The 128,098-nt window shown below is 51.3% G+C and overlaps 8 protein-coding genes and 2 long non-coding RNA genes across 24 annotated transcripts; 6 read left to right on the top strand and 4 right to left on the bottom strand.

Annotated features, from left to right (window-relative positions):
- The first annotated feature begins 28,180 nt into the window (after positions 1 to 28,180).
- On the top strand, positions 28,181 to 40,549 carry AARS2 (alanyl-tRNA synthetase 2, mitochondrial). The gene is made up of 22 exons (XM_033102840.1): positions 28,181 to 28,635; positions 29,449 to 29,640; positions 30,162 to 30,307; positions 30,502 to 30,669; positions 31,194 to 31,338; positions 33,419 to 33,564; positions 33,786 to 33,894; positions 34,281 to 34,319; positions 34,406 to 34,517; positions 35,020 to 35,153; positions 35,614 to 35,758; positions 36,006 to 36,178; positions 36,337 to 36,450; positions 36,550 to 36,690; positions 37,354 to 37,491; positions 37,583 to 37,692; positions 37,843 to 37,951; positions 38,230 to 38,352; positions 38,603 to 38,713; positions 39,244 to 39,327; positions 39,440 to 39,550; positions 39,971 to 40,549. Exons 1-22 carry the CDS (start codon positions 28,345 to 28,347, stop codon positions 40,133 to 40,135), a joined length of 3,006 nt encoding a protein of 1,001 aa, XP_032958731.1. The 5' UTR covers positions 28,181 to 28,344; the 3' UTR covers positions 40,136 to 40,549.
- Positions 40,550 to 42,623: 2,074 nt separating this feature from the next.
- TCTE1 (t-complex-associated-testis-expressed 1) lies at positions 42,624 to 56,507 on the top strand. Of its 8 annotated transcripts, none has more exons than XM_033102490.1 (6): positions 42,635 to 42,758; positions 45,573 to 45,656; positions 51,058 to 51,162; positions 52,357 to 52,925; positions 54,966 to 55,415; positions 56,269 to 56,507. In XM_033102490.1, the coding sequence occupies exons 3-6, from the start codon at positions 51,081 to 51,083 to the stop codon at positions 56,476 to 56,478; spliced, it is 1,311 nt and encodes a 436-aa protein (XP_032958381.1). In that variant the 5' UTR covers positions 42,635 to 42,758; positions 45,573 to 45,656; positions 51,058 to 51,080; the 3' UTR covers positions 56,479 to 56,507. The 8 variants fall into 8 exon arrangements, with proteins under 8 accessions (XP_032958376.1, XP_032958381.1, XP_032958374.1 ...); XM_033102483.1 differs by having other exon boundaries at positions 51,058 to 51,354; XM_033102484.1 differs by having other exon boundaries at positions 50,874 to 51,354.
- A 3,398-nt stretch (positions 56,508 to 59,905) lies between these two features.
- On the bottom strand, positions 59,906 to 65,144 carry TMEM151B (transmembrane protein 151B). The gene is made up of 3 exons (XM_033102482.1): positions 64,849 to 65,144; positions 62,259 to 62,699; positions 59,906 to 61,059 (listed from the first exon to the last, which is right to left on the bottom strand). The coding sequence occupies exons 1-3, from the start codon at positions 64,963 to 64,965 to the stop codon at positions 59,935 to 59,937; spliced, it is 1,683 nt and encodes a 560-aa protein (XP_032958373.1). The 5' UTR covers positions 64,966 to 65,144; the 3' UTR covers positions 59,906 to 59,934.
- A 4,486-nt stretch (positions 65,145 to 69,630) lies between these two features.
- On the top strand, positions 69,631 to 76,688 carry NFKBIE (NFKB inhibitor epsilon). The gene is made up of 6 exons (XM_033103621.1): positions 69,631 to 70,253; positions 72,647 to 72,749; positions 73,479 to 73,701; positions 74,701 to 74,789; positions 74,944 to 75,183; positions 75,874 to 76,688. Exons 1-6 carry the CDS (start codon positions 69,886 to 69,888, stop codon positions 75,931 to 75,933), a joined length of 1,083 nt encoding a protein of 360 aa, XP_032959512.1. The 5' UTR covers positions 69,631 to 69,885; the 3' UTR covers positions 75,934 to 76,688.
- Positions 76,689 to 77,569: 881 nt separating this feature from the next.
- On the top strand, positions 77,570 to 81,195 carry SLC35B2 (solute carrier family 35 member B2). Of its 2 annotated transcripts, XM_033098585.1 has the most exons (4): positions 77,570 to 77,710; positions 78,236 to 78,432; positions 78,611 to 78,765; positions 79,684 to 81,195. In XM_033098585.1, the coding sequence occupies exons 1-4, from the start codon at positions 77,700 to 77,702 to the stop codon at positions 80,620 to 80,622; spliced, it is 1,302 nt and encodes a 433-aa protein (XP_032954476.1). In that variant the 5' UTR covers positions 77,570 to 77,699; the 3' UTR covers positions 80,623 to 81,195. The 2 variants fall into 2 exon arrangements, with proteins under 2 accessions (XP_032954476.1, XP_032954481.1); XM_033098590.1 differs by lacking the exons at positions 77,570 to 77,710; positions 78,611 to 78,765 and having other exon boundaries at positions 78,352 to 78,432.
- Positions 81,196 to 81,410: 215 nt separating this feature from the next.
- On the bottom strand, positions 81,411 to 87,307 carry HSP90AB1 (heat shock protein 90 alpha family class B member 1). Of its 2 annotated transcripts, none has more exons than XM_033098583.1 (12): positions 87,148 to 87,307; positions 85,588 to 85,734; positions 85,082 to 85,288; positions 84,817 to 84,976; positions 84,522 to 84,655; positions 84,097 to 84,402; positions 83,504 to 83,669; positions 83,123 to 83,313; positions 82,857 to 83,004; positions 82,456 to 82,724; positions 81,902 to 82,235; positions 81,411 to 81,791 (listed from the first exon to the last, which is right to left on the bottom strand). In XM_033098583.1, the coding sequence occupies exons 2-12, from the start codon at positions 85,732 to 85,734 to the stop codon at positions 81,682 to 81,684; spliced, it is 2,172 nt and encodes a 723-aa protein (XP_032954474.1). In that variant the 5' UTR covers positions 87,148 to 87,307; the 3' UTR covers positions 81,411 to 81,681. The 2 variants fall into 2 exon arrangements, with proteins under 2 accessions (XP_032954474.1, XP_032954475.1); XM_033098584.1 differs by lacking the exon at positions 87,148 to 87,307 and adding an exon at positions 86,152 to 86,287.
- A 9,326-nt stretch (positions 87,308 to 96,633) lies between these two features.
- LOC117020372 (uncharacterized) lies at positions 96,634 to 97,513 on the top strand. The gene is made up of 3 exons (XR_004422679.1): positions 96,634 to 96,731; positions 96,830 to 96,938; positions 97,184 to 97,513. It is a non-coding gene; the product is annotated as an uncharacterized LOC117020372 (long non-coding RNA).
- Positions 97,514 to 98,878: 1,365 nt separating this feature from the next.
- On the bottom strand, positions 98,879 to 108,586 carry SLC29A1 (solute carrier family 29 member 1 (Augustine blood group)). 6 transcript variants are annotated; one of them, XM_033102451.1, is made up of 14 exons: positions 108,476 to 108,586; positions 106,299 to 106,408; positions 105,069 to 105,151; positions 103,072 to 103,153; positions 102,752 to 102,954; positions 102,510 to 102,649; positions 102,103 to 102,237; positions 101,915 to 102,012; positions 101,690 to 101,768; positions 101,117 to 101,241; positions 100,780 to 100,888; positions 100,480 to 100,565; positions 99,913 to 100,112; positions 98,879 to 99,528 (listed from the first exon to the last, which is right to left on the bottom strand). In XM_033102451.1, exons 1-14 carry the CDS (start codon positions 108,546 to 108,548, stop codon positions 99,417 to 99,419), a joined length of 1,635 nt encoding a protein of 544 aa, XP_032958342.1. In that variant the 5' UTR covers positions 108,549 to 108,586; the 3' UTR covers positions 98,879 to 99,416. The 6 variants fall into 6 exon arrangements, with proteins under 6 accessions (XP_032958342.1, XP_032958344.1, XP_032958343.1 ...); XM_033102453.1 differs by lacking the exon at positions 108,476 to 108,586 and adding an exon at positions 108,311 to 108,358; XM_033102452.1 differs by lacking the exon at positions 108,476 to 108,586 and adding an exon at positions 106,608 to 106,755.
- On the top strand, positions 108,220 to 112,987 carry LOC117020185 (uncharacterized). The gene is made up of 3 exons (XR_004422641.1): positions 108,220 to 108,332; positions 108,759 to 108,942; positions 112,881 to 112,987. It is a non-coding gene; the product is annotated as an uncharacterized LOC117020185 (long non-coding RNA).
- Positions 112,737 to 114,187, bottom strand: MYMX (myomixer, myoblast fusion factor). The gene is made up of 2 exons (XM_033102456.1): positions 113,597 to 114,187; positions 112,737 to 113,210 (listed from the first exon to the last, which is right to left on the bottom strand). Exon 2 carries the CDS (start codon positions 113,144 to 113,146, stop codon positions 112,892 to 112,894), a length of 255 nt encoding a protein of 84 aa, XP_032958347.1. The 5' UTR covers positions 113,147 to 113,210; positions 113,597 to 114,187; the 3' UTR covers positions 112,737 to 112,891.
- Positions 114,188 to 128,098: the final 13,911 nt, after the last annotated feature.

Here is a 128,098-nt window from a genome sequence, read left to right as displayed (position 1 = left end):
GGATTACCTACCTCTCACAAAGCGCTTTTTCTAGGCCAGGAGCCCTGGTGGATGTTTTATCTTCCTTAAGCAGCCAGCTGCATTTTTCAAAATAGAAAGCTGAATTTGAGCAAGGGTTTGGGCAAGGTCACCCAGAAAACTGAGACTCATTTCCAAATTTATTCACTCCAAATCTACACTCTTTCCATCATACCAACTTGAATTTGTTTTACTAATCCTTTCCAGCATCTAATCAGGCTAGTAGGGAAAGCTTTTCGCCCAGTCTAGTTTAAGCCCCTCAATTCAAATTCAGATCTAATTTCTCCCTAGGTGAAGCAAAAAAAATTTAGACCGCGTTTTTCTTTTTAATAACACTTTTTTTACTGATTATAAATGGGCATTGTAGAAATCTTAGAAAATATAGAAAAATAGTGTTCATACCCATCGACCCACAATCCAGGTAAACAACTTCCTTTGGCTATCTACGGCTGCATAAAAAAATCACCCCCAAACTCTGTGACTTTACACAACTATCATTATTAGCTCCTGATTCTGGAGGTTGGCTAGGCTAAACTCGGCTGTTCATGCTTGGGATCTCTCATGCGGCTGCAGTCAGAAGGTGGCAGGAGCCTCCTCATTCATATGTCTGGTGACTTGCATTGGCTATCAGCTAGGACCTCAGCTGGAGCTTTGGCCAAATCACCTACACGCGGCTTTGCCACGTGCTTCCTCACAGAGTCTGGCATTCCAAATAGGAGCATCCCAGGAGGACCAGGCAGAAGCTGTATTGTCTTGGATGCAGGGAGAGGAAACCTTGACCGTACATCTCAATAGGAGAATCAAGGTCACACTGTATGAAGAGCCTAGAGGACGGGGGATCTTGTCGTGGCCATCTTAGAAAATACAGTGTGCCACACCCCTACTAATGTTTAGAGGCTATTTCCCACCTGTACATTTTTGTATGCACATATATGTTAACATCATGGGAGCTAAACTACCTATGCAATTTTCTCTCATTATATCCTGGGCATTTCCTCTTATTAAAGTTTAAGAAAAACACATTTTATCTATTTAATTATCCCATGGTAGGAGAGGTACCAGCTTTGTAATAGAAATATTCGCTGGGCAACAGCATAGTTATTAATGGCCTGACCCACGATGCTGCAATGCCAGGAAGGCAGAGATTTTTGTCTATTTTGTTCACTGCTATCCACCAAGTACCTAGTGTGGTGCCTGGCACATAAAAGTGCTCAATAACCATTTGTTTAATGGATGAATGGATGGATGGATGGATGTTAAAATGACCTGAGCTGAGACCCTCCCTCTCCTGTTTGCATCCTCTTGGGAGGAAAGACACCAGGTTCCTAAACTGCACTAGCAGGTTCCAGGACACCAAGATCTATCTGTTAGTCCGGGGATTACAGGATAGAGGGTGAATCCCAGAGTGAAAATTCTCTCACTCTCGGGGTGGCCGATGGCTCAGTTGGTTAGAGTGCGAGCTCTGAACAACAGGGTTGCCGGTTCGATTCCCACATGGGCCAGTGAGCTGTGCTCTCCACAACTAGATTGAAGACAATGAGCTGCTGCTGAGCTGCCAGTGGGGCAGCCTGATATTTAGAGCGCAAGCTCTCAACAACAAGGTTGCTGGTTCAATTCCCGCATGGGATGATGGGCTGCGCCTCCTGCAACTAAAAATTGAAAATGGAGACTGGACTTGGAGCTGAGCTGCGCCCTCCACAACTAGATTGAAGGACAATGACTTGGAGCTGATGGACCCTGGAGAAACACACTGTTCCCCAATATTCCCCAATTAAAAAAGAAAAATTAGAAAAATGGTTGATTTTAAAAAAAATTTCACTCTCAGTGAGTCCTATGAAATGCGATTCATAAACCTCTTATTAATCAGCAGCTTTAACACTTTCCAGGCCACTTTGCTTTCATCCCTTGGGCAAGTCTTACATGCCTCCTGCACCCGGCCCGGAGGTTTGGCAGGCTTATGTGATTGAACCCTTAACTTGGGTACTATCCCTGGGTAGACACTGTTAGACTTGAGTTCAGTTGTAGGGTTAAGTTGACTTGTTCCCTTGCTACCTGGCGTGGTGCTGGTGGCTTATCCCTTGGTTGCACACCCCAAACCAAGTCTGGCCTAGAGGTCACCACGGAACCCATGCAAGAACAGAAGGACCACACATGGGGAGTGGGGCCAGTCCCAGCTCAACAGTCCCTGATCTTGATGTGCCATGAGCCAGGATCTGAATGACCCAGGGAACTTGGGACTCCAGGGCCACCACCAGCACTTACAGGGGGTATGAGCCTAAGCATTACATTGAACTGTATGAAATGGTTGTTTTTGTAGGTCAACAATGATTGTATATCATCAACTTCATGATTCAACCTAACGGTTAAAGGCATATACTTCCAGCAGAATCCATGGCAGGACCAGCAGAAGGAGTGCTGGACTCTAGCCCCCTTTGGCTCCCTCCAGCCTGTGGAGCCCCACTTTGAGTTCACTGACCCAGAGCTCTGCTCTGAGAAGGGGAAATGGACAAGAGGCAGGGTGGCGGATGCAAGTGGACCGGGCCTGCTGTTGCTGGGTCTCTCTTGGCTCGACTGTCACCGGCAACCACAGACCTTTGAAAGCAGCGGGGACGGCGCTAAGAATTAGGTGCCCAGGAATCAAAGGAAACCAGACAGCAGAGGGGAAGTGATATCAAACTTGACTCTGCTCCTGTTGGGTCTTGGCCAAACACAAATTGCCTACCATAGACAGAAACTTGAGCCCAGAAGGATGGCATTATTTGATGGCTGAGTGGCCAGGGACATTGGTAAAAAGCCTCATGTGTTTGGTAAACCTCAGGAGTTGCAAGTTAAATGGAGGGGGTCTTAAACATTATTTCTACACACACACACACACACACACACACACACACACACACACACACACACACACACACACTGCAAACAGCCCCTGTAAGAGAGCCTTTCTTCCCCAATGTCAAAAAAAAAGTCACCACAAAACTCTCATTGAACGTGCTTGTCCCGTAAGTACACACCAGAGGGCAGTGTAAACCAGGGCAAGGGAAGGAAATGTGCCGGGATTCTCCACTGGAGCCTACAGGGTGAGGCGTCGTAGGGCCTCATACCAAGAGGGCGCTGGGGAAGTGGGTGTTGAGTGGATTCCTGACGCAGGATAGCCTTTGAAAACCACCAGTGCTAGGCAGAGGGGGTCTGGCAAAGGTGTGGAGAGGAAGCGTTAGCTATCTCAGAACTCACCTGCCTCCAAATCCTCAAAGGGCCTTGCCCCCAGTTCAGGACAGGAAGGTTATCGTGCACTTCTTACGTGCCGGGCACTGTGCCTGGAGCTGGTTTCCAAAGGTGGGTAAAAATAAGTCACGTGCTCCAGTTGAGGGCCTATGCTATACCAATCTCTTTACATGTATTATCTCATTTAATCCTTACAAACTTAAGATGCTTTAAGAATCCTTCCCATTTTACAGATGACAAAAGACAGGCTCAGAGGGGTGACATACAGACCCATTAGTAACTGGCAAACTTGGAGTTTAAACCCGGTCTCTATAGATTCAGAGCCTGGGCTCTTATCACTGTACCAGAGCCTTCTTCGCATGTGCTCTCAGCAGCAACGGGGTCCATTTGCTATCTCAGTACCAACCAGGCAATTGCCACTCCCATCTTATGCTGCCAGACTGCCCAGGAAGGCCTGGATGATGTTCATCCCATCCCCAGAAGCACAGCAATCTCCCCTTGGCTAGGATATCAGAGTAACATAAATACACGACTAAGATTTCAGTAACCTACACAACATATAAAATAGACTCACAGAGTAAGGATACCAGTGTATGAGTACGTTAGTGCAATGCCTGTTCTCTATGGATTTTGAAGGGAGAAAGCTGAATTTGACCCAATATGGAATGGGAAGTCATTGCAAACCCCTCAGGAGAAGAAAGATCAGGCAAAAGTGGTACATGCTGTGTACCTTTATACCTCCCCTTTGCCCCTCCAGGTTCACTCCCCACTGTCCCCACCCTGGTCTGTACCCAGGAGCCAGACCTGTATGGACTGCATTCCCAGCTCCCTTGAGAGACACTGGAGGGTGTCTCTTGGGAAGGAAGGAGAGAAGTGAAATCAGGGTTTTAATTCCCCCAGCTCCTTCCCTGTTGGGCTTCAGTAGTTGATATTCCTCTCTCTAAGGCCATAGCTCCTGTCAAGGGCCTTCTCCCCCAACTCTCTCTGGGGTCCAGTAATTGCTTCCTTCCCTGGCCTCTCAGGCCTAGGGGTAACAGTGGCCCCCCACTGTTACAGCCCTGGGGCTCTGCTCCATCCCTCAGTGACTTCCCTAAAGCCCACCTGCACCTTTGTTACAAGTCCCTTTATTACACTCTGCAATTACCTAGCTTGACTGTGCCATGTCTTTCCTTCTGGAACCCGAGTGTTCTAGGTGGATTAGTCTGATAAGATGGGAAGACCACTGTCTGAGCAGGACTGAGTGGAAGTGCCTTATGAGACACCAACCAACAAAGGAAGAAGGCAAAGACACTTCAACACCTGTAGGCCGAGGACACCAGATCGCGAAAGATGGATCTAATTGGACATTAGTCTCCGTGTGAATTAGTGAGGAAAGAGGGGATGAAAAGGGAAATGGTTAATTTGATTTCAGCCAAACTGAGAGTGGAGAGATGTTGGCATAATAATAGGAAATTGAATGGACTTTTCTTGTTGCCTGGAACAGGTACCTGGGCTCAAAGTGGGGACAAAGAGACATTAAGTAATCCATATTCTAAGAGAATATTTCCCAGTGGGGGGCCAGATTCTTCCGGGGGCCTAGTAAGAGTCTGCCAAATCTCTGAACGTTGCTGAATATCTGTTACTTTTCCAGAAAAAAACAGGTAAATAAATGTTGTGGTAACCTTCAAAGCAGCCTATACTGTGACAATGACATAGAGGGTTCAAGTGCAGTCTTCAGAGCCCGACTCCCTGAGTGCAGATCTTGCCAGGTCCACTTACCATCTGTGTATCCCTGGGCAAGTGAGCCTCTCTGAGACTCAGTTTCCTCACCTGTAAAGGGAGATGAATATAGCACCCACCTCAGAGGTGACTGAGCAGATTAATGAATAAATACATTAAGCACTTAGAATGAAATGCAGATCATAAGAAGCCAATAAGTGTGTACTTTTGTTAAGAGCATTTCCTCCTCCAAGTGACTTCTATCATAATGAAGCACAGACTCAGATCTGATGCAAGAGGAAATGAACAGCATTTGGCCTATTCTCTTGGGTAAAGGGCAAGGAGAGAAAGCAATAAAAGCAATTTTCATTTTTGCAGGTTGTTGAAGAGCTGGACTAGAGGCCTTTGGGTAAGGGGTTGGGTCATGCCCATTGATCTGGTAAATTCTCCCCTGGAAAAGGAGAATGCAAGACAGAACTGGAGCAAATGTATACAGCAGATTAGGAAATAAATGCAAGTTAGTGTTCAGAGACCAACCTGGCTTAAAAAAAAAAAAAACAGGGGCTGGTCCAGTGGCTCAGGCAGTTAGAGCTCCATGCTCCTAACTCTGAAGGCTGCCGGTTCAATTCCCACATGGGCCAGTGGGCTCTTAACCACAAGGTTGCCAGTTTGACTCCTCGAGTCCCGCAAGGGATGGTGGGCAGCGCCTCCTGCAACTAAGATTGAACACGGCACCTTGAGCTGAGCTGCTGCTGAGCTCCCGGATGGCTCAGTTGGTTGGAGCGCATCCTATCAACCACAAGATTGCCAGTTCGACTTCCCCAGGGGATGGTGGGCTGTGCTCCCTGCAACTTTAAAACGGCAACTGGACCTGGAGCTGAGCTGCACCCTTCACAACTAAGATTGAAAGGACAACAACTTGACTTGGAAAAAAGGCCTGGAAGTACACACTGTTCCCCAATAAAGTCCTGTTCCCCTTCCCCAATAAAATCTTTAAAAAAAAAAAAAACAGCTGCAGTTGTGATAAAGGTTATATAATCTATTTTACAAACTATAGGTGTTGCAGAGGGGTCGGGTCACGTAGCTCATGGTGGAAAAGCCAACTAGAAAATCGTACTACCACAGCCTAAGCTGGTGGTAAGATGGGGCATCTTACTGAGCTCCGCCATCTGTTCCTTCAAATCGACCTCTACCTTTTTCCCTTCCCAAGCATAAGAATAAACAGACTTCCCTGAGAAAAAGAGAAAAGGAAAAACAAAAGCCAGCAGGTTGGCTGATGTCCACTAAGGAAGAAGGTACCCAAACGTGGGAGGACTGCTTTCCGCTCAGAGTATTGTCAATGAAAATTCAGGACTTGGTCAGGTGTTTGATGGGACTCCTTCCTTTATTAAATATCTAGGCTCAGAAACACAAGATACAAATATGTCAATTTGCTACTGAACACCATATATCAGTTCTTATTAGAAAATGGCAGCACAGTTATCGACATTAATGTATGGAGGGCTTTACTCTGCGCCAAAATCCCACTCTTACTCATGACAATCCTATTGGATAGGTACTATTATTATTTCCATTATCTCCAAATCTCAGCCTAGAGAGATTAAGTAACTTTCCCAAGGTCACAAGACCTTACACAGCCCAGCACACAGCAGGCATCTGTACTTTGGAGGGCTGGTTCCCTGTACTAATGACTTTTTAAAGTTAGGGAGCATCCCAGCTAGTGGTTAGTGGTGCAATACCTGTTCAGCAGTTCTATCCTTAGATCTCACATTAGCCACCTTTTTAATTTTGCTCCAATGACATATGAGGTGTGATCAAACAATACAGTGAATGCTTAAATTTTAAAAACTTTATTACAGTAAAGGACATATTGCCATTAATCTTCCTCAAAATACTCCCCCTTGCTTCGAACACACTTATCCCATCATTCTTGCCACTTTCTGAAGCAGTTCTGAAAGTCCTCTTTTGTGAGTGTCTTTAGTTGCGCTGTCATGGCTACCTCAATGTCCTGAATCGATTCAAAATGTTTACCTTTCATGGTCATTTTGACTTTGGGAAGAGCCAGAAGTTGCAGGGTGCCAGATCCAGTGAATAAGGTGGATGAGAACACACCATAATGTTTTTATTTGACAGAAATTGCCGTACTGGAAGCGATTGTGACATGAAGCCTTTACGTTGTGATCACAAAATACAATGAATGCTGCTGCCGAGTACCATCCAACAGAAAGGCAGGGATCTTCAATACGGGGAATGGCATGTTGAACCTTAGTCACAGTGTGTGACAAGTTTCAACTTGTTCAGTGCAGTAAGCCAAGTGTGAGCAACACTTAAGAGAAGGTATGTTTTAAAGTGTGCCATAAATCATCCTCCAGCATGACAATGCTTTATATAACACATCGCTTCTGGTATATGGCAATTTCTGTCCAATAAAAACATTACAGTGTGTCCTCATCCACCCTATTCACTAGATCTGGCACTGTGAGACTTCTGGCTCTTCCCCAAAGTCAAAATGATTCAGGACATCGAGGCAGCCATGACAGCGCAACTAAAGACACTCACAAAAGCGGACTTCCAGAACTGCTTCAGAAAGTGTCAAGATGATGGGATAAGTGTGTTCAAAGCGAGGGGGAATATTTTGAGAGGAATTAACAGTAATGTGTCTTTTACTGCAATAAATTTTTATTTAAACATTCACCATATTGTTTAATCACACCTCATATTGTTACCATAGCCTAGGTAGGCTCTAAAACTGGAAGTCTAGACCCTGCTAGAAATCAAACTTCTACTCCCTGGAAACCTCCCAGACATTGTCAACACTGAACAGACACTAGAAAGGCCCAGTGCTTACCAACAGCAATGATGTGTGTGTGTGTGTGTGTGTGTGTGTGTGTGTGTGTGTGTTTTGCTCCTCCTCCCACTGCCCATCCAGCATCGGATGGAGCTGCAGCTGCAGTACTCCTTTCCTCTCATCTCCACCTCATTTTCTTGGAGGCTCTTTCTTTTTCTTTTTCTTTTACATTTTTTATTGGGGAACAGGGTGTTTTTCCAGGACCCATCAGCTCCAAGTCAAGTTGTTGTTTTTCGATGTAGTTGTGGAGGGCGCAGATCACTGGCCCATGTGGGAATCGAACCGGCGACCTGGGTATTATGAGCACTGCACTCTAACCAACTGAGCTAACCGGCCACCCATTGGAGGCCCTTTCTTATTGGCTATGCTTAGACCCCACCATCGCTTCTTTCCTTACTCATCCATTAGCCATCTACCTCACTTACCCTTTTACTCTCATCTTCTGCATTCTGGTCTTTGTATTAGTCAGTGATTTCCACCATAATGCTGTGTAACAAACTTCTCCAAAATCCTGTAGCCTACAACAAGCATGTATTTTGATTACTGATGGCTCTGGAGGTCAGCTAACATCAATCTATTTCAGGCTGCAGGTCAGCCTGGCTCGAGGGTACAGCTTAGATTCAGGTTTGCTTCCTGGGATTTGTCTCATTCATCTGGGATCAGCAGCTGCCCAATGCATGTTCTTCTCATGTAGAAAAGCATAAGCACGAGAGGAGTGAGTGAATTGGCACATTGTCAGTTCTACTCATATTTCTGTTGGCCAAAGCAAGTCTCATGGGAAAACCCAAAATCAGTGAAGTGAGGCATATACTCCACCCACACCAGTGGGCAATAAGACAAAATCACATGGCACAGGGTGTGGATGTATAGTTCTAATCCAGGGAGGGTGTGACGAGCTGAGAACAAGAATTTCATCCAATGAATTTCATCCATCCTCAACAGTTCCTCCAAAACACCCAAGGGTTCAGGAGGCTATTGGTCTTTTTTACTTTACAAGTGAAGGAAAAAACGTCTTCTTCTTCAGTCTTCTCCAACTCTTGTGACAAATTCATAGTCCACTTTTCTGACACTTTGCTCATGGTTCACTCATGGGGCTTTGCAAAGAGTAAGGCCTCGACTGCAGGACTGCCCGCTTCCTCCAAATCAAATGTCCTCATGATTCTCATGCTCTGAAATAAGGCATGAACACGTCCTTCCAACACTGCAATCTTCCAAAACACTGTAATCTTTTCAAATTCCTGTTCTGTTTATCCCAGAAACACTCTAAACCAGATATACCTTTCTTCCAGATGAAACAGGTCTTTAAAAGTTCCAGATGTTCCTCAACTAAAGAGCTCCTCGCTCCCACAGGCCGGGTAGAGGAAGCAGCGAATGGGGACTTGTATCAGATCTCTATATACAGGGGAAGCCAGTTTCAGAATTCCAGGGGAAGAAATAGCCAGAAGAGTGTGAACTCAGCACCCCTAGGCCCAGGAATTGGAGACTAAAACTTATTTAACTGTTCCCTTTTGATGGTCATTTAGGTTATTGCCAATATGTTGCCTGGAAAAAACATGCTGCTCTGAACAATTTTGTACATGTATGCATATTTCTATAGGATAAGTTCCTCAAAATAAAATTGCTCAAGGAAAAAAAAGAAAGCTCCAGATGTTCCTTGTTCGACTAAACAGGACTCAGATTCAGGGAAGGGGTCAGGGCAGGAAAAAGGCAGAACTGCATACTTAACACATTTTTCTTTTAAACACTCTTGGATAGGAAACCCTCATATTTTAGGAAGCAAGTCTTTCAGAGCAGATGAAGAAGAAACATTCAGAAATCGTCACTATGGGAAGGAGCATCTTTCAAACATGGCTTCGATTTCTTCTAAGACAGGGAGTTCATACCACCACTGAGCACTCAAACGAATCCACTTAAGGGGAAGGAATCCACTTATCATTATGGCAAGAGAAGTTAACTGTGAAGTTGGCATTTCCTGTTCCTCACGCTGGAGACAGTGATCTGACCCTGAACTATTCGCTGCCTAGCAGTTTCTCATGGTGATGACAGGAAATGAGAGAAAAATCCCTAAGAACAGTCTTCCAGGAACCACTGCTAGCTGGGGACTGTCATCACACAGCGGGACATTAATCAACTTACACTAAATAAAAAGAAATGGGAGGCACACGGTGTCTGAGGGCCACAGCCAGTCCACTTGCTATTGAAAGTCCACCGCCACATGGGAGGTGCCCGGGGTGGTCAAATTCATAGAGCTAGAAAGTAGACTGATGGTTACTGGGTTTGGGGCATAGAGGCTGGGAGAGAAAGGACAGAGAATCAGTGTTTAATGGGTGCAGAGTTTCAGTTGGGGATGATGAAAAAGTTCTGGAGAGGGATGGTGGGGATGGTTAAACAACAATGTAACTGTACTTAATGCCGCTGAATTGTATACTTTAAAATGGACGAAATGGTACATGTTATGTATATTTTACAATAAAAATAAAATGTTTAAGAAGTCCATAACCACTGGAAAAATCCCTCCAGGAGTTCACCTAAGCTCAGCTTTCTGCACCTCTGTTATACTTCAATGACAAGCTTTAAAATGGCAGAGAAATAAATACGAAAATGAGAGATAGCGATAAGTGTTGTGAAGAAAATGAAACTGGGTAAGAGCATGGAGAATGAAGGAGGGTGAGGGAGGGCTTGCCAGACTAGGTTAGGGATTTCCTAAGAACCTCAGGAAGTCATTTTATACTTTTTGGGGGGGGGCAGGGAAATTAGATTAAAATTCAAGTAACTCGTGCAGTGTACCAAATAGTTACTGTTCAATATATTTATCTATTATATCAAAGAGAACAATGTTAACTCATTCGGGGTAAATTAGAAGCCTTCTCATTTATAGTTGAAATTTCATTTCAGCCAAATTCAAGGGCTTTTTGTTCTGGTATTCTATTTAGTCCATTTTATTTATTTATTTACTTATTTATTTATTTTCCATCATTTTTTATCTGGTCTTAACTTTGGGGACTGAAGAAGTAAGCAAAAAAGTTGGGGTGAGCCCCCAAGGAAGCCAACCTGAAATCACAATTCAGGGAAAGACAGTCGTCACGACTGGCCCTATTCTACCTCTGCTTGCTTCTCTGTGTCCTGCAACTCACCCCTCTACCCCAACTATCATAATCTGGACTCTTTTCCTGATTGAATACTGTCTGGGGACAAGAAAATGTCAAGTGTCTTTCAGGCATCGATATTTCTGCAAAACTGTTCCAAAGTAATTAATTACTGACATTCTTTCTCAGTCTGCCAAGCGCCGTCTAATACCTTCGATTTATCTTTCCTTGCCGTCCCTTGCATGGGGAAGGGTATCATCAACCACAGAGCTGACAACCAGAGTTAAATATTTTGCCCATTACCTATCAGCCTGTCACTGAGGGTGAGAGTGAGTGGGAGCCAGCGCTGCTTCTGTGAGCACTGAGCACTCTTTTAATCCTCCCAGTTCCTGGCTACTGCGTCAGCTTTTACCACTACTTAAAAACGAAAGAAGACACTATTAGCTAAAGACCCTCTGATTCCTGGATGATACACCTAGGTAATACCTGCTTACCCACATCCCAACAGGGCACAAAACTAAAGTTTGCTGGAAACTGTCCCATGGGTGGGAGGCGCTTGGAACCAGAAGGAAAGGAGAAAGAGGGAAACTCAAGATGTTAGTTTCATGGGACACGTTTCTCGGGGTAGAGAAGCTCCTGAATGGGCTTTTCAGCTCCAACTCCCCATTAAAACACAAGTCCTCCTCTCTTTAAGGGAAACTCGGCACTGCCAAGAGCTAAATCACTGGTCCTTGTTACTTTACAAGTAGAGGGGAAAACATTTTCCTCTTCAGTCTTCTCCAACTCTTGTCACAGACTTGTGGTCCACGTTTCTGACACCTTGCTCACTGGTTCCCTCTGTGGGGCTTTGGAGGGAGTAAGGCCTTGGACTGCAGGACTGCCCACTTCCTCCAAATCGAATGTCCTCATTCTACTCAGCTTGGATGTCCCTCCAAAGGGCCTTCCCGGAGGCCCCAAGTCGGGGATGGGTATTGTGCCCACTGGGGTTGATCACTTCCTATATCCGCAAGCTCATGTGTCTGTGCCCGCCCCCTCGGCCCTGCACCCCACTGGCGGGGCTCCCTGACCACAAGGACTCTATGCGCTTGTCTTGCACATAGTAGCCATTCCATAAATATTTGTGGAACCGAAATGAATTTACATCCTCGCCTTATAACATCAACCTTTTTCTGCATTTAGAAAGTTTCTGGGGATGTTTCCAAATAATTAAAGTTGCCCCTATTAGACCTCGTTAAAGCTTGTTATTGAACCCTTTCTAAAATGGTTTGAATATGTTCTTGATTTGTTAACAAAATACAGCAAACATATTATAACCGTTCCTTAATGTCCTGTGTATATTCATTGGCTTGTGAGTTTGGCTGCTCTAAGGGAGATTTAAAATGGGCTCCGTGGGCTGGGATCACATCCCAGACCACGGAGAAGAAAAGGCAGAAGGGCAGAGCTTGTACGACCTGGCACATCTCACTTCTGCTCCTAGTCCAGGGGCCAAAACAGAGTATTTTTCTCTCACATGTAACAATGCAAGAATGAATAGTCCAGGACACCCAGGGTGACTCCACAGGGTCAGGGATCCAGCCCTTTTCATCCTTTGCTGTTATCCCTGGGTATTTCCTTTCTCACCACCTGACCCTAAGATCACATCCCAGCCCACAGAGAAGAAAAGGCAGAAGGGCAGAGCTTGTACGACCTGGCACATCTCGCTTCTGCTCCTAGTCCAGGGGCCAAAACTTAGCCACATGGCCTCACCTAGCAGAGAGAGACTCAGCAGCCAAGGTCCATGGAAGAGTTGGGGGTTCTATTACTAAGAGAAAGAAGGGGAAATGGAACACGGAGGACAGCTTATTGTGTCTGCCACAGCCATCTTTATACATCTGAATTGTGGTACTATACTAGGTTTTGGTGGTTTCTGCAAGGACAACTGAAATGTGCAGGAGTGACTCCTAGCAAGGAGCCAGACTGCTTGAGTTTACAGGTTCTCCATCTGTCTCTTGATGTTATGAGTATGCTTGCTTCTAGTGGCCCTAACCTGCTGAGAGTTAGAAAACCAAATATATAAGCTTTTTAGAATTATGTGTGTTAAACACACACACACACACAATCAGACGAACACGAGTAGAAGTGGTTAAGGAGATAGGTTCTGGAGCCCGGCTGCCTAAGATCAAATTACTGCTCTATCACTCACTGTGTGACCTTAAGCAAGTTACTTAACCTCTCTGTTTCTTCATCTGTAAAATGGGAATTACAATAATCCTCATGTATCGTTGTGAGGATTAAATAAATTGTTACATACAAAGTATGTTACCTGGCAAACAGTAAGTCCCCAATCAGGAAGAGCTGTTATATTAATATTAAATAAGTTAGTGACTCCACAGGCCCTGAGCAAGTGTGGGAAAGAACCTCCTTTGAATTGAGCTTCTTGAGCTTTATGGCAGCACTTTTCACTGCTCAGAGGCCCTTTTCCCCTACTCCCATGCTCTGGGCTGTGTTCCAGATGGCTAACGCTGCTGGAAGCAGGAGGGCCAGGGAAATGGAGCCATCGTAAATTGGAATCAACTTGAATTTTGATATGTTTTATCTCACTTGTATCCTGTATGCATTTTTAATAGCATCTCAAAGACAACAGAGTAAGCTGATAACAGAGGGAAACTTCATTAATGTTAGGATTCCTAATTCTGTGTTTACTTTTCCATTCTCCAGACATCCTTACAGACAGAGGCCCCATTTCAAGAAGGGATAATGGAAATCTGTGTTCTAATTTATTAGATACTTATTACAAAGGGACTTCTCATCATCAGTCTTCAGACCAAAGCCAGAGTGACTATCTCCATCCCTAAAAGCTCAAACAAGAAAGAAGGAAGCTTCAGGGAAATCAGATATGCTGGCGAGTGAGCTAATTTGATTCCCAGGAGCCACGGCCATCACATGATGCCTGACTTTGCAGCATGTGTTGTAGAAGACAATGCTATTCTGCCTCCCTAAATCCCACCTACAAGTACAGGCAAGGGTCTGCCCACATATCTTTGGGAAAGAGGAAGATGTGATGATAAACTGTAGGATAAACAAAATAAAAAAACAAACAAAGGGAAATAGAACCAATATTGAAATAATGTACCTTGATGGATGAGTCAGATGCACGACATTTATTAAGACAGAGTCTCTAACTCACTACATAGTGCCGGTCTTTGTAACTAAAATTATGATTAATCAGGGAACGCCGCCGCCTTAAAATTTGCCATTTTTATTTCTTCCGAAGAACTGGAAAGCATCGTCTCATGTTATTCTATATGCTCTCTTTTTATATTTCATTTTGATTGGGAAATACATTTACATAGCTCGCAAAATCAAAAACTATAAAATGGTATGCAAGCAAAGCCTCCATCCCACTGCATCCCCGCCCCGTCTGGCTAGGCCCCGCCTCCGCCCCATCCCAATAGAAACCACTATTATTGCTTGTGCAGCCCTTCCAGAAAATATGAGCGTTCTTTTTCCATCCCTTTGTGCACAGTTATAGTATACACTCACACCATGCCGCATGTTTTCCTTGTCACCTTTGGAGAACTTTTCATAGCTTTACAGAAAGAACTGCTTTATTCCAGATTCTCTAAGGAAGGAAACAAACACTACACAGGACCCCCAGCCTTGGTCAACTGTGAGGAGAGAGTAGATTCTTAATTGTACAGCCCCCTGGAAAGCTACTCAGACACTTCCAGCAAGAGCCTTACTGGCTACTCAAACACAGTGCCAAGCAACAGGGCTGGGTTCACGGACATGCTCTTTGTCCATCTTCCCCCTCCTCCTTCCCCGCACAGCATCAAAGCACCTCTGGCCCACAACTGGAAGGTGCTTTCCTGCGCACCACACACCTGTATCCTTCAAAGCCGCACTTCAATGAAGCTGCTCAATCGTCAGCTTTTCTACACTACATGCACTTCTGAAATTTAGAAAAAACATGCAATGAATACTACTTTTAAAAAATCAGCGAATACATACTGGTGCCCCGTTAACGTGCGGCCTACAAGTTTTGAGTCCCTTTTCCCACTGTCTAAAATGAATACCTCTAAAGCTATCCTATTTCTGATGCATTCTAAAAGTAAGAAATATCCGAACGCTTTACCTCTAAACAGTGCAGCATGCATGTCATCAGCTGGATTGAACATTGGTTTAGTTTTTTTTTTTTTTAATTATACACCATGAAATGTTTTGACATGAGTTTTGACAAACACCTACATTACCTTGGTTAGCCAGGGTAATGATGTTTCAGTTTTCTATCTGCCTATCTGGAAAAGACTGCTTGACTCAAGACTACCGCTGAGATGATGAGAGAAAATCCCGTCAGAGCCAATGTTAGTGATAAGTGGAAACTTGCTTCAGCTCCAACCAAAATGTGTTGTAGGAATAGAGTGTACAGAAAAATGCCACTCTCTGAGGTAGCAAACACGGTTCCATGGACCAGCTGGGAAGGTAAGCGGGAGGGATGAAAAGCTTATAGGATTAAAATCCAAACAGAACCCATAAACTCTGAAAAGGGTCTGACAAATAGTCTGGGTACTCAACTGGCTGTCTAGCTCTACAATCACGTCTTCTAATTTCTTGGCACTTCCCATTCCCCAAACGCGGGTTATTTTATGTACCTTTGACTCCTGTGTGCAAAGTTGTGGTTAAGAAGTCATGGAAAATACCCATTGGATAACTGACTTAAAATGTGACAGCCTAACTCAGTGTCATATGAAGAAAAAAAAAACCTGTTAACAGAAGCATGGAGTCTAGAAAGGAGGAGACCAAGGGTAAAAAGTGTGTTTCCAGCTCTGTCCAGAAGAGAGTGTGGGAAGTCCAGCCAAGGTGAACCTTCTGATTGGATTTGCAGGCAAGCATCTGGTCCTCTAAGGGGGACATCAGCCTCTGACAGCCTCTGATATCAGCCATTAAGCCATCATCCCACTCACTCCTCTTACTGTACTGCTCTGCTCCCCAAAGAGGCTTCGAAGGTATTTGTTTCTCATGCCCATTAAGAGAATGCAATGACCATCTGCCCCACACATCTGATCCACTAGGCACTTCCATATCTCATCATCTGGTTTGTGTAGTTTTCTACTGTGAAGGGGGCTGGCATGATCTGGGCACACATAGGGTGCTCGGATGTTTTAGTTTCTGGACTTGCAATCCTGAGAACCAAACCCTGAGCCCTGGTACAATCATGCCACTTGGAGATCCTGCCCAAGTGGTCAACTGTCCTCCCTTAGTTTATATTGCTATCGTGATTCCCTATAGTGTTAAGTGCCCAAAGCAACAGGAAAACCAGTACTATATGTAATCTCCTTGTCCAGACAGGTCCACCCTAGCTGAACATTCAAAGGTAGAGATTCTCTCTAATTGCCCTCCCTTTTTTCCATTCTCCATTTCTGGTGCCCTTGATCCTTTTACTCTTTCTCCCCACCCCCACATTAATACACACCTATCTAGTTCCAGGTCTATTGGTTCTACACAATTTCCCTTGAGTCCTCTGAATTGCTAAAGGGGTCCTTTCAGCCCTTCAGTTCCCACATTCTCTAAAGGCGTCTCGGCCAGGTGCAAAAATTCTCCAAGACAAAGAAAATTTCCCCCCAAAGAAAATTCATTATGAAAATTCCAAACATAAAATTGAAAGCATTATTAGTAAGCATTCATATACCCACGACCTAGATGTTACACTTGTTAATATTTTCCTTTATTTGCCTTATCACCTTATATATCTATCCATCCATTAATCAAGCCATCCTATTTTTGATACATTTCAAAGTAAGTTGCAAATATCAGAATACTTCACCCCTAAACACTTCAGCATGCATATCATCAACTAGACTCTGTATTTGTTTAGAGTTTTTTGTTTTTGTGGGGTTTTTTTAAAACATTTTTCACCATTTTTTCTTATCAAAATTAGTTCAACTCTTCTTGCATGTTTAGTTTTTTTAATTACATACTATGATAACACCTCACATCTATTAGGATGGCTACTATCAGAAAATAGCAAGTGTTAACAAGGATATGGAGACATTGGCACAATGTGATATATAGATGATGTAGTACAGAATTGTACACTTGAAACCTATGTAAATTTACTACCCATTGTCACCCCTTTAAATTTTAATTTAAAAAAACATTGGGACCCTGGCACACTGTTGAGGGGAATGTAAAATGGTGTAGCTGCTGTGGAAAACAGTATGGTGGGTCCTCAAAAAATTAAAAATATAATTACTATATGATCCAGAAATTCCACTTCTGGGTATATACCAATACCCAGAACTGAAACCAGGGTCATGAACAGATACTTGTATATCCATGTTCGTAGAAACATTATTCACAACAGATAAAACAGAGAAGAAACTTAAGTGTCCATCAACGGATGAATGGATAAGCAAAATGTGGTAATACCTGCAAGGGAATATTATTCAGCCCTAAAATGAAGCAAATTCTCACAGATGCTACAACATGAATGAAACTGGAAGACATTATGCTTAAGGAAATAAGTCAATCACAAAAAGACAATACTGTACAATTCCATATGTGATACTTAGAATAGTCAAAAATTATAGAGACAGAAAGTAGAATGGTGGTTGCCAGGGGCTGGAGGCAATGTGGAGAATGGAGAGTTAGTGTTAACAGGCACAGAGTTTCAATTGTGCAAGATAAAGAGTTCTGAAGATGGATGGTGGTGGTGGGTACACAGCAACATGAATGTACTCAATACCACTGAACGGTACATATAAAAATGGTTAAGATGGTAAATTTTACATGATTTTTACTGCAAGAAAATTGGAAAAGTACATACTATAAAATGTTTTGACAAATGAATACAATAGTGTAATCCAGCTCCTATGAAGAAAGAACATTTCCATCACCCAGAAAGTTCCCTCAAGTCCTTCATAAGTCTATCCATGCCTCTACCGTCCGGAGGCAACCACTTCTTAAAAAAATCAAATTTTAAAAGTCAGATCTAAAAAATAGTTTTCCCTGTTCTAAAACTTTATAAAAATGCAATCATCAAGTAAGTATTCTTCTGTATAATGATTCGTTCACTCAGCATGTTTTCGAGATTCATCCACTTCTACTTTGCTAAGTTCCATTTCATCATATGAATATATCACAAGTTGTTTATCCATTCTCCTGTTGATGAACTCCTAGACTGTTTCGTTCTCGGCTATTACAAGTAAAGTTGTTATGAACATCCATGCACAAGTATTTTTTGAAATGTACGTTTTCATTTCTTTTGGTTAAATACCTAGAAGAGGAATTGCTAGGTCATGGAATAATGTGATTCTTGATACAGTCGGATTTAAGTCCACCATTTTGCTATTTGTCTTGTTTGTCCCATTGGTTTTTGTTCCTTTGTTCCTCCTTCCCTACCTTTTGAGTTAACTAAATAATTTTTATAATTCCATTTTAACTTCTCCAGTGGCTTCTCTAGTGACTTTTTAACTACTTGGTCACATTTTTTGATTGAGGTGAAATTTACATAACATAAAATTAACCATTTTTACTTAAAACAATCCAGTGGCATTTTGTACATTCACAATGTTGTGCAATCACCAGTTCAAAAACATTTCCATCTTCCTGAAATGAAACTCTATACCCACTAAGCAGTCACTCCCTATTCTCCCCTCCTTCAGTGCCTACCAACCCAACCACCAATTTATTTTCTTTATGGATTTAATCTATTCTGGACATTGCATGTAAATGGAATCACATAACATATGGCCTTTTGTGTTCGGCTTCTTTCACGCACCATTACTTTTCAAGGTTTATTCACGTGACAGCATGTACAGTGCTTCATTCCTTTTTAAGACTGAATAATATTCCATTGTATGTATGTAGCACATTTTGTGTATCCATTCTTCTGTTGATGGACATTTGGGTTGTTTCCACCTCTTGGCTGTTGTGAATAGTGCTGCTCATTGTTTTATTTTTGAGTGTTTCCTCTACAACAGCAATTTTCAAGTGTTTTAATTTCAGGAACCCTTTATATTCCTAAAAAGCAATAAAGATATATATAGAGAAATATATAGATAGATATATCGATACCTATCTATCTATCTATCTATCTATATATATAAAATTATATAACTAAACCAAATTTTAATATTTATTTTTAATTAATTAAAATAAATAAATCCATTATATATTAACATAAACAACACGTTTTTATGAAAAATATTTTTTCTAAAGAAATAATGAGAAAAGAGGCACTGCTTTACATTTTTGCAAATCTCTTTAATGTCTGGCTTAAAAGACAGACGGCTTCTCATACCAACTTCTGCATTCAATCTGTTGTGATGTGTTGTTTTGATTGGTGTATGTGAAAAAAAGTCAACCTCACAGAGATATGTAGTTGGAAAAGGGAGGACCTCGCCGACCTCGTAAGCGGGTTTTGGGGGCCCTCAAAATCCTTGTACCACACTTTGAGAAGCTCTGCTCTGCAGATTACAATATACATCTGTAACTTTTCAGAGACTACCTAAATATTGTACCACTTCATGTCAAATGTAAGAACTTTACAACTCTATAGTTCCATTTACCATTCCCTTCCTTTATGGTATAGTCAGTTATATAAATACATAACATAAAGGATAGGGGCAATAAATAGAACAATACAATTGTAGAATTCTTTTGCTTTACAGCTTTAGGTGTGTTCTAAATCAATTGAAGGAAAAAGATAGCCTTATATATTCATTCACAGTTATCATTTCCAGTGTTCTTTATTCACCTAAAGATTCACCTTTCTATCTGGTAGCATTTCCCTTGAACCTGAAGAATTTCCTTGTGGCAATAAACTCTCTTAGTTTTTACCTAAAAATTTTACTTTGTCTTCATTCTTGAAAGATATTTATGCTGGATAAGAAATTCTGTGTTGACAGGTTTTTTTGTTTCAGCACTTTAAAGATGCCTTTCCACTGTCTTCTGGCCCCTATGGTTTCTGATGAAAAGTCACCTTAATGACAACTTTTTCTCTTACTAAACTACTGACTATTTCTTTAACATAATTTTTAAATGTTATAGGCTAACAGTCTCTTGTCTCTTTTCTCCACCTTAAAGTAACAAAGCTTCCAAAGGAGGGAGGGCGCGGGGAGGGAGAAGCCACATATCATATATATCACTTTTGTTTAAGGTTTGTGTTTTAAGATTTGAGACATGAGACTCACTAAGGCTATTAGCTGAGATGAGCAGAGTTAGAGTGGTGTAGAGTTTAGAACTCAAATACTGAACGAGGTTCAGGACTTGAACCATTTCCCCGCAAACACCCTTCCTCATGCCTGCTCCCCACCACCACCTCCTCCATCACACTCAGATAGCAGAACCCCAGTCCCAATTACACCCCATTACCCGTCGGCTCTGTGCTTGCACCTGAGCACCTAAGCATGGATAGCAAAAACCCCACTGTGTGACGAGTCTTCGTTTAAATTGATAACCTCAAATCTTAAAAGAATGGCCAACACTGTTAGCTAATCCCACTACACTTCTCCAGTAAGTTTCCTTCTCTCTTTCAAGACAGGAATTTTATCTCTTCACCTCACTGTGTATCCACTAAGGAAATAGATGCATGAGGATGGGTATGCCCCAGCTTTCCCGGCCTTAGATCCACTGACCTACTAGCATTTGTACCCAGCCCTCCCTCTCTTATTATAGTGGAAGGAACGTCCCTGCTCCTGGCTGTGGCCTATCCCTCCGTTTTGTACTGAATTTTTCAATCTCTTCAGATACTTAAAAACTTTGCTACTGCAATCATCCTCTCATTCTCTTGCTTTATCAGTTTCTTCCTGGTACTGGATCACATCCATCTGCATACAAACTAGCCTTAAAAATTATTATTAAAAATAAACAAACATACTACCTACAGCCCACAGCCCTTGCCAGCCTCTATTATTTTTTTTCCAGCTTTTCTTCCCAGCAAAAGCCCTCCAGACTTGCCTACATTTCCCGTCCCCACCTTCACACCTCTCCTTCTCACTCACTCTGGCTGGGCTTCCCTTCCCACCGTCCCCCTGAAACTATCCCATCTTGCCCAATCCATTGGTCAGGTCTCTGGCTCTCATTTCACTCAACCCTCAGCAGCACTTGATACAACTGGTCCCTCCCTCTTTCTTTTTTTTTTAAAGATTTTATTGGGGAAGGAGAATAGGACTTTATTGGAGAACAGTGTGTACTTCTAGGACTTTTTTCAAGTCAAGTTGTTGTCCTTTCAATCTTAGTTGTGGAGGGTGCAGCTCAGCTTCAGGTCCAGTTGCCGTTGTTAGTTGCAGGGGGCACAGCCCACCGACCCTTGCGGAAGTCGAACCAGCAACCTTGTAGTAGAGAGGATGTGCTCCAACCAACTGAGCCATCGGGGAGCTCAGCAGCAGCTCAGCTCAAGGTGCCGTGTTCAATCTTAGTTGCAGGGGGCGGAGCCCACCATCCCTTGTGGAAATCGAGGAATCAAACTGGCAGCCTTGTGGTTGAGAGCCCATTGGCCCATGTGGGAATCGAACTGGCAGCCTTCAGAGTTAGAAGCATGGAGCTCCAACCGCCTGAGCTACAAGGCCGGCCCCCTCCCTCTTTCTTGAACATTATCTTCTCTTCTTGAGGCTTGGATGTGATCACACTCTTTCCAGTTTTCTGCCTGACCCCGATTGCTTTCTCAGGTTCCCTGCAGGGGTCTCCTCTTCCAGCTCTCCAGCATGCAGCTCAGGACCTGCCTATCCACCCCGCTTCTCTACCAGTTGATCTCACCTCATCCAGGACCAGCGACGTACTGGTGACTCCCTATATCTATAGCGGCAGCCCTGATCGTGTCTCTGCACTCCAGAATTTTACACCCAAATCAAGTGACATCTCCACTTAGATGTCTAAACTTCAACTCTTGATTCCCTTCCACAGACCTGGCTATCCCTGAGGTTGTGCCATGTCTGTGAATGGCACCACCACCACCCAGTTACTGAGATCATAAACTTGAAATTAGTCTTTTCTCTCTTTTCCTGCATTCCATCCATGGGCATATGTACTTCTATCTCCACTTATAGTCTGAATCCAACCACTTCTTGTCCCTACTGCTGCAGTCCTGGCCCTCACCTCTCTTCTGGACAACATCCTAATAGGCATTCATTCCTGCTTCACCTCTTGTCCCCAGAGGCCATTCTCTCTCAGTGGGATGATCTTTCAAAAGCGTAAATCAGATCATTGCTCCCCTGCTTAAAATCCTCCAATGGAACATTTTATCTGTAAATATATATTCTCCCTATCTGTGTCCTCTATAAAAACCTAGAAACAATGGCCAGCCCAGAAACAACGAGCATCCCTACCACCCAGTTTGTAGTGTTGAGATACCATTTCCCACTAAAAGTAACCAGGACTTTTGGAAATGACTTATTCCAAGTCTGGGGCAAGAAATATACAAAAAGAGCCAGAAGTATCTTCTCATAACAGAAAGCAAGGAACCTATCGACGACTCCCAGGGTCGTGTCCAAAGGGCTCAGAAGCCAAAACGAAGAGGTTCCCACTCACCAAAGGTGGGACAATCTGAGGTTTAACAGAGATAATTGCTGTCATCATAAAACATGTCCAAACCTACAGAGAATTTTTATGAGTTTATTTGAGCCAAACTGACAACATGAGCCAGGGAGCAAGACCTCAAATGCTCCTGAGAATAGCAATTTTGCACCTTCTTTTACGTATTTGAAATTAAGGAGGGAATAAGAATATGTGCCCTCTTGAGAGTTAGTACCTCCTTCAAGGAGTATTATTTCTGGCATTGTAAAGGTGTGTTAACCTAGATGCACAAGAACAAGGGACAGGGCTGGCTTCAAACCTTTCGCTAGAGAAGTTACAGGCCTGGGCGTGACTCCCCACCATGACCTGCCCAGTTAGGAGTTTATGATCAGATCACCCTGTGAGGTGACTTTCCGTAGGACCCCTTCTTCTCGTCCACCTGGCAATGGATTGAAACCATCATATATGCTGCAATCCATGAGTTCATAATGTTATTGAAAAATAAAATAATAGGGCATCTTTGAATAGTGATAAGAAACAAATTCATTACCTTAAACACTGATAACTAAAGGGGAAAGAAGTCAAGCATTTATCCTGCCTTTTCTATGTCGACTCTACCACTGGTGAACAAATAATAGATTAGAGGAAGCACCTCTTTATAGAAAGATTCCAACTAATGAAAAGGAAATAATAGAATTAGAATATCACCACGTTGCACCCTCCAGTGATTTCACAGATATAGGCAGTATGTATAAGTGGCTGCTAAGACCATAGAAAGACAGCCAGACATCAGCGTGCCCTCTTCTGAAAGAGCACAGTACCATCTAGAGCAGGAGTGTCCAAACTTTTTTCAACGGTTTTCACCAAGGGCCATATGCGGTAAAACACACAAACAGCCGGGCCGCTCACTGGAGGTGAAGTACGTATTGCCTCACCTGGTTTATTTAAGAAAACTAAATATATTTTTGGAATTTGCTGCGGGCCAATAAAAAATGGATTGCGGGCCGCAGTTGGCCCGCGGGCCGCAGTTTGGACACTCCTGATCTAGAGTCTTGCCAAAAGGATCTAAACCTGTGTCTGATCAAGTCTCTGGATCCAGGTGCTAATTTGCATGAAAGGGAGAAGACAGAGGAACATGATGAATGTGAATTAATGTTGCAAATGTAGTCAGTAAAAACTTAAGACTGTGGGGAAACTCTACAGATCAAACCTCCCTGGCTCTGCACTAGACACACTCTAAGGAAAAAAGGGGGATTAAGAGGGACCGTACAGACTTAAAACACATATCAAGTAAGCTTTTTAAAATAACAAAGGAAACTATTAACACCTAAGGATGGATATGAGGACAAAATAAAGGGGGTCTATGGAAAGTAACCTCCCAGGCTGATCTGATGATAAATTCTTAATTGGGCAGGTCAGGGTGGGTAGTCAGGCCCCAGGCCTGTATAAGGTTTATCTTTGTCTTAAGCTGAGGCCTTTCCATTGTTCTTGTGTATCTCAGTTAACACATTTTTGAAATACCAGAAGTAATACCCGTGGTATTAACCCTCAAGAGAGCACATATCTTATTATCTACCCTGTAATCCAATCCCCACCTTGCTTTCTCCAATTTTCCTTAGGTCCCCTCCTTAATTTCAAATGCATAAAAGCTGCTGCAAAACTGTTATTCTGTGGAGCATTTGAGATCTTGCTCCCCTGCATATATCATCAGTTCGGCTCAAAAAACTCTTACAAAAGTTCTCTACAGGTTTGAACGTTTCTTATGTCCACAGATACTTGGGTGATAAAACTATAAAGACCGGCGAAGTAGTGATTACTGTGAAAGCTAGGGGAGTAATCACCTTTGGGAGGAGGTAGGTGGTAGGGGTGAGGGCAGAGTCTAAGGAGGGCTCCTCGGGTGGTTTTAAAGATCTATTCCGGACCTGGATGGTGGATACAAAGATGTTTGCCTGCTAATAATTAAACTTTTAAACCTCTGATACAGGGGTTGGCAAACTTTTTTCAAAGGACCAGATAGCACGAATTTTTAAGGCCAGGAGGCAAAATCTAGGATACTGTGTAGGTACTTATGTAACCACTTAAAATGTAACCATTTAATAATGCATAAAAACAAACCTGAACATTGCGACCCTCAAGGGTCCACTAATTCTTTCATCTCTGATCCTAAGAGCCTTGCCATCAGTGCCCTCCCTAGGTCTCCCCAGGGCGACGCTCCCCTCCGCTGCTGCAAGTTCGTGCTACCGCTGCGTCTCTTAGCAACAGGCTCGACCCTCAAGACCACCAAAGGTGGCGAGGCTGGTAGGAGAATGAGCACGCATGCGCAGTAGGAGCTCTCGGCTCCACCCACCCTCTCTGGAATAAAAGGGAGAAGCAAGGGGCAGACAACCGGAGGGCCTGGCCCCAGCAAAAGTCTGTGTCCCAACTCATCCCACAAGTTCTCTACCACACCCTTGTCACTCAAAGTATGGTCTAATAGAGGAGGGCTGCAACAGCATCCCCTAGGATGTGCCTGCTACAAATACAGAATTTCCACCTCATCCCAGACCTACTGAATCAGTGTCTGCATTTGTAACAAGATCTCAGGAGATCCCCATCCTTATTCATGTCTGACAAGCCTTGCTTTCACAATCCAGATAAGGCAAAAATACATCAAGCTAGGGACACCTCTTATAGGTTGAACTTTTAACCTAGACACTACATGACAGCCTTTATAATTTATAAGAGGAAGTTCCCAAAGCTGAGTTCTCTATGCTCAGTAAGAGTGAGAATTCCCTCGTGTCTCTTCTGACCATCAGTCCAGGACAGAATGCGTCACTGACCTCAGGTTCCTGCTCTCAAAGTCAATGGGGAAATCAGGAAGGACAATTTTCATTCCCAGAATCAGGGTGTTGCTTCTTATGAATAACGTGGAAAGAGAGGGTTCAAAGAATGGGCACTGGGTCTGCCAGGATAAGTAAGTCAAATGGCAATGTAAGGGCAATCCTAGACCCAGGGAAAGCAGCACCCAAACCTCACGGAACAGCTCCCAGGAAACAGAACCCACTTGCATTTTAAACCCCAAATGAAATTCCTATGAATACTAAGCCAGTGCACAAGTACTCCTGAGAGAAGTTCCCAGGTCAGTAACTTTCCAGTCTGGTGAATTCTCTCCACATCCATCATTCTTGGGAAACTGCAGACCTCAAGTTTAACTTCCTCATCAGATGACAGTGGCAATTCAGAAAAGACACATCCTAGTCTTAGAAGAACCACTGTGTTTAACTGGGAAATATTAAAAAGAAGAGACTGACGTACCAGAGAACACCACATTTAAAGAAAAGAAAATGATCATTTTCTTAACGGCAAGGAAAAAATAGTAAGATGGGGGGAAACCGTTTTTCAAACAGAAAACGAATTTTGAAAACCCACATTTCTAAAAATCCATGATACATGCTACAACATGGATAAACACTGAAAATATTATGCTATGTGAAAGAAGCCAAACACAAACTATCTATTGCATGGTTCCATTTATATGAAATGTTCAAAATAGGCAAATGTATAGGGACAGAAAATAGATTAGTGGCTGCCTAGGGAAGGAATTGGGAGATTGGGTTAATGGCTAAAAGGTGCAGGTTTCTTTTGGGAGATAGTGAAAATGTTCTAAACTTGATTGTAGTGATGGATGACAAGTCTGTGAATGTACTAAAAGCCACTGAATTGTATGCTTTAAATAGATGAATCGAATGCCATATGAATTATATTTCCATAAAGCTATTTGAAAACAAAAATCCATCGTTCCATACTAGATTCACACTAGTCTAAAAATATGACGTTCCTACTATAAGTTCCTACTATAAAACCTTTGAACAAACCTTAAGGAAAGATTTGTTTGAACAAAAAAAGATTTCTTTGAACAAAATCTTAAGGGAAAAAAAAAAAAGTTAACATCAGTACTAGGTAAAGCCCCAGCTAGATTTTTCTATCAAAACACTCCCATCTCAGTTTGGGGAAGAATATCACAGAATTGTTTCAATCATCAGTCTCACAGAATCCCCCATCTGGCTTTAGGTTCCTTTTCCAAAAACACCGGAAAAAACAAAACAGGCAAAACACTTTCAAAACACCTTTAATCTACATGGGCAAAGGAAAAAAACGTAGGATCCTGGGATTGATGCTATGGTCTCCACTAGAATAAAAATTTAAGAATTCACTATCACTATCTATAGAAACTCAAAGTCCAAAAAAAGACTACACATTTCCCAAGGAAACCATATTTCAAAAGTCCCTAAATAACAACTCACAAAGAACAGTAGCCAAAAGAACCCACGTGGATGGCAGAGGCCTGGTAAGTGACTACATGACCTCAGCTCTGCTCCCACGATTTGGGCTTTCACCGTGGCAAATTCTCTTCTCAATCTGTTTAATTTCCCAAACCAAGAGCAGAGGGCATCATGTGAAGCCCCATGACGACCCTGGCCGAAGCTGTAAGGGTAAAAGTTGGGAAATTAATGAGTTAGACTTAGTTCAGTCACCTCATAGCTTGCTATTCACCTGTCTTCTCTTTGTTTTTCCCCTTCACTGCTCGATTTGATGATTCTGCTTGGTTCCCTTCCTTAAGACTATACGTACCTTGTTGCTCTAACTAATCAGCAGAGCACTAACCCAGAAAGAACAATTTCTCAATTCTTAGATGCCCGGATACCAGGATCTATGGTTACAAGTGCCCTGCAGTTTTTGTTGATGACACATGAAACACTCAAGCCACGGAGTTCGAGATAACCTTATGAAGCTGACCAGGCCACAGGAAGGCGATTTCTCAGACCAGACCCTGGGAGGCAATTTCTCAACTGTCAACCCTGAAACTTACATGACCACTCCCACTTTTCTTTATTCTTTCCCCCACAGTGCCTGCCTGACTATAAAACTTCCTGATTATTCTCAGTTCAGGGAAGGTGGTTTTTTCTGGACGTTAGTCTGCCATCTTCCCTAGCTGCCGGCATCTAGAATTAAATACTCTTTTCTCCTTACTAACCCTTGTCACTCAAGTTCTTGGACCCTGGGTGACAAGCAGCGCTGGACCTGAGGCTGGTAACACAACCACGAGGGCATGTGTTGGCCTCACGGTCACAGCTGTCACCATGGAGAGAAAGACAGAAGGGGAAGATAGAACAGGTATCTCTCTTACCCTAAAGCAAAACACACAAAACCCTAGGGCATTGGGAGGCTGAGAGAGAGGAGAGGGAGGGAGAAGGAGAGAGAGAGAGAGAGAGGGGGGGGGGGGGGAAATCTCTGCAGCTATCGGCCAGCAGCTTCATCCTGCTCTGACAACCTGGAGTCTCTCTAATCCCCAGGCAAATAAATTAAAAGACCAAATGTTATTAAGCAATTAATAATGGAGCAGATGCTATTTAGCTTCTGCGTCTCTGCTAGACTCCTACTCTAAAGGGTCTGCTTCCAAATGGCCATTTCCAATGCCAGGGGCACAGGGAATTGGTAAGTGTCTAGGACAGTACCTGGCACATAGTAGGTGGTCAATAAATTCGTTGAATGCCTCTTGAATGAATGCTGATACTACCTTCCTTGCCACTCTCTGCCTTTGTCCCTCAGTCTGCGCACACACACACACACACACACACACACACGAAGTTGAATCCACAACTGTTCACTGCAACTCCATTTGTAACTTTGCAAAATTAATAAACATAACAATTACTGCTACAATAGATTAATGGAGGGCAGCGATTTTTGTTAATTTTGTTACTAATATAAACTAAGCGCCTAACACAATGACTGGCACATAGTAGGCTCTCAACGAATACTTGTTTAATGCCAAATGAATTAAGGGCCTACAGTGTACCAGGCCGTCGCGCTAGGTCACTCCTGCATCACCCCCTTCACAGTCGTTTCCATCAGGGCGGTAGAGGCTGTCTTGAGTCCTCCCAAAACTAGGAGGCGCTGTAGGAAAAGCCCAGCTTCTTTCCCACGTCACCTTCTATGCCCGTGGTGTCGTTTGACCGCGTGAAGTCTCTGCCCCGAGTTAAGATGGCGGCGTCGGTGGCAACAGCTGCCGCCCGACTGCGGCGGGCCATTCGAAGGTCGTCCCCGTGGCGGGGCCCCAGCTGTCAGCCCCTGTCATCCGTGCCCCCTTCAGCCCAGGCGGCGGCCGTGCGTGACGCCTTCCTGAGCTTCTTTCGGGACCGCCATGGCCACCGACTGGTGCCGTCCGCTTCCGTGCGGCCCCGCGGCGACCCCAGTTTACTGTTCGTTAACGCGGGCATGAATCAGGTGGGGCGGAGTGTGTGATTTTTTCCAGAGAGAAAGATGCTACGGGATTGGGCAAAAGAAGCAAGGGGCGGAGCTTATAGCTTTTGGGGAAAGAGGGCGGTGCGTGGTTGGGCTAAGTGATCGGGGCGCCGTTAGGGTTTGGGGAAGACTCGACCTGGGAACGCCTGGGTTGGATTGAGTTTTAGGCTCAGGAATGGTGGGGGGGGAATCCCCTGGGGGCAGACTGGTGGGGGACGTCTGGCTTCAGTTATTCATTCTTTATAAAGATCATTCATTCATTGCATAAACATGTTTTGAGCACATGCTATCTGCTAGACTGTGTTCCCTAAGCCTTTGACTTTGAGCACCAGTTATCCTCCCTATACTTCGTTGTCTTCATCTGTAAAATGGGCGGCAGCGGCCGGGGGAGAATAGGTTAGCCTTAGAAGCTATCCAAGAACCCTCTTAAATGCTGCCATTGTTAGGCCTGCCAGTGCCTTGTGGTCTCAGTGTTGTCCTCTGAAGTTATTGGGTGTTGTTGAAGAAGCTGAGATGGAGGATGTAGCCATTCAGGGCCCTTCCAGCTACCAACACATTCCTCCTCTTACCTATTTTTTCTAGCAGAGGGTCTCTGTTGCATGATCTGTTTATCCTGGGCCTACCCCAGACACACCAGAGATGGGTGCCCCAAAGCTCCAAAGTTGCCCGCCTGGCCACGTTCGCACTCCACTCTCAGGAGCACAGTCAGCCTTCAGCCAGCGCAGCCATCTCTGTCCTAACTCCCCACCTTTCTCTACTACTGAGATATTCCTCTCCCCCTTCATGTATTTCCAGTTCAAGCCAATCTTCCTGGGCACTGTGGATCCACGAAGCGAGATGGCAGGCTTCCGACGTGTAGCCAACAGCCAAAAATGTGTGAGGGCTGGAGGACGCCACAGCGACCTAGGGGATGTGGGCCGAGACCTTTCTCATCATACCTTCTTTGAGATGCTCGGCAATTGGGCCTTTGGGGGTGAATATTTTAAGGTGAGTCTCCAGGAAGCCTTGGAGTTAGGAGAGGGTCAGCGGTCAGCCAAGAAGTGGGTTAAGGTTAGTCCTGGCTCCATTCTAAGAGTCTGCTTAGGCCTCGTACCAGGCGCGCAGGCAAAGAGCAAGATGAACATGTATAATGGGACTGTGTCTCGTTTCCCTGTGCTCCTTGAGGGCCAGGACTGAGCCCGCTGCCTAATGGCTGGTCAATAACTGTATGACTAACTAGTAATACTAAAATGCAGGAGTTAAAAATCATCCCAGGCTAGGGTGGTTAGAGGATTTCATGGAGCAGGTGGGACTTGAAAGAAAGGAGGGTTTAGAAGAGGAAGGGAACTTTCTGGGCAGGAAAAAACTCAGAACAGAAATGATCATGTCTTGTTCTAGAAACACGGTGGACAGCGGAAATGGTTGTGTCTTAAGCTGAGGGCTGAGCTCCCGTGGCTTGATTGACGCTTCAGGTGGGCTTTCTTCTCACCCATCTTCCTCCGCCCACCCCATGTGGGTTTCCACTGCAGGAGGAGGCTTGCAGCATGGCCTGGGAACTGCTGACTCAGGTCTATGGGATCCCTAAGGACAGGCTATGGATCTCCTACTTCGGTGGCGACCCCAAGGTGGGGCTGGACCCAGACCTGGAGAGCAGGGACATCTGGCTCAGCTTAGGGTAAGTCTGCCCTCCCTAATGTCCACTCCTGGAGGGCAGGAGCCTGGAAAATAGGGACTCTTAGCACCAGTCCTCAGAGTCTCAGCATATTCCAGGAGATCTTGCTGAACTTGATGGAGGGGCTCTCATGGCAGAGATGGTCCCGGCTTCTGGCTTTGTCTGTCTCCCCACCACTCGTCTGGCTTTCTTTCCAGGGTGCCTGCCAGCCGTATGCTTTCCTTTGGACCACAGGAGAACTTCTGGGAGATGGGGGATACTGGCCCTTGTGGGCCCTGTACTGAGATCCACTATGACCTGGCTGGTGGGGTGGGAGCCCCCCAGCTGGTGGAGCTTTGGAATCTGGTCTTCATGCAGCACAACAGGTAATGGGAAGCTGAAGCAGGAGGAGAATCCCTGGCTAGACGTGGAAAAGGTGGCAGTCAGGAGACTTTGATCCATTTCTTATAAAAAGAGTTAAATGGCACTATGTGCCAGGCACATTTCTAAACACTTTCCAGATAATAATCCTAATCTTTGCCCATGACAGTTTAAACTAGTCACTGCTGCTCTCTGGCCTCTGCTGTCTCATCACATGATAGAGTTGAACTCAAGATTTTCTTCCAGCCTTGACATGTCTCTTTCCAAGGCAAAGAATTACATCCCAGAAAGGGGATGTCTGGGTCCAGGCAAGGGCCCAAGTGGGAGTGAGGATGGCGATCCCCCTTTATGAGAAAGGACGGGACCTGAGACCATCATTGTCTGAATTCGGGAGGGGGTGGGGGAGCATACTGGCCTCAGGTCCCTCCCCTGTCAGCCCCCTTGGGCCCCTCCACATTCCTCTACTGGAGCATCTGCCTCATACCTGTAATCCTGGGCGGGGCCTCACCTTGCATACCTTCCCCTGCAGGGAGGCAGATGGAAGCCTGCAGCCCCTGCCCCAGCAGCACGTGGACACAGGAATGGGCCTGGAAAGGCTGGTAGCTGTGCTACAGGGCAGACGCTCCACCTACGACACTGATCTCTTTTCCCCACTGCTCAACGCCATTCAACAGGTGAGCCTGCCTCTTTCCTTCCAGAAGCCTCTCTGGCCTGCTCATCACCAGTGCTCACTGCTGTTGCTTTCCATCTTTGTTGAGAAGTCAGGGTATTCCCACATGTGGGGACAGTGACCAGCCAAGGACATCAGGGTGTTAAACACGAGGCTAGGATTCATCTTCGTTATCTGATATCCTGATATGGCTCGTGACTCCTCCCTTCCCTCATTTATTCAAAAAATATATGCTGAGTGCCTACTTTGTGTTGAGTTCTTTGTGCTTGGTACAGGAGATACAACAGTAAACAGAAAAGATATCATGAAGACTACATTCTAGCCTAAGAGATAATAAGTAAATGTATTAAAGAACAAGCTAGCAGCTTACAGGTTGAGAACAGGCAGTAAACATGGGTGATAGTAACTAGGGCAGGGGGCAGGGGTACAGAGGAATCTTAGGCAAAGCATTTGGGGAAGACTCACCGAGGAGATGGTCTCTGAGCTGAAACCTACAGGAGGAGGAGTCAGCCCCAGGAAGCTCATTCCAGGCAGAGGGGATTGCAGGTACCAAGGCCCCAAAGCAGGAAAGGAAGCCAAAAACGGTGGCCAGCAAGCTACAGTCGAATCGCATGGGATGTAGTTGGAGAGTGTGTCAGTTAGCTTTTGTTGTATAAGAAGCCATCTGACGCTTTGTAACTTAAAACAACAATCATTTATTTAGCATATCAGTCTGTGGGCTAGCTATGTAGTCTGAGCTTAGCTGGGTCGTTCTTTTGGTCTGATACGAGCTCACTCATAGGTCTGTGGTCAGCTGCTTGGCAGCTGTACTTCTGGGAGTTGGCAGCTGTCAGCTTTGGGCAATGGGAGTGACCCGTCCGTGTGTCCCTCATCATCCTGCAGGCTAGCTTGGGCTTATTCACATCACAGCTCAGCAAGGTTCCAAGGAGAGCAGAAGCACACGAGTCTTCTTGAGGCCTCAGCTCAGAACAGTGTCATTTCCACCACATTCTGTTGGCCAAAGCAAGTCACAGGCTAGCCCAGATACAAGGGATGGAGAAATAGATTCTATCTCTTGATGGAAAGCAACTGTAAAGTCATATTGCAAAGTGCCATGCACACAGGAAAGGAAAGGATTGTGGTCATTTTTACAAACAATCTACCCCAGAGAGAAAGGCTGGAATCCTATCTACTGGGACTTTGAATTCCCACGTGAGGCTTTTATTCTAAGTGTGGTGAGCAGGGCTCTAAGGGGGGAGGGGCATGTTCTGATTGACACTTTTAAAAGGCTACTCGTATTGCTGTGTGGAGCGTGGGCCGAAGGGAGACAAGAGTGGAAGCTGAGAAACCAATTGGGAAGCTATTTTATAGTCAAGGGAAGAGACAATAGGGCATGGCTTAGGCTGATAGTAGTGGAAGTGGAGAAAAGTCGGTTGCTTTGAGAGATCTCATGGAGGTAGACGCAAAGGCCTACTGATGGATCGGATGGGGAGGGCAAAGAAAGTCAAGGCTGGCTAAGTGTTTGAGCAGTGTGTTGAATGGCAGGACTGTTTGTTGAAGGGGGAAGATACAGCTCTGGAGCTGCATGGATCGTGCACTCTGCTCTGGAGCACATAAGTGTACACACAGCTTACACCCTCCCGCCCCGCCCCCTGGAAAGCCTGTGGAGGTGGGTGTGAGTGATGGAGTCAGGCCCAGTTCACGTCTCAGAGCTGCTCCTTAGGAGTTGTGTGGCTTGGTGACACTTAGCTCCTCTGGGCCTCGGTGTCCTCTGCTCTTCTTTTTTTTTTTTCTTTCTATTACCTCAGTTTCCTCTTAAATCCAGGATAGTAATACCTCCCAGAAGAGGATGTTTTGGGGATTAGACATGACATCGTCCAAGCACCCACGCAGTTCTGACAGTACAAAGTCAGTAGAGGGTCCCAGTGTGATCATCGTTAGTGTGAACATGGGCCCTGTGAGGGCAGGGGCTGGCTCCCACTCATCTGGGAAGCCTCTTCCGCCAGGCCGTTGCAGATGTGCTCGGCTGTAGGTGGTGAAGAGCATCCCAGCTGGGCCAGGTCACGCGGGACCAGCAGCCATGTCTCCTTTCTCCCGCTCTCCAGGGTTGCGGGGCACCTCCTTACTTGGGCCGGGTAGGGGCGGCAGACGAGGGCCGCACAGACATGGCATATCGAGTGGTGGCCGATCACATCCGCACGCTCAGTGTCTGCATCGCCGATGGCGTCTCCCTTGGAATGTCCGGTGCCCCGTAAGTCTGGAAGGACTACAGAGAGGGGCAGGGGCAGCTGGGGCTTGCAGGGGAGAGGAGGGAACAGATGGAGGGGTGGATTGGGTGGAGCTGGCAGGAGGAGCGGGGGAAGGGAGAGGCCTTTGGGATGGGAGCACATGCTCTGGACCCCGTCCTCCCCGCTCCCCATACTGCTGACCAGGGGCTGCTGGGGTTCATAGCTGGGCTCTGAACCCCTCTAGGCTGGTTCTTCGTCGGATCCTCCGTCGAGCCTTGCGGTTCTCAACAGAGGTGTTGCGGGCACCACCTGGCTTCCTAGGCAGCCTGGTGCCCATAGTGGTGGAGACGCTGGTAAGGGCAGAGCTTCCTCCCTCCTCTGGGCTTCCCTGGGCACTCGGGGAACCTGCCGCTGAGCCCAGGCAGTGCCCCCGGCCTGGGCTCCCCACCCTAAATGTCCGGCCAACGTCCTGTCAGCAGGCTGAGAAAGCTGACATTGCTTACAAAGCAGGGAACCTTCAGGAGGCCCACTTGTCCAAGTTGCTGAGCCTTTGACCTTGGGACGCCTTTCTGTCTATGTCCCCCCCACACACAGGGAAGCTGATTCCCCATTTGGGTCCCTCCCCCTGTCCATCAGTCTGTCTGAACCTCCAGGACAGGTGTCCTCAAGGAAGCCCAGGGTGGGAGGTGGAGAGCGGCCTGGTTGCCTTTAACCCCTCAGCCCTCTCCACTTCCTCCAGGGACACACGTATCCTGAACTGCAGAAGAACTCAGCCCAGGTACTGGGTTCGGATGGGGGAGGGAGTGGCTGACGAGAGTGGTGGAGAGAGGCACTCCCTGCAGTCCTGTCCCGCCCCTGGTTCAGATAAGCAACCTGGTGTCAGAGGACGAGGTCGCCTTCCTGGCCTCCCTGCAGCGAGGTCGGCGCATCATCGATCGGACCCTGAGGCGCCTGGGACCTTCTGATGTGTTCCCTGGTGAGTGGGGTGCCACGCCAAGGCCTGAGCGCCTCTCATAGGTGAGCCAGAGCAGGCCGAGGTGGGTGCCCTGGGCCAGGCCTGTGCCTCACACCCACCCCTCCTCCCATGTCCCTCTCCCCAGACTCAGCATTTCCAACACCCAGACCTGTCTGTGGTGGGAACAGCACCCTGCTTCTCCCCATTTCCCCACTTCCCAGCTGCCCCGCTGGCCCTGCCTCAGTCTCTGCTTTCCAAGGCTGGCTTCATGCCCAGAACGAGCTTCCCTCCTCCTCGGAAATGACAGTTGCCGAGGGAGTATCCTGAGCTACTCCCAGCTCCGGCCTTGGAGCACGAAGCCTGAAGGTGACCGCTGTCCTGAGCCGGCCTGGCATGGGGAGGAGGCACTGTGCTTGGTACCTGCTGGCTCCTGTGTGGTTAGAAAAGCCCAGGCCCTTACTTCTCCCTCACTTCTCCTCCCTCTATCCTGCCCCTCAACACCCCGTGTCTTCCTTTCCCAAAGCCCAAGTAGCCTGGTCTTTGTCAATGTCTGGAGACCTGGGGCTCCCCCTGGACCTGGTAGAGCTGATGCTGGAGGAGAAAGGGGTGCAGCTGGACTCTGCTGGGCTGGCACGGCTGGCCCAGGAGGAAGCGCAGGTACAGGCCAGAGCACCCCCACCGGGTTCTGTTGGGACAGTCAGCCCCTTCCCCAGCCCTGAGTTCCTAGGGAAGGAGCTGTAGCTATCGAGGGAAACAGGAGGCGGAGGTAGGTAGGGGCTGCCCCTTCACCTCAGGTCCCACCCACGGAGGAACACTAGTGCAGTGGGCTAAACAGAGGAGCGAAAGAAGAGAGGGCAGCACAGCGTCCTAGGAGAGGCCTCCGGGGGCAGAGGTGGGTGAGGGAGGTCTGACCCTGAGACCCCGCACAATGGGTGGTGTACCAGCCAGCCCAGGGCCTCTAGCAACCAGCACGCTCTGAGGGCTTATTTCAGAGGATTCTGCAGGGTCCACACAGCTGTGAGGCAGGGACAGGGATCTGTGGCGGCTCCAGTCCCATTGCGTTCTCCGTGCACATACATACAAGTACATCCTTCGTACATACACGCCCATCCTGCAGCACCGGGCCCGGCAGGCTGAGCCAGTTCAGGAGCAGGGACTGCGGCTCGACGTCCATGCACTGGGGGAGCTGCAGCGCCGAGGGGTGCCCACCACCGATGACAGCCCCAAGTACAGCTACTGCCTGCTACCGAGCGGGGGTTATGGTGAGAGCCTGGACTGAGGTGGGTGACCACAGGCTTGCCTGAGCGTCATGGGGAGGGCCGGCAGAGATGGTGGCTACCAGCCCTATGCACTCCCAGGGTTAGCCACCAGGGGTCACTGCGGCCCTCAGCTGAATTTGATGGGGGCCAGCCCCCCCCACCCCCCAGCCAGGTGCCTCTTGGCTTGAAGACAGACCCACATGCACATCCCAGACCCCTGCCTAATAGTAACCATTCTTTGTCCTGGCAGAGTTCAGCGCCTGTGAGGCCCAGGTGCTCCAGCTGTATACAGAGGACGGCACAGCCGTGGCCTCTGTGGGGGAAGGCCGGCGCTGTGGCCTCATCTTAGACAAAACCAACTTCTACGCTGAACAGGGGGGTCAGGCTTCAGACCGAGGCTACCTGGTGCGGGTGGGGCAACAGGTGAGCCCCCGTCCCCGGTCCCCCCCCACACACACACACACACATACGCATATTCTGACTTCTGCAGGAGGCAGATGTGAGCCTTGAAGGGAGCCAACCAAGGGGAGGGAAAGGCTATAGGCGGTCACTCCAACACCTTGTCCTGTACCCTTCCCCAGGATGTGCTGTTCCCAGTGGCCCGGGCCCAGGTCTGTGGAGGCTTCATCCTCCATGAGGTGGTGGCCCCTGAGTGCCTGAAAGTGGGGGACCAGGTGCAACTGCACGTGGATAAGGTAAGGACCCCAGCCCAGCTATTCTTCATATCTTGTTGCCCTTGTACTTTCCCCAGCCCTCACCCTCACCCAGGACCCTGGGTGACACTAGTGTTTCAGGCCTGGCGTTTAGGCTGCATGGAGAAGCACACCGCCGTCCACCTGCTAAACTGGGCCCTGCGGCAGGCCCTGGGCCCCAGCACAGAGCAGCGAGGCTCCCACCTCAGCCCCGAGCGGCTGCGCTTTGACGTGGCCACCCAGGTGAGCAGGGCACAGAGAGACAGGCGTCAAGTGAGAGAGTCGGGGCAATCCGAGGGCCTGGGCTCCTTGTCACTCGTCACTGTGGGAACTGGGTGGGTGTCTTCCCATCAGGCTCCTCCTGTACCAGCACGGGGTCGGCTACACAGTGTCTGAGCCCTCCCTTCACCTCCAGCCACCCAGCTTCCGTGTCCCTGCTGTCACCCGAGCCATTCTGCCCAGACTGAGCTGCCCTCTCCCTTCTCTGCCACCCTGTTTCCCTCCTCTCCTTGCATGTCTGGCTCAGATACTTCCTCCAGGAAATGCTCACTAAGTCCCATTCCACCTAACTACTCCTTGCTCTGCAGCTCTCCCATCCTGTACTTCTCTTCCGCGGGGCCGCCCCTTGTTGTAAGCTCCCTGAGTATGGAGCCTCCATTTCCTGTTTCTCCATCAACTTTCAGTGCCAAATAGAAGGCCTGCAGCTCCCAATAGGCCCAACTCCCAGGTAGCTTTCTAAGGAAAAGAATTGTCTGCTCCACAAATGTTTCCTGAGCACCAGTTCTGTGCTCAGCTCTGTTCTACGATCCCAGGGAGTTCAGTGAACAGGGAGCGCTTCTGAATGCATCACTCGCAGGCGTGGGGCTGCCTGCCTGTTGATGAGTCCATTTCCCCTGACTCCGCCAGGCTCCATTGACCCCAGAGCAGCTGCGGGCAGTGGAGGGCATTGTGCAAGAGGCCGTGGGGCAGGATGAGGCCGTGTACATGGAGGAGGTGGCCCTGGCACACGCTGCCCATGTCCCTGGCCTGCGCTCTCTGGATGAGGTGAGTTGGGTGAGCCCCCCCCCCCCGTGGAGATCGCCTTCCCCTCAACACACACAGGCCAATCAAGAGACCAGTCCCCTCTCATCCACAGGTATATCCAGACCCAGTACGGGTGGTGTCAGTGGGGGTGCCTGTGGCCCATGCGCTGGACCCGGCCTCCCAAGCTGCACTGCATACTTCTGTGGAGTTGTGCTGTGGGACGTGAGTCACCCGCCTCCGCCTGCCCTGGCCTGGGGCTGGATCCTCACCTTTCCTTGGTCTTTGAAGCTACCAGCCCCTACCTTGGAGCTCAGGCTGCTCTTTTCTCTCCCATCATCCCGTCTTCCCCCCCCCCGCCCCCCATGCCCATAGGCACCTGCTACGCACCGGGGCTGTAGGGGACCTGGTTATCATCGGGGAGCGCCAGCTCGCCAAGGGCATCACCCGCCTGCTGGCAGTCACTGGAGAGCAGGCCCAGCAGGTGAGCACACCAGCAGGGACCAGGAGGCTGCTGAGTGGCGGGGGGTGGGCGGGGGACACACAGCTGACAGCCTCAGGCTGGGGGATGCCCAGCAGCAGAACCTGTGTTCATGCATGTGCACTGATGTGGCCATAACAGCTGCGGCCATCTATTTTGATGATTTGGTACCTTGATTGGTCCTGATTTTTAAAAACTTCTAATTTGGCCCCAAGCAACAGTGGTGTGAGAGCCCCGAAAGTAAGCTGAGCAGCCCTGACCATCCTGTTCCCTCCCTACAGGCCCGAGAGGTGGGCCAGAGCCTGGCCCAGGAGGTGGAAGCAGCTGCAGAGCGGCTGAGTCGGGGCAGCCGGGACGTGGTGGAGGCTCGGCGGCTGTCCAAGGACATGGGACGACTCACTGATGTGAGGGCCACCCCAACATGGAGCTGCGCCCCCACCCCACCCCCATCTCCTGGCTCTGTGCCCCTCCCCGTGCCTCCTTGGATGCTTCCAGTCTCTCCCCAGCATTCCTGTGGGGCCCCAGCTGGCCAGCTACTTGTCATTTGTCTGCAGGGCAGGATGGTGGGGATGGTCTCTTCCCTGACCCTGCTGGTCCCTGCAGAGGCTGTGGTTTGGGGGGAGGGCAAAGGTGATGGACTGCTTCTGGCCACAGGCTGTGGACACCGCTGTGATGCCCCAGTGGCAGCGGCGGGAGCTGCAGGCCACACTGAAGGTGCTGCAGCGGCGTGCCAACACTGCCATCCGGAAGCTGGAAATGGGGCAGGTAGGAGGGGGCAGATAGCAGGCACACCCAACGTGGGTCAGAGACACTAGTGCACACACCGAGAAGCCTCAAGGCAAGGCCCTCTCCTGCCAGCTGGATGCCGTCACCTGGCGTCCCTACTTCTCTCTGCCAAATTGTCTCCCCAACTCCCAAGTCTGCCTCAGGCTCTTCCTCCAGGAAGCTGGTTGACGTGGTGACTCCCTTCGGCCCTAATTACTCCTTGACTTTCATCCTCCTTCCTCCTGCCCCCTCTCATCCATCAGTGCTCCAGCCTTAGTCCTTTCACCTTCAGCAACCTATTTGTAGGGTCCTGGAGCTAAGATGAAAGGACACAGGTGAGGGAGGAGAGGAGGGACATAAGTGGGACCCAAAAGAAGGAGGTCATTCTAGGCAGAACTCCTGGCCCCTCTGCTCAAAGTTGAAGACCTTTGCCAGGGGGAAGGAGGGGATTTCTGGACTGGGCCTCAGGTCAGAAGTGGGGGCCAGTTGCCCTCTAGCCTGACCCACCCACTCTCCTTCCTGCCCCACAGGCTGCACAGAAAACCCAGGAGCTGCTGCAGCGGCACTCAGAGGAGCCCCTGATTGTGGACACAGTTTCCACTGAGTCGCTCTCAGTGAGTTATTGGAGTTGGGGGGTGTCCCCAGGGTCTGGGAAGGGGAGTCCTGACAGGGAGGTAGCTGGGAACCTGGGGCCTATGGGGTCACCACCTGCCCTCCCTTACTCAGGTGCTGGTGAAGGTGGTCCGGCAGCTGTGTGAGCAGGCGCCCAGCACGTCCGTGCTACTACTCAGCCCCCAGCCCATGGGACATGTGCTATGTGCCTGTCAGGTGGCCCAGGTGAGGGACGTGGGAGAGCCGCCCCCACTCCTGCCCATCTCCTGGTCCAGCCCCCTAATTCCACGCCTTTTATTCCTCCCAGACAAGGGAGCCAAGGCTGGGTAGAGGTGATCTATGAGGACACCCCAGAACGGGGATAGGGCCATCTTCTTGTCCCCAACCACCGGAGAGGGAACCCTGAGATTCCCTAATTACTACCCCCCCCCTCCAGGCTGCACATCCCTGCAAACAAGTAGCAGACATTCACCAGCCTCCGCACACACCCCAGCGCACCCCTCGCCTGTCTCCACCCAGGGGCGTCACCGTGTGCCCGGCAAGGGAGGGGTTGCTAATCCCCACGATGCCACTCTCGAGGGTACATTGAATGGACAGTCGCACAAAGGGCTGCTCTGCATTGCTGCCCCTTCTGTTTCTGTACAGAGTGCTACGCCGACCCTCACAGCAGAGGCCTGGGCACTGGCCGTGTGCAGCCACATGGGGGGCAAAGCCTGGGGCTCTCAAGTGGTGGCCCAGGGCACCGGAAGCACTGCTGACCTGGAAGCTGCCCTCCGTACGGCCCGAGCCTATGCCCTCAACCAGCTCTGACCCAGGGACTCATACAGACTAAAGAGACAGCAGATAGGCCAGTGCCAGGAGCCCTGGGGAATCAGCAGAAGCTCCCCGAGGCTGAAGTAGAGGACTGGAGGCTGAGACCAAGCACCTGAGCTGAAGAGGGCCACGCTGGGCTGCTCGGACGCAAACGTGGACACAAGGAGATGTGGGCTGGTGAAGGCAGAAGTCGGCCCAGAGACACACCCACACTAGGTGAAAGTGAAAACACGGGCTGTCCTGGCTGTGATTGCTCATTAAAAAGTTTCACAGAGGAAAGGCAGTTCCAGAAGGTTCTTTTGCTTAAAAAAAGAGCAGACTTCCCCCTCCCAGCAACCTGGTATGGGGGCCCCATCACCAGTCTGACCCCTCACACTGGGCTGAAAGGCCACCCAGTACCACATCAGGACCAAGAGCGCTCGGTCAGGCGCTCTATGCCAGCCCGTTCTGGGCACCCACAGGGCCATCCCTGGCCACCAAGATCCAGAACTGTCGTGTAGAAGTCATTACAGCAGGGCAGACCCTCTCTGGTGTCACTTATTTCTTTAACAATGACTTGTCTTAATGAACGCCCTGGTGATTTGTTGATAGAATGAGAAACAGGTACCGGTCAGTTGCTGAGAATGTGGCAAGAACCAAACAGACAAAACTTCCTGCCCTTGTGGAGCTTACATCTAGTGAGGAAACAGGCAATACAGAGAAGAGGGTGTCAGAGGTGATGTCTATGGAGAAAGAGCAGCCTGGGGATCGGGTGGGTGGGGTGGTGGCATTGCCTCACTGAGGCGGCACCTGAGGGGAGGGTGTGAGCCACATGGTTTTCTGAGGGAAGAGCTGTCCAGACAGGGAACAGCCAGTGCAGAGGCCCTTAGGGGGAGAAGACCAGGCACAGTGAGCTGGGAGATGGCAGCTCATGGGCTCAAAGAGCAGGAACCAGGGCGACTTTTTGCACAGCACCTGCCCTACGCCTGAGCTGAAGCTGAAAATCGGCAGCTCAGAGCAGGAGGAAGCTGAAGGATAGAGGGCAGCCCTCCTTCCCTACCAGGACCTATCCAGATGCCGGAGCTCCACCTCTATTCCCAAATCTCTGTTGCTACATAAAGGAAAGGACCTCATGGACTCATCTTGAAGTCAAAGGCTCCTGGCTATTAAGTTCTGGGGCCGTTTACTTAAAATTATTAGAGTAGAGCAGGTCCTCCTGGCTTCATTTCCTGCACCATTTCTCATTCTGATTGAGGCACCTGCGGTATATTGGTAAATCACTGATGACGGCTTGAGAGGGACCCGAATCCCTGGTGCCTGGCCCTGACTGCTTGCTCAGCTCTGTGGAATTTGCAAAGCTTTACCTCAAGATCTTGGTAACTGCAGCTCACCAAGGGCCTGGCGCTTTACAGGGCCCGGCTCTTTACACGTGGACACTATGGTGAGAAGTTATACTCCCATTTACTGATGCGTTAACTGAGCTGCTGAGATGCTACCTTATCCAGGGTAACCAACTACCATGTTTCTCCGAAAATAAGACTGGGTCTTATATTAATTTTTGCTCCAAAAGATGCATTAGGGCTTATGTTCAGGGGATGTCCTCCTGAAAAATCACGCTAGGACTTATTTTTCAGTTAGGTCTTATTTTCCGGGAAACATGGTGGTAGAGCTGACCCTGAGCAGTGCAGGGAGCGGAGTTAGAGGAGCCAACCATCCTTGCAGTTGAAATCCACGAATAACAAATCAGCCCCCTGCATATGTGGATTCCCAGCCACAGATCAAAAATACGTAATCATCATTGGCGGAGCTTAAAGCTAAGTTCTGCCTCTGTGAAACTTGCCACCACTCTGGTTGCCTTTCTCCTCCTGAAGGGCAATTTCTGCTGCTTCTTAGCCAACCCCTTGAAGTTGGTCAGCCATGCCCTCAGGGGCACCAACCATGTCCTGTCACCCAAGGTTGGGGGGTAGGGGGCACCACATCCTGTCATCCAGGGCTGTGTTGGGGGCATCAGGCTTAGGACTGAGTGAAGGAGTGCTGTGGAGGCTGGACCCTTCCTACCTGGGGCCACACATCAGCCTTGTTTACATCTTAGAGAAAGGTGGAAGTTGCTCCTCTGCAGGGATGCTGCAGCCCACAGCTCTCCTGCAGCGCCTCCTGGCAACGGGAGGCCTCGGGAGTTCCAGTAACTTCCAGAAGAGACTGTTGATGCTTCTCCCAGATCTTCCTAACACTCCCATTTCCAACAAAATGTACCAAGAAGGAACGGCACTCCAGGAGTCCTACCCGAGTCCCCCATTCCTCAACTTCCCCCACAAAAGCCCGTTCATAAACGTCCCCCAGAAGCCCAAAGAACGCCTCATGCCACAGAGTTCCCACAGCCCGCACAGCGGCCCGGCACAGCGCATGAGACAAATTTCCTCGCGTCAACCCCTTGCCAAGGCTCGTAGTGACAACGGCCGAAGGACAGCCCTGCGCGCCTGCACCGCACCCGACCTAGACCTGGTGCAAGCACACAAGCGGACACGCGCATGTGCACACTGGCCCTCGAACCCGCCCCCTGGAGACGCCGGGCGTCGCTAACGACCGGTGCTGGCTGCGCGGGGGCCCTTCCGGAAGAAAAGTGCCTGGGTACCCGGAGCGGGTGAGGTGACCTCGGGGAGAGAGAACACTCAACTCTGGTTCTCCACTATCGGGCTGAACTCTCCCTGCCCCCACTCTCGCCCGCGGGGTGCCCTCAGCTCACCCGGCCTGAAGCCCGCAGATGGCCCCAGTCTTGGCTCCCACATTTCGCATGGCGGGGTAGTACCTGCGGAAGGTCCTCCACCCCCACACATTTGAGCCAGACCTGTGCCTCCTCTCCTGCCACAGTCACTGTCTGCAAACTGGCCCAGAGGCTTGGGTTTGCGAGTAAGGGGAGGCGGGAGGGTGGAGAGGGGACCTTAAGAAGGAGGAAGAGAAATGTGGGGCGTCCCGTAGGGTAGGTCGTGGAGGAGAGCAGCCCTAAGCCCGGGGACCCAGTCTTCTCAGGAAGGCTGATCCCCCACCCCCCACCCCAGCTCCTGCGGGCTGCACCCTCCTGCAGGTCCAGAAGCTTCCGCACCTTTTTCCCTCCCACAGTGGGGCTGGTTTCCCTTGGTTACCGAGGAGAAGCTCGGGCCTCATCACCCTAGGCGGGTTGGGGGAGGGACTCGCTGGCCTTTGGAGATGAGCTTCCCCGCTGGGGTGTCTGAGCTGAAGGTAGGGATGAGGGGTGAAGAGAAAAGCCGCCGGTCCTTTTTAAGACAACAGACTTAAGTGGACAGGAGTGGGAGGAGGGCCAGGCCCAGGGCCCTGAGCAGGGTGTTTGTTTCACTCCCCAGTGACCAAGCAGGCTGGGCCTGGACCCCGACAGAGAAACTTTTTTTTCCTTCTTTTATGATTCCACAAATGGGGAATTCCCAAATGGGAACTTGGTAGTGACCTGGCCTGAGGTAGGATCTGACATGATGGGCATGAAAGAGATCAGAGAAATGTAGACAGAAGCCCAAGGCCCTGAGGACAGATGCCCGAGATGAAGGAGAGGCTGGCTGAGAAGGCGTGGGAAGCACCAGAGAAGTGGGTGGAGTGCTGGGGCGCTGGGGGGCGCTGTGCCAGGTAGCCCATGGTTGTGTCCAGGGGCAGAGGTGCTGGTGGGCCTAAAGAAGGCCCGAGGCTTCAGCTTCTCGGTTCAGAAGAGGGAGGTGAGGACAACTGAGGACCAGGGGTGTGATGAGCAAAAAGGGGAGAGGGCTTCCTCCAGCATCTTCAACTTTCCCATTTGGGCAGGTGGGAGGAGCCTCTGCCCAAAGCGGTTACCTGGGAACTTGAGGAGGATGCAAAAGGTCTGAGACCTCCTCTGAGAGGACGGAATGTGTAAGAGATTCAAGCATTGAATCCTAGGTCTGTGAGGAACAGGGAGGGCAGTGTGAGATGTGGGGCAGGAGAGCACAGCTCTGCAGGATTCTCCTGGGTCCCATGGGGCCTCGCGCAGAAGGATACAGGCCGCAATCCAGGTCTGTGGAAGGACCCTGTACCTGGCAGTGATTTAGGGGGTAAGGGAGACTGGATTGTTTAGGTCAGCACCAAACGGGGACCGCCAGGCTCCACACTGGTGATGAGACGAGAGCGCTCATGAGCTGGAGAAATTGAGAGGTCCACGGGGAAAGTGTTGTGAACAACGAGCCTGGGGCATTTAGGCAGCAACCCCAACATCTCACTAGTTCTCATGCTTTTGTGCACAGAAGTAAGAGAGGACTTCGAACAGACATCCGCTGAAACCTCAGCTTATCCACTTACTAGCTATGTGACACTTAGCAAGTTACCGGTACTGAAGCTTTCCTTATTTGTGAGATGGGGATAATAGTGTTAAAACAACAATAATAATCCTCCACAATAAATCTGAAGATTTAATAAACGTAGGAAGGTCAGGCATCTAACGTCTTCATACAAGATCGGACCCGTATCTTGAGTGCTGGCTCTGCGCCCAGCACTATATGAAATGTCTCACACACATTAGCTCCTTAATCCTCTAGATAATCCTATGAAGTAGGTACCATTAAGAAATGGAGGCTTACTGGGGTTAAATCTGATGGGGTCTCTCAGATGCTAGGGAGCAGAATGGAGATTCGACCTCAGGCAGCGTAACTCCCGGGTCCTGAGCCAGCTGCTACACTGCCTCGTGCTGTGCACATGCAACAAAGGGCCTAGAAGTCAATAAATTGCAGCTCTATCTAGGCAAGGATATGGTTCCCAGAACACTTGTCCACGGATACTTGTCCAAGGATATGGTTCCCAGAATACTTGTGTCCACCGGACACAAGCCATCAAAACTAAGGACAATCCTGGCCAAACTGGGAGCATCTTATCACTTTATATTACCTGTGCAGGGCATGTAGAGAGCAGACCTTAAGACCTAATCCTTTGAGGTGTGGCCTGAATCTGACTTCAGGACCCTGGACCCTGGTCCTGAGGACTCAGGGTGGGGACCTGGAGGGGAGGAGGATTGGCCTTCCCCCCGGGATTGTGGTCCTGGGGTAGATTGGCCTCATGCTGGAGACATAGCATGTGAAGCTCAACAGGCCCATGAGACAGGTGCCAGGCGATGAAAGGTCACTGAGCATGCCCCTCTCCCCCATCTCAGAGCATGTCCCCCTTAGATGAGGACACCAGGTGGTGGCAGGAGAGGCACTCACTGCCGTTGGCCCCAACCTTCTCCCTGGAATGTCAGGGAGGATTCCTGCCCCGAAGGACTAGAGTCCTGAACGTGCTTCCAGCCTTCAAATTCTGGGATTCTCTGACTGCCCAGTGCGTTCCCCAGGGAGAGAAGGCTCCAGAGCGGAAGGCGACGGCTCTGCCACTTCTGGGGCTGCCCTCTATGGGCCCTTGGGGGCTGTATGGGTGAGGCCCCTGGATAATGTATGTCTACCCATCCCTGCAGGCTTCCAGGAAGGATTTTGCCACCTACTACCACTCTCAGCTGAAGACTGGTGATGCCCAGGCCAGACTAAGGCCACCCTGTGAGGTAGCTCTTCTGCCTTCTCGTCTCCTGTGGGCCCTCCCCACTCTCTCCCCACTCAGTGGTACATTCTCCTTCCCCCCTTCCCAGCTTGGTTTTTGGATCTGAAACTTATTCACACTGAGGCATGGATGACTGATTAAAGGATATGGATATATATATATATATATATTTCATTTCTGTACACTTAAACTGTTAGAATAATATATCAAATGACTTCCAAATTATTTTAGTTTGCTACATTAGCGTCAGTATATGTTTCATAATTTACTACGTTTGACCTAAAATGAGATGCATTTTTAAACAGCAGTTCAAGGTTACCATCTGAATATATACACACCTGTGTAATATTAAGATTTCATTTCATCAAGGAGGAAAGTGCATTTTAATGTAACAGGGATGAAAGCCTTATGTTAGGAGCCTGACATTCCCACGGTGGGGTGCCAAGGCCTGGTTGCCCTCCCAGCCTGGAAGGCCCTCCCTGACAGGTCCTCTCTGTGTGAAGATAGGACTCCTACTTTCCAGGGAACATGCTTTCTTCTTTCCAAGTGGGGAGTAGGAAAGTGTGGGGAGGGGGACACACCAAATGACTGTGAAGAGCAGTGCACTGTACTTAGAGGCAGGAGTCTGCCCTCAGGGCCCGGCCCCACCCCTCCTAATGTCCTAGGGCTAGTCAGTTCCTAGGGCTAATCTTGTCCTCAGTTTCTTCATCCATAGAATGGGGCTAAGAAGCCTGCCCTGCTTTCATTGTGGAGTTAGTTCTGAAAGGAGCTTGTAAGTGTTAAGTGCTGAGCTGTAAGTTGCCGATACTGACCTATGGCTGGAGAGATGGGAGTTGAGACCGGAAGTTCAGGATGGTCAAGACAGGAAGAGGCCACAGGAGTTAGAGGTCAGGCCCTGTGCATAATAGTCTGAGGACCTTTGGCCCTTCTCGGCCATCCCCTTGAACTATTTCATCTACTGATTGAGTAGCTTACCCATAATTTCATTCACCAAACAGTGAGCATATCAAAATGGTCAGGACCCTTTGGTCAGAAAGGGGCAGAAATCCAACTCAGCGTCAGCAAAAAGGACTCATCGGAAGACGCCCAGTTAGGTCTCAGAGTCGAAGGAACCGCGGAGGAACCAGGCAGTTCTGGGGCCTCAGGCACTAGGAATGGGGACTGAAGGTAGCCCGTGCTCTCTGTCCACCTCTCATTCCTGCTGGTCTGCACCAGGCTTCTTCCTCCTGCTGCAGACAGGAAGGAAGGGAAACTGCTGCCAGCAGCAGGGGATCTGAATCCTTCAAGGACAGATGTCCTCTGTCTACCTCCAAGGACTCTGATTGGCTTGCATCAGGTGGCCAGCCTAAACCAATCACTCTGACTGATACAGGACACTTCTATTGGCCAGAATTTATTATCAGAAGGGGGTGGGGCAGCCCAAAACACCAGCTACTTCACCTAAAGCAGACCTGACGTTGGCTAGGAGCTAAAGACCAAAATGAGTAGGAAACAGTCCCTGCACCCCAAGGAGCTCACAGTCTAGTGTGGGTGTGGGGAGAAAGTAGTCATTCCGATCATTGCAGTGACACAGGTTCTGGGGCTCTGATAAAGGGAGGGATTGTTTGGGGGTGGGAGTGGGGGACAAGAAAGGCTGAAAAGCTTCAGAGAGGAAGAGGTGCTTGATGAGCTCAAAAGGACCCTCGCTTCCTTGGCTGAGAAGGTAGAAAAGGCATTCCAAGCAGAGGGGATGGCATGAGCAAAGGCTGGGCAGCATAAACTAGCCTGAGGTATTCCAGATGCAAAGAGGAGTTTATTTCAAACAGAGCATCCAGCCACGGAGTACCTTCCGTATTGAGTGGAGGAAGCTGGGCTGTACCCAGCGAGCGGCGGTGAGCCTGCCAGGGCAGCCGTGGGAAGGCTTGATGTGAGGGGACTGGCTACACCGGATGACAGACCCAGGAGCTAGCTGTATGGCTGAAGTTACGATCCAGGCAGACCATGAGGCCCTGAGCTAAGGCAGCAGCAGGAGGGAGACCACGGGCTGCTGGGGTGGGAGGCAGAACTGAGACACTCCAACAGTAACCATATGTGGGGGGCCTGAAGAAGAGCGGTGAGTCCCCAGCTTCTGGTTTAGGCACCGTGGTGCCCCTGGCCAAGGTCGGGAGCCAGGAGAAGCAGCTTGGGGGAAGCACTGAGTTCTCTTGGGGGGCAGTTGAGTTTGAGGGAACTGGGAGGCCAGTGGACCCGAGTCTGCAGCTCAGAGGAGAGGTGAGAGCTGCCATCCATTAACAGAAGTGAGGCAGGGTGACGACCTCCTACAACAGAACCCTGAGGAACCGCAAATGCGCGGCGCAAGCAGAGTGAGGGGAGCCTGTGCTGGAGACTGAGAGAATGATCAGCGCAGGGAAGAGAGCCCAGAGGGTGGCAGGCTTGTGGTGGTGGAGAGGGCAGGGGTCAGGCGCACGACCTGCCAGGGAGGGACCCCACGTCACATCATCTTCCTAACGTGAATAACAGCAAGGCAATGAGCTGGTCTTGCTCGTATCCTTTTAAATGTACTTTGTGTTATATATTATTCGTTTTTAATAATAGATTTTTTTTAAAAAATTGGAACCAAAGTTCTCCTTAGAAGAATCCTCCGTGTTCGATAATAATTTGTGTCCCAAAAATACTTTTTGAAAAATCAAGAAGTTCTTAAGTGAAAATGATCAACTCTGTCTGACCTTATTATGAGGTTAATGGTTTCAACATTTGCCTTACAAATGACATCAGACCTGGGGCCATGGAGGTTTCTATAAACATCACGGGACAGTAGGGGCTCTCTATACCAACCGTGCATGTGGAGCCCACGGAGGGACGCTTTGCCCCTTCCTCTCAAAGAGATGGCTCTGGGCTCTGGGACCCACCCCGTTTCAAGTCCGGCAGTGTCCCGCTCAGAGGTGGCCTGCAGGCTCCAAACAGCAGCAAGAGCAATTAGGACCAGACCTCGGGAGGAGATGCCAGGTCCTGAGACAGTGAGGCATTAGGCAGTGGGGCTGGGCCCGCCCCGCTTCAGAGGGTGCCCCCCTGGCCCCAGATGAGGTTGCCCAACATGTGGCCTCCCGGGAGGAAGGAAAGGCATCATCTACCAGGATGGTGAGGGCTGACAGTACTTTGTGTAATGCCTGGAGAGCCAGCTCCAGGGCAACACATGCCAGTCACCTGGGGCTTCCCCTGCCAGGCTGGGTCCCACTCCCTTGGGTGTGGCCCTCATGTTTCTTGGGCTGCATGTGGGACTGAGGAGAACACAGACGTGTTTCAGGCCAGGACTTTGGAGGGAGCCCAGGGGCGGAGCTAGCAGGGACAGGGCCAGCCAGCTGTCTCTACCGTCTTCTCTTGCCCAGAAGGCTGGGCCTACCTGTCCTTCCATCCAGCCCTGAACACCACCACCGCCACCTTGCTCCTCACATCTCCCGTGGAGATAGGGAAGGGTCTCGCTCGAAGATATCATCTCAGGTCAGCACTGAAGAAGCAGGTGTCCAGGTATCCTCTCGCCAGCCTGGGACCCCTGTCCTTAATGCCTTCATCCTCCACATACCCCCTCCAGTACTCTCCAAATATCATCAATATTATTCAAATATTATTTCAGAGAAACCTCCACAACAGCCTGCATACATAGGAACATAATAGTATCCCATTTTACAGATAAGCAAACCGAAGCTCAGCTAGGTTAAGGAACTTGGCCAAAAGTCACACAGCAAGTCACTAGCAAAGCCAGAAATACGAAGTCATCTGACACCTCTAAGAGCACCCCCACCCCATACAGCCACACCCTATGAGGAGCCATGAGTCAGAGGGCACCAGTTGGTGATTCCACAATGCAAAACAGTCTGTGAATTTGCATTTGATTTGCATACAGTGTCACAAATGCAGAGATATCTTCCATACACTGCCCTCTTCTTTCTCTCTCCCTCTCTTTCTCTGACACACACACACACACACACACACACACACACACACACACAGCCAGGCTCTTCCTCCTTGAGATGCCTGGCAGGCTGGGGAGCACCATCTGGTCCCCTCCATCTGCCAAGGACACCTTCGCTGGTTCAGAGTGTTCCTTCCCACGGGTCACTACACAGGACCCAGAGTCAGGGAGCAAATCTGAGGGGAAACTACCTGAAGGAGGAACTTCATGCCGGGCAACCCCATTGCTGCTGCAGTCTCGGGGCAGGAATGGACAAAGGGGAGGGGCCCCAGCCCCTTCCCCCCCATACACCCTCTATCTTTGGTCTTCAGCCCCAGATTTCGCTGCCGTTTTGCCTCCCACAACTTCCCGCTGCTGTCTGGAATGCAGGGAGGCTGGGAAAACTAGAAGGAAGACTAGGATGGGGAGACTGAAGGGAAGGCGCCCAGAGTTTGAGCCCTCACAGGGGAGGAGGAGAAGGTGCTGGCACCCGGACGAGGCATGGGTCTGGATGGCCCTCTCCTTATTCTCTCAGCCTGCCCTGTCCAACATAGTAGCCACCAGCTACTTCAGATTCTGAAGGCTTAGTATGAGAAATATATATAAAATATCTCAGTAACTTTTATATTGATGATGTATTTAAATGATGCTATTTTGGACATATTGGGTTTAAATATAAAATTAGTTTCACCTGTTTCTCTCTACTTTTCAATGTGACTACTAGAAAATTTCAGGTAGTGTATGCGGCTTGCCTTTGGGCTTGCTTTCTATTTCTGTTGGCCAGTGCTATTCCCAATCCATCCTCTGCGCCAGGAAGTTTCTGTTCTGTAAAATATTTAGAGCAGGGAGCTGTTTTGAACGAAATAGTTCTTTAGTATACCTCAGTCTTTTGGCAATAGACACCTCCCCAGCCCTCACCCTCAGAGGGGCAATATGATGTAATGGTTAGAGTGAAGTTGATAGACTGTGTTGAAGTCCATTTTTTGTTATTTTTAAGCTGTCTTGATCTTGAGCAAGTCAGCTAACCTCTCTGTGCTTCATTTTTCACATCAGAAAAATAGGAATAACACAAGGGCCTTTCTCAAAAAACCTTTTGTGAGGATTAAATGAGTTAATATGCATACTAAAAAAATGTCCATCATACAGCCATTACTGGTAATTACTAGGCAGTTATCGCATAAAATTTGGGGCTGTCCCTTGCTACAGTCTCATGTGTGGAAGTATACTATGCCTCTTTGAGTGCATTCACTCCTTCCAATTGTCTTATTGGTAACTGTTATCCTCATTTCACAGAGGAGGCATCTGAAACTCAGAGAGGTTCAGTAACTTGCCGAAGGCCACACAGCTAATCAGTGGGATACCTGGACCTGCTCTACTCCAGAGACTGTCCCTTAAGCACCACTCTGTGCTACCTCTCTTGGTAAATGCCCACTGAGACCCTCCAAAGTAACACTTCTACGCACCCCTCTGGCTCCAGGTGCCCACCAGCCGGTCACCAGTATGCAGGAATCCCTAGCAACACCAGCACCCTCAACTCCCAGCCTGTCCTTCATGTCCATCCAGGACCAACCCTCCACTACAGGTGAAGTTTTGAGCTCAAGTCCACAGCTCTCAAAGCCCTCAGTCCCACCCCCTGTGAAGTCCAGGGGCCCGAATTCTGGGGCTGGTGCACGTTGGATGCGCAGGATTATCGCCGAGGATGCTGAGTGGTCACTGGCCATTGTGCCCCTGCTCACAGAGCTCTGCATTCAGAACATTGTCAAGAACTTCCAGAGTGAGTCTGTCCCTGCCTGAGGCAGGAGGGAGAAGGCCAGGACGGGGCAGGGCGGGTGGGGACTGCCTGGAGGAGGGGCCTTAGACGCTAGGCCCTGGGGCAGCCGCTGCCCTCTCACTCAGCATCCTTATCTCCACTCAACATTTCTTTTCACCCCTGCGGCCGGGAGAGTTTCTCCTGCTATCCCTACTTCCAGGCCCCACCAGACTTACTCCCACACTGTGCCCTGCATGCCTATGCCCTCTTCTCACCTTTCCCACTCTCTCCAGCAAAACCCAGCCCAAACCCTATCTACCTCCTCCTCCAGAAAGCCCTCCTTGGTTGATCAACCGCCATTCGCTTGGGGTCTTCCATGGCATGTATAGGTTCTTGGATGTTCTGCACTCTGTGCCCTGTGTATGTTCAAACCTTTCAGAGATGAGTTGCCAGCCTCTTTCACTGGATGGGGAGCTCTCTGAGGACAGGGCTCTCATTTTGTCTTCAGCACCTATCACCACCTGACCTACAATATATTTGCTTGATTTGTGTATTGTCTGCCTTCCCTCATAAGAGGGAGCGCCTTCCTCTGTTTTGTTCACTCTTATACCCTCAGCACTTCGAACAGCGTCTGGCACATAGTAAGTGCTCAAATTTTTGTTTGTTTATTTTGAAATGAAAGAATCAAATCAAATTGGGAACCTCTGAAGTCAGGGATTGTCTCCACCATCAGACTAAGTGATGACCGAGGGCTGGACCTGAGGTTCTTCCTCAGCCTGGGAGCTCCCTGAAACCAGATGCTAAGATATCAGCCTTCAGGCATGGAACACCCGAAAGCCAGGCGCTGTGTCAGCCCCTCAGACTGAGCCTCCCTCAGAGTATAGTCTGTCTGCTCTCTCACACTGGGACTCCCTGAGGGTAGCGGAGGGTATTCCCTGTCGTTGGTGCCCCCAGGCAGGCCCAGCCCCACGTCACCCTTCCGTCCCCAACTCAGCGACTCCTGCTTGCCTTCCTCTGTTCCCAAAGACAACCCCATCCTGACGCAGCTGCTCCCAGAGCACCAGCAGAAGGTCCTGAACTACCTGTCTCCTGACCTGCCACTGGCTGTGACCGCCAACCTGATCCACGACGAGAGCTACTGGCGCCGCTGCTGCATGCATCGCTGGCCTGTGTGCCACGTGGACAGCCACGGCGGCAGCTGGAAGTGTATGTTCTTCGAGCGGCACCTGGAGAACCTGCTGAAGCACTTCATCCCAGGCACCACGGACCCCGCGGTGATCCTGGACCTGCTGCCGCTCTGCAGGAACTACGTGCACAGGCTGCGTGTGGATCAGTTCCTTCCGCCCGTGCGTCTGCCTCCCCCGCCGCGGAGTGAGTACCAGTCCGACTCCGGCAGCGAGGGAGAGACGGAGGAGCCCACCAGGGACCACTACCAGCTGAATGACCTGGTGGCTGGCCTGAGCCAGTTGGAGGAGCTGGACCTGGTGTACCGTGTCAAGGACTGTGGCATGAATTTCGAGTGGAACCTCTTCCTCTTCACCTACCGTGACTGCCACTCCCTGGCGGCTACCATCAAGGCATGCCACACTCTCAAGGTACCATCCGCCCCCAGCCTTCCTCCATGTCCCAATCTCAGCGTCTCTCAGATTCCCTGCCCCCTCCTCTTCCTCGGCCATCGTCATGTTTCTCCTCCTACTTCCATATTCGTTGACCAAGCGTCGTTTTTATGCACGCTGCACCCAGGTGGGTTCTGGGGATGCTGAGATGAACAAGGCACTGCCCTCCCCAGTTCACCAGCCATTTATTCATCCAACGAACATCTGCGCTCCAGGCCCTGTCCTAGGTGCTGAAGACAGCATTGAGCAAAATTATACCATTTGTGCCCTGTGGAGCTAACTGTCTAGTGCGATGAAAGGCACTCATCAGCAATCATATGAATGTAAAATTGCAACGAGGGTAGCGTTGCCAGATTTAGCAAGTGAAAAAAAAAACAGGATGTCCAATGAAATTTGAATTCCAGACATACATCAAATAATTGTTTAGTATAAGTATGTCCCGAATATTCTGGTTGGAAGAGGAAGAGCCCGCCAGGAAATCAGAGAAGAACAGGGGACAAGGTATTGTGTCACCAAGCCAAGGGAGGGCTGTGTTTCAAGAAGAGGGAGTAAGCAGCACTGGGGTGGATGGGGATGGAACTTAGACTGGATTTAGCAAACGTGGAAGTCCTTGAAGGGGTGCTATGTCAGTGGAGTGCCAGGAGAGAGGCCAGAGGGGAGTGGTTTATGTAGAGAGAGGGAAAGGAGGAAACAGGATGACTGCAGTCAACTTTTTCAAGAACTTGGCTGTGAAGGGAGAGAAAGGTAGAATAGTCAATAGGTGAGGGGTTCGGGTTTTCTTATGAAGAAACTTCCATGTGTTTAAAACCAATGTAAAGTTCCATCCAATTGCAAGAAAGGGGTTGTGTACAGAACAGAGGCACACATTCATTGACCAAGAAAGGTTCCTGAGAAGGCGGGAGAGGGCAGGTGGCTCTGGGCAGAAGGAGAGTGGATGTGGTGGGTAGCATTGGGTTTGTGTTTGGTATTAGGAAAATAAGTGGTTCCCATTCAATGGCTGGGGAGATGAGGGGAGATTTACTTGCTGAAAGGAGGCTGCAGGGTGGCCCCTGAAGTTTGAGGAGGTTGGAGAAAGTTGAAATGGTTGTTGTAGATTATGAGAAAGTATGTCGGCCAGAGAAACAGAGTTGAATTTGCACACAGCATTGAGGGCCTAGTGGTGGTTCCGGTGAAACCAACCAGTCCTGTCGTGTGACGTTTTTCATCATGTCAGTTGCCTGGGCACAGACCTGCAGAACATAGAGAGAGGGCTGGATCCAGGGTCAGAGCTTTGCCAGATAGATGTGATGAAAAGACAAGAAGGGCTAAGAGGAATGTAAAGAAAGGAGAGGACCGAAGGATAGGGAGAGAGTGGAGAGGCCAGCCACTCCGAGGTCTCAAGGAAGAGGGAGGAGTGGAACTAGTCAGTGAGAAGGAAAGGAAACGGGGCGCCCATCCCCCACATCCAGTGTTAGTTCCACCCCTTTCTTTTCTCTTTTTTCCCCAACCCATCCATTCCCTGGTTCTCACCCTTCCCACTTTCTGTCTCGTTCTTACCTTGGCAATCTCCTTCAAAAAGTTCCTCTCTTTGCCACGGTTGATCTTAGCCAGCTGAGGAGGGTGCAGTGAGGGGCTACAGACCTGGATTCGAAACCTGCCTCCACAGCTTAATCCCAACGTGACTCTGGGTAAATGAGGTGTCTACTCTAAGCCTGTATTTTTTTTTTATTTGTGAAATAAAGAGAACTCGTTCTACCGCATTGGGATGCTGAGGGTGAGAGATAATGGTTATGGAATGTTCTAGCAGCATGCCCAGGACACAGTAATTTCTCAAGAAATGGTAGCCTTTTCTGCCTACTACCTACCACCAATTCGGCACCCCTCTGCCATGCTAGGTAGGCCTTACCCAGCCAGGTGACCACCACAGGGTGAGCAGAAGCTCAGGCCTCCCTGTGGCTCCCCCCTCTACCTGCAGAAGGAAGGTAGGCAGGCAGGTTATCCCTGGCTGCCAGGTGCTGGAGACCCCTTTCCTGCCCACAGGTCTTCAGGTTGACCCGAAGCAAGGTGGACGACGACAAGGCACGCATCCTCATCCGCAGCCTCCTGGACCACCCGGCCCTCGAGGAGCTGGACCTGTCACACAACCTCATTGGGGACCGTGGTGTGCGCGCGGCCGCCAAGCTGCTGAGCCACAGCCGCCTGCGTGTGCTCAACCTGGCCAACAACCAGGTGCGGGCACCCGGTGCCCAGACACTGGCTCATGCCCTGGCACACAACACCAGCCTCCTTTCCCTCAACCTGCGCCTCAATTGCATAGAGGACGAAGGCGGCCAGGCACTTGCCCACGCCTTGCAGACCAACAAGTGCCTCACCACGCTGCACCTTGGCGGCAACGAGCTGTCGGAGCCCACGGCCACGCTGCTCTCCCAGGTGCTGTCCGTCAACACCACGCTCACCAGCATCAACCTGTCCTGCAACCACATAGGACTGGTGAGCCACAGCTTCTGGGGGCCTTGCGGGTGGACATGGAAGCCAACCGTCAGGGGGTATTGACAGGGTGATTGCTAAGATCACAGGCGTTGCCTGGTTCAAACCCCAGCTCTGCCACTTAGCACTTGATTAAGTTCCTTAACCTTTTGGGGCCTCCACTGTCTCCTCTGTAAAGTGGGGATAATAATAGTATCTACTTCTAAGGGTTCTCACTAGAAGGATTAAATGAGTTACACGTGTGGCTTAAACAAGAGGAGTATCCGTTATGTCCCATAATCAGAAGCCCCAAGGTACGGGGTTCTGGGGTGGGAAAATTCCTTGGCTCCATGCCTCTGCTCTGGCCACTCCAGCCTCGTGTCCTGGGGCCTCTCTGGTACCCCTCACGTGGTCCCAAGGTGACTGCTGCAGCCACCTGGGACCATGCTCTGAGGCCGAAAAGGGGAGAACACTCCCTCTTTTGTTCTCTTTTTGGAATGAGGAAAATCTTCCCAGAAGCCATTCCCTCCAAACTTCCTCTTCACATCTCATTAGCCAAGTTTGTCTCACGTGCCCATGGCTGAACGGAGGGAATGCAATTACCATCATTGCCATAGAGCCATGTTTTTCAAACCATTGCAGTTGAAAAATCAATTTCGTGAGTCTTGAGCACCCTTTTTTCTTATGGAACAGGATAGAAGGAGATAAGATAGGAAGGCATAGAATAGAAAATGCCAGTGTGCTGCACAAATAGGTTACGTACTGTTCTGTAAAATTTTTGTTCCAGTCACATCTCTATATAAATGTGTGTGTGTGTGTGTGTGTGTGATCCTGGTAGGGATGTAAAATGATCCCTTCCTTTGTACTCCTCTCCCAGGATGGTGGGAAGCAGCTCTTGGAAGGCATGTCAGACAACAGGACTCTGCTGGAGTTTGACTTGCGCCTGTCTGATGTGGCCCAGGAGAGCGAGTACCTCATTGGACAGGCTCTCTGTGCCAATCGTGAAGCAGCCCGCCAGAGGGGCTTGAATGCCAGCCACTTCATGTCCCCACTCACTGCCAAGGGCCCTGAGAACCCTTCAAGATAAGATGAGGGCTAGAGCTGGGCAGTAACCAGACCTGGGTCGGTACCCCAGCCCTATTCCTCATTTCACGCCCCCACCATGCCTGCGGCAGAGGGATGGGGGAGGGGGAGACCATGAAAATCCTTAGGGTGTGATCAAGCGGTCTGTGGATAAAGATATGGGGAGGGGAAGGGCCCTTAGATGGGGGACAAGGGGATGAAGTGGGACCCAGCCCTCTACCCAGGGAGAGGGACCCCCTAAAACAACTGACTTCTTCCAGGTAGAGGGAAAAGCAGAGGGACTGTGCCTGCCCAGGTCTCCCACAGGGTCCCCATCTCTATGACTCTCCCCCCACACCCTACAGCAGAGCTTTGTCTAGATCTTCCACCTTCATCCCTGCAGATGCTACCTCCCTATTGCTTGACTCTGCTTAAGGGACCCAGTTCTACAGGCCATGCCATCCCCTCATCCTCTCTCCCAGCCTGGGAAGGGGGAAACAGTGGTGACGGGAAGGGCTCAGACCCAGGGGTCTCCCCCGAGAGCTTCTCGTGGGAGGAGGAGTTGGTGGTGGAAGTGCCACACAGGGAAGGGAAGTCAGTGAGTCATCCACAACTTTATTATCCAGTTTCATTTGTACAATCTTTGCGCTTGGAAATCCATGACAGAAAGGCCACAGTGTGATGCACCCAATTGACAGAGACCTGTCTTTTCCCCAGCCAGGCCCAACCCACCCCGCAAGCCCTTGTCCCCAGGAGCCATCCAGGTCCCCTCCACCATCACTCCGTGGCTGCCCACTCTGGCGCCACACCCACCCTGGAATCACATCAACCCATGAGGCCACAAGAGGATCTGCCTGATGGATTCAGGCCAAGCCCCATGTCCCATCCTCCACAGGCTGAGGGACCCAGAACCTCCATATCTGTGTTTCCAAAGGGTTGGTCGTGGGCTGCAATCACAGCCTAGGGGTGCCTGCTCTCTGGGGACTCCTTCCAACAAGGAAGCACTGAGCAGAGCACCGAAGGGGGCTTGGGAGTGACTGCCGAGTGTGTGCCTGTCCGGGCAACCTAGAGTCTGTCTGTGCCTGATACCCTCTGACAGTTCCAGAGTGCAAATGTGTAGGTGTGAGGGCGAGTGTGTGAGTGTGTGTATACATAGCCACAGCTGCTAGCAGAGGTTCTAATTAGAGAAACAAGAACATTCGGTGTAAAGTTTAATTTTAGAGATTAATTAATTTTCTGGTTTTCCTTTTCCCTGGCAATCAATAAAGCTACCAAAGAAATAGACCAAAGAATTGGTTTCTCTCTAAGTCTGTGCGTGTGTGGGGTGGGAGGTGAGGCTGTCTGAGAACACCTAGGCAGAAATGGTTAATACAGGCAAAAATAATAAGGCCCCCCTCCCTTCCCCTTCTCCCAGCTCAGGATCTATCTCAGAAAGGGCCTGAGGGAGAAGGAGCTGAGTTCCTCCCTCTATGGAGCCAGGAGGTGTCCAGCCTGCCCCCACGCAAGGGCAAGACGTCCAGGTGCCATCTGGCCAAGAACTGGGGCCTGAGGCCACAGCTCACCATCTGTACCTCACAGATGTCCGTGCAAAGAGGGGTGCTCCAACCGCCAGGCCCCCGAGGAGCACAGACTCGGGGTCTAGGAGGGTTCAGTGTTGGCAGGCAGGTGGGCACTGCTGCCCAGGGAATCCTAAAGGGCAGCTGTTCCCTCTTACCCAAGCCTCCCCTTCTTCGGCCTCCTCTCCCTTCCCATTCAGCCACCTCCACAGGAAAATAAAGCTCAACTCCGATGGTCCATGGTGTCCCCACAATCTGTGCCTCCCAAGTCTCTCTCCCATCCCCCAGGAAGGAGGGCAGGGGAGCCAGAGATGTTGCATAGGTGGAGGCCATGCCCTTGGTGGGTGCAGGCCTGACTAGGCTGGAGGAAGATGAGAGCGGCTGCAGGAAGGGAAGGAGGAGCTCAGATGGCTCAGGTGAAGTGAGAAGCATCAGGGATGAGCAATGTCCAGTGGCCCAAGGTTTATCCTCTCCAGCTTGAAATGTGAGCTGAATCTCTGGGCACTAATTTTGCTGGGAAAACTTCAGCTGGGGCAGTTGGGAGGGCAGTGGGGTTGTACACAAACATGCACACGGAAGGGCATCAGGGTGGGAGTGGTGAGGAGATAAGGTGGCATCAGAGCTTTGAGGGAACAAGATGTGGGGCCTGGGATGGTGGCAGGATGCCTCTTTGAAGACCCTGGGACACACAGCAGGGCTTCTTCAGCTCATGGTATAGGACAGAGGAGTCGGGCAAGATTTAGAGAATTCCTACCTCTGACCCTGCCATTGGAATTGAGTATTTCTCTAGCTGGGGCTTGTGACATTGTCCTCAGCCCTACAGAGGCAATGTGTGGGGACAACCACGCCCCACTCCTCCCCAGAAAGTCTGAGGGAAGCAAGGGCTGCCCTCCACAGACAGGCCCTCCTTTGGAGGTCTTTCCCTCTACCCTTCACGGCCCTCTCCCGAGTCCCATCTGCTTCCACCCAGGTCTGTCTCCCACTCTCTCCATGCACTTCACCTTGGTCAGTTTTAAGGAATGCCGCCCAGGTGGGATCTCACCCTCTCTGAAGAGAGTGCCCTCCCAGAACCCAGGTGAGGAGGAGGCTCGTGCCTGGAAGACTGAGAAAGGACTGAGGTACACTCCCGTTCCCTGTCCCCTCCCCGCTGGCAACAGCTCTTCAGAGCCAGGGAGCAGGAGGGGGGTGGAGAGTGACGTCTGTGCGGTGAGCACAGTCCCTCCAGGACCCAGGCTCTGGGGCCCAGTGAAATAAACAGCGGAGGGAGTGGTAGAAAGGAAACCCCGATCTTTGGGGCCAGCGCCAAGAAGAGGATAGCAACATTTCCACGGTTTTGAGATGGAGTCTCCGGGCTGACACCTGGCCTCGGCCTCAGACCCACTGAATTCATTAGCTGGTTGGAAGTCGGCCCTGCTGCTGTTCACTAAACCACCGCCCCCTCAGTAGAGAGAGGCCCCAGGGGGGCCAGGCAGCGAGGAAGGAAAGCCCCGATTTCCCTTCCCGCAGCCTCTAAACCTCCCCAGCTGCACAGCAAGGGCCTCTCACTCTAGGTGAGGCCTAACACCGTCCCACATCACAGTTGCCACATAACAGTCAGAAGATCTGTTGAAAGGCTGGATGGAAAATCTCGAATGTGCGTGTTGGAAGAGAAGGTGTCCCCTTAGGAACTCAGGGGCAGGCCTGGAAGAAAGGACTCTGCCCCGGTGGGGTTCTCCAGGAACTGCCGACCCCCTCCCACTCATCTGTCTCTTTATGTACAGGGCAGGCGGGGGTCTCCAGCCCATCGCGGTCCGTCCCCGTCCCGCGCGCCCTCCCCTCCCCTCAGTACAGCCTCAGTCGCCATCATGACTCCCCCTGCTACACGCAGGGAGCACAGTCCGGCGAGGGGCAGGAGGGAGGACGGCGGGCCTGTCGGGGGCCGCTGGTCACAGTGAGGTCTCCACGCAGGAGCCGTGGCGGTGCAGCGGCCGGTGGCTGTGGCCCAGACACCCCTCCTGCCGATGCACGATGAGGACTGGGAAGTAGAGGGCATCGTGGTAGGGCGGCGGCGGCCCGCCTTCCTCCTCGTCTTCGTCCTCGTCGTCCCCCATGCTGGCCTGGCTCGACAGCCGCGTCTGCTCCGTGGGACAGCTCGCCTCATTGACGCTCCCGCTCCGGCTGCGCCACAGGCAGCTGCGCCGCGAGCCGTAGAGGCGACCGAGCGAGAAGCGGCTGCCCCCGCAGCCCGGCCCTCCGGCGGGCCCCGGGCCGGCCCGCGGGCTGGCGCAGATACTCAGGGCGCTGCGTGAGAAGATGGACGAGCTGCTGACCGCCCGCTGACAGTGCTCGCAGCTGCGCCGGTACGGGGCCACGCCGGCCGCGCCGGGGCCGCCCACCCCGCCGTAGCGGCACGTGGGGGTGTAGCCGCCCGCCGAGCCCCCCGCGCCGCGCGCCCCCAGCCCAGCCAAATCCATGAGCACCGCCTCCGAGTAGCTGGGCACCAGCTGCTGGTTGGAGCGGATGTGCCACTCGAGCTCCGTGCTGTCCACCGTGTTGACCCGCGGCAGGCGGTGGGTGAGCGGGGGCAGCAGCTCATCGCTGGGGCTCAGGCCGCCCGCGCTGCTGGCGGAGCCCGGGCCCTCTAGACCGAAGAGCTTCTCCACGTGGTAGTGCGCGTAGGCCGTGCGGTACTCGGCCAGCACGCGCAGCGGCCACGACAGCGTCAGCAGCGCCGCGGCCCAGAAGGCCGAGGAGCAGGCGTACCACGGAGGCCTGGCCGGGTCCGGGAAGGCCACCATGAACTCGCGGAAGTCCACGTTCTTGAGGTGCATGCCCTCGCGTGCCTCCATGTAGTCGTCCAGGCCCTCGTTCTCGGCGAAGAAGCGCGCGCGCTGGCACAGGTACGCGTTCTCGGCCTCCACACTGGCAAAGCTGAAGCACTTGGTGAAGCGCAGCCGCGTGGCTGGCGCGCCCTCCAGCCCCACGAGCGCCTTGGACACGTCGCGGACGCCGCAACGCGCGTAGTCGAATTCGGCCTCCGCCACGTGCGTATTAACACGCTCGTGGTAGACCTGCGGTGCCGGGGAAGGTGGTGGGAGTGGCTTCTGTCTGCCCACCCTCCTCCGCCCCATCGCTGCTCTTGTTGCCTGGTCAAACCCGAAGCCTATCCTGGATCGATCCCGGTTGCAGCGGGTAGGAGCATCTCATCTGATTTATAGAGAAACTGAGGCGCTCAGTTTAATCAGTGAGTTAAGAGATGAGGGCAGGACTCGATCTCATCCCTACCTGTGTGCGTTCTAATTTTAATTAAACGCTGCTTCCTCTCTGAGTCAGGCTCTGGCCACGAACTGCTCAGCTGGCTTGCCTGACCTTTTGCCATTGCTTCCATTGTCCCACCTGCCCCCTCAGCAGCACAAACAGCCTGCCCCTCTTTCCTTTTACAAATATGTTTCCAAATAGGCCCTGGGGAGGAGCTCTCTGGTCTCCGTTTCCACCTTAGTTACCACCCAGCCTCCCTCTTGATTCTCACAGGCTCAGGGCTTCTTTTACCCATCCCTGTACTGAAACAGATGTCACGCTCATATGTGAAAATCTCTTCCTTCTCCTCCTCCAGGGCTCTAATATGTCTAATCCTGAAGGGACCAGGCAAGTGCTGATTGACCATCCCCCCCCACCACTGTCCGTGCGTGCTTCCACCTTTGTGCCACTGACCCCCACCTCTGGGAGCCCTGGACTTGGGATCCAGGGCCCTAGGTTTGAGTCTAGCACTACCACGTAGAAGCTGCAGACGTTGGGTGAGTCCCTGAGCTTAGGTCTCCTTACCTGTGAAAGAGGACTTGGTAGCAGCCACCTCACTGAACAGGTGAGAGCACGCTGTGAGAGTGCACGTGAAGCCGTCTCCAACCACTAATCACTAAACCATATAAACCCTGGAGCCAGACTGACTGGGTTCAAATCCAGCTCCCCCACATACTAGCTGTTTGACTTAGAGCAAGTTACTTAACCTCTCCATGCCTCAGTTTCCTCATCTGTAAAACAGGGATAATAGTTACCTACCTCATTGGGTTGTTATGAGGATTAAACGATTTTTGTAAAGTACTTAGAGCCTGGCTCCTGGTGTTTGCTGTTATATCATGGTTGTTACTGCCCTCCTGTTGCAGTGCCCCCAAGAGCTCATTGGTACCTGTGCTCCAACCCCTGGGGACAGTCAGGCAGGGTCCCAGCACCCCTTCCCCTCTGGACTGCCCTGTATTCCCCTCCAGCCCCTCACCTGGGTGGTGGTGTAGGCGTCTCCATTGCGGTATCGGGTGACCTGGCGTGTGCGGCGGACATAGTGGTAGCTGATAGCCTTCCACCAGATGCAGGGCGTGGCCTGCTGCATCCGGCCCACGCGCTCCCGAACACTGGTCACGTCAACACGGTGCTGCAGCTCGTGGCGGGCTTGGCAGTGCCAACACTCCACCAGGTAGACAGCATACAGCATGAGCAGGAAGGCCAGGGGGATGTAGACATAGCCGTTGGAGCAGGGGCTGTCGTGGTACATGAGGCTGTTGCCCTGGTAGGCGCTGCTGAAGGTGAGGCGGGTCACTGTGGTGACATGGCACCAGGCCACGGCCCCCAGGCAGCCGTACATGAGCAGGGAGAGCAGCAGGCACTTCCAGTGGGACTCACGGCAGAGGGACTTGGTGAAAGAGGGCTGGATGGGACGCTGCTGCTCAGAGGGGCAGGGAAAGGGGCCGAGATGAGAGGGAAGTGAGTGAGACCGAGCGGCAGGACCCAGCACAGAGATGGGTGCAGGGATGGAGGGGTAGAGGCCAGCACCAGAGATGACAGAGACAGGAATGTGGAGAGAGGGGGGCCCAGGTTCAGAGAGAAACACAGAAGTGATCCAGAGTGAGCCACAGGGACAGGAAAAGGGAACAGAATGCCAGGATAGGGAAGTACAAAGAGAAAGACACCCCAAGAAACAGAAAGGGATCCAAGCCAGAAAAGGAGGGAAAAGGCCCAGGTGGCAGAGGAGACACAGATGTATAGGATGGCACGTGAGAAACAAGAGTCCAAAGACACAAAGATGGCAATGAAACAGGAGAAGGCGGATGGGGAAGACAGGGGAGGACAGACAGGCATCAGCAAAGGCAGGTCCCCAGCCCGGACCCCTTCAGGAGTTCCACCGACATCACCTTCCCACTTCTCAAATGGGGCCCTCCCTTCTTCCAGATGTTTTCAGTCCTACGTTCTGAAGGAACCACTCCTCTTTGACCCATACACCTCTGTGTCCCTCACAGACAATTAGCCTCCTACCTCCTTTGGAAACCCCAGGCCCTGTCTCCCCACATTGTGGACCCCAGGCCTCCTGTGAGTCTCCCTTCCTGCACCCTAACACCCTTCCCCTGTTCTCAAATGAAAGGGAGGGGGCTGGTGTCCCTGAGCAGAAGGCAGTGCCAGGGGAGATACCTAGGAGGGCAGAGGCCTGTGGCTGGGGAGAGGGGATGTGGGGTGGGAGTTGGGGGATAGGAAGGAAGAGGTTTGCAGCCCAGCCATTTGTCAAAAAAAGGCACTTTTTGGTGCTCGCCCAGGGCCTGTTAGCCTGTTAAAGCACTTGGTACGTTCAGTGACTTGTTTACATGTCTGGCTCTACCACCAGATTGGGTGCTCCTAAGGGCAGGGCACCATCCACTTTGCACCTTGGCTGCCTGCCATGGTGCTGGCACCCAGTAGCCACTTAACAGTTGGGTATTCAGTTGGATTTCTGGCTGTGTCTGGGCCTTCCCACTCCTCCTCCCTGCTGTCTAGCTTTAGGAACCCTGCACATACCCTCCCACTGAGATCCTCACTCATTCCTTCAATTCCCAGGGCCTGACCTGGAGGCTAGCCAGGGGAAGGGAGAAAAGGGTATGAAGGAAGGGCACAGTAACAAGCAGTGGGTCCTGGACCTGGTGTGAAATTAAAGGAAAGATCTGGAAGTTCAGAGAGATAGGTGGGCTAGGAAATAGTACATGGCATAAACAAACCCGATTAGGGTACATGAGCCTTTCAGGGAACCTTGTCTTTGGGGGGGCGTGTATATTTGTGCAACTACCTGGGTGTGCACTTGTCCCAATGAGAGCATATCTGAAAGGGGCCCTACCTGCAGGCCCGTCTGCCTGTGTGCTTCTGCCCTAGTGCAGTGTGCATGTGTGTGCATGAGTGTGCATGAGTGTGCATGAGTGTGCATGGCAAATGGGGGTGTTCCTGGTACTTTCCTCAGTCTCTTTGTCTTAAGGTTCAGAGGACTGAAGAGTAAGGCCTCCTAACTAGGGATATGCTTAGTACCAACACTCTGAAGGATTCCTGGGCTAAGGGCCCCCTGGGGGAGCTGCATGGACATTGGGAGAGAGAGTTGCACCCCCCCACACACACACACACACTCCCAGTGACGGGGGTGCCTCACCTCTGTACACATTTGACCTTCTTAGGACCCCAGCTCGGGTAACACCACCATTTGGCCCTGGCACTCCTGCCTCTATAGCCCCTACAAGTCACCCTTTCTGGCCTTCAACATAGCATCCCCTCCTCGAGCTAGGATCCCTCTCACCTTCTCTACCCCCATCCGCCCAGGGTCCGCGAGGCTCCGCCCTAGGCCCCTCCCCCTGCCCAGGACCCCCGAGCCCCGCCCCCGGCGCGGCCCCTTCCCCGCCACCGTGGACAGCTCCGGCCTCTGTGTTGGGGTAGCAGCGCCGGACTGCGGCTGCGGCGGCCGGCTCGGGGTGCGGGGCGCCGGCCGCGTTGCGGCGGAACCGGCGGGGGCCGCGCGCGGCGGGGGATGGGGGAGGGGGCCAGACTGCAGCCGCTCCCGGGGAAGGGGCGCCTCCGGCTCTCACCTCCTCTCGGGCGGGGCCCTCGTCCGCCGCCGCTGTGGGCTCCTCCGGGACCCCGGGGCCGCCACCGCCGCCGCCGCCGCCGGCGCTCTCTCCCGCGGCCGAGCCAGGGGGGGACATGGCGTAGAGGGGGCGCGTCGAGCTCAAGGCCTCCCGGGGGGCTGCCGGGGGCCGGGGGCATCCTGCGCGGGCCCTGGGGAGGGGACAGGAGGGGGCGGGGCCCTCGCTGCTCCCCACCCCCCGCCGGGGGGAGGGGACCTGGAAAGGGCACCGGGGGTAAGGGTGTAGGGGCTCGGGGTGGGGAGGCGGGCTGGGGGGCTGGGCCGGGGGGTGGCCGGGGCCGGGGGCAGATGTCACCTTGAGGCCCTCGCGGCGCCGCTCCGCCTCCCGCCCGCTCCCGCCGCCGCCTTTTGTCTGAGCGGAACCGAAGCCAGCGCGCCCCCCCTTCCTCGCAGAGCAGGAGCCCCGCCCCCAGCCCCCCAAACTCCGCCTTCCCCAAGCCTACCTAATAACCACCCCCAAAGAAGAGAAGCAACAGGGGCTCCCCGCACCCCTTCCCCACTCTCAGCTCTGCTAACTACGCGGCACACACGTGTGCGCACGCGCGTGTACACACACACACACACACACACGCACACACACTCACACACTCACACTCCCACACTCCACCACCATCCTAGGAAGATCTATGCCATAACTCCTTTCCTCCTATTCTCCGTGGAGGGGGCGCGCAGGCGGTTCAACGTACATACCTCCCCATTCTTGGTTCCCTCAAATTCCTGGGGCTGAGGATGGGAAGAGGAAATTGAGTCGTGGAACCCCAGGAAGATCCTTACTCCCAGTTGGGTGGTAAAGGGTTAAGGCAGGAGCCAGTCTTCAGAGGCCAGACCCAACTGAACCAGGATGGAATAGGGTGAAAGGGAAAGGATTGAACCTAGATGTGAGAAAGGACTAACAGAGGGCAGAGAGGAGGACATTGGAACCAGCCTTCATGGAACCATCTTCCTTTCCTAGAAGAAGAGCCCCAGAGAAGCAAAGTGTGTACATTGCCCAAGGCTGGAGATCAGGAAACCTGAGTTCTAATTCTTAATCCTTGTTCTTCCATTAACTAGTTATGTGACCTTGGGTAAATGCCTTCCCCTCTCTGAGCCTTAGTTTCCTCATCTGTGCAGTGAGGAAGTTGACTGGATAATCTCTAAGGCTCTAACCTTCTGTGGATATAGGAGGCAGTGTCACAAACCATAGGCCAGGCTGAGGGACTACCCCTTCGTGCCATCCACCGGCACTGCTTTTCCCTGCCGCCCCTCAGACAGGCAGAAAGGAAACACATTCTTTCATTCCTGGATGCATCCACTCAATGAATAGGTGTTGGGTAACCACTCTGTGCTCTGTTCAGAAATGAAACACACATATCCTACCCTCAGGGAGCACAGCCTAAATGGGAAGAGGGGACATGGAAACCAATCATTATGATAGAATTAGATAAAGGCTATGCGTGATAGATGTGTGCACAGACACCGGGGAATCCTTCTGTGTGTCATGTGCTACATCGGAGTCTTTAACATATAGTAACTGTTGCCCGATTACCCTTAAGGCATGGAGGCAGAGGGAGGGTGAATGACTTAAGGTCACCTGCTCGTACTCACAGAGGTAGTTGTAGAATCCGTATCTTTCCCATTCAAAAGTCCATGGGGATGTCAGGGAGCAGAAAGTTAGCTTGAGGCAAAGCCTGGATATCTGGCAAGTACACTGACTGCTGGGATGGTCCTGCCCGTCATCTGGGGCAGAAGGACCACTACCTGAACCACCCTCCATCGTCCCCCCACACACACCCCACTCCTGGTCCTGCCTCCATTTTCCTACTGTTCCCTTACCAGGCCAGGTGAAGGTGACTCTCTGCCTATTGCTTCAGAACTATCCAGCCTGTGTGTTCCTCCCCAGGTCAGTGTGTCCATCCTCCCTGCCCTAACAGAAGAAGGGTACACTCCTGAAGAGGCAGCGGTTCTTCACTCCCAGGGCAGAGGAGGAATTTCACTGGGTGGCTCATTCAAATGTCGCCCACCCATGCTTTTGGGGAAGTCCTGCTTCACAGCTCACTCCAACCCCTCTACTTCTGGTTTTACCCCCTTCCACCTAGTTCAGTCCTCACCGCAGACAGAGAGCCGAGGTCCTAACCCTGCCCTTTCCTAACCCAGATAGGCTTCTCACCCTCCCCATTTAGTATTGTTATAATCTTTCTTCTGTCCCCCACCCGCCCTGCCTTCCCTTCCTCACTTCGGGGGGCCTTTGGAAGAGAGATAGATAGCCCAACTCCTTTTGGCCAACCCCGGAGCTTCCAAGAGATAAAAGACTACCCCCTTTTCTCCATTCACATACATTACCCTTCCAGGGAAAAAAGGGGTGAAAAGAGGGGGGTTGTAAGGAGCCAGCTGACCAGCTGGTCACCATGGCAACCGGGCCTCTTTCCAGACAATGAGTCTGGCTGGGAGTGGGGGCACAACTAAGGAAAGTAGAAAACACAGCAGAGAGAGAAGAGGATCAGAGGGGCCCAGCCTCAGAGAAGACTGGGGCTGAAGAAGCGAAATCAGGGTTCTGACTCTGCTGTGGCCCGAGTCAAAGACCCCAGGCCATCTTTGCAGATGACAATGCATGGTCCCTCTCCCCATTCCTGAAGTTTCCCCAGATGGGATTTCCTGTCAATGCCAGGTGCTGGAAGCAGTGGGCAACTCAATACTGACCTCATGTGGCCAAAGGGGATGCCACACACCTCTTACGGTTCAGAGCCAGACACGGGCTGGATGGGGATAGGTTTTTCCTTAAATTCAGCCTTGGTATGAAGGAGAGGGGCGGTCACTGCACAATCCTGAGTTCTTGTGTCCTGGCAGAGGGCTCAAGTGCCCCAAGCCCTTAGACCTTCATAAAGGAAAGAAAGTTCCACTGAAAAAACTCTTTAAGTTTTGGATTTGGGACAGGAAAACCCAGCTCTGCATTTTCTGACTGTTTGACCTTAGGCAAGTCAATTCACCTCTCTGGGTCTCAGCTACCCAACTTTAAAATGAGGCCGACAGTGCCAGATTTTGAACACAAGTGGTCTGGGTCTGGAGTTAATGACTGTACTTTTGCTCCAGCCTTTGAGGATGGGAGAGGAACATGTCAGGGGAGGAAGTTGAAAACATCTGAAATCACACTGACCCTAAGGGAAGGAGATGCCTCAATTTCCTTCGGATTTCCCCTCATGGCTTCTCACTGCCTCATGCTCAACACACCCTCCCCACTCTGGTCCTCCGTGGGGATGGAGAGCAGTAGGTCATCTCCTCTCTGCCCTCCCCGGCTCCTCTCTCTTTACTAACCCCCTCCTCCCAGAGACTAGGTACTTCTCTTCTCCCCAGCCCTCTTCCCTTCCCATTTCCAGTTCAAATGGGAACTTCCCTGCCCCTCACCCCCACTGGGTAGTTGGCTCCACTGTGTGCCCCCACAGCACCCCGTTCTCATTCCTGTCTTAGCATAATACCCTGTGTTGTAATTGCCAGGGAGCTGTCAGAAGACTGGGACCATCAACATTTTTCGGTGTTGGTGGGGTTGGTAGTTGGTGGATGTTACTGTTACTGTGATACTCGGGTTTGCTTCCAGCAGAGAGAACAATGTCAGACACGTAGGAGAAGCTCCATGCATGTTTGTCAAATGGGTGAATAGATAGATGAATAAAGTGAGGTGGCACAGGGGAGGGCAGTAGGGAAGCTGGTTAGTAGCTGTCTACACTCACCCAAGCATTCTCCCCTCAGTGCCAGAGATGGAAAAGGATACTCCCTTGGGAGTGATCTTCTAAAGGCATTTCTGGCCCATGGTCGATGGCACGTGGGGTAGGGGGTAAATCCTGGGGCACTGGTTTGGGGCTCACTGTGTGGGTGGGGTTTGCCTACAGCCTCCCTGGGCCCAGGGCAAACAGGGACAAGGAAGGATGAAAGATGCATTGGCACTGGGGCTGAGGCTGGGGGGGGCACCTCAGCAGAGTGTGGCCAGCGTATCTGGCTCTCCCTCCCCATCCTGGCCTGACCACGAGGAACTTAAACTTCCCTGACCACTGGGGGTAACCAGATGCTGTAACCACTGAGGCCAGTGTTTCTTCCATGTGAGGAGTGACCACTATGCTTTTTTAGACAACAATAAAACAGAACTGTGCTGCTGTTTTAGACAACAGTCTGCCTGAGAAAATCTACCTTTGAAAAACACATCCTCATGCCCAATTCTATGTGATCTGGGAAGTTGACACAGGAGACCTTCTGTCCAGGACCCAAAGGGAGAACCTCTCCTTTAAAGACAGTGAGTGTTCCCTTTCCCTACCCAAACTCCTGGGCACTGGTAGATGAGAAAGCAAGAGAAACGGAGAGAAAGGAGTAGGAAATAGCAATGTTTCCCCAGCCCACCACCCACGTGCTCTAGACGCCTCGTTGGTATAATTAATACTCCTCTAAAAAACAAACGAATGAATAAATGAATAAAAGAAATCAATGAAGAAATGGAGGAAGTGAAGGAAGGAAAGAATGAATGCATGGAATTAATGAATGGAATGAAGAAGGAGGAGAAAAAAGTGAATGAATGAATGAATGAATGAATGAACGAACGGACGAATCGGTGGACGTATGAATGAATAATGAATGGGTGAATTAACGCACGAGTGAGTCAGGACCGGGTAACCCCTAACTCTCAGCCAACGCAGAGGGCGGGGTAAGGGGGATTCCGGAGGGCGGGGCCTTGGTCCGGAAGCGCCTGTCGGGGGCGGGGCCTAAGGTTCGGGGCGAGGGAGCGCGTCGGACTGGGCAGCCAGGCTGCCCTGAGTAGCCTCTGCAGCGGACTCCATCAGCGCTCCGGGCCAAACCGGAACCTCCCGCCGACCCTTCGGGCCCCCGCAGCTCGGGAAAGAGGCCACTCCAGGCCGGGCACCCGTTCCGCAAGGCAGATCTGCAACCCGGAAAGGCGGTGCGGCGGAGCCCAAAGCAGGATCCTGCTCGGACCTGGCCCCCGCCGGCCGGAGCTGCGGGCATGTCGGAGGCGCGGAAGGGGCCGGACGAGTCGGATGAGAGCCAGTATGACTCGGGCATAGAGTCTCTGCGCTCTTTGCGCTCCCTGCCCGAGCCCACCCCGGCCCCAGCCTCCCGGTCCTCTGACGGTGGAGGCCCCCAGCCCTGGACCCATCCTCCCGGAACCGCCAAGGAGCCACAGGAGAAGGAAGACACAGATGGAGAGAGGGCTGACTCCACCTATGGCTCCTCGTCTCTCACCGAGCCCCTGACCTTTGTGGGGGGCCTCGAAACCGAAAACCCATCCCCAGGCTCGCCGCTCCCGCCAGCGGGGGCGCTGAGCCCTCAGCAGCTGGAAGCACTCACTTACATCTCCGAGGACGGAGACACGTGAGTATGGGGGCTAGGCTGAGACAGCACCCCTTCTTCCCGATGCTAACCCGGCGCCTCCCCAGGAGCTGCAACAGGCCAGGCACCCCGTCTATGAGGATCCCTCAAAGCACCTGCCCTGGAAGGGGCAGTCCCGACTCTTCCAAACTCCAAACTTAGAGTTCAGCCCACATTTGAACTCTATCCAGGCCCAGACCAGAAGATCTGGCATTATCTTTCTGCCTTCGCTTTAAGAGGTGGGCAGACCCGTCGGGGTCCTTACTAAGCACCTGGAACCCCAGCCAGCATCTTGGAAACCTACCAGTAACCCACCACTAGGAAGGGAAAATTCGCCTGAACAGTCCAGTTTTTTTCTTGCTGGGGAAGAGGGCACCCTTACTTGCACAACACCTGGGATTCCCAGCACCTAACCGCAGAATACCCTGTCTCAAGGAACAAGAGGTGCCAGTTACAAGTTGCCAGTGGGGTCCAGGAAGCTAGCGGTGGGGGTGCCGCCGGGGTGCAGAGCTGAGGCTGGACCTGAGGAGGAGGGGGTGAGCCAGCCTGGGGCACTCTTGCCCCAGCAGACCGACAGGCGGCTGGCTGCCTTGGCGTACTTCCTCCTCTGCTGAGAAAGGGGAAGTGTGGGTTGGAGTCAGCCTTACCTATACCTTCCATCTCCTGAGCCCTCCAAGTCCTCCTTCACTGTCCTGTCTGACCCCCTCACTTTACCATTCCTCCGCCAGGCCCAGGTGGAGCTTGGTGGGGACTGGGCTAGGGGGCAGTTGAAGTAAGAGGCAGTCGTGAGGGAGGGGCTGGCCAGTTGGGGATATGTCTCTCAGGAAGAAGAGACAATGTTAGGAGAGGGGGTGGCTGGGATTTGGGGATGAGAAACAGAGTGGAGGGAGCTGGGGTTCCAGATAAGGGATGCTGAACCAGGGGAACAGGTGTGTAGAGTGGCAGGAGGTGTCTGTCCTGACCTGCTTTTGTGGAGATGCAAGGGTCCTAATTCTGGGTGGCCTGTGACAAAGATAGCCCGAGGACCCAGTGGGTGGGAGAGGAATGACCCCAGGCCTTTTGTACTCTGTGTCCAGATCACCAGCCCTCAGGCCCAGAATCAAGATTTGGCGGGGGGGGGGGGAGTGGGGGGGTGGAGGAGAGAAGTGGGGGGCTCCACGAGGAATACCTATGGCTGACCTTTGATCCAGAGAGTGGGGACTTCTGGCAGTGCCCTCCTTTGTTAGCCTCTCAGCCCAGGCTTTACCTCTAATTAAAGACAGGTGTTGTATCTAGATTGGGCAGGGGGAGGTGTCAAGACTCCCCAGGGGGTTCCTGGAGAGGAGGGAGCACTTTCTTCCCTCGGAAGTGTCTGGGCTGTGGGACCTATGGAAATGGGAAGAGGAAGTGGGAGGAGGGGAGACTGAGGGAGAGAGGGAGGTGGCTGCAGGAATGTGACCCAGAGAGCAGGTCCTGGCAGAGGGGATTTCCAGAGTGGCTCCTCCCGCCCGTTGACACGCTCTCCTGGGCCTCTTCTCCTGCCCGCCGCCAAGCCTGCCCCCCTCCTGCCGGAGCAGCCCCCTCCCCAGCCCAGACAGGCTTTTTAGCTAAGCTACCCCACCGCCCGTACGCCCCAAGGCAGCGGTCCCAGCCTAGACCCTGCAGCGCTGGCTTTCGTTTTCCCCACCTGACGTGGGGAAACCCCAGGACTGGAACTTCCCCTCCCAGCTGCCCCCCCCAGCTCTAGGCTAAGGCTCTTTGTCCCCCAACAAGCGCACATTTTCTGCACTACACAGACCTCCCCTTGGAGGTGCACACCGAGGAGGCCTCTGGCCAGACCCACAGAGTCTATGCTGTCTGAGGAGTGGTTCTCTTGCCTCCTCTGTAAGGGGCAGCGGGACAGGATGTTGCACTGTCTCCTTGCTCCTCATCCGAGAGCTTCTGTTTTCTCTGCCTTGGCATGTGCAACATTGAGTTGTTATGGGGAGGGGGTGACCTCACTTCTGCCGTCTCTGTCCTCCCAATTGTGGTGGTGGGGAGGTGGGGAGCTCAGCCCTGGAAACCACCTCTGCACTACCCTGGCAGCTTTCAGTTTGGCTTTGAGCTGCAGCTGACCTGGTGGGGCCTTGGGGCCAGAGGGGAGTGAAGTGTGGGCAGCTGGACAGGAAGGACCCTGGCCCATCAGCCCACACTCCCACTGAGCCAAGGCCCTCCTTGAAAGCCAGAGATGGGAACTTGGAGCTCCCACCCCCAGGATTCTGGCTTCCCGTATCAACCCTCACTTCCTGGCCCAAACTCTCACTTCCTGCACCTACCCTATGGGCAGCTTCTGAGAGATGTGTTCCTTCTAACCCCAGGACTCCAGCCCACTCTCTTGGGCCTGGGCCCTGACACTAAACCCTGCCCATGCCCTCCAGGCTGGTCCACCTGGCAGTGATTCACGAGGCCCCAGCTGTGCTGCTCTGTTGCCTGGCTTTGCTGCCCCAGGAGGTCCTGGACATTCAGAACAACCTTTACCAGGTGGGTGGAGAGGGTGGGCTGTGCCCAGATACTAGTATCTGCTCTGACCGCCATCCCCAGCAGCCACATCATGAGGTCTTTAGGCTGCTCACTCAGGAAACCATATGCCAGACACTGGGCTAGAAGCTGAGGATACAGACATGAGGAAGACACAGCCTGTGCCCACAAGGTGCTCAAACCTGGGCTGGGAGACTTGTATCAACACTTAATCACACAGCACGGTGACAAGAGTTGTAACGGGGACACATACCAGCTACTATTGGATCCAGTGTCTGTGGGGAGCAGCCAGGGAAGGGATAATACAGGAGGTGACCTCTGCATGGAGCCTTAAAGAGGAGTGTGCCAGGTAGAGACTGTCTGGTGCCTCTGTCTTGTTTCCCCTCGAGCCCCTCCCTGTCGCTTAGCCTCTGGGGATAACAGAGTTCTCCCCACAGGGTGAGAAGGTAGACCTGCCCCCATCCATCCTTTCTCCAGGGGCTAAGGGGACCTACAAGAAGAGCAGGACGCTGCTTCTTCATCCTGCCTCCAGAACGGGGGTCCCAAGAACTTGGTGGGGCACGACAGAGGGAAGGGCCTGGTAGTGTTGCTTTGGAAGATCAGGGCCATAGCCTCTATAAGCTGCCCTCAAGGAAGGTGGTGGCAGTTGGCAATTCCTGTGCCCACTTGAGCATGTTCCCAAGGGTGGGAACATGCTGTAGTGTCCCTGTGACCCTCTGTTTGTGCCTACAGACAGCACTCCATCTGGCTGTACATCTGGACCAGCCAGGTACAGTTCGGGCCCTAGTGCTGAAGGGAGCGAGCCGGGAGCTACAGGACCGGCATGGTGACACAGCTTTGCATGTGGCCTGCCAGCGCCAGCACCTAGCCTGTGCCCGCTGCCTGCTGGAGGGGCGGCCAGAGCCAGGCAGAGGACCACCTCACTCCCTGGACCTCCAGCTGCAAAACTGGCAAGGTACAGGCAGCCTCAGGCTCGTGGGATGAGGAGGGGACAGGAAACAAGGACCCCACTCTCAGGAAGCGGGGGCTATAGCTTCTCCATTGATGCACCTCCAGTTCTAAGCACATAGGTACTCAGTATATCTTTGCTGAATGAATGAATGAATTTGATTTAGAATTTACTGAGAACCTACTGTGTGCTAAACAGAGCTAAACCTTGCCCTCAAGGTAGTCAGTTTACTAGAGATCAGATGAACTCATTAATTCATTCAACAAAAATGTTCTGAGGGCCTCTATGTGCCAAATACTATTCTAGGAACTGGGCTTGCATCTGTGAACAACACGGAACAATTGAGACAAACAATAAATATAAGAAGTGAGTTCTCTAGTCGGTTAAAAGGCACTAAGTGCTATGGAAAGTAGAGCAGAGTGAGAAGAACTGGAATGTGGGGGATGTGATTATATGTGATAAAATAGGCTGGTCAGGGAGCGCCTCATGGAGCAGGGACATTTGAGCAGAGACTTGAGGGAGGTAAGGGATGTGACTCTGAATCTAGTTCTCTAAGCAGAGGGGGATCCAGGCCAGAAAGGAGATAGCAAAAAGGCTAGGGGAGCACAGTGGAGGAAGTGGACCTGGGGAGGGGCTGGGGGCCTGAGGATCCCAGAGACATCTGAAGAAAGTGGCTTTGGACCAGGCTTGAAGGCAGGCAGAGTTAGAGCTAGAGAATGGGGAAGGGGTGTGTTGGGGGAGGGTAGGTATATGGCGGTGTCACTTAGTAACCTGACCCCTGAAGCCTGAAAGTTTCAATAACATGATTCTGAAAAGGTGGAAACTTTGAGTTCCTTTCCCCTCAGACTTTTGAGGGGGTTTTTGGGTTTGTGTTGTAACAGTCCTGTGATCAGAGATATTGAGTAGGCAGTGGGTCCCTTGAGGCTGAAGGGTAGGGAGGTCCCTGAAGAGTGGGAGAGAGTTGTCGGATGCAGCTCAGCAGCCCCCATGTTCACCCCATCCCAGGTCTGGCCTGTCTCCACATCGCTACCCTACAGAGAAACCAGCCACTCTTGGAACTGCTGCTTGAAAACGGAGCTGACATTGACACGCAGGTGAGGCGGCCAATCAGGGCGCTTCCCCACCATCTGGTCCAGCCCCAGGGCTCCTCCCAGTGTCAGAAGTGGTGGTACTCACCTTCTTATCTAGGGCCGGGGCCCAGCATGCTTCTTCTTGAGGGCGTTGGCTGACATACTTATGTTCCTACAGGAGGGCACAAGTGGGAAGACAGCATTGCACCTGGCCGTGGAGACCCAGGAGCAGAGTCTGGTGCAGTTCCTGCTCCATGCTGGTGCCCGGGTAGATGCCCGCATGCTCAACGGGTGCACACCCCTGCACCTTGCAATGGGCCGGGGCCTCAGCAGCATCTCATCCACTCTGTGCAAGGCAGGTGCCGACTCCCTGCTACGGAACGTGGAGGATGAGACTCCCCAGGACCTGGCTGAGGAGGTAAGAGGCATATGCTCAGTTCTGCTCTCCGGGGCCTCCCACACCCATAGCAGAGACAGGCACGGTAATAGCTGAAAGGGCCAAGGTGTTAGGACACAGCGTGCAGTCCAAGACTCTGCCACTCACCAACTGTGGAACCTTGAGCAAGCCTCTGCCCCTCTCTCAGCCTCTTTTCTTAGTTGGTCAGGGCCCAATCTTGGACTCCTATAGGAGCCCTGCAGCTAAAGTGGATCAGTGAAAACAGTCCAGGTGTAAGACAGCGGGGTGGTGGAGCCTGTGGGAAATCAGTCTCTTCCTGAGGGTCACTCTTTTAAGCTTCAGCAGATAGTTACAGAGGAATATGGGCCCAGTATGTCTCCCATTTTTAAATGTTCAATGTAAACAAATAATCAAAGTGTTTGTGAGTACCCTTCCCCCACCACCTTCTCCCCCCACAAAACAGACTCGGGCTGGATCACCTCCTTGGTCCTTCTTATCTGTGGTATTCTGGCATTATCTTAGAGTCAGGGCTTGCCTAAATCCTCAGGGCTGGGGCCACCATTTGGGAGATTAATAGGAAGATTTGTTCCCTGTATCCAACTATCATTTGGTAGGAAGGAAATGGCCCAATAGGTCTCCCCAGCTCCCTTTCCCCACTGCCGCCTTTTTCCCCTGGGACCTGATCTTGCTTCTCTCCATTCTCTTTCTCAGCTCTTTAGTATTTTGCTCTTTGATGACCTGAAGATCTCTGGGAAGCCACTGCTGTGCTGACTGAAGCCAGGGCAGGGTCTGAGGCCCCGGAGGCTTCACCTGTTCCCATCTGGAAGCTGGAGCCACAGTTGCTGCAGTTTGGGCCCCAGCAATGTGCCCGTTTGGTGTCATGGGGACTGCTGAAGCCAGCACAGTCCTGAGCTGAAATAAGGGATTGCAAGTGAAAGAGATCCAGTCTGGAAGGAAAAGCTTCCCAGATGGACGGAGATTCTTGGAAGACCCCCCAAAGCCCCAGGTATCCTGGGTGAAGCCTGTTACCTCTATGGAAGATGGCAGGGGCTCTTGTTTCTACCCACATTGGGTCACCCTGAAACTGCCAAACAATAGGAAAATCCGGACTCTCCTGATTGAGGAGAGAAACTGAAATATGAGCAAGCAGGGCCCTGAGGGTTTTCATCTCACTGCTATTGAGGACTCTTAAACACTGTTTAAAGACTTCACACAGAAGGCCCCGAATGGAGCCTTGGGGAAGGGGAAGTTTCAATAACACGACACTAAAACCGTAGAGACTTTTAAAAAGTTTTCTCCCCCTAGAGTTGTTTTGCTTGAATTCATGTCTGTGTGCGGTGGGGATTTTTTGACAGCACTGTCCTGTGACCTTGTGGTAGAGGCCGTGGTAGAAGCCGAGAGAAGGAAATTGTCACCTGAGCAGGGTAGGAACTTGCTAGGCAGGGTAGGGGTCTAACAGTCCTCAGGCCTCTCTGTCTAGCACAGACCTTTCTGTGGAAATGCAGAGTCGGGGAGGAAGAGAAAGAGAAATAAGACACAGGCAGGAGGCCTCACCACTGCCCTGGAGGTTGCCATCTGGAGGAGCCTGGAGGAAAGGACTAGCCTCGGGAACTGTGGCTTTTCATGTTTTTTCTCATTCCACACGTTTGAGGGCCCTGTTAAGTCAGGCCTATGCCGAGATGAAGAATATGGGGGAATAAACCAACACAGTCTCTGGCTACTTGGAGCATACAGGCTAGTGAGATAGCCATTAAAATCATAAATGGGTAATATTTACATGTAATATGTAAATATGTCGCAGTGGGTGCTGTGAAGGAAAAAAGAATGGGAAGGAGAACAATGGAGTGGGTGGAGGGCCATACTCTGAGTGGTCGGGGAGGCCTGTGTGTGTCATCTGAACCCCGACATTAGTCTGAGTAAGGGATGGGGGAGGCCATTGGGGGAAGGCCATTGGTGAATTAGAGGAACTGAGAACAAGCCAGTGGGGCTCTACAGTTGGTGGGCGAGTGGGCGAGGTAGACTGGGGCCAGGTCATGCAGAGCCTTAAAGGTCATGGGGAGTGTGGGGACCGTACCGAAGGCCCAGCCAAGAAAGGGAGGCATCTTCCTGTGAGAAAACGGTAACAAGAGGAAAATGTTTGGGACACAGAACCTCAATGTCTCCGTCCCTAAGACAAAAGTGATCATCACTACCTCCCTGGCTAGTTGTGAGGGCTAAGGACCATGACAAAGCAGGGACAGGTATGGGGCTGTGGGCTCCCTAACTCCCCTACCCAGGGCAGCAGGAACCCGGGCACCGAGCCGAGTCTCCCTCCGGGCCGCGCGGGGGCGCTGTGGCCCGGCGGCAGCCCGGGTCCCTGCGTGGTCGCGGCGGGGGGGAGGGGCGGCCGTGGGGAGGGAGGGAGGCGGCAAGATCGCGGCACTTCCGCTGGCCGCTGGCTCACTGGCTGATTTTGGAGGCGGCAGCGGGAGCGGAGGGAGCACGCGGCCCGGGGCCCCGCATTCCCCGGCCCCCCTCCGCCCCACGCAGCCCGGACCATGGATGCCAGGTTGGGGGCTAGGGGGCGTCAAGCCCACGTGACGGAGCCCCCGGGCCACGTGACTGCCGCTCTTCAGCCCGGGGGGCCGGGTGGGGTCCCAGCTGCTGGGCGGTGGGCGGGCAGAGCGCTGCCGCGAATCTGCGGGGCCGGCGAGGTTGGGGACGCAGCGTGGGCTTGTGCTCCTTGGGGGACTTCGGGAGTGTCAGGCGGAGGAGGTGGGGAACCCCGGCGTTCTCGGAACCTAGAGGGCACGGGTGGGGGAGGAGGCGCCGCCTCCAGCCCGAGCAGCCGGCGAGCCCTGAAGGGAACAGAGGGAACCTGTGTGGCTGGAGGGGCGGATCTGTCCCCGGGGAGGGAGGGAGCCCTGCCTGGCCGGCGCCGGCCCCCCAAGGAGAGAGAGGCTCTTTGTCCGGGCTGGGCTGCAGCTGAGGGGGGCGGGAAGGCGATTCCGGGCCCTTCTCCAGTATGGTCCCCTCTGGAGGGCCGAATGGATGGGGAACTGCACCCTAATACTTATGTGTGCTGTCCCCACAGGTGGTGGGCAGTGGTGGTGGTGCTGGCTACGCTTCCCTCCCTGGGCGCAGGTGGGGAGACCCCCGAAGCCCCTCCGGAGTCGTGGACTCAGCTGTGGTTCTTCCGCTTTTTGGTGAATGCTGCTGGCTATGCCAGCTTTATGGTACCTGGCTACCTGCTGGTGCAGTACTTCAGGCGGAGGAACTACCTGGAGACAGGTGTGTGGGGAAGTATGCTAGGTCCATATTAAGCGTGCTGGCTGGCTGTCTAAACAAGGAAGTGGCTTGGAAAGGGAGGCAGGACCGCAGGCCCGACAGCAGGGTGGTCTGGCTGCTCTGGGGAAGATCTGAGGTGCTGGGGAGAAGACTGGGGCTTCACCTTGTGTGCCTTCTTCAGGCAGGGGTCTCTGCTTCCCCCTGGTGAAAGCTTGTGTGTTTGGCAATGAGCCCAAGGCCTCCGACGAGGTTCCCCTGGCGCCCCGGACAGAGCCTGCAGAGACCACTCCCACTTGGCAGGCCCTGAAGCTGTTCTTCTGTGCGGTGGGACTCCAGGTAGGTAGGGCAGGGAGGCAGGCTCTGCTTCTCTTCCTGGCTTGGCTCCCGTGGGCAGGGACTGTGGAACCATAGGTTTCACCCGACCAGCCCAACCGTGTGCTGGTTGGTGTGTTAGGTGCCCCCCTCCTCCCAGAGGCACACTGTACCACCATCTTAGAGGTGGCTGAAGGAAATGTCTTTTTTGCCCTTTTCTGTGATTTATACTGTGCTTACTATTACATAGCTACCCTGCAATGATGGGTCGCATATACTGTAAACCTAATGGTAAAAGTGTGGGGAAGCCATTCAGCCTTCCCCCACACTGCATGAGACTGAGACATGCTAAGATGCTGACCTCGTAGCATTTTGCAGTGGACACTAGTAGTTCCACCTCATATACCATATTGAACTGACAGATGTCCGATCTTCTCTAAGAATTCTTGCCTCCCTGAATTGGTTGGGAATAGATAGGAAGACAGTGGGATGAAGTCGGCTCTAACATACCCTACCTACTGTGGAAACAATTAGGTCTGGGCATCTGTTACTTTGTTTCACACACACTTGATTCCCTGCAAGGTGAATCCAGGCTTGAGAAGTGAGGGGCAACTTCTACCGTGTTCCCCGGAAAATAAGACCTAGTCGGACCATCAGCTCTAACGCGTCTTTTGGAGCAAAAATTAATATTAAGACCCGGTCTTATAAGAGCGGGTCTTAATTTTTGCTCCAAATAAAACTGGGGCTTAATATTAATTTTTGCTGCAAAAGACGCACTAAGAACTGATGGTCCAGCTAGGTCTTATTTTCGGGGAAATGGTGGTTACTACAGAGGGACCAAGTGCTTTAAATCATTTAAATACCATTCTGGAATGCAAAAGAGGGAAGTTGTCGAGATCTTTTTGCCCTTTTTCTTCTCTGTTTCCACCCTCCCCCACCCAGGTGTCTTACCTGACGTGGGGAGTGCTGCAGGAAAGAGTGATGACCCGCAGCTATGGGGCCACAGCCACATGGGCAGGTGAGCGGTTCACAGACTCGCAGTTCCTGGTGCTAATGAACCGAGTGCTGGCACTGATCGTGGCTGGCCTCTACTGCCTCCTCTGCAAGCAGCCCCGGCATGGGGCACCCATGTACCGCTACTCCTTTGCCAGCCTGTCAAATGTGCTTAGCAGCTGGTGCCAATATGAAGCTCTCAAGTTCGTCAGCTTCCCAACCCAGGTGCTGGCCAAGGCCTCTAAGGTGATCCCTGTCATGTTGATGGGCAAGTTGGTGTCCAGGCGCAGCTATGAACACTGGGAATACCTGACAGCCGGCCTCATCTCCATTGGGGTCAGCATGTTTCTGTTGTCCAGCGGACCCGAGCCCCGCATCTCCCCGGCCACCACTCTCTCAGGCCTGATTCTGTTGGCAGGCTACATTGCCTTCGACAGCTTCACCTCAAACTGGCAGGATGCCCTGTTTGCCTATAAGATGTCATCTGTGCAGATGATGTTTGGGGTCAACTTCTTCTCCTGCCTCTTCACAGTGGGCTCTCTGCTAGAGCAGGGGGCCCTCCTGGAGGGGACCCGTTTTATGGGGCGACACAGTGAGTTTGCTGCACATGCCCTGCTGCTCTCCGTCTGCTCTGCGTGTGGCCAGCTCTTCATCTTCTACACCATTGGACAGTTTGGGGCCGCTGTCTTCACCATCATCATGACGCTCCGGCAGGCCTTTGCCATTCTCCTGTCTTGTCTCCTCTATGGCCACACCATCACTGTGGTGGGGGGACTGGGGGTGGCTGTGGTCTTTGCTGCCCTCCTGCTCCGAGTCTATGCCCGGGGCAGGCTAAAGCAACGGGGAAAGAAGGCTGTGGCTGTCGAGTCCCCTGTGCAGAAGGTTTGAGGGGCAAAGTGGAGGGCCCTCACCGTATCCTTTTCCTCTCCTACTGTAACTTCTGAGACTGCTGGCTCAAGGGCAAAATGCAGGTGTTTTCTGTATCAAAGCAGCTCTGCAGTTGGGGTTGGGGAGCCCAAGGAGGCAGCCTTCCCTTTTGCCTTAAGTCACCAGTCCTCTAGTAGGCGGGATTCTTGAGCCCCATGGAAGAGATGAGTCCTCAGTGTGGAGGGGCCTCTCCCCTCCAAGTCCCGGAAGTCTTGCCCTTGGCTCTGCCACCAACACCGCACCTCTGCTTGTCCCCTACCTTAAATAGCCAACCCTTTTAGACTTCCAGAGACCTGCATTTCTTACCCTGGTGAGAAAAGCACAAGTATTGTAAGCTCCGAATGCTGCTTTCCTAGGAGTAAGTGGAGGGCGGTGCGGTGCTAGGGAAGGAGGATGGGAGAGCCCTGCCTGGCACCACCACCTCTGCTCCTGGATCCCTAGGCTCTGCTCCATGAGCCAGTTGCAGGTTTTGGTACTTCGGAAATGTTTTAACTTTCTCTCATAATTTTATTTTATTAAATTAAATTGCTGCGATGGGCTTGGTCCCGTGTTTTGGTTGACTTGCATTTACCTTCAGCCAATGCTTTGTGACTTAACTGCTACACGGCCCCGTGACCGTAGCTTTTTATGTACTACTAGTATGTACCATGTAACCTGTACTCAGGATGTCGACGGCAGGTAAGATTTACACAGAAGCTGAGGAAACTTCAAAGGTAGCATTCTAGCCACTTTACAAGGGAGAGCAAAACTGTATAAAACTGCATCTTCTTTATTTTGCATACTTTAATTTCAGAACAAAATAAACAAAAACTCCCACAACACACAACATCCAAACCCAATGTCAAATGTGGGAAGGGAAGGCTGGAGGCCCTTGTATCCCCACCTTAGGCAGAAAGACAGGAGAGGAAAAAAACCACTAGACATGAGCAGAGGCAACCAGGTGGGCCAGGGCCACCTAGGGCTGCTGGGGGAGCCACGGACACTATACACAGGGCACGACGTCTGCAGGTAGAACTCCTCCTAATCTACTTCTTCCATGCGAGAGGCATCCTCGTCACCCTCCAGGGGGGGGATCTCGTCGGGAACAGTAGCACTGGGTTCTTCTGCTGTCACTTCATCTTCATCAATGCCTGCAAGTGGCAAGAATGTCACATGTTTGAGCCAAATAGCATTAAGTCGAATCTGTCCCTGTGAGACAAGTTCCCGACGCCGTGCCAGGCCCCTGGTAAAGCGTACTCACCTAGGCCTAGCTTGATCATGCGGTAGATGCGGTTGGAGTGGGTCTGGGGATCCTCGAGGGAGAAGCCAGAGGACAGCAGCGCGGTTTCAAACAGCAGCACCACTAGGTCCTTGACAGCCTTGTCGTTCTTGTCGGCTTCCGCCTTCTGCCGCAGGGTCTCCACGATGGGGTGGTCGGGGTTGATCTCCAGGTGCTTCTTGGCCATCATGTAGCCCATCGTCGAGTTATCCCGCAGGGCCTGGGCTTTCATGATCCGCTCCATGTTGGCTGTCCAGCCGTAGGTGCTCGTCACGATGCAGCAGGGTGAAGACACAAGCCTATTGGAGATTGTCACCTGAGGACAACCAAAAACCTTAAGTTTGTACTGAACCACATTACCACTTCAAGGCCACAATACTGGTATTTTTAAGTTCTGTTCTCAGAACAAACGTCTCATCTTCCATAAAGCAACGCCCAACTTGACAAAAATGGCAACCTTAAACCTGCCTGCTTGAGAGGGAAACGGCCCTAAAGGCATTGATTATAAAATAGATCTTAGACCCAGAATCGCTTACCTTCTCAACCTTCTTATCCAAGATTTCTTTCATGAGTTTGCAGAGGTTCTCAAACTTGGCCTTGCTCTCTTCCATTTTCTTCTTCTCCTCCTCATCCTCGGGGAGCTCCAGGCCCTCCTTGGTAACTGAGACCAGGCTCTTCCCATCAAATTCCTTGAGCTGTTGTACGCAGTACTCATCGATAGGCTCTGTCATATACACGACCTCGAAGCCTCGCTTCCGCACTCGCTCCACAAAAGCCGAGTTGGCAACCTGCTCTTTGCTCTCACCTGTAGGGTTATTGAATGTGACTCAGGTACTAGAACACATCTTATGACCAGTTCCCAGGCATCCCTAAATGTCCCCACCTCTTCCCTACACCTCTAAGGAGAGACTTTGATCAGACCTAGGCTCCAACGCACCAGTGATATAATAGATGCACTTCTGGGTCTCTTTCATGCGCGAGACATATTCTGAAAGAGAAGTCATTTCATCTCCAGACTGGGAGGTGTGATAGCGGAGCAGCTCAGAAAGGCGTCGCCGATTAGTCGAGTCCTCGTGGATTCCAAGCTTTAAGGGTAGAAAAGAAAAAACCAATCTTCCTTGAAAACAATCTCTTACCCTCTTAACACAAATGAAAAAAAAAAGTCCATAGTGATTATTAACTAAGCAGTTGCTGCCTCCTTACCTTTAGGTTTTTAGAAAACGCCTCATAGAACTTCTTATAGTTCTCCTTGTCTTCCGCCAGCTCGGAGAAGAGCTCAAGGCACTTCTTAACAATGTTTTTACGAATGACCTTCAAGATTTTGCTCTGCTGGAGCATTTCTCGGGAGATGTTCAAGGGCAGGTCCTCAGAGTCGACCACACCACGGATGAAGTCTGCGATCAGAAGGGGAGGAAGCACCGGTGAATAAGGGAGGCAGTCACCCAGACTCAGCAGGCTACATTTTCCCATGGAACCTTCTGTACTTATGGTGCAGAGAATCCTTAATTATCTAAGACAAAGACGAATGCTGAAGGCCTCCCAGGACTTGACCCAACTGTTTCAAGAGGCCAAGAAGATACTCACTGAGATACTCTGGTATCAACTCATCACAGCTGTCCATGATGAACACACGCCGGACGTACAGTTTGATGTTGTTCTTCTTCTTCTTGTTCTCGAAGAGGTCAAAAGGAGCCCGACGGGGTATGAATAACAAGGCCCTGAATTCCAATTGACCTTCCACAGAGAAATGCTATAAGAAATTCAAGGTAAGTCATTAGTGCACTTCCAGATAAAAGAGGAGCTTTTAGTCCCAACACCAGATTATGAAACTGGAACAAGGATCTTCCCTAAGCACTAACGACAGGGCAGCTGTTGAGAAAATGAAGCCCTCAAGTCCTAAACTAGAACGGTATAAGCTGTGTACGATCCTTGAGATCCTTGAGTCAAGGAGAACAGTCAACTCAGAACCCAAGATGTGTAAGGCCACCACGAAGACAGTTAGATCACTGGGAAGGATGCCATTTCTCCACCCTGTGTAAGTGTCACCAGTAAGTGAACTCATGTGGTTCCATGGCTTTCACTCCCAGCTACCAACCAGTTGGGCAAGTTCCATTTGTCTATTACCAGCAACACCCTTCCACCTGCTCCCATGGACCCAGCATGCAAAGTGTTATCACCTTGACTGCCAAGTGGTCTTCCCAATCATTGGTAAGGCTCTTGTAGAACTCCCCGTATTCCTCCTGGGTGATGTCATCAGGGTTTCTGGTCCAAATGGGCTTGGTCTTGTTCAGCTCCTCCTGATCGATGTATTTCTCCTTAATCTTCTTTGTTTTCTTTTTCTTATCCTTAGCGCTATCTTCGTCATCGGAGCCCACGTCTTCAATTTTGGGCTTATCATCATCATCTTTATCCTCCTCTTTCTTCTCACCTTTCTCTTCCTCTGCTTCATCATCACTGATTTCTTTCTCTCGTTCCTTCTCCAACTGAAAGTACCAAAGACAATAGTTTCAGAGTACAGAGCAGCAGGGATCACAAAAAACCAGGAACCACGCAATTCTCCAGAGCAGACATCATGTGTTGACAGTTTCCAGCCCATACTCACATAAAGGGTGATGGGGTACCCTATGAACTGTGAGTGCTTCTTCACCACTTCTTTGACCCGCCTCTCCTCTATGTACTCTGTCTGGTCTTCCTTAAGATGGAGGATCACTTTGGTACCCCGGCCAATGGGCTCACCTACAAAGTCAATCACAATGGAACATTTAAAAAAAAAAAAAAAGAAACTAAATGTAGAACTGTAGTGAAAGGAAACTGCTTTACAGGTAGGACACTCAAGATGTCTATTTAAATTTCCCCTGGATTCTAAGCCAGACACTTTTACAGTTAAGCCAGCTTACCATGGTCAGCTCGTACAGTGAAGGAACCCCCGGCAGAAGACTCCCAGGCATACTGCTCATCATCATTATGCTTTGTGATCACAACCACTTTTTCTGCCACCAGGTAGGCAGAATAAAAGCCAACACCAAACTGTCCAATCATGGAGATGTCTGCACCAGCCTGCCAAAAAGTTTTAAAAAGTCAAAACAAATTTCGAAAACCACAGCAAGCCAAAGAACATTAGATAAACACGGATGGTGTGTGCCTAGCTAAAATACCACACACCTGAAGAGCCTCCATAAATGCTTTAGTACCAGACTTGGCAATGGTTCCCAGATTGTTTATGAGATCAGCTTTGGTCATGCCAATGCCAGTGTCCACCAGAGTCAGAGTACGTTCCTGGGGGTTGGGGATGATGTCAATTTTCAGCTCTTTACCACTGTCCAACTTGGAAGGGTCAGTCAGGCTCTCATAACGTATCTTGTCCAAGGCCTGGAAATACAAATTTTATTTTTACAATGCTGCTTTCTTAAAGCACAACTCTTCATCCAATAAAAAACTTCATTTTTTACTCCTCAATAGCTTCAATTCTGAATACCCTTTGAAGTTTCAAAGCCACATACAGTTAGTTACACTATCCCATCTATCCAGAGAGTAAGACAAACCTGTTTGGAACGCTAGGTTTATCCCCTTCAATAGCAGGCCCCACAAAAATGCCAAACCACCCCTCATCACTTTTCCGGATTGCTAAAAACACATCCAGCCCCGAACACCCCTTCCCCAGCACTCACATCAGAAGCGTTACTGATCAATTCCCGAAGGAAAATTTCTTTGTTCGAATAGAAAGTATTGATGATGAGAGACATAAGCTGGGCGATTTCTGCCTGGAAGGCAAAAGTCTCCACCTCCTCCTCTCCATGGTGCACTTCCTCAGGCATCTAAATAAGAAGAGTCAAGAATTACAAAAGAATGGAATGGCCCTGAATTTAAGACTCCCAAAACAAACCCCAATCACAGTGAACACTGGGAGACAGTTGGTTCAAACTGCTCTGAGTGAGGTACCACCTAGCCATTCCCCAAGAGGCTTTGCTTTCTTCAAGATTTCAGACTGCACCCTTAGTCGCAAACCATTTGGGGGCTGGGAAGCCAACACGTTCTTCAACGAAACAGAAAAGCAGGTTTTTTGGAAATCAAACTACTGTTAAGTGTTCCACGGACCAGCAGCCTCAGCATCACCGGGTTACCTTGTTAGAAATGCAGAATCTTGGCCCCCAACCCACGTATCTCAAGTTAAGAATTCCAGGAAATCCACACGCACGTTTCAATGTAGAAATCACTAACCACAGTTTTATTACCTCTTTTTGGTCCAGGTGAAGGAGAAAAACCCGGTCACTCGTTTTATGTTAATGGCAATAATGTGAAATTGCTTCCCAAGTAGGTACCTCCTACCTCGCCCGAGCACGGGATTGCTGACTCACGTGGTAGGGGAGGGTAACCCGAGATCGGTGGGATACCCGCCGGGAGGGGAGGGGGACTATTAAGACAAAGAAGCCGATAAAACAAAAGCACAGTCGTGACCCCTCGGCTCACGTGACTCAAGTGTAGGCCTAAACACAACTAAGATGGTGGCCGTGGTCTACCGGATCGACCCTCGTCACTACCGGACATGCGTCGGCCAGGGCCACGCGAAAACGGGGTGCCGCCGCGCAGCCTCCCTGCGCTCCAGCATTCGGGCACCAGGGCGGGGCGCCGGGCTCCAGAAGCTTCCAGAACAATCTCAGCTCTCGGAGAAGGGCGGGGGTTTAGGAGCCCACGAATCTTCCAGAACCCGCCTCCTCCCCTCCTCCACGCGAATACAGGAAAGATCTAGAAGGACGGTGGGCCAGTAGAGGGCCAAAGCGTTCCTTATCGCAGACCCTCACGGACTTGAGAAACGCGTCTAAATAAAACAGGTGGCACAGCCAGACCAGCACCAGGCTGTGCTGAGTCACACCGAGCGCGCACACCCACAACCCTTGCGGACCCTCTAGCGCCCCGTAGCCGCGGTCCGGAAATGGAGGGGCAAAGATGGCAGCGTCCCGGGCCGGCGCAGCCACCACGTGCAGTAGCCCACTACCCCAAGGCCACTCCGCGGCCCACCTCGGCCAAGGCTAGTCGTTGCCCGGGGGAAACTCCGCCGCCTAAGCATACAAGGCAAAACAAGCTCCATTCGAGAACCCCCTCCCACCCACCTAGAAATTGTGGCATCCCAAAGGCAGCCCAGCACAACAAAATCGGGCCTTTGGAAGGGAAAAGAGGGACGAAATACGCTCAGAGACAGAAAAGGCTGAAAGAGAAAAGTGCGGCCTTACCTTAAAGGTGAAGAGATGCAAGTACTAGGGAGAAAGGTGGACACCGACTGTGACCGGCTCACACACCGCTGAAAGCGTGCGTGGGGGTAACTCAAGAGAAGGGCTGTGTGACCCCCTAGTCGCTCTATATAGGGCGAAGTACAGCCCTCCCACGGATCCCTCCGCCTTAAAGCAGGATGTCTGTCAGCTCCGCACCTGCTGCCGCCCGCCCACCTTGACGTCATGGCCAAAATCGGGGCGGAGACAGTGAAGAGCGGGAGCAGTGGTTCTCAGTGTCTGCAAGGGGCGCACACTTTTTTATTGGCTTACGTATCCCCATCTCCGCACTTCACGGGCGTGACCCCACCAGAATTAGAGGTTGGGTGGGAATGCTTAGATGATCCAGGTGGATTTAGGGTCGAGGGTCCCACTGATTTCCCTTAAAACCTGTGGGGCAGGCCCCTCCACTGCTAACTCCTGGCCTTGAGGGACACCTAAAAAGGGGCGGATGGAGGTGGCCAATCACTCCGACCTCCGCTCCCAGTCTAGATGGACCTCCCTCTTAGAATCTGCTCTGCACATTCCTACATCCCGATAAGGGGTTTTCTCTGGGGCGGTACAGAATTCCAGGCTGAACTTCGGGCAGCCGCCGGCTCCGGCTCTCCGGTGGTTGTGGGGTGGTGGGCGGGGGGAAGGGCCAGCGTTTCGCAGCGGGGCGTGGCGCCGGCCCAGACTGGTGGAGGGACTCTTTGCGGCGGAAGGAGAGACAGCGGCAGTACTGCGACGCTTCCAGCAGTTTCCAGACCCCAATTGGCGGCCCCGCCCTCGCCCCACCCTCTTCCCTCGAGGCTCCGCCTCGCCCGCTGCGGCCTGGGCGGTGTCTCTGTGGCGCCGCGACAATTCTACCAGAGTCACTCGGGAGAGGGTGGGCTGCTCCAATCCCCTGTACTCTAGAAGGCCGCCTGCGGGACCCTCTATCCAACTTACCGGGTCCACCTAGCTTGGCACTGGGTGGGATGGAGCCCAAAGGGAGTGATTGACTGCTCCTGTCCCTCATCGATGACACAGCACCCTGCTCTGCAGGAGCTGCCTGGAGCGAGCCGAGATAGGTCGCTTCGGGAGGGACTCTCCCTCTGGCTGGGACCCAGCCTCTGTTGCTGACCAAGTGTGGAATGCAGAGACGTGTTACCTCCCTGCATACCGAGGTGTCATTAAAAGATACAGTGAATGTTTAAATTTAAAAAAATGTGTTGGGGCTGGCAGGTGCCTCAGGTGGTGGGAGCGTTGTACTCCTAATGCCCAGGTAGTCTGTTGGATTCCCACGTGGGCCAGTGAGCTGCGCCCTCTACAGCTAAGATTGTGAACAACGGCTCTCCCTGGAGCTGGGCTGCCTTGAGCAGGCATGAGCCGCTGTGAGCTGCCAACTGATGACCCCATTGCCTCAGCTGGGGGGAGCGCAAGGCTCTTAATACCAGCATGGGCCAGGAAGCTGTGTCCTACACAACTAGACTGATAAACAACGGCTTGAACTGGAAGGGGGAGAGGTGGAAAGGGGGAACCGAACAGGAAAAAAATTTATTATAGTAAAAGACACATTGCCATTGTCTTCTTCCTCCATCATGACAACGCTCTGTGTCACACATCGCTTCTGGTATACGGCAATTATTGTCAAATAAAGACGTTATGGTGTGTCCTCATCCACCTTATTCACGGGATCTGGCACTGTGTGACTTCTGGCTCTTCCCCAAAGTCAAAATGACTATGAAAGAAAAACATTTTGAATCGATTCAGAACATCGAGGCAGCCACAACAGCGCAACTAAAGACGCTCACCAAAGAGGACTTCCAGAAATGCTCCAGAAAGTGGCCAGAATCACGGGATAAGTGTGTTCAAAGCAAGGGGTATTAATGCCAATGTGTCTTTTACTGTAATAATTTTTTTTAAATTTAAACATTCACCGTAGTTTTTGATCACACCTTGTAAGCACATAGAGCTGTTTCTCAATCTGGTTTTGTTTCTTTTCACCCTCCTTCTGCAGCTACCTACACCTGGGGAGGGGAGGGTCTCCAGGGGACCTGCAGAATGGCAGGGCCTTTTGGAGACCACATGAAGACACTGGCCCATAGCGCCCACTTCAGACGTCCAGAACCAAGTTGTCCTCCTTCAGCTGTGACGCCTTATGCCCGGAGAGCTGCAGGTTGCCTTGCCTCACCCGGCTCTGCAACTTTGCACGCCCTCCAGCTAGCAAACTGTCTTTGCCTTTCTAAGGCCTTATCTTGGAAGGCTGCTGGACCCATAGCCTCTCCAGGAAAGAATGGCCACTCCCTGCTCTGTGACCTTGTGACTCACCAAAGAGGACGTCCATCAACTCCCTTCCTGACCCACTCTGTCTGTCCCTGCAATGCTGGGGAGGTGTTCCCCCAACACCACCTGAAGTCCTCTGTCGCCGGCCTTGGTGCCCAGTTTTCTTTCCTTCCTTCATATTTTCTTTGTTCGTGTGTGGAATTCCAAAGAACAAAGGACCCTGGCTTTCCTTGCCTCACATCCCAGACCTCATCACCCCTGCCACCAACACCCCAGTTTCATCTCTCCTGACCCATCTACACCCCATCATGCTGGTCTGCGAGAAGCCTGTGGCTGGGAGATGTAATAGAGTATGGGAAAAGGCATTGTGCTGCTTCCAGGAAGGCTCCAAGAGTCTCTGTCCTTGATCGAAATCTCAAACTAGGAGCATAGTCCCTTAACACACCCCCTTTCCCTCTGGGCAGAAGGGACCTAGCTAATTACAAATCTGTTTCCTAGTTCACAACGAGCATTCACAACATCTCACAGTCCTGTGAAGAGGTAAAAGTGAGTCTGCATATTCTAGGGATTGGGAAGGGAAGGCTTCAGGGACTACATCAGGGTCAGTCAGCTCAGAGCCTTTGCTACGCTAACTCCCTTGCTGCAACCCTGCTACAGAAATGGAGTGGGAAAGCTGTCTCCCCTCTCAGGACACAAGTCCAAAGCAGAGCGGCAATCACTCCTGTGAATCACTATCAGGACCAGAGACTACTCAGGTTTTCTAATGGGAAAAATCTCAAATCTTGAACCAACACAGACATTCCAACGTCTCTTCTGAAGCCTTCCAAGATGTCTTCTCCCACTCGTTGATGCTCAGGAAGACCCCACTGTGAGCCTCCCCTGGGGATGCAGAAATGCGTAAGGACAGGGAGTCTTTAGCTACTGGGGACTGCCCCAGGCCAAATGTGAATCATAGAAGTATGGGAGCAGGTCAGAGACTCCTAACTCAGCCCAGGGAAGGGGGCAGGCTTAGGGCTATGGCTAGCCAGGCCACAGTGCAAGTCTAAGAGAAAAACAAGGCACAACCCTGACAGAGGGACCATAGTCCACGAACCACTGAGGAAGGCAGGAAGAGCTGAAAGTGACTCTGCAGGCAGGAGTCAGGTTTAGAAAAGGCCCCAAATGCGATACTAAGAAGTTCTGACCTTGACTGAGGGTGAGAGAAGCCACTGGCCGCTATTAAAGATGGTTTAAACCCCCCCTCCCCCGATCTCCAGAATCCTACTCCCAGTAGTACTTGCAATGCTTGATGTTCCCTAGATATCCATTATTCCTGACCTGGCCTCAAAGACCCAACCCAACCTTTTGCCATTGGAGGGCGGCGACATGAAACAAGACAAACTATGGCCTGCAGCTAGTGAGCCTGTTGCTTGTTTTTGTATGGCCTATGGGTAAGAATGGTTTTTACATTTTTCAATGGTTGGAAAAAAAATCAAAAGATAATATGTTGGCATGTGAAAAATATATGAAATTTAAATTTGTGTCCACAAAGTTTTACTGAAACACAGCCATGCTCAGGCTCATTTGTTTTCATGTTGTCTTTGGGGCTTTCGTGGTGTAATGCCATGGTTGATAGTTCTGACAGAGACCACATAGCTTGCAAAGTCTAAAATATTTACTCTCTTACCTTTTACAGAAAAGGTGTGCAGACCCCTGATTTAGCTAACGCTAGGTGAGGTCTTGGAGGGAGCCTGGAGACTCAGGCTGGGCAGAGGCCTCCTGCCGCTGCTCAAACTGAGAGATCTCCTAGTTGGGCAGCACCACTGGCATTTGAAGGGCATGTAGGAGGCTGCTGAGGGGTGCTCAGATAAAGGGCAATGGGTGAACAAAGTACCCAGGGGGCATCAGGACATCAGGGATTGTACAGCATGGGGAATAGCTCTGGACCCTTAGCTCTCAGAACAAGCTCAGCACCTGCCAGGTGTGTTCTGTCAGTTCTGGTCCTTTCCAGTTCCATAGGGTTTACATCTCTGAATTCCATATGGAATACCCTGGACTGACATCCTCACAAAGCTATAGACTTGATGTTCAGATACTCGTACATTAGACAATTGAGCAGGTCTGCACGGCCAGCCTGGACTCTGTTCCTTCACCTCAGTTTCCATGTTCCGCTGGGACATGAGAAGTCTCTTGTACAACTTTCAAACCTCGCTTTATGTGTTAGTTCATTATTATTATTATTATTGATGCTATGGTAAATGGAAAATTTCCTTCAATTTCTGTTTCCCAGAGCTTGAAAGCAATGGATTTTTGTTTATTGATCATGCACGTTGGCAAATTACCTTATTAATTCTTAATTTGTTCAACAGTTTTTTTGATGTTTTCTAGGTATAACCCTATCTATCATCTGAGAAAAATGACAGTTTGGTTTCTCCCTCTCTAATCCTTGTGTCTCTTAGTTCTTGTTATACTGCACCAGCTAGGACTGCAGAACAATGATGAGTGGAAACAATGATTCTGGGCATTCTTATATCATTTCTGATCAGAAAAAGAATGCTTCTACTCTTCATCATTGAGCATATTTGCTCTTTCTAACCTAACTTATCATTTTAATCTAAATAGGTATCAAAATTATTTTTTCTGCATCTATTGAGAATATCATTTAAAAATTTCTTTAATCTATTTATATGTTTAATTTATTAATGACTTACTAATATTAGACTGAAATGATCTATTTCTTTAAAGTTTTGTAGAACTCACCTATAAAACTGCCTAACTCTGTAGTTTTCTATATGGAAACTTTTTAACTAAGGACTCAAGATTTTTTTTTTTAATAGTATAGGAGTATTCAGGTTTTGTACCTCTCCGTGAGTCAATTTTGCTTAATATTTTTTCTGGATATTTCTTGAAATCTTTAAATATTGTGGCATACTATTTTCTTTGACTATCTTTTTAATCTCTGTTCTGTCTAAAACATGTCTCCTTTCTCATTCCTAGAATTGTTTTTCATATCTTTATCCCTTTTTTGTGTGACAGTTTGCCAGAGATTTATCTATTTCATTTATATTGACCTTCATTTCATTGTTTTCTTCTTCTTTAATTAATTAATTAATTAATTTTTTAAGGAGGGCACAGCTCACAGTGGCCCATGCGGGGATCAAACCGGCAACCTTCGTGTTATCAGCACCACGCTCTAACCAACTGAGCTAACCGACCACCCCTAATTTCTTTATTTTTTAAATTTATGCTGAATTTTTATTTCATTATTTCTATTTTCTTTGGGTCAGTTCTGTTGTCCTTTTTCTATTTTCTCAACTTTAATACTTAGCACATTAAATTTCAGCCTTTTCCCTTTACCGATATAAGGATTTAAGGCTACAAATTTCTCAAGTACTATTTTAGCTATATCCCCATAAGGTTCAATGCATATTGTTTTCATTATAATTCGGTTTTAAGGATTTTCTGATTCTCCTTATGGTATCTTCTTTGATCCGTTTGAAAGTGTTTTACGCTTCTACAGACCCCTGATCTAGCGAAAGCTAAGTGACATCTTGGAGGGAACTCAGACTCAGCCTGGGCAGAGGCCTCCTGTTGCTTCTCTGACTGAGAATTCTCAATTTTAAAAAATATTATCCTTTAGTTGTGTTGTAGACATACAAAGTGGTGTGTATTGATACTGGGTCTTTTGTATTTGAGACTTCTTTTGTAACCTAGAATGTGGCTAATATTTATAAATGCTCCATGCATGCTTGAGAAAAAAAATATATTATCTAGTTGTTGGGTAAAGGTCTAAATATGTTAAATCTATTAAGTCAAGCTAGATAATTGTGTTGTTTAAAACAAACAAACAAAAAACACTTAGAAACTCCACAGGACATAGCTTGAAGGGAGAGGCCGAAGGTGGAGAGATGGGACAGGGTGGGGAAGAGGTGTGTGTACATCTTTTCTCAGATAGAACGATAGAAGGTGGGGGCTGCGGGGAATGGAGAAGTACAGCTCTCGGTTGCAGGACGTCTGTTTTAGGTACATTGTGGGCCACCACGGAGAGATGTCCTAGAGGCAGAGGCTGATGGCTGCAGTCATGGGCAAGAACCAAGCCCTCAGGGAGTGTAGTGAGGCCAGAAATTGCAATCTAAGTTATGCTGGAAGCGTAAATCAGACATCTTTGGTAACTTGCTCTATTAATACACATATGACTGTGTCTTAATTCTCCAAGGATGTAGTATCAGTAGCCTAAGGGGTATGACTCAGTCCTGCCTACCTGCCATTGTCAGCCCAGCCCAAAATTGTTTGTCCTCCTCCTGCTATCATGCCCACCAGGCCTCCCTTTTTGTCTTGGGTGTTATTCAGTGTTCCAGGCCCCCTTTGATGAAGAAAGTAAAATTTAATCCCAAATTAGTTCAGCCCAGAGCAGACTATAGGCAGGGGAAGGTGGAGGGGTCAGACAGTACCACAAACAACCGTGACCTACTTAACTGTTCTGCCTGCCACCTGTTTGGCCGCAGGTACAAGTCACTCCTCAATGTACAGGTCTCAGCTGACTTCTAGGTCATTCATTGGGCCCAGTGCCTGCCTGGTCCACCCACACCGGGATAAAGGACTAGTAGTGCTACTGGGGGCAACTGAGGTTAGATGTCAGAAAGGACTTTTCTGGTTTCACCTGGGAAAGATGATATGGGAGTTCAAAATTCTAGGACGCTTGGGGTCCCTGTGAAAAGAGATGACTCTGGAATGTTTTGGAGGCAGGGGAGGAAGAGGCACCAACCCTGCATTATGGTGCCACGCGGTCACATGAGACCTTGTAGTATCTTTCCATCCCCTTCACTGCCTGGGAACTCTCTCATCTGTGTGTGTGTGTGTGTGTGTGTGTGTGTGTGTGTGTGTGTGTATCAGAGGCGGGGGATGCAGACATTTATCTGGTGCTTTGCAGTTTACAAAATATTTTCCATCTTTAACCTTTTCAGCCCCGGTTTTCTGGAGTAAAGTGGGTATAGCAACAGTTAGCATTTCATAGGGTAATTGGGATAATGTAGGAAATAATGCATATATGATTAAGACAGTGGGCAGTGACAGGTGAAAGTAATAGTTGTTATCCATTGTTATCTCACTGGAATTTCACAACCGGGAGAGGTAGGTTGGGCAAGTGTTACTGGCCCTGCTTTACAGATGAGTGGCTCCGAGATGGAAAGTGCCTGGCTCAAGGTCACTCAGATTTAAAGGGCAGTGGAGTCCACCTGATACCCCATCGGGTCTCCCTGGCCAGGGGTCAGCTGCGGAAAGCTGCATGGGTTGGGGCTGCGCTCCCGCCAGGGGGCGCACGGGAGGGATGACGTCATCCTCCTCCCCTCTCCCTCGCCGAGGGGCGGGGCTGAACAGGACCATCGGCTCCGGTGGTTTCTCGCCCCGCGTCGGGCCTCGCCTGGGCCATGCAGTTATGCGCTCTCCCGCGCCAGGTGGGGTCCCCAAGGGGTGGTTCGCACTGGGAATGGCTGCGGTGGGGAAAATGAGGCTTGGTTCTCGAAGCTTCCGGGGCAGGGGGGCTGGAGGTGTGGGGCAGAGGAATGGCGTCTGGGGAGGAGCAGCGAGCCACTTAGGTGGGGGGCCGGGAGCGCACCGTGCTGAGGCTCGTCCCTCTGGGCGCCACGCGTCTCTAGGGTCCTCACATCCTAGGTCCAGGCTTTCCGCAGACTCCCTTAATTCCCGTAGCAAGTCCATACATATATGTTACCCCGTTTTAAGAACAAGGAACTGGGTCATAAAGGATGAGTAATTTGTCCCGAGTCCCACAGCTGGTACCTGACAGGCCCAAGATGAAATCCTAGGCTCTGAATCTCAACCACTCTACAACCCCATAGGAAGGTCTGGGAGAAGGCAGCTTTCATAGACAGAGGGCCCCCCTTTTTGTGGTCCTGCTGACTCATTTAGCACGAGCCCTGCAGTCTGGAGCCAGAATGCCAACTGGCTCATTGACAGGGAGCACCAGGACTCCTAAGGCTTTTAGCGGGCTTTAAGTGAGCAGTCCTCTCCCAGAGGGGACCCACTGTAGAAAGCCAGGTCATGTGGAGACAACTAGAGCCCCAGCTAGGAAATAGGCCATTGATGGGTTGATTGGGTGGGTGGGTGGGTGGCTCCTCCCATCTGAGGTGCCCATGTCCACACTCATTGCCAACTTGCCCCAGGAACCAGACAGGCCTGCCTCACTGCCAGCCTGGCCTCCCTGTCTAATCAGCTGGTTGGCTGACCTCCCTCAGGCTGCCGCTCTTCCTGTGTGACAAGACTTATGTTTCAGGCAGGGCCTGCTGGCCAGAGAATGGCTCTTTTTAAAATGACTGCATTTCTCTGCTCACATCTATTTTGAATCACTATCATAGTTTAACTATCATAGGTGAACATTCTGAGAATAATTTATGTTCCCAATAATCAGGTTTCTCCTGTCAAGCCACCCCCCACCCCCCCTACACACATTATACTGCCCTCACCATCTTTCCATATTCACCTGAAAGAATTGATATATTCATCAGTTATGCCTGAGGCTTCACTTCCCTTTTTAAAGAAGACTGATTTTGTTGAGGCTCTTCGCTTTTCAAAAATTTAAAGCCCCTACAATTTACCATATCAGATCAAACTAGAGGGAATTTCTGTGTTGCAGTAGCAGCCATCCCAGGGTGGAGAACAGCTGAATACATAGACTGATGCTTTGGGCAGAAATGTCCCATGGAAGGAAGGTGATGACCAGGATAAGTCATGGCAGAATCAGGAATACCTGGCAGATTCTCATGCTCAGACCTCCCCACTTTATAGGAAACAAAGTCCTACAGTGTTTCCCCAAAAATAAGACCTAGCCGGACAATCAGCTCTAGTGCATCTTTTGGAGCAAAAATTAATATAAGACCCGGTCTTATATAATACCAGGTCTTATAATATAATAAATATAATAATATAATACCTGGTCTTATATAAATTTTTGCTCCAAAAGATGCATTAGAGCTGATTGTCCGGCTAGGTCTTATTTTCGGGGAAACACGGGAGGAGGAAAGTGGTGAAGCTCAACAGAGGCCTGCCTCCCACAGGTGGTGTTGCCTGCAGAGCGCCCACTTGTGGTCTCGAGCCATCATTGCAATGGGCAGGCAGGAGACCTGGATGCTGCTTTTTCTAACCCCTATTACTCCCCCTTTTCAGGTGAAAATACTGTGGTCAGGAGAATGGAAATGAGTGAGATTGCAAACTTTTGTCATTTGCACTAGAAAACGTCCTGCCTTTCTGGGAAGAGTCTAAGATAATACTTTTGGGAAAATATTCTAGTAATTTTCTTCAACATCCGTGTAAGTACAGAAAGAAGTGACTAATGTTTTTTCCTCCTTCAAATCTTTGCTGGACTTGGGGAGCATACTTAACACCTATCTCTATCCCATGGGCACAGGCAGCGAAATGAGTGCTACCACCCAGCTGGAGTCAGGCATGTGAAGACTGTGTGGGGAGGAACCAGCAGATACACGGAGTAAACATTTTTGAGTACCCCTGGGAGCCAGGTACTGCACTTACAGCTTAGTCAACCTATGAATAGAATGTAGACTCTAACCTGAAAAACAAAAGTCTGGTAGCTGGAATAGGAGAAGTGCATGATAAAGGATGTGTTGCAAAGTTACAAAAGTTCTGAGGTGCAGAGGGGGAAGAATTGCATCATCTGGCTGTTGATGTTGCTGATGGTGGAAGATTTGGAAATGCTAGGCCTGTTCCGGGAGCGAGACCAGCAAATGACTAAATTTGTTTTCAGATTATCCTGTGGCTATGTGTGGGATGGTTTGAAGAAGACCTGGACAGGAGTCCTGAGAAGCCAGGCAAGCGGCAGTGAAGGGACCCAAGGAAGAAACACAGGATGTCTGAAGGGCTGACGGTTCTGAGGAAGGAGCCCAATAGGTCTTTCAGGTTTGGGTATAATGGGGAAGTCTCGAAGGACTGAGAGAGAGAAGAGCACAGGTTTATCTCCGCCGGATTCAATGGCTCTGCAAAGACTGGAGAATACTCAAGGAACCCCTTATTTTTGAACCTCAAAGGAACTGCCTTGTTGTCACCAACCTCAGCTATGTACTCTGGTTTGATTCCCCGTACAATGATATACTAACTACCCTTGAATGACGCCTGAAGCCTTCAATTAAATTAGACTCAGAAACGAAGCCCTGACAGAGAATGCCAACTCTGTAGCAATTTGCTGGTCAGGGATCAATGAACAATCTGGGCTGTGTGGTAATACCTCCTGCCCTTCTGGGAAGTGTGAGACATGTGCTGAGGGCCAGGGTCAGCGAAGTGTGTGGCGTGGGGGCTTGGGGGTGGGGGTGGGTGCACGGTGGCCAGAGCTCTGGTCCCGTTTTCTGTCAGGAAGAGTCTTTTTTGGGGGGGAGGGGAACAGGACTTTTTTGGGGAACAGTGTGTACTTCCAGGCCTTTTTTCCAAGTCAAGTTGTCCTTTCAGTCTTAGTTGTGGAGGGCACAGCTCAGCTCCAGGTCCAGTTGCCGTTTCTAGTTGCAGGGGGGTACACCCCACCATCCTTTGCGGGAGTCGAACCGGCAACCTTGTGGTTGAGAGGACGTATTCCAACCAACTGAGCCATCCGGGAGCAGCTCAGCTCAAGGTGCTGTGTTCAATCTTAGTTGCAGGGGGCGGGGCCCACCATCCCTTGCGGGACTCGAGGAATTGAACTGGCAACCTTGTGGTTGAGAGCCCACTGGCCCATGTGGGAATCGAACCGGCATCCTTCGATTCCCTTCGGAGTTAGGAGCATGGAGCTCTAACTGCCTGAGCCACCGGGCCGGCCCAGGAAGAGTCATTTTGAGAAGGGGGACCCAGTGGTATGGCCCCCTCCACCGAGACGCTCTCATGGTTCCACACCATCCCACCTCTCCCTGGGCCAGAGTTTCAGAAGGGGAGGGCCCAGCTTCCATGCAAAGACACCTAGACCCCTTGTTCACCAGGAAGTCTGAGCTTTGGTGTCAGGGCAGAGTACCAGGTAGGGGGGAACCCTCAGGCGCAGCTGCTTCTTGCCAGGGGGCGTGGGAGTATAGCCAGGAGCTGGGTGGGGGGAGGTGGGTTGGGGGAGAGCTGACCAGTTTTGCAGAGCTCATTCCCGGGGCTGGGGCTGATGGGTGAGGACAGAGTCAAGAGGGTGACAGTGAAGACAAAAGAAAGATGGGGTGCTGTCTCCATCCCCAGTCCTACGGAGGAAGGAGTGAAGCAGCCAACAATCTGGGTGTTTTGGCTCCAGGCCTATCCCTCCTCTGTGGCCCCAGCAGGGGGCACTGCAGCCCCTCTGGGGCCAAGAGGACGAACTCCCACCCCACCCCCAAACCTGGACCCAGGCCCAGTGCTTGCCAGGATCCAGCTAGGTCATGCTCATTCCCCTAGACTCAGGCTGCCATCTCTCTACTCTCTCCTGGTCATGAAGCTGTGGCTGGAGGATACAAGGAGCCATGGAGACAAAAAAAAAAAAAAAGTTTATTTACTCAGACAGCCTCTGAAGGTGCCTGGTTTCTGTTGAGTATAAAAAAGGTAGTACAATGGCAACTGTGCAGGGTGCATGATGGGTAGGAATAAGACGGGGAGCAGGGAAGGGACAGGGAGAGGTTATGGGAAGAGGCACGGGGGAGAAAGAGGGGATGGAAACATCAGACTGGACCTTAGAACAGACAGTCCTGACCCCTAGGGAGGCAGACAAACGTACAGACATACACACACACTGAGCAGAGGAGCCTCTGCTGTGCTGCTCAGTCAATGATCGGTAAGAACCAAGTGTGGGGTATTCGAGCATAGGCAGTGACTGTGTCCCCTCCCCCGACTCTGACCCTCAGGCTCACAATGTCCCCACTGTCCACCCAGAGGCTGGACACCCGGGCCCAGCACAGGTCGTGAGAAAGCAGAAGTCAACTAGAAGAGAAAGCCACCAGCTCACCCCTGCCCATCTCTGAAGAAGGGGCAGGAACAGGAGGCCAGCACGGTTCTCTAGCCATCCGTGGTCACACAATCGCCCGGAACAGGAAGGAGAAGACAGCCCCCAGCGCCAGGCCCAGAGACAGAAAGAAGGCCATGATGGCTCCAGCTGTCTCCGCCTCAGCTGGCTTCACTTTCCTAAAGGAGGGAGGGAGGCAAGGCCACCTTAGGATGGCCCCTAGTCCAGCTCTCACCCAGAGCATCACGGGAGACTTGACTGAGCACCTAATTCTGCTGGCCAACCCGTCCTGCTTTCCCAACCCCAATCTGTCTTTTCCCTCTTGGGGTGCTGTCTTCCACCTTACTTGCAAGCCCCCTCCCACATCCCCACCTAATCAAACCTGCGCACCCCACCCCTCACTTCTTACCTTCAGCCTAGGTGCCCCTCCCTGGCTGTCTCCTCTCTCCGCCTGGGAACCTTAAGCTCCATTATCAGGGTTTCCTTTTGCCCTCTCTCCCTCCATTGGGTGTTCCCCACTGGGGCTCTAGACCCTGCCTGATGCCACCAAGTTCCCTACTCACTTGGGCCCGAAGCACATGCAGAGACTGGCAAGGTAGCCATTGGAGAAGGCGAAGGCAGCCACGAAGATAAAGAACCAGGCGTCGTGCTCAAAGACCACAGTCAGGTATCGGCGGGGCTGGACGTTGCACAGCAGCAGCAGGGGCACGAAAACCAGCCGGGCTAACACCAGGCTTGGTAGCCAGCGGCTGTCCTTCCCAGGCTGTGGGGACCAGGCAGTGCCTCAGCCCGGGCTGGCCCCCAGGGCTCCATTTGGAGCCCCTCAGGATCTGTACTGAAACCTCAAAGCCTGGTTACCGTTGGGGGTACTGATTGGGAAGGGGCAGAGTAGAGCCTTCTGGAATGCTATAAATGTTCTCCATCTAGACCTGGATGATTGTGCAGGGAGTGTGTGTGTGTGTGTGTTCACTAAGCTGTACACTTAAGACTTGTATACCTTACTATACATACTTCATTCCTTGTTTTTTTAAAAAGCATGGTCCCCTTGCCACATACTTTCTTGGTGCCCTTTCTGGGTTTCAAGGGGGTCTCCTGCATCTCACAGGGGCTTGGTGCCGTCTTCTACTTACCCACATGGTTACAGCTGTGAGGCTCCGGCCCAGCCAGTCAAAGACATTGAAAGTCAAGAAACAGGACACAGGAATGAAATAGTTTCCTGTAAAAGGAAGACTATATTAGGGGATGGTTATTAGGTCCAGAAGCAGATTTAGCAAACTTGACCCTCATGGGGCCTCAGTTTCCCCAGCTGTCAAGTGGAGAACATGCTTTTAGCCCAAGGAAGGGCAAATGAATCAGGAGAGTCCCAGGGTCCCTCTCCCCCGACCCCAGTCCCTGCCCGACCCCATCCTGGGAACCCCTGGTGTCCTCACCCCAGGCACTGGTGCCTGCAATGCTGGACTTGACCTCAGCAGTCACAGCGGGAAACACCCCAATGGTGACCGTGAAGATGAAGCAGACAGAGAGAGCCGGGACTAAGATCTGGAGGGAAGGGACCCAGGCCCACGTCTTCATGGTGTCTGTGCGTTCAAGATCCAAGAATCCCCACCCCGACACACATACACACGCACGCACACAGACACGCACACGCATCCAGGAGAGTGGCCAGTCTCAGATCAGAAAGGGATGGACTGGATAGTGCTGGGCAGAGGGTGGACAACGAGGAGAGAAAGAGGGTAAGAGAGGGCAGGACACCCATGCGCCACGCACATTTTTGAGGATGGCTCGGACTGAGTGGCTTTTGTTGGTGGGCTGAGAGTTGGGAGCTGAAACTCTAGACTCCTCTTTGCCTGCTCTTGGCTGCTCTCCTGGGAGGGGACAGGTTGTGGAAGAATCTTCAAGTTATAAGAAAGACAGAGCAACAGGAAATGACACCAACATTTCCCAAAGGGGCCGGGGTTAGCTGGGGGTGGACATTCCCTTACACAGGACACAGCCACACCCTAACACTCAGCCCAGACCTCCTCTAAATCCCCATAGCGACAGTCCCTGGGTCCTGTCCTCTCCCAGGAGCCTCAGCTCATGTTACACCTTTTCCAAGAATCTGAAATTGCTTCCCACTGCCTCAGGCGACTGCCTTGAATAAGGTCATTCAGGATCCCCCCCTCTTTTATTTTTCCCAGCCCTTAGTTCCCATTGTCCCCCTTACCCCACCCGTAGCCCCTCTGACCTCTGGCTCATTTCTCTGCCAGCAAATTGTGTACTCATTCCTGCCCTCTGTGCCCCGCTGCCCCCCAGTCAGAGAGGCCGTCCTCCACCCCAGCTTCCTCAGGAGATTCAGACCTTTACTAATGAGATCCAACTTGGTCTCCTGCTCCCCAGACCCTTCCAGCTTGAGCTGCCGGTAGTAGCGGTAGAATTCCTATCAAGTGAGGGAGACAGGAAGTAGATTCAGGGGCGGGGTCTCATGAATCTTTGCCTCCCCCCAGGTTTCAGCCTCAGAAAACCCTTGATCTGGCACCCTGGACCCCCCCAGATGAAAACCCCCTATTTTCTCCTTTTGCTCACCAGCCGGGGCAGGCACAGGTAACAGATGATGGTCAAAATGATGACCACACAGGCTGTGATAAAATAGCTGAAGGCACTTTCTGACAGCTCCGAGCCACCTGGGGTAGAGGGTATCGGTGATGAGACAGGCCCCACCCCCTTCTCCCCGCAAAAACCAAGGTGACAGGCAGATGGGCAGCAAGACTTACTGGCAATGGCACAGATCATGGCCACCGATGCGAAGATGCCTGCCAGGCCCTGCCCACTCATGATGGGGGCCGTGTAGTTGGCAGGCAGGAGGCCAGCCAGACCAAAGAGGCTGCCCTGCAAGATGGCACCGAACGCTGGGGGAACAAGGTGGGCATTAGCAGGGGAGGGGGCCGCTTGGGGTTCATGGGAAAACAGGTCCCTGTAACTCCTGCTTTCCTCCCAGTGAGTGTGGACGCTCAGTGGCCCTTCTCTCCGGCCCCACTCTGGCCTCTCCACCCTGATTGCCCACGGCATCCCTTTCCTCTGGGGGTCGGAATGGACTCCTCTCCGGCTGCCTGTGGTTTGAAGGAAGGGTGGGGGTATGTGGGAAGGTCTTTGCCCCAGGGCCCCTCCCAGCCCTGCTTACAGTTAATGAGCATGATCTTGATCATGGTGATGACGAAGAAGGGCAGGGCATCCAGGTGCACCTTCACCAGGAGAGCGGTGATCAGGAACACCAGCAAGATGGCCACCAGGCCGCCCAGGATCCGCGCAGACTGGGGGATCCTATGGGACAGGCCAAGGAGGCAGCGGGGCGCAGTTACAGCAGGGGCTCAGCCCAGGGCGCCGCGGGGGCAGCCTCGGCTCAGGCCGGGCCTGGGCGCTCACCTCTGATGCAGGAAGGAGTTGAGGCAGGTGAAGATCAGCAGAGGCAACATGGCACACAAGGTCATGACATTGTTGAAGATGGCGCTCAGGAAACTCCGTTCTGGAGCAGGGGTTGCGGGGGTGGCCGAGGTCTGGATGTCCCTGCTCACGTTGGCAGTGACCGAGGACACATTCTGGGACTGGTTCAGGCGGTCTGTGAAATACTGCGGGGGACGCAGACATGCGTGTGGGCACCTCTCTCGCTGTGCCCACACGTACAGATCTGGGCCCGACACGCCCAGTGAGATATGCCCCTTGGAGCCCAGTCCTCCCAATCTCACCTGAGTGGCTGTCATGAAAAAATTCCAGGGGAGCAGGGTCCCCAGACCCAGCATGAAGAAGATAAGCCAGACAGCTTTGTACCTGGGGATGGGAGAGGAAAGAGGGGCCAAGTGACCCACCATCCCACCCTCCTTCCCAAATCAGACCCAGGGAAGCCCATCCCTCCCTGACATTCGGTCTCCAGCTGTCCCAGGGCTAAGGGCATCTGTTTTTGTCCAAGTGCATGTGTCCTCCTATGGGTGTGTGTGGAGGGGGAGGACTCCTGGGATAGGGAAAAGGGCCCGGCAGAGTCCCCAGGGGTGGGGGAACCAGAACTGACTGAAGGGCATGTCTCAGGATGGTGGTTTTCAGCCCCCCGAAGACTCGGGCGACCCTGCAGGCTTGGAAACCAGTGGGACGCACACATCTGGAGGTGGTTTTGGAAATCCTGCTAAAGGCTGGGGGTGGCGGGTGAATAAGAAAGCAAACAGCAAGTATTTTTCACCCCTGCCGGGAAGGCTGGAAGTGATTATACAGTCTGGGCAGGGAACTGTGTAGCTCCCCAAAGAGGATTCTGAGGTCAAGAAACTCCAGACCATTCTGGCACTTTCTGGACCTAGTGGGACAGGCAGGCGTGGTGTCTTGGGGCAGCTGGGAAGTGAGGGAGCTGTTTTTTCTGGGCCCAGACAGAACTGGCTTTGTAGGTCACACCACCTAGGGTACGCTAGGAGGTATCTGGCCATTGGATGCCAACCTGGGCCCCAGAATATAAATAAGAGCAGCTCCAGCTTTGGCCAGCACACAGCCCCAAGCCCTATGCCTCAGGGCCTGTCTGGGAGGGGCCAGCTTCCCAGTCAGCCCTGGGCCCCCCCGCACTGTGGTCTCCAGATATGTCTACCGTACCCTCCCACAATCAACATCTGCGTTCTTCACAGAGATGGCAGGGAGAAAGCCCATGCAGTTGGACAGGTCCGGCCAGAGCACTGGGCGTGCCCTCACACAGGGAGGGCCTGGGTGAGTGCTCCGATTAGGCAGGTCTGAGCCATTACAACTGCCTCTTATACTCCCTACCTTGAAAAAGAGAGCTAAGGGCTTGATGCAGAGACCCAGGATGGAGAAACTCCCAGCCAAGGTCACACACGATAGAGGGTCAGAGTGGGGCTGGATGAGTGTAACAGGTGATGGAGATGGAAAGGGGTTCGGAGAACGGCTGGGCGTGGTGAGGCTGAGAAGGGGCCGGCAGGCAGACTGGGAGTGGAGGAGACGATGGAGGGAGGCAAGCCTGCACTTACTGTCTCCTTCAATTCTCTCCCATTCAAATAAACCTCCCCTCTATTTTACAGGTGGGAAACGGTCCCAGGAAGATCAGGCTAAGTGCCCAAGGTCCCACAGCTAGAGCTGGGCTAGTTCTGGGGCCTTTGGCACAGGTGAGAGACAGAATGGGCAGGGGGAGATGACGGGGTCAGGGGCCTGTGTTGAAGAGCTTTGGCCCTGAGGCATGACTTCAACTTTCTCGGGTCCTAGGCTCCTTGGAGAACTCAAATCAAGCTACCGCCTCTTGCTCCAAAACATATGTGCATGATTACAGTCGCGGGTCTAACTTGAGGGTGGTCACAGGCTCCAGAGGTAGAGAGGAGCAGGTCATCAGAGGCAGGGGCAGCCCTGAGGGAGGGGCGAGTTCTGCCAGATGTGCTCTGGAATGAAGAGTACTGCCAAGTGCCTCCCCCATGGTGGTAGAGAAGCCAGAAGCTGCTGGCTGGCTAGAGAGCAACAGTGGAAACACTGACAGGCCAGGGAGGGGCTGCCACTCACCCACCCTGGCTCCCCCCACAGACACCCCAGCCAACATCCAGCTAAGGCATGTATAACTCCCACCCCTGACACAGACCTGACTCATAGCTACATGGATGGACGGCCAGTCAGCAGTGAGAACTCCAAATTACAAAGGACACTGCACCCAGCTCCCCTGGAAACCCATCTTCACTCCCCTGGATCCCCAGCCCAGGTCCCTCAGTACCTGTCCCGAGGCTGGTGACTGGTTGTCATGGTGACGGCGGTCTTGGTTTTGTCTGGCTGACAGCTCCCTCCCTCGGAGGCTTGCTGGGGGCAGAAGCAGTGTGAGGCCTGTCTCTACCCTGTTTCCCCACAGGCCTCTTCAGACTCGTGAGGGGTGGTTAGGAGGAGGGGGCAGGGAAGACATGGCTGGCAAGCTCTAGAATCCAGCAGGACCCTCTCCTGGCCCTGCCTGTCAGGATTGCTCAATCTGTCCCCTCTGGCCAGTCCTGTTGGGTCCCCCTGCCTGCTCAGGCTTTACCTGGCGCCAAGCCTGGCCTGGCTGCTGCCACCGCTATTTTTATCCAGCAGCGAAGCAGTTTGTAAGCTGGGAAACCAGAGGGTGGAGAACCGGGGAGAAGGAGGAGGACTCCGAGAGGGAGGGAAAGACAGGCAAAGGCAGGGAAGAGGATGAGAGGGGTCAAGGACAGTGACGACAATAGAAGGAGGGACAGGATGAGGGCAACAGAACGGAGATAGAACAGAGAGGGGGAGGGGAAGGAAGAGGGAGAACAAAACGAGCAGATCTGCAGTAGCAGCAGCCACAAGGGTGAAGAGTGAGGCCAAGCCACAGAGGCCTCCCCCACTTCTCTGCAAGTCTGACCTCTCCACCCTCCTGGGGGAGCCCTTGGACTCATGGCTAGGGTGCGCTCTGAAGAACCACCTAGAGGCACCCCAGACTCCAGCCTCTCCGCTGGTGGCACCTTCACCTTCCTTTCCAGCCACTGCCAAGGAGCTGCCTAGTTCCTGGCCAGTTTTCCAGGAAAATACTTCCTGATAGGTGTGGGGCACAGCTTTTTCCACAACATAGCCTGGCCTCTCCCCTCACACCCACTCCTGGCCCCAAGGTCACCCCATCCCCCCTTGGTTCCTCCCTGCTCACTTCTAAGCCCCATGCACTCTTCCCCTTTCCGAGAGCAAACTTGAAGGGAAGATTGGAGGGGGCGGGGGACAGGACACAGGCCTGACAAACTGCATAGTCCCAAAGCTCCTAGCCTCCCCACTTGGTGTCCCTCTCCTGCTCCCCCGCCTCAGTGTGATTCTCCTGCTCCCCCCTTGTGTTATTTCTGTAGCTAGGACCTCTTCGGCGCCAGCTTTTCCTTTGGATAGCATGGAAAGCCAGGTGGGCATGTGCTGTGGCTCTGGAGCCAGAAGGACATGGCTTTCCCCCTCGCCCACCTGGGCCAGCACTCACCAGCTGCCCAGACTTGCCTGCGGAAGGGTGGGAGCAAAGGGAGCCTGGGCAGTCCCTGAGAGGTGGTCCTAGCTCCAGCTCAGGTGGCAGGCTTTGTCCATAGGATCCTCCTGAGGAAGGGTCCAGAATGAAGACAGTTGCACAGGGCATATGGGGAGAGAACCCCCCAGGCCTTGCTGTGAGAGAAAGCGTCCCCATTCTGAGGAGCCATATACACTCAACCAGGGAGATAAAAAAAACAGCCCTGTAGCCCTGAAGATAAGAGACCCAACAGTCTCAGCAGGGGAGCTGGGGGGTGGGTCTACTCACAGGTACAGCCAGTGCTCCAGGTCCCAGCCCAAGGCAAACAGACATGGTCGGCTGGTCGGGGACCCCAGCCCTCAATGGGCTTTTCTGTCTGTCCCAGTAAGTTCTCTCAACCCCTCCCTGGGTAAACTCCACCCTTCAAAAGTCTTCCTGAGCACCCTAGCCCACACCTGAATTGTAAGACAGGGAAGGGAGGAGCATACCCAGGTCCTTTCAACAAATATTTACAGAGAACCTCTGCCCACTAGCCAGGCACTGGGGACTGAGTGATAAACAAGTTTTTACATTTTCTAGAGGGATGGGGGCAAGAGGGCTCTACCCTGAGGGGTGGAAGGAGAAAGAAGGCTCAGGACTCAAGTTTTCCATTAGGAAATAGGGGGGAGAACCCCCAGCTTCTCACTTCAGCGCATCCTATGCTTCACCCTACCCCCACCCCACACGAAAGGTTCCTAGCAGTAAAGAGCAGGAGCAGTTTCAAAACAGAGCAGAGACTGGGTGGAGAGGATAGGGTATGTCCCCTTCCTTAGTGAAATCTGCCTCAGGCTCAGAGGAGTATTACTTTCTGCCCTATCCCCCAGCTAACACCCCTGCTCTCTGTTCTCAGGAAACCCACCCCAGTCCTGGGCAAAATTCAACTCCAAGGGCAGCCCCCCGCCCCCATCCTGACACACAGCAGGCCAGTCTAGGTATTTTACTCCTGCCTTTGGCCCAGGAGCAACCAGGGATATGATAACATATCCCTGGTGTCCCTCCAGCCTCGCCTTGGCCAGCCCAGATGGGGTCCTGAAAGCAGCTACCAACCTGAGCACCTCCCCACATCCAGGTTCCCAACACCTCTCATGCACCCCAGCTTCTAGACACACCCTTGTGGTAGCATCAAATGCTCCACTCCCCAGGATCCCATATGGGGCCAGCCACTACCTGCAGCTACCCAGTCTTCCCTCACAACCATCCATAAACTAGTTCTAAATTGTCTCAATTGAACATATAGGGGCAGCTGAAGTTATATGAAGAACATATAAGGTCACCGATCTAGTGCATGAATGAGGTGGAATTCAAATTCAACAGCACAGCTTATTCTAGGCTCCTTCTGGGATGGGGGTGAAGGTATAAAGATACCGGGAGGTGGGGGTGCTCTACTCCAACTAAGGGGGGGAAATTAGGTGGGGGCCGAGCTCACCTCCAGTCTGACACGACTGTCAGGTGTAAAGCAGCCCCCATCCCCCACATTAATACACAGCCTGCCACAGAGAGCTCACACAGGCAGATGGATAAGTGGAAGGGTCTAAAGGTTACCAGAGGACTGCGCAGAGGGGAGGTCCCAAGAGGGATGAGGGGCAGCCCTCACCCACCACTGCTCTCTGGGAAGAAAACAGGAAGCGTGTGTGTCCTTGTCCTTTCTCTGAGTGAAGGAAGGGTCCCCTTTTTGGGAATAAATGAGGACGCGACCAGGAACACGAGTTGGCAATAAAAGGCGGGGGTTAAAGGGACAGCTCCTCCACCTCGGTTCAGCGTGCCCTCAGCCCCATTCTCCTCACCCTGCGTAGTTAGCGGCGCAGTCCCTCCCCTGTACCAACAAGATTGATCGAGATTAACCATCTACTAGCCCTTTGCGGAGATCAGCTCAGCGACCGCCAGTTTCTGGCCCAGGAGCCGTGCCATCCCTGCACCACTCGGTCCCGGTCCCCGCAGGGTTCCCTCCTCACCCCGACCCTTGCACGCGGCTCGGTAAGCTCCGCACGGGGGTGCCCTACTCGGCGTCTCCTCTCGCGCCGCGTAACTGCCAGGCCCAACTTCCCTAACCTCGTGGCAGGCAGGAAGTGGCCGCCCGGTGGTCCCCAGCTCCCCTGTCCCCCGGCCCTAGGCAGCACCTGCTGGGAAGAAGTCCTCCCGCGAGGAGATCCACGCGCTCTCTGGTCGCTTCCCGCGCCCGCCGCAAAGCATTCAAACCCGCCTTCCGCTGGGCCCGCCCTGGGCGCACCCCCGCCCCCGCCCCCGCCCCCGCCGCTCGCCTGCCTGTCCCAGCGCCGCTTGGGCCCCGCCCCGGAATGCCCCTGCCACCCGCACAGCCGCACGGGACCCGAAGGGGTCCCCCATCCCGAGCCTCTGCGCCCGCCAGGGCGGTCTGGCCCACACCCCGCGTTATTTCTGCAGCTCGTACCTATCTGGGCTGGGCCGCACTAAACCCTACCCCAGCGAGGGGCACGCGGCGCTGGAGCGTCGGGTGTCACACGGGTACCCCCAGTCTCCTCTGCGCCAGGGCTTCACAAATCCTACAAAACTCGTCTCAGGACTCGGTCAGCTACAAACCTGCTCAGACAGGCCCGGCCACCCCCACGTGCGTACTCCATCTCAGATGTTCCGCTATCTCTCCCTCAACTCCCTCGCACACCACTTTCTTCCACACTGCACCTTTCCAGCGACGCCCTCCCGTTTCAGTGCCATGTTCTTCCTTTCTGACCTATACGGTCCTCTGCTTTTCACCTTCCTTCCCTCCCCCCAACCCCCACCCCCCCAACGCCACCCCCCGCCATGCCTTGGGATCCCTCCGACATAATCTGTATAATCAGTGACTTGCATGGTGGGTTTTTCCCCACCTCTAACACACACACGCACACCACCTACAACCCTGACTTGGAGGGGAAAAGTGGGACTCTGCGTGGGGTGATAGGTAGAGGCACAGCCCTGTACCCCTCCTCATGGGTCACTGTTTCTACATCCAGAACTGTGGAAAGATTGAGGCACAGTGGGGACGGCAAGAGAAAAAGCCCGGAACAGCCTTACACCTGAGTGAATCCTATTGTCCTGATAGTCAGGGTCGGGACAGAAGCTTTCCTCCACTGGTGGAGGACGAAGGAGGTGGGCATGCTGAGTTCATGGGGCCTTCTTGTACTTCCAAGGCAAGGGGAAGGGAGTCCCTCCTTTTTTGTTGGTTAGTAAACTGTGGGGAGGGGAAATCACTGCCTCTACAGCAGCCCTCAGTGCTGGAGGAAAATCCACAGGCTGAGGAGAGAAAACCCCATCCCCTGCTCCCACCACCAAAGATCTGTCCCGGGGAGAAGCCACAGACACTAATCAACAATTAGGAGAACTACATCATAGGGATCAGGCAGAGTCACACCCTCTCCCCAGAGAACAGACTGGGTCCTGAGGGGAGGGGTAGCTTTTCTACTTAGGATCAGTGGGCGCTCACCAAGCTACTCCAGAAGGGGTATTTCCAGCCTTCCGGCTCCTTGTCCCACAGAGACATGGCACAGCATCATCCCCCAGCCTTAACCAAGCAGAGGGCAGGAAGAGGGGTATTGGTGGTATTTTTCTAGGCACTGCCCCATGGCTCGAGGTCAGCTTCATGTCTGGGTCTACACTCCCCCATTTCCACCCTGTGTTTGTCCAGTCTCTCTCTCTTCCTCTCCTGGCCCTCCTCTCGCCTATTCCTTGGCCCTTGTCTCTATCCCTAACTTCATTGCCTGGCTCTGGGCCTGAGGGGGTGGCAGGCCATAGTGGTCAGACAGATCCGCCAGGCATGGCCAAGCTGGTGGTCAGTATCTGCAGTTGTATGCAAAGGGAACTGAAGTGGAAAGAAACTGGAGGGAAGTGGTGAGGGTCCCAGGTTGGAACAGGGTTCCTCTCTCCACCCCCGCTGAGCCTGGCCTGCTCCCGACCCAGGGCTGTTATTGCTGGAGAGAAGCCCATCTGGCACTCACCCTGCCTGGGCCCCCAGCCAGCACCCAAACCCCTCCTGCGCCACCTCCCTAAGCAGAGATTGTTGCTGGGTGCCAGGGCCCTCTGCTGGACAGCCTAGGAGCCCCAACTCACAGGGGCCTGTGCCTGGAGGTTTTCTAGCCAGGCCCAGGCAGTCCCTCCTCACTCTCTGCCCAGTTTTATGGCTCCCTCAGGTCTCTGCCACAAGAGTGGGGTGGGAAGGACGGATCCAGCTGCACCCCACCCCACCCTATTTGAACTGTGGCTTGTCCCAGACAGACTCCCTCCTCCCCCATCCAGGCCCTAAGCTTGCCTCACCACCTCACACAGTCCTGTCTTCCTCCAGTACTATATCCATTTGTGTTTGCTGGAAGTGTGTTGGCTCAGCCCAGCGTTTTGCCAGCAGCCCATGTCTCGTGACTGTGTGTGTTCTCAATTGTGTTTGTGGTTATATCACCACACCTTGTGGCAGGACTGGGATGAGGGCAAGGCCAGTGAGGCACTTGCCTGAGGTGTAAAATTTAAGGGGGCGCCCAAAACTTCAGGAATCAAGAAAACATTTTAATGCAGTATTTTTTTAAAAAATCAAAGTTAATGCAAAAAATCCATGATGAACATGTAAAATAAATACAGGCTCGGCTCTCCTAGGGTCAGCCTCACCTCACTTCCCTCACTTTCCTTGAGACTGGGTACGGGATCTGTTCACTAGGTCTGGACTTGGCCTTGCAGCCTAATTTCTCAGATCTCTGCCCCTACTCTCTGCTCAGGGAGGGTCTCTGACCTTGCGTGATCTGCGTGTGGTTGGGGCTAAGGGCAGTCATCTAACTGCGGCATTCAAAGTCCCAGAAAAGTACCCCCTTTGCCAGAAAGTGCAGATTCCGACTCCATTGATATCCGCACCCCATGAGGGCCCCACGGGCACCTCTTCCCACCCCGCCCCCCGCGGCCCCGCCTCTGCTCCACGCACACCTGCGCAGACCTTGCAGGAGCATCCGAGTTGGGGAGGAGGGGCGGAAATCCTCAGCCGGGCGGCCGCTAGTTGTCCTCTCGGCCCCCTCACCTCGGGGTTGGGGCCGAAGCCGGAAATCGCAGCCCGCGCGCGCGGGGTCTGACGGGTCTGTGCCGGGCGGGAGAGGGGCTGTAACGCTGGATCCCGCGGCCGCCCGACGCTGCTAGAGAGTGGGAAGCGCTTCGGGGAAGCCGGCGGCAAGGGAGGCCCGCGGAAAAGGAGCAAGGCCCGAAGCGGGGATGGGGGGGCGGGGAGGCGCCGTGACCCCGGAGGGGAACGGGGTTTCCAGAGCATCTCACCCACTTCATTCCGCCCCTCCCCCTAGGCCTCCTTGCGGAGAGGGGCAAGCACGTGCACTGGCTTTTCAGGACTCCTGGAAGCAGCAGATGGCCCAGCAAGTGGGGAGGCAAGGGTCTGGTGGGAAGCCCCGCAGAGGCTGGGATGGTAGGGGCGCACAGCTCTGGTCTCAGGTCTTCCCCCTATGCAAGCTTCTGACGGGTATGGGGACAGGATGAGGGTCCTGAAAGATGTCTGTGTCCCTAGAGCCCAAGACTCACTGCGGGAGGGAGGGCGGGAAGGAGGGAGGGAAGGCGGGCGGGAAGACTATTGCAGGGCAGCCCTAAGCAAATTATCCGGAGGCTGAATTGCAAATACAACAATTCTTATTTGACCCCTGAGGGGCCTCCCATTGGGGAGGGGGAAATGAAGCGGTGAATTCCTCAGGTCACCCCTCACCCCATCTCTTTAGGGGCATAGTGTCCCTCAGGGGAGCAGTGTATTTGTGGGGGGCTGCCCACGGGGTCCCTAAACTAACAAATCTCCCACCACCACTAGCCGAAAAGAGTCTCCAAACTCTTGGAAGGACGTTTTCTTCCTTACCTTGAGGTGGACAACCAAATTCTAAATAAAAGAGCCTCGGGACTGCTGGGTGGGAGTGTGCAGTCCTGACTGAAGGGAGACACAATACACAACTTCCTGGAGATGAGGGCTGGCGGACCCCGGAACAAGGAGCTTTGAGTTGTTCCCCATCCCCATTGCCCGGTGGGACTGTCTTGCTGCACAGGCTTGAGTACTGGTGACAAGACTTTCAAAGGCATCCCAAGAATTCAAAAGTATTTATTGAGTACCTGCTGCATGCTGGGCTTGGGGTGAGGGGACAGGACTGATTCTCTGGGGAATCAAGGTCTTCATTCTTTTAAGATAAATCCCGAGTCTGGAAAACAGTCTGGATTAAAATCTTGCCTCTCCGCTAAATTGTCAGTTGTCCCAGGGATAAGTATTGTCCCACACTGGCCCTCCTGTGCCCACTTGTCTGGGGATGTGGAGACGGGGGCGTCAGTTCCTCTCCAGGCCAAGGCCCGAGGCGATTAGGATGGGTCTTGGGAGCAATGTGGGGGGGGGGGGCGGGTAAAGATCAGTCATTTTTGCTGGAACAAGAGGCATGTCTTGGTCAAACCCATCTCATGCTCAGTCCTGCTCAGTCTGATGCCCTGGGCAGGCTGCTGTCAGTGATGGTGCCAGGACTCGTACTCCAAAAGAAAGCCTTTCGTTTCTGCTGCTACCAGGACTCGTGGCCTTACTTTTGCCGGGCTAGCCTCTCCCTCCTCTCCGGGTGGGCCACTCTGGAGGCCTCCCCAGCATCTGGCCGGTGTCTCTGGCTGAGGATGAACAACAGACAGCTCAGCAAAGCCTCTCGCATGTCTTGGGAGCCCAGGCGGCGCGCTAGTCGGCGCAGCAGGGGCAAGAGGTGTTGGCGGGCCAGGCGGGCGGCAGGCAGCAACAGGCCGGACAGCAGCGTTCGAAGCAGCAGCGGGAGCAGTGGAGCAGGCATGGCCGGGTCAGTGACTCTGCAGGCAATCCAGATTCTACGCTTGCCTTTCCTGCTCCCTCCTCACCTGGCAAAGACATGGGGTGGGCAGGATGCCCCCCACCACACATTCTGTTTACATCCTCATGCTCCCCAGACCTCAATACATGCGTCACTTTTGCTTCCCTGAAGCCCTTTCTCTCGGCAAGTTAACTATGGCAGGAGGGTTCTCACAGTAAAGCCGGGACTAGGGCCCCCGGGGGCTCCTGCTGTTCCCTGGACTCTCCCCTCCTCTAGTCATCCCCTGCTTTTGCACACCCGCAGTCTCCTGACATTCTCCATCCCTTTTCCCTCAATCCAGCAGTTCTTCCCCAGCTAGTTTTAAGTTTTCTTTTGTAGGCCCTTGATCCACCCTGACCTGACACTTCTTACCTTCCCCACTCCCCATCCCCATTCATGGGCAGCAACTCTCACCAGTCAGAACCACTGCTCAGAAGCAATCTCTGGCTGAATTTGCCTGTCGAGACACAGCCCACAGTCGCACAGGACACTCAATACACAGGGCTGCCCCACCCAGCTCAACCCTACCCAGCAGAGCTTGCTAGGGTGGGGGGAGCAAGGAAGAGACAGCTGTGTGTTGGCACCTGGTATATGGAGGGAAGGGGCAGCTGGGCTGCAAGAAGGGTAAGGAACAGATGTATGAATTCTCCCTGCTGGGTGCAAACCTCAGAGTTGGAACCAAGATTGCACTTTCTCATGATGTAACTGGAGGCACATTGATTCTTTAAGGCTCCAGCCACCTCCTCAGTTACCTCCGTAACTGGGAATAGCTGGGAGGAGTAAGTGGAATGGGACTGTATCTGAGACCCACTTGCCCAAACCTCAGAAGCAGTAAGACTGCAGCCCAGACACACCAGGCATGCTCAGAGTGGCCACGACAGGGAGAAAAGGACCTGGGCAGGCATTGGTGTGTGCTCTTCTGGGGTAGACTAGTGGGGTGACAGTCCAGCTCATAGCTGGGCCCAATTGGACAGAGCTGCGTGGCACTCCCACTTAGGGACGGGAAGAGCAATACATACCAGGTCCCCCTTCTCCACCTACATTTTTTCCCCCAGGATTAAATGAGTTTCCATACGACAGCAAGATTTAGAGATAGCCTGGGTTTGTTTTGTTTTTAAATACAGTACTACCTCGTTTTCGAATGTCTCCATTGATGAACATTTCGGTTTACGAACGCTGTAAATTTTATGGGTCTATGGTATCATTAGATAGTACAATTCATGCTAAATTTGCAGTTTTAGGGGTTGCTTTTAAAGGTCTTGAACGGATTAATCCATTTTGCATTACTTTCTATGGGGAAACCGTGCCTCGGTTTTCCAACATTTCAGAATTCGAACTGTCTTCCGGAATGGATTACGTTAGAAAATCAAGGTACCACTGTACCTGATTCTCCTACTTAGTAAAATGGAAATAATTTCTGCCTTGCTGGACTCACATGAGGTAATGGCCTTGAAAGTGTTTTGTAAACTTCACGGCTTTGGGAATAGGATCGCTTACCCACCACCAGCCTCCCCGAGCCTTATCACATCTCCAAAACCATTGAAGCCTTTGAAGAAAGACAACTTAACCATCCAAAAGGCCTGTTCCACTTCTACCTGGATGAAGCAGGGGAGGAAGTAGGAGCTCGAGTGTAAATTTATAAGCATTTTCTCCCTCGCCTTCCAGTTGCTTCTTGAAAAGATATGGCAACGTGTCATCCCTTGGCCACGGGCAGGACGTGCATCTCAAGCCTGAGTTCATGATCTCACTACCACTCTGGAAGGGTGTGATTATTATACCCATTGTACAGAGGAGGAAACTGAGGTTCAGAGTGGTTAAGTAACTTACCTATGAGTAAAATCCCACAGCATATACATGGCCTGATCTCCGCCCCCTCTCCCCCCGAAAGCCTACTCCTCTCTCAGGCTTTCTTATCTCTGTAAATGGCAACTGCACCTTTCTAGTTACTCTGGCCCAAATCTTGGACGTTATCCTTGACTTCTCTCTTCCTATCACTGACATTAGTAAATTCAGGTGACTCTACTTTCAAAATACTCAGCATCTCACCACATCTCACCAACACCACATGACTACCCTCGGCTGAGCCTTCATCACCTCTTACCTGAGTTATTGTAGTAGCTTCCTAACTGGTGTCCTGTTACTCTTTTCCACATAGTGACCAGAATAATCTTTATACAACATGAATCAGATCCTGTCCTCTTTTTGCTCAAACTGTCCACTGACTCCCATTCACTCAAAGTTAAAGCCAAAGGCTTGAATTATGACCTACAAGGCCCTGGGTGGTCTTACCTCCTCTGGCTTCCTGATTCAACTTCTAGTTCTTTTCTTTCTCTCTCTCTCTCTCTTTCTTTCTCTCTCTCCCTCCCTCCCTCCCTCCATCCCGTCCATCCAAACCCCTCCTCCAGCCACACTGGCTTCCTTGCAGCTCTTTAACTGTGTCAGACATATTTCTGCCTCAGGGCCTTTGCATCTACTATTGTTCCTGCCTGCAAGGCTCTTTCTCTTGGTATCCACATGGCTCCATCTCTTACCTCCCTCAAGTCTTTGCCCAAATGTTACTCATCCATCCTATTTAAAAGCATACTCCTTCCACCCCATCCCCTCCTCTGCTGCCTCCATAGCAAATCACTGTCTGACATGCTATATATTTAATTGTACTTCCTTATCTTGCTGATTGTCTGCCTCCCCCCATAGAGTAAAAATTCCATCAGAATAGTGACTTATGCCTTTTGTCAGCTGCTGTGTCCCTGGTGCTTGGCAATAAACATGTGATGTAAGAATAAGTAACTGAAGATTCTGTGATGGGATCCACATGCAGGCCTGCTTGCTCCCGAGTTTGTGCTCCTGAGTCCCAGAGTTCCATTGATCCGAACACACTCCTAGGATACTTGTACGTGTGAGAACCCTGCAGGTCACACACAATTGGACAGAGCTATATGGAAGGGAGGTACTGAGCCATACTGAGCCAAAGGGAGGGAAAGGCAGGCCTCGATGGGTCTCTCCGGGAATTTCCAAAGCATGTCATTTCCAGTATACCATGGAGCCTCCACCAAGGCGCTGGCCTACATCTGCAGTTGCTGTGACCTTGGGTGACATACACCCCACCCATCCCAGCCTAATCGTTTCCACAGCTGTGGTATCTTGTAGCTGTGAGATTCTTCGACCCTGGGCCTGGGGACAGTGAGGAAAGTAAGGGAAACAGGATGTGGGCCCTCAGAACAATGGGGAACGCCAGAGGACTTTGGGAACAGAGGTTGGGAGGGGCAGAGGCTGAGTTCAGGGCAGGGATCTAGTTATAGTTTATTCTCTACCCCCACCCCCTCCTGGGGTTAACTCCGCTCTCCACCTCCTCTCCACCCTCACCTGGGATTAACTCCACCCCAGCCCCCTCAGCCTTGCCCCAGACATTTTCTCCACGGCAGAAAACCACGGGCTCTGCTAAGTTTGTCCTCAGCCTTTTCTGGAAAGATAACCATCCTTTCTGGCAACAAAGCTGCTGTGGAGCTGTTCCTTCCAGTTCCTGATTAAGCCTTGTGTAATGAATCCTGCCTGGACTGCCATGACCTCCTCCCCTCATCCTCTGCTGACCAGGGAGGGGCCCGGCAACTTTGAGGAAATTGGCCAAACCTCCTGTTTTGAAAAGTCAACTAAAAAAAAAAAATATCTGGGGACCAACGTGTGAAGTGGAAACCTGTGGACGGGGTTCTTGTGAGACCTCAGAGCCCTGGGTGTCCTGAGCCTCCCACCTCTTTCAGCTCATCTCATCCATGCGTTCAAATGATTCTACAGCCTGGCTACCGCCTCTGCGACGGCCTACACAGGGAGGTGAAGAGTGCTTCTGTATGTGCTGGCTCAGATCTGGATTCCCACGTGGGGACCCTGTCTCAGGGCCGCTCCGGCTGCCGGAGCAGACTGTACACTGCACAACCTGGGGTGGGAATGGCACCCTCTGGAGTTGTGCTGGGGGGTGGTCCTCTTCCCTACACTGGGAATGATCGTAACACCTACCTCCACCAGGATCAAGAGATGGGAGGTCAGATGGTAGGTCAGAGATGGTAGGTCAGAGCCTGGCTCCTCGAATGTGTCCAATAAACAAGAGTTTCCTGCCTTCCATCATTTTGGGGTTTCCCTCTTTATATACCCTGTGTCTGAGGTTAGCCCAGGAGCGGCTTCCTGAAGGCCTGCCCCTGAAAATGAGCTAGGGCTCACTTCATGCTTGAACAATTGATGGAGCCCCTGGGACTTGGCTCTGTCATGTTTCACGGTCCTGGTGTCCCCTCCAGAGGATCGGCACTGGCCTAGAGCACTTCCTGGTTGTGGGAGGTGGAGGACAGGGCTAATCTCCACACAAGGAGCTCTGAAAAGAGGCCAGGAAGGCCTCATGGAGGGAAGGGAGTGCTGAGAGGCCCAGGGGCCCAGGAGCAGGTGCGGAGACTGGCCGGATGGAGGAAGCGTCGACGGGGAAGGCCGAATACTAACTAGCCCGGAGGAATAGGGAGTTCAGCCCTGTGACCAAGCTCAGCCACAGTGGTCCTGAAACCACCTACCTGAGTGGAGCTGCTGGGAGGATCTGAGGCCTGCATGTGGAGACAACTGAAAGAACACTTTGTGAAGTGCAGCACCTCTGAGGCAAGAGGTGCTGCATGCAGGAGGGACTGTCCCTTACCCATGACCACCATTCCTCTGCCCACCATGCCAGGCAAGGATAGACCCATGCCCAGGCAGTTAGGCAGTAGGACACACACTACACATGCTCAGAAGACACATAGAAAGTGGGTCAGGGAGTTGGATGTTGCCTGAAAGAGTAGAGCTGACAGGTGGGACCACCCTACCCACAAGAGCAGCTGCTCTGCCCAGGGAGAAGGAAGCCCAGAGAGTGGCCTGTATAGAATGCAGGCCATTGTCCCCATTGAAACAACTGTCACTCTCCCCAGACTCAGCTGGCAGGACTCAAGTTGGGAATGTGAACCCAACCCTTCTGGCAAGGCCTCAGGAAAAGACACAGCTGTTCCTTGGATAGTGGGAGCGAGAGGCATGGACTGAAAGGCTGGAGTTGAGATAAGGAAGGACATGCCAGACATATTTGGTGCAGGGAGGGAGAGCAGCAAAACCCACAGGCCCCAGGGATAAATTTAGCAAAGATTGAGCAAGACCCTCACAGAGGAAAAAAACAAAATTTTTACAAAAAAGAAGTTTCAAATGTTGGATGGATGTGCCAAGGTAATGGTTAGGAAAGTTCATGTTATAAAGTTGTTAGTTGTCTCCCAAATTAATCTGGAAATTCAATTCGATTCCAATTTAGAACCCAACCGTTGTTTGTTTTCCTTTTCTGGAATTGAGTGAGCTGATCATAAAATTTATATGGAAGGAAAAAAGGGCCAAGGATAGCCAAGTCCATCTGAAGAAGAAGAAGAAGAGGAGATGCAAATCTGGCCCTACAGATATGAATCCGGTGAATCTGGTCAGATGGGAATGAAAACAGTGTGACAAGATGCAAGAATATGGACACAGCGACTAAAGAATAGAATAAAGAGTTTAGAAACAAGTGCCAGAGTATATAGGGCAGAGGTAGAATTTCTGGTTAGAGGAGAAAGGACGTACAGGTCAGAAATGGGGCTGGGACAGTTGACAATCCATGATGGAAAGATAAGATTTGATCTTTTGACACACCAACCACAAACATAAATTCCAGTGGTGTTAGAGACCTCTGTGTGGAAGGTAAAACTGTAAAATCTAGGAGCTGATCTTTAGGAATTTGGGATAGCAGAGAATTATTTGTTTTGTAAATGTTTACTTCTAGTTATGGTAATTGTCGTGCAGGGACTGTGGTCCCGCTCCCCACATAAGAACACAGGACATGGTGAGGCCAAAAAGGAACACCCACGGAGCCACAGATAGGGGACTTGTACCACTATATTCTCACTGGCGGCTGGTCGACACACACAAGCAAACATCCGCCAGTACCCCAACAAGGGGTCTTCCTGCACCCCAATCTCCCTGGTGGCCAGCCTAGACACTGGAAGTAGGATCCACATGATCCACAATCCGCCATCCACGCTTGCTAACCCCACTTGCGAGCCACAATCCACTGTCCGCTTCTCTGCCAACCAACCAACCAGACCAGCCATGGCAGTTATATTAGTGGCTAATGGCTAACCGGTAACAGCTGATGGCCAACTAGTCACAGCTGATGGCCATCTACTACCCGAGCCAGCACCTTTCCACGTGAGGCCGAGAGCCTGAAAACTACTCTCTGGGACTCTGTCGCCACAGGGGCCCTGTATCAGGAACCCAGCTCATGAGAAAAAGTTCCAGTCCAGCTCAAACAATGTCCCAGGGGGTGTCCCCCGACATCCACCCACCCTCTGGGCACAACCAGACCTCCTGTTTACAGCCAGGGTCTCTCAGGGTACCACCAGTCTTTCTGGGGACAGCCAGGGTCTTTCAGGGTACCACCAGCCTTTCTGGGCACAGCCAGACCTCCTAGACACAGCCAGGGTTCTTAGGGCACCGTGCTGGAACAATAGTGGCTCACAGCCAAGGTGCCTACATATTCTCAACTGAGGCCAGGCGAGACACAAAAGCAAACATCCGCCCGCACCTCAACAAGGGGTCTTCCTGCACCAGTCTCGCTGGCGGCGGGTCAAGACAAGAAGCAAACATCCGCCTGTTCCACTACATGGTGTATGTTCCCAAGCAAACAGCCAAGTGGTCCATCAAATCAGGGATGGAAGGCACTACAGCCTGCATAGGTGGCATCACCTTATTCAATTCCCCATAGTCCACAGTCATTCGCCAGGGCTGTGCGTTGGCCTCACAGTGTGTGCCCTCTCCGCAGGGCGAGGGCTCCAAGTCCTCCCCAACCTGGGGGTGAGGGACAACCTTGACCTCACCGCATCCTCCACCGAGGACTCAGAAGCGTTTCCTCCTGGGACTACAAGTCCCACATCTGGGCCACCCCAGCAAGCACTGCACAGCCCACACGCCCACAATGACCTTCACTTTCTCTGGCCTATGCTGGTTGGAGAGACATCCACGTCCTCCCACCCTTCCACAGGGGTCCAGGTCCCGAGAGCAGTGGCCACCGGGCACCACATACTGTGTGGGGGCCACCCGTCCTCCTGCCCGAGTCAGACATCATTCACCACCTGGCCGGAGGTGTCTGAGTGGGTAGAGGCCTCGGTGCAAGATATCCACAGCCCTCAGAGCCTACAACAGCAGATTACCAAAAAACAGGCGACACCCGTCATGGCCAGCAGGGCGGCGTGCCATCCAGAGGCTAGAGAGGCCCACCAATTCACCCAGGGCTCACGTTTCTCCCAGGCAGATTGCGTTTCCTGCTCCCGGCGCCGCTCCTCACGGGCTTCCTGAGACTGAGTGTTCATATGCACAAACTGCTCCACCATCCTTCGGAGAGTTTTGGCTGGCACCGTACACTGCTTGCTGTGCCATGTGTCATGCAGGGTCTCGGGGCCCCCTTCCCGCATAAGAACGCAGGACATGGTGAGGCCAAAAAGTAACACCAATGGAGCCATAGACAGGGGAGTCATACCACTATATTCTCACTGGCAGCTGGGTTGGAGATACGGGAAGCAGGAGCCAAATGAGCTGCAGTCCGGAGTCTGCCTCGCTTCCAACCAACCAACCCACCCCACCCCCCCACTTGCTAACTGCAATCCGCTTGCTAACTCAGCCACGGCAGTTATATCAGTGGCCAATGGCTAACTGGTTACAGCTGATGGCCAACCAGCCACAGCTGACGGCCATCTACTACCGAGCCAGCACCTTTCCACGTGAGGTCAAGAGCCTGGAAACTCTCCCCACAGTAATTTTCAAAATTATACAAAAGTGGAGATAATAGAATGAATCCCCTTTTATCAATATAACAAATCCCCTTTTATCAATCACCCAGCTTCAATAATAATTCAAAAACGCTCAATTGACAAAATACACTACAAATAAAGTGAAAAGACAGTCCCTCACAGACTGGGAGAAAAAATTTGCAATCCACATAACTGAAAAAGATTTAGCACCAATCATAAATAATTTTACAACAAATAAAAAAAGGACAAAAAAAAAAAACAACAGAAAAATGAACAAAGGATACGAGTAAGTCATTTCCTAAGGAGGAAACATGAGTGGTCCATAAATATGGTAGTTCCTGAAAGAGCTACCTTTTTGCATCCCTGAGCAGTGGAAATTCATCGAGTGCTAGAGGGAGGGTTACCTGGTATAATACAATCGTTGTAGAGGGCAATTTGGCAATATCTGGTAAAGCTGGAAACACACATTTCCTTGGAACCCAGTAATTCTACTTCTAAGTGTGACTCTAGAGAAATTCTCACAGATACACACAGAGAGACGTGTATGAAGATGGCCTTTCATGCTTTTTGTAATAACGAAAAAACTGGAAACAACTGAAACGTCCACCGACAGGAGAAAAGTAAACTAGGCCATAAAACGGAATGCTGTACAGCAGATAATATGAATGCACTAACTCTCATGTATCAACATGTCAACAGGGATAACTATCAAAAACATGATGTTGAGCAAGATAAAACCAAGTGGCAAAAGAATAAGAGCCAAATGATACCATTTATGTAAAAATTTAAAACACATGAGCTATAGTGTGTGCGTGTGTATTTGTGGATACTAACCCATGTAAAACTAGAAACACAGATGGGAAAGACAGACAGGACTTTAGGAGAATGGCTTCCTTTAAGGGAGAAGGGCCAGAGGAAATGACGGTCCACAGATGACCGTGGCCCCCATGGCGATTCAGGGGATCACAGCCTGCTCCCTTAGCTGCAGACCCAGAAGGACTGCGGTACTCTCCAAACCTCCACTTATCTCTCTTCTCCTGCCCCTTGTGAATCCAAGGGGAGACCCCGCCAGGCTGTCCTCTTCCCTTCCCTCCCTCACCCCTGTCTCTCTCGGTGAGGGAATTCTGCAAATATGAGGCAAGGGACTGCACACCTCGTCCTAAGAGTGGTTGGTGGACCTGGAGTGGTGGGTTTGGGGAATACACATCTGTCAAGACCACTGACAGTAAGTCTGTATCAATTATGATAAAACAGATGCCGTTAAACTTGTCTGTTTAATTCAATGGATGAGTATTTATTCTGTTGGAATCTAACAATACAAATGTCCACTAACAGAAAATATGGGTATGATTCTTTCTAAGGAGCTACCCTTGGAACATGTCTTCATTCTTGAAATAGACACATGTTTATCTACACAAAAGCCTACCTACAGAATTATCATTCTAGTTAGAATTGTGCTGGGAGAGGTCACACCACCCAATTAATTAATTAATTGAAGAGGTCAGCTCTCAGATCTATAAATAATACTTCATTTATCACATTGCCATTTACAAAGATTATGATTCATTTGGTCCTTATAATTTTCCCGAGTGTTCTCATCTCTAAAGAGATAAATAAACTGAAGTTCAGAGACGACCTCAGTGACAGCCAGAAGAAGATGGTAGGAAGACAGTTGAGGTAGAGGAGATTGCATATCAGACCCAAAAGGGTTCCAATTCCAGCAGGGACACCTTGGCCCTGCAGGAAGCATCCTCCGTGGGGAGTTTTAAGGTTCAAAAATGTGGGACGTGCTCACATTAGCTAGGAGAGCCGTTTGTTTCCTTAGTCATACACTTATTTAGTGTTCATATGTGCATCAGTGAAAAAGACCGTCCTGTGCCAATAGATACTCAGTAGGGAGTCAGAGGAGTAACCAAGAAATGACAATACAGAGAGAGATTAATAAATGCTGTGCCAGGAAAAATGCCTGGTAGCTTAGGGGTCCCGGGCATCCGGCCAGGGTGGGGCCTGGGGTGTGTGTACATACCATGGAGCTTCTCAGAGAAGGGCTCCTGTGGACAGAACGTCTGAGCTGAGGCTTGAAGGATTGGCCAGGAAGGGGTGAGGCCTCAGGAGGAAGGGAAAGAGGCAGAGGATGTGCTGGGAGCAGAGGATGGGAAGAATGTGACACACAGTTGTGGGGGCACCTGCTGCAGGTGGGGGACAGAGCCCAGGTGAGGAAAAGCATGAAGGCTGACCAGAGTGGGGTGAATTCAGGAAATGTTTGGTGCAGGCAGGCATCGACTGGAAGCAGTGCTGTGGCGAGTCTTGGACTTTCCTCCTGGCTACTGTCACGAAGAGTGGGAAACCAGGATCATTTTGGGGGGAAATGGGTTGATGAACCCAGGTTTCCAACAAGGTGGTTCTGAAGACCCGATGAGACCTCGAATTTGACGTCTCTGGCAGGAGTGTGGGCAGCGGTGAAGCTTGGAAGGGGTGGGGGCGGGGCAGAGCAATGTGGACAGTGATCCACGAGAAAGAATGAGTCTGCTGTGGGGATGGGGGGGGGCGTTCCCATTCACGTCAGCACCACTGTGGAGACAGAATTAGCCCAAGAACAATCCAAGAGGTGGGAAAATGAAGTTACAGATTTCCAAAGGGAATGGGTACATGTAAGACATTTATTTTGTAAATAAATAAGCACACATAGAATCACACATAGGCATTGATAAACAGGAAGTGGTTACCCTGGGAGGTGGAATAAAAGGTGAGGTTTGGTTTGCTTCTCTGTGCTGTTCTGTATTTTCCATGTTCTAAGGAGACTATATGACCCCTGAAGTCCAAGAAGGACACGATAATTGTTATTTACACACAAGACGCATCTTCAGTATAGAGTCAGATGTCACCAGGAAGAGTGAGGAACTAGCATAGCCGGTTTTGGGGATGTAGCTTTAAGAGGGAACAGGTGGCCTGCAAAGGGCAGTTCTGCTGGAGTGAAGAGGCGGAGTCCATGTGGCATGATTTAAAAACCTAGTGGAAAAAACAAAACAAAAAACAAAACTAGTGAGAATGATGCAGGATTTGTTGCTTAGTGAATGCGGAGGGTTCGTAGTTTTGTGGAGCCAAAGAATGGATACACGGACCAGGGAGAGGCAAGAAGTCGCACAGTTTAGGAAGATAGTTTATCACAGTAAGCAAAGAGTTACAGCTTCGGAGCGCGAAGGGGTACCCGAAGCTGGAGGCCCACTAGCTAAGGCATAAGCTTGTGTGTATATACCTTTATTTCTACCTGGGAGGGGATGTTGGGCTGTGGGTACCTATGGATACAATGTTTTCCAGACTCCCTTTACTGCTTAGCTTGGGGGGAGACCGGTGAAACAAACCCATTTGTCCTAGAGTATGATTGATGATACTTTTGTTCTGGTGTGGTTGTTCTGGTACAGTTGCACTGTGTTCTGTTTTTGTTTTGTTTTTGCTTAGTTTACCAAGGAGTTTTTAACTGCCTGATGTTATATTAACTAATCTGCTTTAATTCCCCCTTTGAAGACCAAACCCTAACTGCCGTTAGGGAGTGGGGGCCATGACTGCTTTGGCTACTTCAGGCTGAGGAGGGGCCGTAGAGAGACAGGCAGGTAGGGCTGGTCCAGAGGTCTACTTAAAGGACCTGTGTAGACAAGCGATTGTGGAGGGGGGCAGTGTTGTTTCCTAGGCCATCGTAGCCACCCGAGGGCGGGTTTGCACGCCGAGCTACAGTGTAGGCAACAGCATGAAGTAATTTCTATAATAATGAATAAAAGAAAAATTAGAAAAGCTTTTTTCAGTTCCGTTAAGCTAGGAAGCCAGGAAGTACGGAAGGGCAGATTTACGCTGAAAAATGTTGTTCGTTGTTTAATATGTTATGAATTTGTTGAACTTTATTTTTAATTAGCTGAGAATTGTCAGAAAGATTGAAACAGCATAATCCTTTAAAATGTTTACATCCTTTATTATGTTTGAGGAGGAGGTAGCCTATGGCAGCTCTGTTTTCGAGAACTGCTTCTCTGACCTGTCCTAACTCTTGTCCCATGTCACGAAGTGCCTGTGAATTAGCATTCAGGGCCTTTGCCATTGAGCAAGCCATGTGACTAATTTCTACATGTAGGGCAATGGTCACAGCAGGTAGCACAAAAAGAGACAAGGATATATATTCAGCTGGACTGAAGTGCACATTACCGTTGCAGCTAGGATTTTAAAGTAAGCTCTTTGCGGTGTCTACCTTGGCAGCTTTTGGGGAAAGAAAACAGTTAATCGTCCCAGAGAGCACAATCCCCCCGTGCTGTAAGCTGGAACATAAGAATAGGCAACCTTTTTGCAAATGAGAAACCATTCGGCTGGCAATTTGACATGGGCATTAGCATAACTTATAAAGATGATGGAGCTACAATTTAGGCTACAAGTGGTAGAAAGACTAAAACATTGTTTGGAGCACCCAGTAAAAACAACACATTGATCAGCTGGAGTTACCGTTTTTTTACCTGTAAAGAAAACATTTCCCCATTCTTTTGGGTGCTGGTGGGACCCCAATTATAAATATTAGTATATATTGGCTTTTTTTTTTTTTTTACTTAGCTGTAATGCTTGGGTGAGAGCTATTAGCTCAGCCAGTTGTGCACTGGCACCAGAGGGAAGGCTTGCATTTTTTTAATATGTTATGTGAAGTAACAACAGCATATTGAGCTTTCCGAATGCCATTTTTTACAAAAGAGCTCCCATTAGTGAAGAGTGTCCAATTTGGATTATCTAGGGGTGTTTCTTGTAAATTTGCTTTAACAGCATAGGTTTGTAATAAAACTTGTTGGCAGTTGTGAGTTAATCCTTCCCTCGTTTTTGGAAGGAAAGTAGCAGGATTAAGAGTGGAGCAAATTCGTATTTGGATTACAGTCCTTTTAATGAAAGAGCTTGATACCATAAAAGGTGGCTATCAGTAAGCCAGTGACTGTCATTAGCATTTAATAGTCCTTGAATATAGTGAGGGGCATAAACGGTTAAGTCTTGTCCGGTTGTAAGCTTGGTGGCCTCAGGGACCAGAAGAGCAGCTGCTGCTACTGCCCAGAGGCCGGTTGGCCAGCCTCCTGCCACGAGGGCTAGTTCCTTACTTAGCTAGCTCACCGGTTATCGTGAGGGTCCCTTGGGCTGTGTTAGGACTTCTAAGGCCATTCCCTTTTTTTTCTTTTTTTTTTGGTTACATATATATGAAAGGATTTTCCTGTGGGCAGACTTAAACCTGGGGTGTGCTTAAAAGAGCCTGTTTTAAAAGGCTGAAAGCCTATTTTGCCTTTGGGCTCCAAAGTAACAGGTGGGTATTTGCAGTCTGAGTGTCTTTAATCAATTGATAGAGAGGACGCGCTATTCTTTTGTATCCCGGGATCCACAGACAGCAGTAGCCAGTGATGCCTAGGAAGCCCCTTAGTTGCTTAAGGGTCTTAGGTAGGAGATATGAGGAGATGGGATGAATTCTGTCCTCCTCTAGGGCCCTAGTCCCTTTAAAGATAATTAGCCCAAGGTATTTGACAGAAGTCTGACACATTTGGGCCTTTGCCTTGGAAATTTTGTAGCCCTTAGAGTCTAAAAAATTCAAAAGAGCAGTGGTGCCTCAGCTAATGAGGTCTTCAGATGGAGCACACAATAGGAGATCATTAACATATTCTAAGAGCGTGCAACTGTCGTAAGAAACGTCTGACAGGTCCTTAGAGAGGGCCTCTCCAGGGAGGTGAGGACTATCTCTAAATCCCTGGGGGAGGACCGTCCAGATGAGCTGTGAAGTCTGGGTCCTCAAAGGCAAAGAGATATTGTGATTCATGGTGTACAGATATGTAGAAGAAGGTATCTTTTAAGTTTAAGACTGTGAACCATTTGGCAGTTTCAGATATTTGAGCTAAGAGCGTGTAAGGATTTGGAACTATAGGGTGTATAGGAATAACTACCTCACTGATGGCTCGGAGGTCTTGAACTGATTTCCATTTTTTATTGGATTTTAGAATTTCTAAGATGGGGGTGTTGCAAGGGCTACTGCATTCTCTACGAAGGCCTGTTGCTTGAGATTGGTAATGATTTGTATTAGTTTTTTTAGTGCCTTAGGTATTAGAGGGTATTGTTTTTGGCAAGGAAATAGAGTGGGGTTCTTAAGATGGATGTATACCGGGATGGCTGTTAAGGCACAACCAACTACCCCCTGTGAGGCCCAAACATTAGGGTTGATGTTGGCTTTTATTACCAGGAGGCAGCTGGGAATACTTTCAGGGGCTAAGAGAACAATAGTTCCCATTTCAGTCATGTCTTTTCCTAATAGTGGGCTAGAGCTTTCTGGCATAATCAAGAAAGAATGGGAGAATATTAGGTCACCCCATATACAGCCTAAGGGCTGAGAGAAATATTTAGTAGTTGGCTTGCCCCTTACTCCACAGATAGTAACGTGTCGCTTGGAGAGGGCCCCTGGGTTGAGGAGGACGGACAAAGTGGCTTCTGTGTTTAGAAGGAAATTAATGGATTTTTTTTTTTTTTTTTTTTTTTTTTTACTTTTAGGGTTACCCGGGGCTCAGGTCCCAATAGTGAAATGGGACGAGAGAGACATTGGTATAAGCCCTGGGCCCCATCAGTCCCCAGCAGGGGTCGGCTGGGCAAGGCTGGCCCCAGGGGTAGAGGCCTCTGGGGACAGTCTGACTTCTAGTGATCCCCTTGGCGAATGAGACAGGGCTGCGGAGATCTCCGAGTTAGCTTCAGTGGCCATGGGCATTCCCTTCGCCAGTGGCCAGACCGTCCACGATGGTGGCAGTCAGACTTTCCTCGGGTACCCTGTGGGGCTGGGGTTTGTAAGGCAGCCGCTAATACCTTCGCCTTTTTAAAAAATTTTTCTGTTCTTGTTCTGGGCTTTCTTCTGGTCCCGATTGTAAAAGACAGTGTTGGCTACCTTAAGTAACTGATTCAAGGTATCTTCAGGACCAATGGTCAATTTTTGTAATTTTCTGCGGATGTTTGGGGCAGAAACATCCTTTGAAATTTATCCTTTGAAAGGATTTTTACTTTAAGGGAGTTTGGCCCAATAGGAGTGTACTTGATTAGGGCTTCCCTGAGTCTT

The sequence above is a fragment of the Rhinolophus ferrumequinum genome, chromosome 3 (assembly GCF_004115265.2).
Source record: "Rhinolophus ferrumequinum isolate MPI-CBG mRhiFer1 chromosome 3, mRhiFer1_v1.p, whole genome shotgun sequence".
In the NCBI taxonomy this organism is placed as follows: Eukaryota; Metazoa; Chordata; class Mammalia; order Chiroptera; family Rhinolophidae; genus Rhinolophus; species Rhinolophus ferrumequinum.
The sequence above is the reverse complement of the archived record's forward strand: the minus strand, read 5'-3'. Positions and strand labels throughout refer to the sequence as shown.

Excerpts from the sequence above, each read along its gene's own strand:
- HSP90AB1 (XM_033098583.1), bottom strand. The coding sequence starts at position 85,734 with ATGCCTGAGGAAGTGCACCATGGAGAGGAGGAGGTGGAGACTTTTGCC. Across the intron at positions 84,977-85,081 it reads CATTTATGGAGGCTCTTCAG|GCTGGTGCAGACATCTCCAT; the intron begins GTGTGTGGTATT and ends ACTTTTTGGCAG. Across the intron at positions 83,314-83,503 it reads GTTGATACCAGAGTATCTCA|ACTTCATCCGTGGTGTGGTC; the intron begins GTGAGTATCTTC and ends TTCTGATCGCAG.
- TCTE1 (XM_033102485.1), top strand. The coding sequence starts at position 51,081 with ATGCAGGAATCCCTAGCAACACCAGCACCCTCAACTCCCAGCCTGTCC. Across the intron at positions 51,355-52,356 it reads CATTGTCAAGAACTTCCAGA|ACAACCCCATCCTGACGCAG; the intron begins GTGAGTCTGTCC and ends CTGTTCCCAAAG. Across the intron at positions 52,926-54,965 it reads AGGCATGCCACACTCTCAAG|GTCTTCAGGTTGACCCGAAG; the intron begins GTACCATCCGCC and ends TCCTGCCCACAG.
- SLC29A1 (XM_033102451.1), bottom strand. The coding sequence starts at position 108,548 with ATGCTTTGCGGCGGGCGCGGGAAGCGACCAGAGAGCGCGTGGATCTCC. Across the intron at positions 105,152-106,298 it reads CAGGCAAGTCTGGGCAGCTG|CAAGCCTCCGAGGGAGGGAG; the intron begins GTGAGTGCTGGC and ends TTCTGCCCCCAG. Across the intron at positions 102,955-103,071 it reads TTTTCATGACAGCCACTCAG|TATTTCACAGACCGCCTGAA; the intron begins GTGAGATTGGGA and ends CGTCCCCCGCAG.
- AARS2 (XM_033102840.1), top strand. The coding sequence starts at position 28,345 with ATGCCCGTGGTGTCGTTTGACCGCGTGAAGTCTCTGCCCCGAGTTAAG. Across the intron at positions 28,636-29,448 it reads TTAACGCGGGCATGAATCAG|TTCAAGCCAATCTTCCTGGG; the intron begins GTGGGGCGGAGT and ends ATGTATTTCCAG. Across the intron at positions 35,154-35,613 it reads TGGCCCAGGAGGAAGCGCAG|CACCGGGCCCGGCAGGCTGA; the intron begins GTACAGGCCAGA and ends CCCATCCTGCAG.
- TMEM151B (XM_033102482.1), bottom strand. The coding sequence starts at position 64,965 with ATGTCCCCCCCTGGCTCGGCCGCGGGAGAGAGCGCCGGCGGCGGCGGC. Across the intron at positions 62,700-64,848 it reads AGGGCCCCGCCCGAGAGGAG|CAGCGTCCCATCCAGCCCTC; the intron begins GTGAGAGCCGGA and ends CCCTCTGAGCAG. Across the intron at positions 61,060-62,258 it reads ACGCCTACACCACCACCCAG|GTCTACCACGAGCGTGTTAA; the intron begins GTGAGGGGCTGG and ends CCGGCACCGCAG.
- NFKBIE (XM_033103621.1), top strand. The coding sequence starts at position 69,886 with ATGTCGGAGGCGCGGAAGGGGCCGGACGAGTCGGATGAGAGCCAGTAT. Across the intron at positions 70,254-72,646 it reads ATCTCCGAGGACGGAGACAC|GCTGGTCCACCTGGCAGTGA; the intron begins GTGAGTATGGGG and ends CATGCCCTCCAG. Across the intron at positions 75,184-75,873 it reads CCCAGGACCTGGCTGAGGAG|CTCTTTAGTATTTTGCTCTT; the intron begins GTAAGAGGCATA and ends TCTCTTTCTCAG.
- MYMX (XM_033102456.1), bottom strand. The coding sequence starts at position 113,146 with ATGCCTGCTCCACTGCTCCCGCTGCTGCTTCGAACGCTGCTGTCCGGC.
- SLC35B2 (XM_033098585.1), top strand. Across the intron at positions 78,433-78,610 it reads GAGGAACTACCTGGAGACAG|GCAGGGGTCTCTGCTTCCCC; the intron begins GTGTGTGGGGAA and ends TGCCTTCTTCAG. Across the intron at positions 78,766-79,683 it reads TCTGTGCGGTGGGACTCCAG|GTGTCTTACCTGACGTGGGG; the intron begins GTAGGTAGGGCA and ends TCCCCCACCCAG.